Raw genomic sequence first — 144,179 nt, forward strand, 5'->3', positions numbered from 1 at the left:
AAAGGCTTGAAATTATCAAAGAAAATGTGTCCATTAAATGATGGTGACAAAGCTGAAATGGAAAGAATTCCATATGGTCAAGCTGTAGGATGCATAAGTTATGTCATGTTATGTACAAGACCTGATTTGAGTCATGCATATGGTTTTGTAAGTAGATTTCATAGTAATCCTAGGATAGCTCATTGGCAAGCGGTAAAAGGATACTCAGATATATTCAGAAAACTACAAATTACAAGTTGTACTTCCAAGTTGACAACTTAGAGGTTACTGGGTACTCTGATGCAGATTTTACAGGAGACCTAGATGATAGAAAATCAACCTCAGAAATTGTATTCATCTTTGGAGGTGGATGTGCTTGTTGGTCTACTAAGAAACAAGGTTGTGTAGCTCGGTATATTATGGAAGCCGAGTATATTGCTTATATCATTGCTACAACTTATGCCATTTGAATTAAACGCTTCATAAATAATTTGAAGCTGGATATAGCCGACGAACTTATTAAATTTTTTTGTGATAATCAGGCTGTTATTTCATCAATTAGAAATGGAGCTTATAGTTCCAAAGGTAAGCACATTAAAATTGATTATCAATATATTTATGATATTATTAGAAAGAATGAAATAACTATAAGTTATTTGTTATTTTTAGATATGATTGCAGACCCTTTAACAAAAGGATTGAGTGCAGAAATATTATCAAAGCATGTAGCTTTGATGAGACTTGAAAATATTTAAGTCAGGAACTCTCAAATGGGATATTTTTTGATGTCTTGGTCATGAGAGGAAAAACCGCATTAGCGTGAAAAACCATGACATGACTTCGGATATTTTTTGTTATGAGATGTATAACCGCACTTGCGTGATAGCCTAATGAAAAAAATATGCACATAAATGTTAAATTCATTAAGTGGTAAAGACTTTATGATTGGCCAAGTGGGAAATGTTGGTACGTGTGTGTGGCCATGGGGCCTGTAAACGTGCAATATTTCTCTCTGTTATAATTTAATGCTTATCTCTAAAAAAGGGAGACTTCTTAGAGAGAGAAAATGCTGTTATCTAACGGCTAAAAAGTAATCACCCACTTTCCAAGATTACAGGGCCACATTTTCTTAGAGATTTCAGGAGGAAGCCGAATGTTGGAGAATGACCTCCTCCATCCCTCTATAAGAAGGGTTTCATGGCCATGGAGAGGGACATAGAAATTTACAGAGTTACGGAAATTTACAGAGTTCTCATAGTTCTGGTTGCAATCGATAGTCTCACAACACTGCCCCTAATCCTGAGAGTGGGTCCATATCTTCCCTCAAGTTTTCAACATATAGGTCCCTACTTGTTTTTTAAATGGTTAGTATTTTGAAACTCTCTATAGGATTGAAAAGCATGATGTGCGATTAAGGTATGGAGGGGTGCTACCACAAGGAACCCAGGTCCTTTCGAGGCTGATTTACAAAATGCCATAACATGGTGTCGTAGAGAGCAGCGGTGTCTTGCAAATTAAGATTGGATCCAAATTGATGATTTGTGCAATTCTTTGAACATATTTTTTTCTCTTATTTATAGAGAAGCAAAGAGAGAAACGTATCTGCTAGCCAAACAGAGGGTCCCTCTTACATGTAGTACATCATAGATGTTTATGATTATTAATGGATTGTATATAATGAGACCATTTACTTTTTATACAAAGAGGTCACAATTACTTACAACCATCCGATATGAAATCTGATAGCTTAAGTGTGTTATAAAGTTCGAAAAAAATTATTTTAAACTTTGAGCTTGGTTGGAATAAATGCATCCATCTAATTTCACATCTAAAGGTCAAGATTAATTGTGACCACCTTGTATCAAAGATAAATGCTCTCATTGTATACTTTTCCTTTTGTTTTTCATCTTATTATTGTAGCCTTTTGAGTTTTATAGAGGCATAATCTTGGTCAAGAAGAGAAAAGGAAAAACCAAAAAAAACGGGTTTTTTTTTTTTTCAGATAAAGTAAAATGTTTTATGCCAGCGGGCCTATCATTTATACCATCTGATTAGTTAGACTATGCAAATTTTGTCTCGATTTGCAAGTGCAATCCAACAAAATTAGACATGCAAGATGCAGGGCCCAGTCGCCTAGAAACAAAGTCCTTTGATGAAACCCCCATAGTGTTTTTTTTGTCGAAAGGTTTATATAAGGTTGTAACCTTATACTATTGAAATAAGGTTTACCTCAAGCATCATGTGGCTTCCAAAATCGAAAAACCTTCCAGTTAATCGTCTCGATCTCGAGGTGCATATATATATATATATATATATATATATATAAATTTTAATTCTTAAAAAATAGTATACCTTGTAATAAGTTATTTGCACGGTCCATTTTCAAGATTTTCAAGTATTTATAGATGCTTGAGTTGCATTATTTTTGGGATTTTAAAGTTTATAATTCAAGTTGAATATAGACTTTTGAGTTTCTAACACCAAAACTATATTTCATGGCAAAATTTAGAGGTGCGCCTTACTTGTATAGCATAAGCTGGGCAACTTATACAAACTTCATCCACTTTTTTATATCTGAAGACCGTTCTTGCGTTGATCTACAAATGACCACTGAGTTACTCTCTTGTGTCAACCTCGCACACGTGCCATACGACATTTTGTAATAGAAAGTTGTTTCATGAGGGCTAGACCTCATTTCTACACATGTGGTCCAGGAAGTGTAAAGCATCCATCTTAAAGATAGACGCAAGTAGGTCTTTCATCTATAAACAAGGGAAACTAATGGTCCAAATGTTTTCTCACTAGAATTATTATTTTCAGTTTTTAAAATTTATTTATTTATCATATTTATGATCTTAAAATCCATCTCAAAAATAGATTTATTAAGAGGCCCGCATTTCTACACATGCGGGCATGCCGCATAGAAACGAGGTCTTTTCTTAATTACGCTCGTCACATTACTGATATTACAGAACGATGAGTACAACTTATCGCCGTCTAATCAAGAGATAGGCCCCATCGCGTTTGTATGTGTGATTTTCACAGTGGCGCTGCACTCCTCGAGTCACTCTCTGGCCATCAACGGTGATGACACCTACTACTTATGACCTAAGATGTCCAAGTGGTCATGAACATAATACTCTCAACCACCTCCTCTTCAAAAACGGAAAAAACACAGACACGCAGTCGCTTCCATTTCCACTCTCTGATTAGTGCACAGAGAGAGAGCTTATCAGAATATACAGAGGTGTGAGAAAGCACGGCCATGGCAATGGCAATGGCGATGGCAGCTCGTCAAGCGATGAGATCTCATATCACCAACACTCTTAGGCCCAATGGCTCCGCTCAGGCTCCCGTTCTTTTGCATAGGCGTGGCATGGCAGGAGGTGGAGTTATTCAACTCATTCTTTTATCTTTATTATTATTTTTTATTTTCTTATGCTTCGGTTTCTGCTGAATGGATACAGGATGTACTTTAAGTTTAGGGCAAGAGATCGGGTTGATTCTTTTAGGGTTGGGTTTAAGGTTCGAGATTCAGTTTTCATTCTTCAAATTACACTCAATGTTGATTTTGTAAGGTTTTGTTCCTTCAAAGAAATTGATGGTGATCATGTAAGAACATTTGATACTTTGTAAAGGAAGCGAAACAGAAAATACATTTGAGTTTTTATAACCAGTCCTAGGGTTCTGAATAAAGATTCAATACAAAATTCTCTTTTTCCTCTAAAATATACTATTAAAAGCCCCTTGGTTTTACACAAAAGAAGTACTTTAATCCAAGCTTGGGATTGCTATGATGATTATCCCTATTGTGGATAACGAATAAGTTTGATAGCAGCTTATGATTCTCTGATAAGCTGTATTATTTGGGTATTTTTTGAGAAATTTCAACTGATGCATGTCAAATCCTTGAGGAATCATTTTTGGATCAACTGGTTCACTGATTCTTGAAGATTTTTTTTTCCTTCTCCCGAGAATAGAAGCAAATAATGCATTGTAATTGTATTGATGATGAGGTCACTTGATTCATGTTTTGTTTCCTGGTGGCCACATAGAGTTTAGGCCAAAGTTTGTTGTTTGGGTTATGATGTGGTTTTCTTTGTTTTGAGTTTCGAAGTACTTTTGAGCATGTGCACTCTAAGGCTTTGGCCCAATTGGGTTGTTGGGCCAAAGCCTTAGCTTCACTTAGATGTTGTATTGAATTTTTGAGGACCTTTGACAATCCGGGAACATTTTGTATTATATTGTATATGGTTTTACAGTACCTTTAGCTAGTCCTCTAAGATATATGTTCTCCTTACCTTTACTATGTTGACTTTCTCAGCATCTACCATCTCTACGGCTGATATTCCATACTGTAATGTTTTAAGCCTTCTCAGTATATGCAGTTTCTATTTGCTAGAGAAGACTACTCCCTACTCTCTGAATTGTTGTTTCTCTTGATCTATGTTGAATGTATCTTATCTCTAACATCCAAGAGATTTGGCAATTAAATTTTTAATCTTTAAAATGATCGGACTACAAGCCATCATTGGCTTCATGCCTCCATTTTGTTCACTATAAAAATGCACACGCCATCGTTTGGCATGAATACTGCAATATGCTTTGCATAAAGAATATAAATTTTTATATAGTTTGGTTCCATTAAAAATTCAGGAAAGGTTTATATAATGTTGTTCTGGTGGGAGCACATTAAGTTGAAGCCATCAATATATGGTGGTTTCCTTTTCTCGACCTGTTGCTTTATTCTTCTTTAAATCATTTAATTGTAATTTAAATTTGCAGATCATCATGGGCCTCCAAAGGTTAATTTCTGGGAAGATCCATTGAGTCCCTCTAAGTGGAAAGAAGAGCATGTGAGTATTCTGCTTTGAAGTCCTGAAAGCTAAGTTGGAAGAGTCAGTACAATGTTGGAAGAATCAGTACAATATTAGTTACTTATCAAAAAAGAACAAAAGTCTTGAAAGCTATCTTCCTTGTCAAATTCTAACAAATTGCGTTGTTTATATTTCGAAATGAAATCTTGTTTGCTATTTTATGGTACAAATTTAATCATGCTATTGTAGGATGTGATTATCAGTTAAGACAAGAACAAGGGGAGTTTACCCTTAATTATTCATAAGTTGTTTCTAAAATTTGTTCAGTCATGGATGTTTTGTTTTGATTAACAGCCTTGAGGTGGTGTTTACTGGTGGTATAATCCAATATTTTCATCATCCATTTCAGATAAATCCGTCTGGAAGCTATATCTTTAATTTTTATTATGTAGAGTCTTGTCATGTGGGAAAAGTACTTCCATCTAGCATTTCTCTCTTCTGACTAATTATCACTAGAAGGAAAACTAAACTTTTACATGTGCTTTGAGCATTTGGATTTGACAGAATTGATCTTTGTGCCCATATGAGAACTATTACAGTTAGATAATGATATTTAAATATTTGAAGTTCTAATTGCACAAGGGAAATACCCATTTTTTGTATAGGGCTACCTCTCAGGGGTGGTCTATTCTTTTTGAGTAATGTTTTGTATAGGGCTACCCTTTTGGGGTAGTCTTTTCTTTTTGGCATGAGGCTCGGTCTGTGGGCTCCTATGCACACCCTTGTACTTATTATTCTTTAATACAACAGTTAACAAAATAAAAAAAATTGCATAAGGGAAATCCAATATCCATGCTGATGCCATGGTTCAACTTGGCATTTCTTTAAAATTCAGATACATGTACTGGCAATACAATTATATGCGTACATTCTTATATAGATGTATATGTACATAGAAACACACATATATGTGCCTGCTTGCACGCATTCATAAGTTTAAGGCTATGTTATAAAGACATAGATACATGTGTCAGTGTTTGAAGTGGATATTAGTGTCAAAATGCTGACTCCAAAATTAGCTTTTTAGATACAACTAACATGTACACCTTTTAGATAAGGAAAAAGTTTATATAAAGATGCAACCTTATAGTGTAGAACTACGGATGCACCTAAAAAATCCATCGGAAAAGTTAGTTTTAATGTTGAAAAACCCTTTGATTGATCATCTCGACATCGAGATGTATGACCATGAAAAATAAAAAGATTTTAAGTCTCAAAAATAGTGCATTTTACAACATATTATCTACACCGTTCATTTTCAAGATTTTCATATGTTTATAGATCTACTTGATTTTAACCATTTTTGAAATTTAATATTTTATAATTAGATATAAAAATAGATTTTGAGATAATCCTAAGAACATTTTACATCAAAATTATATACCATGATAAAATTTAAAGGTGCACCTTACCTCTACAGCTACGGATGCATCCGTATGTCAACTGCACCCTTTAGATAATGGGGCAGGAGATTTTAGGTGGCATCTATGTATTTTTATTTTGAAATGTCAACTAAAAAGTTAACAAGAAGTATTTGATTTTTAAAGTGTTAGGCATGAGTGTTTTATCCTTGGTGTGTCAAAACATGCAAAAAACCAGAGACATCTATGTCCATGTTACACGGCTTCAAGCAGATTCATCTATTTGTCTAGCCTTTTATGTAAGTGTAAATAGTATATGATATACTTTTAGCGGAACTTGTTTGTAGTCGAGAAACTTAAAAACTTTCCCAAAATTGGTGTAATATTGTCTCACCTACCAAAAAAAATAAATTGGCATTATTTCATTTTTATAAGGGGAAATTGTTTTTGCCTCTGCCCCATTAGGCTTCATGTTTCCTCGCCTCCCATGTGGTCAAAAGTGGCTACTTGGGAACCGAGCTGCCCTTTCGAGCTTTCTGATTGGTTTTGGCTAGATTTTCCTAGAGGCTTCCTGTACAAGTCCCACCCAAAAGGGGCTTTGGGGGAACCACTTTCAAAACTCAACTTCAGTGGACCAATCTACTTATTTTGTACTCTCCAAACAATCACATGAATACAAGACTTTGATAGTCTTGCGCATATCTTCTTTAGTCCTTTACCTGTTTAGCTGCTCAGAGCACCATCATTTGGGACTCAGCTTTGTAGCTTGCACACCTCTTTGAGGTTAGAAGTTTCCTTTAACACTATTAAGGAAAATATGCAGCAAAGAAGATAATGATTGATGTCTCGTATCGTGCTCCTTAAGTATCATGTGCAGGAATTCAGAAATATTTGTTCTTTGAATATTCAAAAGCATTTGATACTGCACATCAAATGCTTTTGGTCACTCTGATTTCCAGATACCTTCTCTAAGGAGGCAGAGTCCTCCTTGGTTTGTCTCTTTCGCAGAGTTTAAGTGGTGCTGACCATATGCCTCTGGCTTTTTCTGCATGAAACCCCTTTTGGTAAAAGTCTAAGCAAGCATCCTCTCCAACTGGATTTTTTTTTTTTTTAGTTGTTAATGTTGTGTGCTACTCATTAAAGGTGTATACTTTACGAAAATTGTGTTACCGACAATGTGAGACTTTATAAAAACTATGCTCAACAAGGCAAAGAAACTATTGTGGGGCAAGTGCACAAAAATTTCAGAAACCAAAAATGGTTGCAGAAAACTTCTATAGCGTGATTAGGGAGTTCTGAAGTTCTCACATGTAATAGTGAGTGGAGTGGTCATGATTCCTTCTCTTGCTAGGCTATTAACTCGAGCATTTGTTTCTCTTCAAATTTGTTTGAACAGCTCCGAGATATTGGAAGCTTTCTCCAAAATCTCAGAGAATAGTCCATCAACCTGCCAGAGTTGCCTTTCACGTCCTTACGCCGCAGGATTGTTTATGTTGAGTTCCTTTCCACCAACAGAGAGACCCAACTTGGATTATACAACCTAAGATCTGTTATCAGGGCATTCACTTCTGCTTCCGTTGCATCTATGCAGTCAATCGACCCATATAATTATAGTAGTGTTTTGCTCTATAATTGCAAAAGACACCTCTGACACCTGCAGGGCCAGATTGCAAATCGAACTATGATCAAGTTTGATTTTGGTGGTGCTAAAGGGTGGAGGACTCTAGGCACATGAGTTCTTTGGATCCAGGCAAGGAGCTGCCTTGAGGCGCACAATACTTCTGATTGAAGCACACCTTGAATATCATTAAGCAAAGGGGACAAGAGTTTAATACGACGAAGCAAACTAAGTGAATACGTGACATGCATAGATGCATACTGATCAATCCTTGGCTATTTTATACTTCTCCAACTGAAGAAAAAGACTTTTAGCAAAATTTTTGCTACATGCTACTCTGTTGAAAGCCATTTTTGATATATGCCTTGAGGCGCACAGTACTTCTAATTGAAGCTCACCTTAAATACTATTAAGCAAAGGGGAGAAGAGTTTAATACCGAAGCAAACTAAATGAAACGTGACATGCATAGATGCGTAACATTTGGCCTTTGAAGATCAATCCTTGGCTATTTTATACTTCTCCAACTGAAGAAAATGACTTTTAACAAAAATTTTGCTAATTAGCTTTATGGAAGAGTCAGTTAAGGTATATGGTAAATGTTAAACCTAAGCTTGATCCATTGGTTCTCATGAGCCTATCCAGAAAACTTGGCCTGAATTCCATGTGCCAGCAATCAACATGGTATTGTCGGGATACTGAAGGAAATGGACATTTGCTTGTGTGGCTTGACATCTATTTTAAGTGGTATAGAGAGAGACTCATGAATAGTAACAGACTAACAGTCTTGAGCTAACATTGTCTTACTAAATTTTTACTTGTATAAGATAATGCTTTCTTATCATCATGAGCTATACACCTCACATTCCTTGAATATTCTTTTGTGAGAATTGCAAAATGTATTTAAAAAAATAAAAGCTTACACAAAAATCTACTCAGGTTGATGTTCAATCCTGTCTCTTTTTTTATTAGTTAGGTATTTCTTGGTCCTCTTTCGATCTTATGCTATTATCATAACCAAGCTGTTTGCACCTTTTTCACCGTTTACTATTTGTGCATCAGAAATATCCTGATCACCATGCTCTCCTTTATATGTGGGATTTCACTGAAATATTGAAAAAAATCTGAGATCAGCGTGTAATTTCTCTTCAGGTGCTTATTAGCGTGTCCGCACAATTCTCTTCCATCAGGAAGAGGCATAAAGATGTTCTCTATAAAGCTTCACCCATCCATAGAGCTAGAACTCTCCTTAGAGTAGGGCTGCAAATGGATTAGGTCCTGGTTGATCCTACCTGGACCCGATTGGCAGGGTTGGGTCCTGACCCAGATGTGGATACTGACTTGAAACCACGTGTCAGGCCTAGGCCATAGACCCGGATGATATACTATATATGTTATATATCTGGGCCTGGTTGAACCCGACCTAACCTGCCGGATATAGTCCTGGACCTGGATTTTGTTGACCCTTAAGGTTGCCAGGTTGACTAACCCAATTAGCAACCCTAAATATAGGCGCACACCATGCTGCATAGGCCCTGCGACGAAAACTGCATTTGGGGTATAACCTTAAAGGGAACCACTTACAGTCAGCTTCCTTAGCAGAACCCACGGAGTCCTTAGGACTTTTTTCTTCCTTAGCGAAAGCCCTTCGGTACCTTAGAGTATAAATTTAATAAATAATTTTATATAGTTTTTTGTGTGATTTATTCTTATATTTTGAGTCCTGGGTTTGCTGTTTGTACAGTTATGTTTAGCTCCTCTACTATTACAAAAGTAATTGTATCAAAAAGCACAGCACCAACGAGAAACATCTCACCCATTTTTTGTCCTCAAATTTATCCTAACTAGCTAGAATAAATTTATTATAATTAAAAATGAAATAGAAAAGTCCTTAGTTTGGGAATTTATTTTGATCCTATATATGCTTTGTATAATGCAAGTTTTGAATCCTCTGTTAAATTGACACAATCATAAATCATTCTTTTTAACTCGATAGTTTACATTGGCAAAAATTATTTTAAAAAATAGAAATAACAAGTTGGATGGCTCAATTGTCCCTTGTTTTAAATAGGAAAAAATTAATTTATTTAAATGTTCAATTAGTGATTTAAAATTTAAAATATTTGGCAAGTGATATGTATGAACCTCTTAAATTGCTATTACTGATTTTTAAAAAATAAGTATTTTTCACTCAAAAAGATTCCAAAAAATTAGGAAAATATTATTAATCAAATTATTATTTTTGCTTTCTAAACTGAAAATTTAGAATTCCGTAAAATTGGTACCCTATCATAATTCCTTGTAGCTAATCCTTACTTTTAAGGATTCAATTGCCCTCCTTTACAAAGATAGAGAGAGAAAACTTAAGGGCTATTGAACATGGCCAAGGGCTCTTATTGCATGATGATAACTGGCAAATGGGCATCATAAGATCTCGCCCACGGTATGTGCGATGTACATATGCAGCCAATTGAACTCTTGAAGAAAATTTCGAACTTCTTTTTTACATAGATACATATTATTATACTGATAAAAAACTGTTACAAATTATTTTTAGAGTTATAAAATTTGTAGTTAAAAGATTATAATAATAATTATTTTAACTAAAACATAAAATTAGGGTTATATGATATAATATTTGGGAGTTTATTGAACCTTATTTAATAGGACTCTATTTGTTTTTGTAGAGTTTATTTTAAATTAGAAATATGTTTTTCACTTGCAAAAAAAATTAGCAATATTTTTTTAGCAATTAAAGCTCGTAATCAAAGACAAATAAGTAAAAATTTTATATGTCTAATTTTTAAACAGAAATTTAAAGAAATTCAAAATATAAATTCTATTTGAATCCCATAAATGTATGGAAATCATATTTATTAGTACTTTAGAAGGAGAGCTTCCTAGTTTGAGTGGGAATATATGAGCCAAAATCTAGATGTGTTTCATAGTCCTTATTTTATTTTTAAAATTTTAAGCAATGCAAATCCGTTAATTGATTAGTAAACAAGTGAAAATGTAATATTTTAAGAAAAATGAATTTGAGAGAATAGATAGTCCAAATCATGACAGCCTTCTTGATTGGAATTTCCAAATAACTCTAAATCTATTTGCAATGGGAGTCTCTCTAGTAGGATAAGATATGACTCTGCGGTTAGATGTAATTAATTGAAGTGGAAGGCTAAGATTGTACAATGGAGACGGACTAAGACACATCACAAGAAAGTTAGTCTATGTTTTGTGTGTGTGTGGGCTCATGCATGCATGGGCGTGGGGTCTGAGGCAGAGGTGTGGGCCTGCTGCGTGCTTGCATATCTCTGTATGTGTGTCTGGAATCTGGATTAATTAATTAAACATGTTTGAATACTGAGATAGGTATACAAATGTCACCAATGTTCATATGGTAATGTGTGCAAGCATCTATAATATAATTTTGAAGCCTAAACTCAAATTCATTGATGATGAGGGGCTCACTTTTCCTTGCTCATGTTTGTATTTGCTTCATGCATTCCATGCCAATTGCAACACGTGATTTGTGGTAATCAATAGAGTTTCAGATTGCTTCTTGTAATTATGGAAGTTGTCATTGTGGCAGCATTTTACTTCAGCATTGTATTTAAAGTTCAGCACCGTATTTAGAGTGATGGACTTTGGTCTCTTTGACTTGAGAATTTTTATTATCTACTGTTGCTAAAGATTTAAAAGTTGTATCTGTTTGCTTGTTTGCTACTTTATAGTATTGTATTCAATGTAATATTATATGCTCAATTGCGCAGTTTGTTATTGTGTCGTTGAGTGGATGGGGTTTGCTCTTCTATGGGGGTTACAAGTTTTTCACTGGAGGCAAGAAAGGCAAACAGGAAGAGGTATGTGTAATTGTGCATTTGCTTGAAAATTGCATTCTAACATTAAATGAACAAAGAAGGAACTCAAAATTTGAAAGAAATCAAATTCACCATTTCTGGGCCTTTTATTTATGTAACAAGGATATAACAATCCTAGAATATTAAATGTTTTGTTACATTTTGTTACAAAAATCAAACTAGAAGAACTCTCATTCATTGAATACATAGAATTATTAAGAAGAAAAATGGGCTTAAGGCCCCCAAAATACCTGCTTATAGCTTCGGAGAAGCCTTTTTCTTCAAAGGCCCTGTATGCTCCTGTTCTCTCACTTTGTACAAATTCTCTCATGTCTTGTGTTCTGTGTCTGCGCAATGTTTTTGTTGTCATCCCTTTGTCTGAAACTAATCCCTTTTTTTTATGTTATTTTGAACTTAAAAAATGGTGGAAATGGTTGTGGAGGCTTTTTGGCTGCTATTGAAGCATGAGATGATTCCCTTGAGAAATCAGCTATAAAGTGGTAAAATATGATTTTGATGCTTGAGGGCATAATTGTCAATAATTTTTATGCCTTCCCATTCAGCACAATTGACATTATTAGAAAAACAATTCAAGCGACTTTGCCCGCGGGCAAGGATAACCTCTTTTGCAATTGTGATTAAAGATCGATTCTTAGCTTTTTGCGCAGATTTATGTTTGGATTCTGTGTTCAATGCATTTTATGTGCACGAGAATAGTTTTTGGTATTTTTGGACTCAGTTTTATCAAAAAGTGGCTGGGATTCAAAGTGTGGAGGAGAGTCTCAGATTTGATTGAGTTTAAGCTTTTCTCAATCTTGCGTCAATGTTGGAAAGTCTCGATATCCCTCTTAAGGGGGCGGAATTTACCTGATCCAATCACTCCCCAAACCCCACTTTATCCAAGCTGGACAGGTTCCTCACCTCCCTTCAATGGGACAATCTCTTCCTTGGAGCCCATTCCTCCGTTCTCCCCAATCCTACTTCAGACCACCGTCCTATTTTACTCGACATTCAGGTTGTCCAAAGGGGACCTAAACCTTTTCGGTTTGAAATCGCTTGGTTCAAGGAGGCAAACTTCTCAGCTATGGTTCGCTCGAAATGGGATTCCTTTGCCACCCAAGCTCATGGATGGGCTGGCTTTAGGTTACAGAAGAAACTCCAGCTCCTTAAGCACTCCCTGAGGTTGTGGAGTGCCCAACTCCCTGGCAACATTCGAACCCAAAAAGAATCATTGCTTCAATCCAGTCAATTCTGGGACTAAACCGAAGAAAATCGAACCTTCTCTCCCTCTTAACTGGAGCTCATGTTCAAAGCTGAACTTGACTTGAGTCTTCTCCTCAAGGAGGATGAAATCTACTGGGCCCAAAGATCCAAGTTCAAGTGGCTTAAGTCTGGGGATCTCAACACTACTTACTTCCACAAGGTTGCCAACTGCCGGAGAAGAGAAAGCTCCATTGCCCATCTCAAGGTTGGTGATCGAATTCTCGACCATCCTCACCATTACGAGCAGGCGGCTATTGACTTTTCTCCCAAACTCTTCTCCGCTCCCCAGGGTCCCAGACCCTATATGGATGACCTCTCCTTTCCTTCCCTTCCCCTTGGAATAGCAGCCTCTCTTGAACAACCTTTCTCTGAGCTCTGACCGGTCCCAGGACCCGATGGGTTCCCAATGGCCATCTTTAAGGCATTTTGGGAAACTTTGAAGCCAGACATCATGGCTTTCTTCCAGGAATTTCACTCTAGGGGAATCATCCATCGAACTATGAATTTCACCTTCATAGCCTTGGTCGCGAAGATAGAGGGAACTGAGGACCTAAAAGACTTTAGGCCCATAAGCCTGATTAATAGCTCTTATAAAATCTGTACAAAGTCCTGGCCTCCTGCCTTAAGACTGGTTTTACACTGGGTCATTTCCCCATCTCAAGGGCCTTTTGTCAAGGATCGCCAAATCCTTGATGGGGCTCTTATTGCTCACGAAAGTATTCATTCACACCACCTACAAAAAAAATCCCAGGCTCATCATAAAAGGTGATTGGGAGGAGGCGTATGATCATGTTGATTGGAAGATTCTTGATGAAACCCTTCGTCAAATGGGCTTCAGGGCTACATGGAGAAAATGGATCCAGGTCTGCATCTCGAAACCTTTTTTCTCTGTGCTTTTCAATGGTAGAGGGGTACTTTCAGGCCTCAAGATGCCTGTGACAGGGTGATCCTTTGTCGCTCTTCCTCTTCGCCCTAGTAGCTGAGGTATTCAGTGCCTCTTTAACGAGGATGCATCAAGCATGGCTCCTTTCGGATTTCAATATAGGAAGATCAGGCTCTCTTGTAACCCACCTTCCATACGTAGACTATACTCTTTATCTTCTGCAAGGCCTCCCATCAGCAAGTTGATAGCCTGCTTCTCTTCCTCAAATGTTTTGAACTAGCCACTGGTTTCAGAGTCAACATGGATAAATAAAAAATGGTGGATGTTGCCACAGACTACCCCTTGGTCCACGGCTTTGTTGCCCGTTGGGGTTGTGCAGTTGATAATCCCCCTTCTACCTACCTTGGGATTCCCTTTACCTCGGCATGCCTAGACTTGACCCTTGGGCCCTATAATTGATAAATTCGATAGGAGGCTTGCAGCTTGGAAAGGGAGATTCTTATCCTCAGCTGGAAGAGCGTTACTCATCAAGGCCACCCTCTCTAGTATTCCTCTCTTCCTCATTCCGGCCTCAGTTCTTGCGAGATTGGCAAAACTCATGAGGGACGTCTTTTGGTCAGGTGAAGGTGGCCATAAATTCCACCTTATCTCCTGGGCCAAGGTGTGCCTTCCCAATTCCCGTGGTGGTCTTGGCATTCGTACCCTAAGAGCCACCAATCTGGCCCTGTTAGGCAATCGGTGGTGGCGCTATGCCACATAATCTAATCACCTGTGGAGAGAGGTAATCTCCCATAAATACTGCTGATAAGACCACACGTGGCTTCCTCTATCAGAACTACATGCAACATTTCAGGATTTTGGAGGCGTTTCCAACATTGTCGCATCCTTTTCCTACAAGGGATCCGGTACTGTCCAAGGTCGGGCAATACTATCTCTTTTGGCATGATATTTGGATTGGTGATGGCCCTCTTGAAGAATCCTTCCCATCTCTCTTTTGGTTTGCCCTTGATCCCAATTCAACTGGGGCTGATTGTTTTGCTAGCAATGGGAACAATAGAACTTGAAATCCCAATTTCAGACGAGCCCTCAATGATGCAGAGATGGGACATTTATGGGATCCCTCAAGCCTGCTGCAGTCAGGTTTTCTTCCCTTGTATGGGGAAGATAAAATCATTTGGTCCCCTGCCTCTTTGGGAATTTTCTGAGTCACTTCACTCTACTGACCCATTACCACGACCTCTTCTACTCTCAATGCACCCCCCGCTCGCGCATGTAAAATAACTGCCAAAGCCTAGTTCCCCTTCATTCCCCGAAAGATCCAAGTATTCAGTTGGATCACTCTTCATGAGAGCCTTAACCCTCGACCAACTACACAGTGCAGATGCCTATCCCTTCCTATTAGATGTGTTATGAAACTCTCGGCCGAGGAGGCTAATGCCCATCTCACCCATTGCGAGGTAGCTTCTGCCCTTTGGACCGATGTACTTAACCTTTTCAAGTGGCATTGGGTCACTCCCCATTCCATGCCCCAGCTCTTTTCCACCTACCTGTGTACTCCCTGGAACAATTCTGATCACTTCCTTTGGAGAGCCTCCATTGCTGCCATTTTATGGACTATTTGGCTTGAAAGAAATAGCAGAATCTTTAGGGGGGAAGTAGCTTCTATCCCCTCCCTAATTGACAAAATACCATTCTTTAGTCTCTCTCTGGGTTAGAAACCACAGACTCCTAAAAGATTAGTCATTTGCTGATCTATTTCACAACTGGCATGATTTTCTCTATCTGTAACACCCGCAGGATCTCTCGCTCCTTCTTGTGGAGACCACTGGACATTGAGCAAGCCAAACTTAACCTTGATGGTTGCTTTCTTGGCAACCTGGGCCTTGCTGGGATTGGGGCATCTTCCGAAATTCTGAGGGCTCCACCCTCCTATCTCCCTGCCTATTGGAAATACGGACTCCACTACAGTGGAGGCCAAGGCCTTACTTGAAGGTCTCCGAAGATTTGACCCCACCTGGAACACAATAGTGGTAGTTGAAGGTGACTCTTGCAACATCATCACATGGGCCTCTGGGGCTGCTCCTTGGCCTTGGAGGCTAGACGTCATCTTCGGTGAAATTTGTCAGATTTCAAGCACATTGAGGTGACCTGGAACCACATTTTCAGAGAAGCCAATGAGAAAACGGATGCTCTAGCTAGGGAAGGAGCAAGCCTTAATCCTACCATGGGATCTGTGGGATGTTTTTAAGCCTGCGCTCCCCTCCTTTTATCCTCTTGTAAATGTGATGTAGAGCATTTTGGACTCTTAGTGGATTTTTGTATAGGGCACCCAATTCATGGGTTGCCTATTTCTTGTATACACTCTTTTAACTGTACCCTTCTGTTGATATCAATACTGGACTCTTAGTGGTTTTTTGTATAGGGCACCCAATTCATGGGTTGCCTATATCTTGTATACACTCTTTTAACTGTACCCTTCTCTTGATATCAATACGATTGTCATCTTATTCAATTTTTTTTTGTTTTTTGGAGAAGTCTCTAGGTGGTGCCTAGGCGATAAGGGGATGCCTACGTGCCTGCCCAGAGACAAATGTCATATTTTTTTCTTTTTTTTTCAGGGATAGGTTAAATACCAATCCCCCTGGATGAGGTAAAATACCCTTTTTTTTGGGGAAAAAAAATCATGCAACCAATTTTTTATAAAATGATAAAAATATTAAAGTTTCAAGTCCTTGAACAAAAAGCATCAAATGTTTCAAACAAGCAGGATGAACTCATAATTCATAAAGGAAACTGAGTTACATCAAGCATCATCACTAGCTATATCATGGCCCCTTGCACCACCAGAAGCATTTTAAGCTGATAATGTCACCGGGCCGTCGTCATCTTGTCATCCCCTAATATGTATAGATATCTAATACAACCCTAATTCAAAACTTAAAAATCTCTAACCTCTAAAGGGGAATAGCTTTGGTTGCCAAAAACCTCTTCTCACGACCACTTCAAGCCCCAAAAAGATTGGGCGCAAATGCCTTTTGATTTCGCAAGAAATTGAAAATTTTATATATTTGTTTGATCTTGGTTTTTTCACAAAAAGTTGGGATTTGAGAATTTTTTGGGTTCGAAATTTGTTCTCCAAAGGTTTTCGGGATTAAAATGACCCCCCAACTTCTTAATACAAAGAATAGAGGGGCAAAAAGTTGGAGAATGAGGGGCAATTCCGTCATTTGTCATGGGTCACCTAGCGCTCTCCTTGTGGCACCGTGAGAAGCACGGACAGTGATGCTTATTGCCGCCCGCCGGGGGACTATCCCTGGGTTATGCACCCAAGGCCTCTGGTGGGCAGTCGAACTTTTCAACATGGTTTACAATGACTCCAAATTTGACCAAAAATTTGGTTTGTTACCATAATTTGAGTTTCAATAGGATCTCTGACCTCTTGTCATATTTGTATGCATTTCAGTGTTTTTATTCTTTGGCTTCTTCAGGTTTGGGCAAGAGTACCATTTTTTACCGTGGTGCACAATTCCCAATTCACAATCCAAACTATTAGTTTATTTAATATGAATTCCTATATGATTGTTCACTCTTTTGGTCATATTTGCATTTTCTTCAAAGCTTTTTCTTTGATTTAGTAAGTTTTAATCATTTGAAGTTGTGTCTGCATTTTGACCATGGTTAATACTATTCAAGTCTAGGGCGATTTAAACATCGCAAACAGTTGGCTATCATGAGTCTTTGGCTTTTGAGTCATTTTGATCATTTTCAGAACTTTATTCAAAGTTCTTTTCTTCATTCACATGAAATTTTTAATCAATATGTGTTCTCACCACAGTTAAGGCCTCAGGCATTTTGAGTGCTTTATGCACTGGTTGTCCAGTTTTCACCACTGTTAAGAACTTGCGACTTTTTATGGAAACCTTGCAAACGTCGTGAAGCATCGTGAAGCTATGAATTGACTCCCATTGTCTTATCTTTTGTAAGATATTCTCATGCTATGGAAGCTTATCACAGTTTTATATTCGTGGCTAAGTTAATGGTGGATATCATAATAGAGAGTATACTACATTTCATTGAACGAAGGAAAGAGCATAGTCCATTGAGTCTACATTGTCTACTAAAAATGGATGGCGATGATAGGTTAGGATTAGCATGGGGGTTATCCCTTGTCCTAGTGGGTTCCACAGTGTCTCCATTTCTATGAGGATGACCCATTGGTTTATATTATTGTATACACGTCCATGATAATTTATGTGATTTTATCATATAGTGGGAGTTAATAATTGGAAGTAGTCCATTTTATTTAATTTAATTTTTTGGATAATTTTGGACATTTCCAAATCAGAATGGGGAAGAATCAGTTAGAACTTATTTTAATATTTGGCTGCAAACATATGTGAGGAGCTGTGTTTCTTGCAATTCTATTTTCTTCACAGCACGATGAAAAAACTTGTTTGCTTCATGTTTTTCTTTTCAAGCAAATCACAAACCATTTCCTATTAATACTGTGGTGGTACTTGTTAGTGTGAGAGGTAAGGATAATGTACACAATTTTACTTTCAATCTTGTGGTTTAGGTATATCAATAAATCTTCTCGGGTAGTCTCCTTTCTCCTTTCATGTCAGAATGGACAACAAACTACCGTGGGCTTATGATTATTCCTGTTTTCCCTTAAAGGGGGACATTAGAACTGTTCAAATATTTCTGATATTTTGAAGAACGGAGATTACCCTAGATCGTGTTTTAAGTGAATTTCATTGTGCTGTATGAATATCACTCTCTCTCTCTCTCTCTTGCTCCATACCTAAATTTAGAGACGGTTTCCTACATTGCACATTAAGAAAACATTGGTCCCACATTTTTTATTGTGAAATATTACGGAATGGATATTGTTGATCCCAATGAGGGTAAAAAGGAGTGCTCTGATTGACCATCCACCGTTCATGTCTTTTATGGTCAGTGGAGATCGACTTCTGTCCCTGATGTGGCGTAACTGCGGGACAATGGGTCACCGCCACCTTCAATTGACGAGATCATAATGGATGGCCTGACTCAGCACCTCATGCCATACTCAAAACGAGTATTACAGTTTGCCAAAATGTTCTGTAGGCTTAAATTGCTTTTGATATCCATTTAAGGAGTTACTGGTTTTTGGATTCCAATCTAGAGGGAATCGTGGGAGGGAGAATCTCATCTGAAACATTAATTTGAAGTTACCTTCTGTGTCCATCGTATAAGAGCGTTTGCATGCAGGTGCATGCATTTGTGTTTTGCGTTGTGTGGGCTAATAGACTTTTCTTGTGCGACAGAAAGTTGCTGAAAGTGTGCATTAGAGACCTCTGTGCCCGATCGGCATCCTTCATTGGAGGCTAAGAAATAAAGGGCGCCTGCTCTGGCAGTCTGGAAGATGAGGTTTTGTTATTTGGACAGTTGCAGTTTTGGAAGGTTTTCAAGGATCACTGCTTGTTTTACCTCGTGTGAATCTGTTATAGTTTTGAGCTTTTTGTTTGTGCCTCTGTTGAAATTTAGCACATCAATAGCCAAACTGAAATTTTCTATCCCATGATGTTTGAATGGTATAGGCAATTCCATCGCACTTGAAAAAGAAATAAACCGACTTCCGCACAGGGAAAAGTGTTCTCTCTCTCATACGCACTTTTCTGCGGGAGCTTCATTTCTTTAAATCTTTTCTATTGATGAGACAATAAGACGGTAAAAAAACAAGGGTGCGGTTTGTATAGGGCTGAGGCTCTAAACAATTCAAGTAAAGCGCATCTTCAAATAGTGTCGAGAAATGTGGTTTCAAATTGGAAATCTTTGTGATAGTTTGAAAATATATTTTCATCTTTAATTATAAAATTTAAAGTTTAAAAAATAGTGCATATTTATGAAAACTTGAAAATCTTGAAATTCGACGATCCAAAAATGTATTACAATATTTTGAGAAATTGAAATCCATTTTTCTTTTATGTCTATGCATATTGAAGTGATCAATTTGAGGATATCTGGGTATCAGATTATCTCTTCCGGTGAAATTTTTAAGGCGTGCTCTACTTTTATTGTTTTGAGCTTCAGCTCTACATAAAAGTTTTTCCAAAAAAACAGTGGAAACCTTTCTGTAGTTCAAACCTTTTAAACTTTCAAATTTTTGTTTAAAAAAACAATGAAAAAGAAAACCATATTTTTCGGTACTTTTCCATCATATTCTGCATATTTTTTTGTTCTTTATCATGCTTATCTTGATCTTCTTATTCTCTACCATTTTGTTTGGCGTCCAAGGTCATGCGGTATCAGTACCCAATGCCTGTAGGCTCCACTAAGATCAAAGCCAGTATGCTCCATTAAGATCAAAACAAGCTCTGGGATTTCCCATTGTCCAGCACCCTTTTTTTTCTTGTCTTTTCCCTTTTTTTTTTTTTTTTGCGTCAGGTTTCTAACTTCATTAGGTGCTTACAAAGTCAAAAGTAATGCAAATATTTCATGGAAAATTGTTTCATGCGGGCTAGACTGCATTTTTACATATACGGACTAAAAAGTGTAATGCATATGAGTAGGTGTTCCATCTAAAAACATTGGAAACTAACGGTCCAAATGTTTTTTTACTATAATTATTATTTTTAATTTTTAAAATTTATTTAGTTTTTCATATTCATGATCTCCATGTTAGAATTACATGTCTTTAAAAATTAAGTTTTAAAATCCATCTCAAAAATTGATTTATTAAGAGGCCTGTATTTCTACATATGTGAGCTTGGCCGCGGAGAAACCGGGTCCATATTACATTGAAGCATGAACAACTGAAAGTTCTGGGAGTGTGACCCCCTGTTTACCCAGTTGGTTGGCTTCACGATTAGCTTCCCTGTAAATATGAGGGAAGGAATGTGAAGGAGCCACAGTGATCTAAGGTTTGCATCCACACTGATCTTAATTTTCCACAGAAATGTCTGTTCCCTACGACACCAACTAATAGCATCCTATGAATAGCCTTAACGACACCAACTAATAACCTTCTATGAATCGCCTTCTACAATTAAGTGTATAACTCCACAAAAAGTATGAAACCATGTAGCACAGTATGCAATTTCACGTCATTGGCAGTTACATTGCATCACAGACCGGAGTATGAAAGAATCATTAGATTCTTATGATTCTTGATCGATACTCCAACTCTTGTCCGGCCAGGATTACTAATCGAACTCCCGTCAAAATTAAGCTTTAGCAAGCCCTATGAAGAACTATTTGACTAACTGCATTCACCAACACCCCCTCTACCTTTTGCTTTATCAATCAATTTTTTTGCAGCCATTTGACATCGTTTCTGACATTTCGTACTTTGTTTTTTAACCCTTCGACAACAATGGTAAGTCCTTTAGGTTGGATTTGAGCCACACCTCTTCTTCTTTGTTTCTCTATGTGTGCAATTTCGTTATGGCCTGTTTGACTCCTTGGAATATAAATAATGGATTGATCCATATCCGGGATATGAATGTTCTGGATAATGGTGAGACAGGGAGATCCGATGGACCTTTTCCTTTCCACTATAGTGGCTAAGTCTTTCAGCTTGAAGCTTGATAGCTCTAGTAATGCTTGATTGATGGAGGATTTGTTCTGTTCGCTAGTAATGGTTGATTGATGGAGAGTTTGCCCTGTTTGCTACATGATCCCACTATCTCGTATTTTCATCATGCAGATGAAAATTCTACTTCTTGTAGAGGCATCAATGGAGCAGGTTCAATATATATGGTTATTTTTAAAATGCTTTGCTATAATCTCGGGGGCAAAGGTTGACACAGAAAAGACTACGCTTATGGGAATTAATTGTGGGGATGAGGAAATTAGGGACTGGGCATTGTGGAACTGATAAACTTTCAGCATACCTAGGGGTTCCTTTGGTCGAAGGAAGGTCGCTGAGAATGGCCTGGGCTCCAAAAGTTGATAGATTCTATAGTAAGCTAGAAGGATGGAAAAGTAGATACCTTTATCTGGGGGGCAGAATTAATCTAATAAAGGGGTAATGCCAAACTTCCATGTGTACTATTTTTTCTCATTCCGTCCACCTATAGGCTTGGTGAAGCAACTTGAATCCATCATGAGGAACTTCCTCTTGAGTGGCTCCACTGACTGAAAAATTCAAATTAGTTAGTTGGAGCTTAGTTTGCCTTCCTAACAAATATTGAGATCTTGGTATCCGCAAATTAAAATTCTTTAATGAGGCTCTCTTAACCAACTGGTGGTGGAGAATTAGCCCAGGTCTAGACCAACTTTGGAAAACTGTAATTTATAGTTTCAGAAAGATGATTCGGGTTATTGACTAAGAAGGTTTCTAATGGAACATCAGCCTTGATGGTGTGGAAAGGCATTGACTCTGTTAGGAACCTGTTCATTTCTTTTAGTAGAGTCTCTATCGGAAATGGGGCCACAACTAAATTCTGGACTTCCCAGTGCATTGGAGACTGTCAGTTCAAACTTCAATTCCACAGGCTCTATAGGCGAGTAGTGGATAAGCGAAGCTATGTTATCAACATGGTTAGGGGGGAGGCAAGGAATGAATATGGGGCCCAAGGTTACAACTCGGAAGGGTAGATTGCAGAGGTAAAGGCACACTATCTTTCTCTTATAAATGTGCTTTCTTATTACTACTACTACCCCAGAAGTGAAGATAGATTGGTTTGGTAGTTGAACCATGATGGGGAATTATTCAGTAGGGTCTTTTACACTCGTACTAGCAGGGAATGATACTTCAACACCAAATCAAGCCTTGCTGAGATTTGGTTATTCAAGGTTCCACTTCAGGTAAGAGCTTTTCTGAAGCTGTCCTATGGCTTTTTGGGAAGACGGAACATTATCTATTGAGCAACTAAGGAAAAAGGGATTGACTTTGACTAATATTTGTCGATTTGTGCAAGGCAACTGAAAAAACAAACTCTCAACTATTTCTACATGGCCCTCTTTCCAGAAAACTATGGGAGTGGTTGATGGGTACATCTCATTGGCACTGGTTTCCTGGCAATAGTAGATGAGCTGATAACCAACTTCGCAACACCATATTTCTCTGCAATTAGCAGAATGTTATGGAAAACGTCTCTTTGTTCTATATGTCAATTAGCAGAATGTTATGGAAAACCTCTCTTTGTTCTATATGTTGGCGCCTTTGGTAGTAAAGGAACTTAAGGACTTTTGAAAAAAGAAGCCGAGATACACTACAACTTTAGTTTTTGCCATTATGACCTCAATCGTCATATGAACACGAGCATAGAAAGAATTCAAAGATATACCAAAGGAGTTTTTATTTGGTTATTACAAAGGTCTGCTCTTCCTTAAAGGGAGTTACAGTCATGAAGCCATTTGGATGGCAACCTCCACGGTGGAATTGAGCTTTGATGGGAGTGTGAGGAATAATGAAGAGAGGGCTCGTTCTGGGGCCTATTACAGGATGGTAGTGGTTTCAACATTGTGGTCCTATCAAGGCTTACGTCCTTGTGGGGCTGATGAAGTTGAACTTTGGGCCCTTAAACAAAAGTCTTCGTACTACAACGACAGCACGATAGAGTGATAATTGAAAGAGACTCGACCAATATGTCAGTAAAATAGTGTAAAAGGTCCCTACCTTACCCCATGGGCATGGAGCAATATTGTGGATAAGATTAAATTTCTACTCTATGGAAAGGAGGTTAATTTTAGCCACGTAAATAGAGAATGGAACCAAGCAAACTCGTTGGCTAATGCAGCCCCACTCTTTTAGCTCTAAGTGTCTTTTAGCTCTTTCCTTTTTTTCCCTTTCCTTCTTGTACTCTTTCATTTCCTCAATGAAACAAATGTTAGAAAAATTCGAAACAGCCTGAGTTGAACCAGGGCTGGAGCCACCCGTTCTAAGTCCCTCCCTGATTTGGTACTCAGCCTTAGGGATGTATACACACCATAAAAAAACATTAACTAACTTTTAAGATACTGTTTTTAAGAACATTTGAAGGTTCTATCTGAAATTCCTAAACCTTGTTTAAACATTTTGACATTTTTTTTCTATTTTTTACTTTGACCAAATTAGCCGAGCCGACTCATTGGGTGACCGGTTTGACCTACAGGTCTGAGTTTTTAAACACTAAATGAAACAAAGAATAACATTAGATCTTGGCCTTGTACCCATGATACCACGTGAATACCACGGGAATACTACAGGCAACAAAAATCCAAACCTATTGATACACCAAAACACTAAGTTGGCGATAGCAAGTGCCTTCACTTTGCAAACATCATATCGCGCTTCTCGCCATTTCCAGTCTCACCTCCACCTGATCTTCTATTCATTATATTTTAAAATGGGATTGTATGTAATGAGATCATTTATCTTTATTACAAGGAAAGCATAGTCACTTCTGGATCTAAAATTGAATGGCTTTGACTAGTCACGGAGTTCGATAAATTTTTTTTTTTTCACTTTAAATCTTTTCAATGATACGCTTACAACCACCTATTTTAAAATCCAAGAAATAAGAGTGATTGTGAACTTTTTGTACAAAAACGTAAAGGACTCGATGAGAATGGGGTTGGGGTTGGGGTTGGGGTTGGGGTCGTGATGGCAAGCACCACTTGTACTTCAGTTAAGGTCTAGATTTCCATTCTCACCTAACGTATTAAAAAACCACTAACGATTTCAGAAAATAGATAGGGGCTCGTCATCCCTATTGAATTACCCAAAAAAAATGTAAATGACTCGGTTTCTATGCGGCCAACCGCATTTCTAATAAATCTATTTTTGAGATGGATTTTAAGACTTAATTTTTAAGGACATATAATCTCTAACATGGGGATCATGAATATGAATAAATAAATAAATTTTAAAAACTAAAGATAATCTTTCTAGTAAGAAAACCTTTGGGCCGTTAGTTTCCATTGCTTTTTATATGAAATACCTATTTCACTTTTTGGACGGCATATGTAGAAATGCTGTACAACCCGCATAGAACAAATTTCCAAAAATAAATGATCTCTTTGAATACTTTCTCTTACAGAATATAGGCATGACAAATCCGATTTGCCACAAAGGCCCTATTAAATGGGGACAACACATGGTGTTGCAATCTTAATCCCTTATTTATCTCTCGCTAGGGATCCTTGCAAAACAGGAGCCAATTGGAAGCTCTACAATTGCACCAACCCAAATATCAAGCACTTGACTAACGGGAAATACATAATAAGATCTGCATGGAGGTCACAATTAATCTTGACTATAGGATATAAAAGTGAGCGGTTGTGTTTGTTGAATTGACTGGGCTCAACATCTAAAAGAAATGTTTTCAAATTTTGTGACACAATCAAGTTATCAGATTTTATATTTGATAGCTTAAAAAGATTGTGACTTCTTTGTACTAAAGATAAACGTTCTCATAATATACAATCCTATAAGTAATATATTATCTTCTATAAGAATCCTAAGCTCGGAGGTGGATTAGTTAGTAGAAATGCAACTTTAGAAATCATTTGAGTATTGAAGACATGGAGGACCACGAAGGCAAAGTCTCCGAGGTTTATTTTAAAAATTTCAGAAAAGGGTAAAATGTACAAAATGAGGATTTATCAAAAATTACACGCACTGATTTTTGCCAAAAACATATAGATCATATACAAAAAAAAATTTGATAGATCGATTTCCACATTTTTTATGATTTTTCAGATTTTGTTTTTTTATCGGTTGGTAGACAATGTAAGAGAGGGTATGGAGAAAGATGAGAGAGAACTAATCAATGCTTTGGATGATTGTAGGGTTGGCATATTTGTTGAAAATTTGGATAGGTAAGTTTTGATATGGAAGTTTTTATGAAAATACAGGATGTGATGGAAAATCTTTATGTTTATAGCTTCGCGAAAAAAAACAAATAAAAGTGCGCTTTAAAGATTATATTTTGTCCCTTATTGTTGAGTGAGCAAGAAGGTAGACCGGGCAAAACAATCATTGAGATATCTGAAAATAGTAGATAACACTGAAAATATCCCCCATTTTTTCTCGGAATAGGCAGGCAACATGGTACAAGAGTTGTCTCAAAATTGATAGTGCTGCCAATTACAAGAGTTGTTTTAGAAGTGGACATGACTATTAATTGTGTGGATCTCCTACAGTCTAGATCAACGGTTTCTTAACCGCGGGAAGAACCACCCCGCCAACAAATACAAGCCTGATCCAACGTAGGTTGCCTCTACGTTGAGGCAGAGTGCATAATATTTCCATATAAATCTCACTCATGTTTCATTATATTCTGCAATAGTATTTTCATTTAAATCTCACTCATGTTTCACTCTGTTATTCAATGTGGGACTAAAGCTCACTACTCTCTCTCTAATTAAAAACTTAGAAAAATGGCATTTGCAAATTGAAATTATATTATTTTAAAATATTACATAGTGTTTTTCAAAACTCGAAATGTTAAAAATATGTTAGACTTGTTAGGATTTAAGAACCCTCTTAGATGCGGAAACAAGAATACGTAGTTCACCCCTAAAGGGCTACACAAGCACGGCAAACTGAAATCCACTATATCAATGAAAGTTACCTCTATAACCCTCGACAAAACCTAGTTGAGCAAACCCTTTTAGACTTAGACTCCCGATCGTCACCATCGTTGATTTCTCATCTCTATTCTACACCTAAACTATTGTTCAGGAAAAAACCATCTCCATTCTATAGCTAAACCATTATCTAGGATGAGAACCTTGAGAGCAACCAAGACGTTTTCTTTCTAAAAGGGAAAACCACCCAAAATCTTCATAGTAACCGCTTCTTTACAAGAAACCAATATCTCAATCTACAGGTAGCGTGAAGTTTCTCTCCATATGAAGCTCTCTCTTCTCTTGCATCTCATGCACAGGAGGCCCCTGCACTCTCTCTAGAGGAATAGACCTTTCTCATAGGGTACCCAAATAAGGCACACAAATTCTTTGCACTTTCATCCCATATATATAAGGTTAGAAGTCCACACCAAATAAAAAACTTCCTATAGGTGGTGTTACATATATCTCAAGAACCTAAAGATATATCCTAGATTCTTAATTTTTTTGGATTTCATTTTCCTTTAAGAAACTTATAAATATCAATCTCAATCTTACAACATAATATGGAATTTCTTTATGTGGGTGATTTTGGATAATCACCATATCCAAAAAGACTTGGATACATTAATTGCATTTTTCTTTCTTCTTTTTTAAATTTTTTATTTTTGAATTGGCGTACTCAATATATGATCTCTTTTGTGGATTTGGATGCCCACGATACGAGGACCAAAAATTAGAATTCTATAGATTTGCTCAATGTTATTGTTTTAGCTTTTAGCTGTGAAGCTCTGCTTTTCCTGTCAGTTTGAGCTATCCATCTTTCTAATGAGCATTTTTTTCTCAAAAAGAGAGAAATTAGTGATCAGTGGGGTTGCCGTAAGCACGCATGAATGAGGGAGAACCTTAAAAGCTCGGTGTCATAAAATCAGTGGGTTCTCCCACTAAGGGGTTTTTTAAGGAACGTCTGTTCATTTAGGTCTCACTCTTTCTCCTTTGCCTTGTCTGTCCAGGTACATATTTGAATACCAGGACTAAACACTGATCGAATATCAACGCTCTTTTACTGTGGTAGAACGTCACACTATGTTTGCTCCCTTATCTCATCTTTCTTGCTAAATTTTTTGACTCCCGGAGATTTTCAAAGTTAACCTCTTACAATGTGGAAAAATAAGAGAGATCAAAAGCACATAGAGACTATGGTACAATATGTATGTGGTTCGGCATATGCCTACATCCACGAAGGGGGAAAGACCACTTTTTCTTCTTATTTTGATTACACAGGAGACACCCATATATAATAAAAAGGATACAACTGATTTTTGTAGAAAGATAAGATGTAATCCCACACAATCTGGCACAGAGGTGTAATCTCAACAAAATAGAAAACTTCCTCTTGAATAATAGGAAGAAAGTGTCAACCTTCCAACACTCTCCTTCAAGTTGGAGCAAATATATCTATTGAGCCTAACTTGCATAGGATCTGATGAAATTGATTCTTTGCTAGAGCTTTAGTAAAAATGTCTGCAAGTTGATTCTGACTTTTGACGAATGGAATGCTAATGATGTTTGCTTGAACCTTTTCCCTGACAAAGTGACAATCAACTTCAATGTGTTTCGTTTGCTCATGGAAGACTGGATTTGATGCAATGTGATTATCACATTACATTTTCATTGGAAGCCGAGTTTCAAGTCCCATATCTTGTAGAAGGTATTTGAGCCAAATTAGCTCACTTGTTGTTGATGACATGCCCTATATTTTGCTTCGGCACTTGATCGGGCAACAACACTTTGTTTTTTGCTTTTCCATGTGACAAGGTTGCCACTAACACTAGTACAATATCTTGTAGTGGACCTCCTGTCGGTAGGACTTCCAACCCAATCAACATCCGAATGTCCCTCGATATCAACATACCCATTTGATTTCATCCATATTCCTCTACCTGGTGCCGACTTAAGATACCTTAAAATCCTCTCAACTGCTTTCATGTGACATGTTCATGGGTTCTGCAGGTACTGATTGACAAGACTATCTACAAACATGATATCAAATATTATTATCGTTAGATATATGAGCTTCCCAACAAGTCTCTGGTACCGTCCAATTTTTTCCAAAGGTTTTCCATCAGAAGAATGTAGTTTCTTATTGGTATCAATAGGAGAGTCAATTGGTTTAACCCCCAATTTTCTTGTTTCCTAGAGCACGTCAAGCTTTGTGAAATAAAAAGACCTATTTGAGTAAGCAACTTCTATCCCGATGAAATATTTCAATTTACCAAGGTCCTTAATATCATATTTATTATGAAGATAAACTTGAGTTTTTTATCCCTTCTTGATAAGAACAATAATGGTTCCGGTATTCATTTTTCTCACGAACATAAATGAATCAACATTACTTTTTTTAAACCCCACATGAATAAGAGCTAGGTTTAATTTGGCATACCAAGCCCGAGGTGACTGTTTCAACCCGTACAAAGCTTTTTTAAATCGACAGCCAATTCTTTTTTCATGTTCCCTTGGGTAACCAGGAGGCAAATTCATGTAGACTTCTTCCTCGAGGTCTCCATGAAGAAATGTGTTCTTAACATCTATTTGAGATAACTCCCACCCAAGGTTAATGGCCACAGATAATAAGGTACGAACAATATTCATTTTTGCAACTGGTGCAAATGTCTCTTTGTAGTCTATACCATAGGTTTGGGTAAAACCCTTGGCCACAAGTCTGGCTTTATGTCGTTCAACTGACCCATCACTTTTAAATTTGGTTTTGAATGCCCATTTACATTCAACAGGCCATTTTCCTACGGGTAACTTAACAATTTTCGAAGTATGAGTTTTGTCAAGAGCTCTAAGCTCCTCTTCCATGGCTTTCCTCCACAAAGGTTGGGATCGGGCATCCAAAAAGGAACTTGGTTCAAGACTTTTAGAAATAGCACTTATAAAAGCAGCATAATTTGGCAACATATGGCCATAATTTATTTGTTCTTGAATAGGATGAGTGGTAGCATGATAAGTGAAAAAATCTTTCAATTGGGAAGGAGGGCGAGAAACACAAGTGGATCTACGTGGAGAATCGTTGTGAGCTCAGATGACTGGGCCACGGGGTCTTTATAGACATGAGAAACAATAGAACGAAATTTTGCTTGATTTTCATATCGTTCCTCAAGATTTCCTATTTGAACAGAGTCTCCAATAATATTTTGTTTCAAGGTAGAGCCACTAACGGTAATGGAGAAGTAGTACACTCCCCCTGAGTGCTACTTTCAGCAGAGTCTTTTTGAAAATAAGAATCAGTTTCAATAAAGGAAACATCCCTTGATACGTACAACTTTCTTTTTTTTTGGATCATAGCACTTGTACCATTTTCTTATATGAAGAATATCCAAAGAATACACATTTAGTAGCATGCTTTTTAAGTTTGTCTCTATTTGGTTCATGAAGATAACAAACACAACCAAAGACTTTTGGGTGTGAAATATCAATTATTCTCCTTTTTAAAACTTCTAATGGAGGTTTATTCTTCAGAATCCTACTAGGGGTTTGATTAATCAAATAACAGGGCTGTGAGAACAGCATCAGACCAAAATAATTTTGGAATGTTCATCTGAAACATCAGAGATCTAGTCACTTCGAGCAAATGTCTATTTTTTTTTCAGCAATCCCATTTTAGTGGGGGGTCCCAACACACGAAGTTTGATGAATAATGCCCAGAGGGATAAGAAAATCTGAAAAATCTTTATTAACTAATTCGGTCCCCTTATCAGTTCGAAAGACCTTAATCTTGGCATTAAATTGATTTGTCACTAGATTGTAAAAATCTTTGAATGCAGAAAATACTTCGCTCTTTGATTTCAACGATATAACCAAGTAGCCCTAGATTTGTCTTCAATAAAAGCTACATAATACTTAAAACCACTATAGGAGAGTTCTGGGGCAGGTCCCCACACATCAGAGTGAACCAAGTGAAATGACTCATCAGATAAACTAGTAGAATTATGAAAAGGTACCTTAGCTTGTTTGAAAAATTTGCACACATCACAATTACTCGAATCTAATGAAATTCTTGGGAACAAGATTCACACAACATTATCAGATAGATGGCCAATCCTTGAGTGCCATAAATTCCCATTATTCAAACTCCCCTTAGCCGCCAAGGCTTTATTCTGGTAATTAATCAAGTATAGGCCATGTGAATCATGACCCTCACCAATCATCTTCCCCGTGGCCCTGTCTTGAAACATCACAGAATGAGGAGAAAAAATGATATTACAGTTTAGATCATGAGTGATTTTGCTAACAAAAAGCCAATTTGATGGAAAGGAAGGCAAGGAGTAAACATCAGGATGATACTCATTAAAAATAAGAGATGTTTTCCCAATTCCAATAACAGGAATAATAGCCCCATTGGCTATTGCAACAAATCGTCTATTTGTGACTTTCTTGAAGCTGGACAGACAGTCCAAGCTTCCAGTCCTGTGGTCACTAGTATCTGAATCAATGACCCATGTGGATGATGGCAGTAAAGCACATGAGTTTGTGAAGATAATTCCTGCTCCTTGGAAGAGAATATTATCGATGGAGGATTTCTGTATGGAAGAGAAGCCGCTCTTACCTAGCTGCTGGAGAAGTTGAGTAAGTTTTTCAAGGCTAATATGAGAATCAATAGATGCAATTTGAGTTGTAGGATTTTTACAAACCCCAACAACTATCCTTGGTATGACCGTGGTTTCCACAATGAGAACATCTTAGAGAGGATCGTCCTCCAATTCCTCGTCCTCTGCCTCTTCCATGATAACTAGACCCTCTTCCTGAGGTATTGAAAGGTTGTTTAAAAGTATCTCGTTTGGTGGCTGTTAAGGAAGATTTTTTAGAATTTTCAGATGCACCTTTAATTTCAGAAATCATAACTTTTCTTCTTGTCTCCTCTTGACAAATAGTAGTACAAACATTCACAAAGGATGAGAGTTCTTTAGACATCAGGATTTGACTTCTACCATTTTCATATTCAGAGTTCAAGCTAGTAAGAAAGATAAAATTTTTATCTTTCTCAATTCTTTTGTGAATTTCCTTCAAATCAGTTGTAGGAGGGGAATATGTTACAAGTTCATCCCTTGAAAGGAAGCAAGGTGTTCTGTAATGAATCCTTCATCTTGCTTAATATGGGATATTTCTTGTTTTAATTCAAAAATTCGAGACAAATTATCTTATTTTCTATATATTTCTTTTATAGATGTCCAGTGATCCTGAGCATTTTTAGCACCAGTGAAAATCTTTGTTATATTAGGCTCTATGCAATTGAGTATCCAAGACATAACTTTCTTATCTTCAGAAATCCAATCCGCATCGTTGGAAGATGGAACATGTTTTGTTCCATCCACGTGGCCTAAGTTGGATCTCCCTCCCAAAGAGATAGATGCAGCCCTTGCCCAAGTTAGATAGTTATTTCCATTTAGAAGTGCACTAGTGAGTTTGTCACTAGCACTATACTCCTTTTCATGAAAGTTTTTTAATTATCTCCCATATTCAAAAAACAAATAAGTCAACAATTGCTAAATCTTGGCAACACAAATGGAGGACCAAAAAAAACAGCAGCCTCAATAAAGGAACACCAAAATAAAAAGGTAGAACCTGGCAGCATGGATGAAAGGGGTAGCAGAGGCTCAAATGTTCGAAATAGCCGGACTGGAACCTTTGAAAAAAAATCGTGGCTGCAAAATAAGAGTCCAATGCACCACCACAAGTATGTGCCCAAAATAATAATGCCAATGCAACACAACGAGCAAAATCCCGTGCCCAAAATATTTTAATGGCTTGGTTTTTATGAATGTTGCTGCCTTGTTTAAAAACTAGAGAGAGAAACTACCGTTAAAGGTTGGCATTTCGCTTCCAGCCATGGCCAGACCCATTTCTCGACCCCACTTCACAAGCTCTCTAAGAAGAACAGTAGTTCTCTTCAGCAACAACAGTTGGTTTTTAATGGAAATGAGATAAGAAATTCTGAGCGCTTGCGATTTGTTGGAATTGGAGAAGGAGACTTGATTATGATGGCTTCAACATCATTTAGTAGAGAGAGGTCAGAGGGAGACTGAGAGAGAGAAGTAAGAGAGAGGTCTTTGAGACAGAAAAAACAGATCACGCTCTAATTAGAAAAACAGAGAAGGCCCACACAAGATCGTGCACAGATCAGAAACACAGAGAAGGCCCACTCAAGATCGCGCTCTGATACCATGTAGAAAAATAAGAGGGATCAAAAGCACAAAGAGATCATGGCACGATATGTACGTGGTTCAGCACATGCCTACATCCACGAAAGGGTGAAAGACCTTTTTTTTTTTCTTAATTTGATTACAGGTAACACCCATATATAACAAAAAGGATACAACCGATTTTAGTAGAAAGATAAGATGTAATCCCACACAATCTGACACAAAGGTGTAATCTCAACAAAATAGAAAACTTCCTCCTGAATAATAGCAAAAAAGTGTCAACCTTCAAACATACAATGAGAGACCCCTGCTTTTTGTGTTTGGTGACATTGTTTATGCTAACTGATTGCAGGACCCTTCTTGTGGTCTCTCACTAACACACACACAAAGCTGGGATTTGGGCTCTTTGCATAGTATTTTAGGGATTTGGCTTTCTAGACTACAAAACCAACAAAAAAGAAAGACTCATTCGATTAATCAATGATCCCCGAGCCTACCTAATATAGATGTATATGAAATGAAATAGAGGCTTGGATGATCAAAAAGCTCAGGTAGGAGGAGGACATTTATTTATCGTTCCACTAGAAGGTGATCCAGGGGTAAGACCTGGACGTAGAGTTGCTGGATTGTTTCTATGGAATATATAATACCTCAGTAACAGTGTTGGTTTACTGCAACAAAGTTGAACGAGTATTGAACTCTCCTAGCCGGCAATGTTCGAAGATGATTCATAGAAAATGATACATAAACTTAAGAAAATAAAGCCCTGAAGATGAGAGAAAATAGGCTTTAACGTCTATAATATCCATATGACTGCATATTATCTCCTCAAAGAGAATTTTCTGAAGAAGTTAAATTGATGTAGGAATCCTAGGGGTCATCCAAGATCACAGGTTATGTGTTTTCTGGATCTTTAGAGCTCTAATGGCGGCGTTTTTAACTTTCTCTTTATTGAGTTGCTCTTTTGATGTTCCTATTTCTAAATACTTGTCTTTTGGGGTTTTGATTTACAAGTGCTTCACCAATAGAACTGAACTTCTCTCTCCTGGTATTCTTTCATCTTTGAGAGTATTCACTCTGTGTTGTATCTTTTTGAAAAAAGCGCTTTATTTCTTTAGTTTATTTACAATAGATAAAAAGAAGGGAAACAGAAAACAAAAGCATTCTTGGAGCATGTCTCTGTTGTAAGCTATATTTCCTCTGATTCCTCATCACCCTCATCTTGATTATCCTCCAATTCTCTGTCATTGCGATCAGTCTCCAGGCGCCTAGATTCTCCAAATGAAGCCTCATCACTTGTATCATCCAAGACTTCGATAAAAGCATCAATCTCTGGACTCTACTCCTCCCATGGTAGCACCATTCTCCGCGTTTTTAGTCAAGTTTTCAGACAATGTAATTACATCAAAGGACTCTAATTTGTGGGGTCTGTTACTTTCGAGCATGTCAACTCTCTTCTTTGGCAATTCATATTTGTTTTCCATCCAATTTACTTCTATGGGGACCTCTACTCCTTTTGGTTGGGTTCTGGTGAAACCTGTACTTTCTTTGTTTTTCAAATTTTGAGATTGTTCGAGGCTTCCGTGGATAGGTTTAATATTGTGTTTTTGAGTCATGGCTTTCATGTCTTTACCGGCCTGTGCTTCCTCATCCTTCTTGAGCTGCCCATCTTTTTAACAGAAATATCATTGGAAATTAGTTGGCTACTAACATTTATCAAGAAAGAGATTACTCTGTGTGGCTGGTTTATCGATTAAGCATGCATAGATTGGAAAGAATGTTGAGATGTCAACAAGTAATAGACAAGTTATCAGAAAATAAGGTCAAAAAATAAGATTAAACTAAATGAGAAATATAATTTAAGAAAAACGTGCCAGAAAAATAAAGATCTACTATGGCTTACAATAATCACCTGATTCCTTGTTTTCCTGTACATTATCTCCACAAAGCGAATTTTCGGAAGATGTCGAATTGATGCAAGGATTAGAGGGGTCATCCAAGCTCACCGACCACACCTTTTGTGGCGCTTCGGTTCTCTGTTTAATTTCAAGGCCTTTAACATTCTTTTGCTTGAGTTGCTCTTTCAGAGCAGTTAATTCTGATTGAACTTTAGTCAGGGTTAATTCCTTGTCTTTTAGGGTTTTAATCAGATTAAGTTTCTCAAATAGAGCTGATCTTAATATCTTGTGCTTCTGTTCTAGATTTGCTGCAACTGCTTCCATTTGTATGAGCTTTCTGGTGAGCCCTATCTTATGGTATTTGATGTGGTCTAAGTCTTCTTTAATTGTCTCATATTTTTGATTTGCTTCTTTGATAGACTCCCTTTCTTTCTGAAATTGCCAAATTGATAGTAAGAGATAAAAAATTGATGGAAATAGCTACAATTGACAAAATCTGCATTCAATGCTACCTCCAGTTCCTGCAAAAGGCCTAGGCATGCCCTCGCCTAAGCATTATATGTCTCACTACCTAATATGAAAGGGTGACTGCTACATTTCCAAAGAGATTATATACTCCAAAATGTACATGTAGTCTTCTGGAGTATTTTTATAGCAACAAGTTTTGGGATGCCTCCACTAAGCAAAAAAAATAAACTACAATAGAGAAAAAAAGGAAAAAAAAAGAAAAAGAAAAATATTTCCATAGACCTCATTTTCAACTTTCATTTCTTCATAAACCCAAAATTTCAAAACCTATCTTCTAACCCCTTAAATAATTTTATCTATTTTCATTCTAACTTTTAACCCAAACAGATTAAAAAAGACATCTTTTTTTAACTCTCTCCTCACACGTTTCAATCTCTCTCCTCATGTGTTTCCTCTCTCTTTCTGCAACCTATTTCTTTCCAACTTAACAATGGTGGAAGCCAGGAGATTGTAGAGAAAATGGGCTACCTAGGGCTGTCAAGCATGATGGAGCTCTACTTCATCGTCGCCATCTTATCTGCCATTGCAGTACCAAATGCATTCAAATTTTGGGGAGGCCATATGAGGTTTTAGTGGGGAAAAAGAGAAAAGGGTAAAATTTCTCTCTCTCTCTCCCTCCCCTGCAGTAGAGGCTAATTGCGGTTTCAATGACCTCTTTGTCTTCAATTGCAGACGAGAGGACAAACCCTAATCCTAACCCTAATAGGCAGCATGCGCTTGGGCTACATCTCCAAGCCATGAAATCATGTATGACGAGACATGGAAACTGGTTGATGACCTAGAAATTATAGTGAAGAGGTTGAAGGTGCAGTAGATGAAGGATAGGAAGATAAAGGGCGAAACTTTTGGTGATGGCTTCTCAGATCTTGGTTGACCTCAAGAACTTGGCTCGGAGAGAGAGAGAGAGTGAGATGGAGGGGATGGGAAAATGGAAAGAGAGAGATAAAGAGTTGGGGGAGATGAGAGAGAGGGATTTGAGAGGTTGATAGGGGGAGAGAGAAAGGGAATCATTTCAAAAGAGAGAGGGGTTTAGAAAACAATGTTTTTTTCAAATTTATTTGGACAAAAAAAATTAATAAAAAATGAAAAAAATATGCTTAGGAGATTAGGAGATATAATAAAATGAATTTTTACATAGTAAGATAGGTTTTCCAACTTTAGGTCAATAGAGAGATGAAAGTTGAAAATGGAGTCTATGAAGATATTTTCTCAAAAAAAAAAAAAAAGTGCTACGATTGATTCGACAAAAGAATTTTGAAATTAAAAAATTAATATAAATAAAGTATGCATTTATATATAAAAATATATTAAAACAATAAAAAATTAGAAATAAAAAGTTTAAAAATGAAATAATAGTAAAAAAGAAAAGACAAGTATGTCTTTCATTCGGAGCAGGTCCAAGTTTCGCACGAAGAGGACAAATCAAACCAAAGCAACCAAAAGAGGCGGGAGCAGATGCACCGAAGTTGGTTTGCTTTAGTCTAGGCTGAAAATCCAAAGACTTCGGCTCGGCCGAAACGAAGCGAATAACATTAGAAAAAGGAAAAAGTTTATATAGAGCCGAGGCTCTAAACAAAAGCCTACCTCAAAAAATTTACTAGAAGAGGTTGTTTTGATGCCCAAATATCCTCAAATTGTTCACATCGACATCAAGATGCATGGACATGACAAAAAAATGGATTTCAAGTTTTAGAAGTAGTACATCTTGTAACGCATTTTTTGACAGCTAATTTTCAAGTTTTTATAGATCTACTCGATCTATACTATTTTTCGAGCTTTAAATTTTATAATTAAAAATAAAAATATATTTTAAGACTATTACAAAAGTTTTCAATATTAAAACCACATTTCTCAACACAATTTAAAGGTGGGCTCTAATTTGATTGTTTTGAGCCTCGGCTCGATACAAACGGCATCCTTGGAAAATAAGCTCTAAAAAAAAAAAAAGGTACTAAGCATAGACCCTAATTTTGGATAGTACAGATTTAGTTGTTTAGGTACTCAAAAATTAATTTTTTTCATTAAAAACATTCACCTATTTCTAACGAGTATCCAAAATTTCAGATAAAGGAAATCCTCCTGAATATAAGTCGATTGCCCGACGGAGCAAGTGAAAAATTTGCTTCCATGGATATGGTAGCAAGTGAACAATTTGCTCCCAAGGGAGCATATTATGCAGCCAATGACCTCCCAGCAATTTTCGTGATCCGAAATTCGGGAATCTAGTTTAGATTCACAAGATACGTATTTCTTTGAGGGGAAAAAAAAAGGATTTTGAGTACTAAAACAAAAAGAATTCACACCTAGATCCGATCATTCACAAATCGAACAGTATGTGTGCTATAAGCAAGTCTAAGATTTATATCTTCCATGCACTTCCATTGCTGAATTGAACGTCCTTTTAAACATCCCCAAAATTTAAGCCGCGTCTCAAACCCCACCGAACAATATTGTTTCAATATTAGAAAACTCTCCAATTGATCATCTCCACCTTAAGATGCATGGATATAAAAAAAATGAGTGCATACGTTTTGCTCTCTAGAGAGCACATTGTACATCTAATCCATGGGTCAGAAGACATACTTGGATGATTTTTTCAACCTGAATTTTAGGGTGCTACCTAAAACTCACTAGATGATTATTTTCGAATGAATTTTTTTTTTGAATTTTGATTCTAATACTTAGATCTCACCCTTCAAAAATTGGAAGGGTCTCTTTTTTATCTCGAAACACTATTTTCTTCAAGTGCATTGAGAGTGCAATTAAGAGATTCTTTTAGTAATGTTATGGGTTGAAGAGGTAACATGCCCAAAATTTGTGTTCCGAAATAATGGACAGTATACACCCGTGGGAGCATAACTTATTTTGTCCAAAAGATCTCAAGTCCCAAAAAATGTGCATCTTGCACCCGATCAATTTTCCAAATTTTCAATATAGAGCTACACTATAAATTAATAATCATTAATAATTAGAGGTGGAAATAAATTTTCAAGCTAGGAGTATTTTATACCAAAATTGCATCTTTCGGCGATGTTTGGAGGTGTACCTTATTGTTTACGTTTAACACCTTGTAAAACCACACCATTTATGCTATTTTGGATGTGTTTGTTAATACAATTAATCATGATAGTGAATTATCTATTGTTTGGCCTTATCCCTCATAAAATTGTCTAAGCACTTTTACATCCAAGTTTATATTTTGAAAAAAAGTTGTTTTTACTTTATTTAAAGTTAAGACATTTAAAAATCACATATAAAAATTAAATGATTAATTATTATAAATAATACTAAATTTTTACAGAACAGCCAACAAGGTAATACTGGTTTTGAAAAGTACATACCGAAAGTAGTTCACCTTTTGAAAAGTGTATATTTCATTGACAAAAAAAAAGAGTCGTTTTTCCTTTACCAGGAATGTCTTTGAAAAGTGTCTCCTTGACAAATTCCCAAATGGTGCCATTTCTGGCCTTCTTCTTCAGTAATATAATTTTATTGATAGCATTGTTTATGCTTGGATGGTAGCTACAAGACTATTCAATTTTTCTTTTTCTTTTTCTTTTTTTTCTCTTTTTTTTTTTTTTTTTTTTGGGTAATTCAATGGGAAGAGATGTCTCTACCCGTTTTTTCAAGCAGATTAGGGGTTAGTTTTTTTGAAGGTGATACTGAGGTGATGTTAATAGTGGGGATGAAAACTACAATATGGTGACTAGGATGTGTGGTGCTACCACCATGACCCCAGTCCCTTCCCAAGGCTATTCATTTTTTATACAAGGAGACTACATATATTTATAGACCTTAACCGCATTGCATGGTTTGAAAAATTTTCTTTTTTGAGAAATTTTCTTTTTGACATTGTTTCATGTCAATAACATACCCTAGTCCCCCGATTTTACACCTATCGTTCAATAATGATTGTGACGTTGTTGTATAAAAAATAAATAGTATTTTTATATACATTTCTATAATTAAACTACAAACTATAATTGGTTTTCTCTTCCTACATATTCTATATAGTGATGTTTCTTTAATTTTATTTACATCAAACGTTGGGGTCACCCAAAAAAAATGTTGGGCTTTGGTTTTAACTTAAAATTTTGAGTGAGAGTATTATATGATATCATCCTTAATACTACCCAACGGTTAGGGGAGTGCTAGGTTCTGTGCCATACGATAGTATAGTATACAAACTAGATCTGCCTTTTAGAAATTCATGTGTTGATGCAGTGCACCATTTTACATTTCTGGTTAGGTTCTTACATTCTTATAGCGTGTTCGAGTTTTGGAAGACACAATTTTGAAAACTGCGTATAAGGAAAAGTTTATGTAGAGCCTAGGCTCTAAACAATCAAATTAGAGCCTACCTAAAATATTTCATTAGAAGATATTGTTTTGATGCCCAAATATTTTCCAATTGATCATCTCGACATCAAGATGTATAGAAAAAAATGAATTTCAAATTTAAGAAATAATACATCTCGTAACAGATTTTTGGACCGTCAATTTTTAAATTATTCAAATTTTCATAGACTTGCTCAAAATTTTATAATTAAAAATAAAAAAATATATTTTAAGGCTAGTCAATGATTTATAGTATTGAAACCACATTTCTCGATACTATTTGAAGGTGGGCTCTAATTTGATTGATTGTTTAGAGTCTTGGCCCTATACAAACCGCGGCCTACATGTAATACCTCCCGGTTTTACATTAAAGTGAATACTGCGGTATCTACTTGTTACTTAAAAAAAAAAAGTGAATACCGCCGGTTCCTAGGGGATTATGTAACAAGGGGTATCAAAACCTGCGACTTCCATAAATCAAATTTAAGGTTGGTTATCTTTCAGGTACCTAGTGTGCTGATTTTGTGTGTGTGGTCACCTCTGTTTCTCATGTTTATAGAGAGGTTAACACTTTCACAGATTCACTAGCGAAGAGGGAACCTCCCCTCCATTTTAATTTCGTATGAAATAAGCTTATTGCAATTTTACCTTTTTTTTTTTTCTCATCAATAAAGTTTATAACATTTGTCAAGAAAAAAAAAAAAAAAAAGAAGATAGTGGGATCATTGGGTGTGGGGGGTGAGGGTTGGTTCCAGGTTTTCCCAGCCTAAAAAAACAGAAGGATAATGCTTTTAGAAAAAAATTCCATACCAACCTTACAAAACACAAACGTAAATATTTTGCTCGTTTTTGGGTAGGAAAGGTACCCAAAACCTCAAGGATGCAAGAACAGCTGCATCCAGTTGAGTCATGTGCCTGAACCCACACTTAAATGGTTTTGGAATTACACTTGTGTGGTTTCAGAGAGAAAGAAAGGGATTGCACCTGAAGCTGCAGCTGAAGAGAGAGAAGGTCCCTGTGTTTTTCTTGGATGATGAGAGAGAAGAGTCTCTTATCCCTCATCTTGTGAAGACCCATCACGCCAACAAGTGCCACTGCTATACCCACCACCATAATTATCCCATACCATCCTCCTCCTCCTTTGCCCACCACCCTATTGTTACTGCACTTAACTAAAACCATCTCTGCAACTCTGCTCTCTAAGCAACAAGTTCTTCTCTCTTCTGCAAGAAAGTGAGTAGGAAGCCTACAAGTTCATGTAGAAAACCAAATGATGAAGGTCTCAGCATCAGTTTCAGCCATTATGCGTTGATTCGCGTACTAACTGTTTATTTAATCATTCATTCTGCAATTACAAAAATCACCCGACTTTTTAGAGAATTATCTAAAACACGCCCTAACTGTCCATGAACCTGACGATGATACCCCTCAGCTTTAGGAAACACCATCCCCTAAAGGTAGTAGAGCTTCATTATGGCCCATCTTCTTATTTATATATATATATATATATATATATATATATGTATTTATTTATTGGGTACATCAAAGTAAAGCGCACCCTCGAATGTTGTTGAGAAATGTGGTTTCAATATTGAAAATCTTTATGATAATCTTAAAATATGTTTTCATTTTTAATTATAAAATTTAAAGCTTAAAAAATAATGTATTTCGAGCTAATCAATGAAAATCTTGAAAATTGACTGTCAAAAAATACGTTACAAGATACACTATTTCTAAAACTTGAAATCCATTTTTTTCTCGTGTTCATGCATTTTTTATGTCAAGATGATCAGTTTGAGGATATTTGAGCATCAAAGCAACCTCTTCTAGAGAAAATTTTGAAGTGAGCTCTAATTTGATTTTTTTATAGGTTCGGCTTTATATAATTTTTTTTTTTTTATTTAGCATTGTTTTGTGAACTTTTTGGGTGAGGTTTATATAAAGTTGCCTCCTTTTACTGTAGAAGTATGGTGCACCGATAAAATTTACTTAGAGATGTCGTTTTGGCATGGAAAACCTTACGATGGCTTCAAAATTTCGTTTTATTCTTAATTACAAAATTTAAAATTTAAAAAATAGTACAAATCGAGCATATCAAGATAATCTTGAAAATAAATGGTCTGGATAACTTGTTACAAGATGCACTATTTTTTGGTCTTGAAATTCTTTTTTTTCATCATGACTATTCAAGGTCGAAATAGTCTATTGGAGGGTTCGCCTATGCCGGAACACTCTCTATTGTAGGATTTTTGAGTTACAACTTGATTTAATATTTTTAAATTTGGGTTTGGAGATAAGCAAATAAAAAGTGAAAATAAATTAAGAATCTTGATTTAACAAAAGCGTATATTAAAAATTGTCACCAATATATTTCCTTAACAAATACATTTTTCTTTTACCCAAAAAATAATCCATCAAAACAATTATCTATCTCAAAATAATAGTTAAAGTTAGAGGAAAAATAGCTTAATGAAAAATCTTTTTTTTCTATTTAAACATTGAGCGTCATTATACTTTAAACGTCGAGCGTCACTAGAAAGAGCAAGAGAGAGACTTACTGACAACTAGAGATTAGGGTTAGGAATTCAGGTTGAGCTTTGAATATTTGGATTTGTTTAAAAATTTTGTTGTTTTTTTTCCACATACAAAAGACTTATTAATTTCACTTTTTAATTTTTTTTTATTTTATTACTAATGCAGCTTAATAATTTGGATGGACCATTATTTTACACTGTTGTTATTTGTATTTTAGTTAACTGCAATCGTATAGTGAAGGTCATTTTGTTTTTTTCTCCCAATGATAATCTCATGCCTTAGATTTCATTCTTGTCGTTTGCTAATGTAGTTCTTCTGTTTAGTATTGTTGTATTACATTGTATGCTCCAAATAAATCTACCATATATTTTGTGTCGTAAGAATGTGGTAAACATTGTTGTTATATTTATTTAAAAATTTAGATAAAAAATTAGTCAAATAGGACTCTAATGATAGTAGGCAAGGGCATAAAAATTATAGTTCAATGGTTTTAATTTGTCCATAATATAACCATAATTCTTAATCTTATATTATGTTATATTTACCTATCTGATTTTTTTACTTCGATTTTTTAAGTCATATCCAAAACATTTACGGTTCTCTAACTTAACTAATTTTTGGTGATCCATAATTTTGTTCTAACTTTTCCCTTCAGACTTTTTGGAGCAAAATCGATTTATTATTGATTTTTTGAATTGCTCATAAATTGTTATTATATAACTTGCTAATTATGGTCCTCGGGATCCTAGTCCACATACAAGTCTCCCTGCCACACCAACCAATGATGATCCCTCCAATGACCAAAGTAGTGGGTCTTAAGTTAAAGGGTGCGGCTCTAAACAATCAAATTAGAGCCTACCTTTAAATAGTATCGAGAAATGTCGTTTCAACAATGAAAATCTTTGTGATAGCCTTAAAATATATTTTTATCTTTATTTATAAAGTTTAAAGCTTCAAAAATGGTGTAGATCGACAGATATATGAAAACTTGAAAATCTTGAAAATTGACAGTCAAAAAATACATTATATATTATTTCCAAAACTTGAAATCAATTTTTTTCTGATATCCATGCATCTTGATGTCGAGATGATTAATTTGAGGATTTTTGGGCATCAAAACAATCTCGTCTAGTGAAATTTTTTGTGGTAGGCTCGAATGTGATTGTTTAGAGACTCGACTTTATATAAACTTTTCCCTAAATTAAATTCAAAAATACAAATTTTTAAGGAAAATTGTTTCATGCGAGTCGGACTGCATTTCTATTTATGTGGTTCAAAATTTGTAAAGCATCCATCTTAACAATAGATGCAAGTAGGTGTTCCATCTAAAATCAGAAACTAACTATCCAAATGTTTTCTTACTAGAATTATTATTTCTAGTTTTTAAAATTTATTTATTTATTTATTCATATACATGATTTCCATACTAGATATTACATGTCCTTAAAAATTAAGTCTTAAAATACATTTCAAAAATGGATTTATTGAGAAGCTTGCATTTCTACATATGCAAGCTTGGCCACATAGAAATCAGGTCCAATTTTTAATTGACAAATTTTATTTTTCAAATTTTATTTTTCAAATTTTATTTTTTTCTTTATATTCCTATACACCATGGTGGAGATTGTTGACCCCTAAATTTTAAAATCCAATATCCATCTCTAAGATGAATTTTAGAAATTGGACTCATTTAAATAGATGAGTGAAGGAAGTCAAAGAAACCTTGTCCTTTTTAGGAATATTTATAAAGATGATTTTATTTTTTTATTAATTAGACTTTTAAAGAAAAAAAATGGTTTGATAGGTCTGCAGCCTGCCTTGATCATTATGGTTGTGAAAAAAATTAGCATTTTCAAAACTTTAAAAATAATATATAATATAACACATTATTTTTTAATTTTTTATGTGAGATTAATATAACACATTATCCAAACTGTCTATTTTACCCTAAAAATAAACGTTCGCATATATATGCAAGATAGGTATGTTTTTGGAGCTAAAAATTTCATAAACAAAGGTGGAAATTGATTTTAAAATCATCATTTTCATGCTGAAAACATTTCCCGAGCAAGATTAAGAGACGAGGGTTCACCTTTTATTTATTTTATTATTATTATTATTTCCATAAGACACGGCCTCATAGAAACTATATTCATGGAGCTAAGAGGTTGATATATTTGTCATTTTAATATATAAAAGGGCATTTTCGTAACTTCCGAAAGTTGCGGGCGTTCTCTTCATGAGCTATGATAACGCATGCCCTTTTTTCCATGGCAGAGGGGTGAAGACCATTGATTATTAATTATTTATGTTTTTCTTTTTGAATAAATTTTTATTTTGTGGAGTTGGGTCAATTCTAAAAAGGTGTGCCATCGGAGATAACAAGGCTTAGCATTTAATTAGAAACCACCTACGAATTTAGGTCTTGAGGGCCAAACAAATTAACCACGCTGTACAACTGGATCAAGCGACCAATTCCTTGATTAAAAAACAAAAAAAAAAAAAAAGAAAAATTTTATATAAGGATGACGGTTTTAAACAATCAAATTACATACATCTAAATAAATTCATTAGAAGAGGTTGTTTTTGGTGCTCGAAAAGAATATGAAAAAAATAGATTTCAAGTCTTGGAAATAATTTTTGTAATGTATTTTTTGAACGGTTAATTTTCAAGATTATCAAGTGTTCATAGATATGTTTGATCAACACTATTTTTTAAGCTTTAAATTTTATAATTAGATATGAAAATAAATTTTTCGACCATCACAAAGATTTCTAATACTGAAATAACATCTTTCAATACTTTGAAATTGCACCTTACTTTGATTGTTTAGGCCTTAGTTTTGTACGAGCCACACCCATTAAAGAATAATTTTTTTTAAAAAACTTGGAGCTGGACGGATTCTAGAAGAGAACTGGTACGAACCGGCTAGAACCAATCCGTTCATGAGAGAACCAACCGATTTTGATATTTTACAATATCTTGATTGGCCTGACCGATTCGGGTTAGTTCGAATCCGATTCATAGTCTTTAAACCCTGTTTGTTACGGTAATTATTCGAGTGCAGGAGCATGCATGATTTATTAAGTGGATTATGAGCCGCTCCCGCGAGACCATATGATCCTATATTCGCTTCCTCGGAAGCCTATGGACACCGCCCGTTAATTCAATTTTTATTATATTGAGTATTTTTAGGTTTGACGCCTCCAACCTCGAAATCTAAAACTTTTCTAACGGCATTTACTTTGTCACTTTCTTATTTTCTAGTCCCCAAAAGTGTTTCGAGTAACTTATTTGCCCCAAATATGTCCTGCATGGATGGATACACACGTCCATCTGTCTCATGCCCAAGCGACCTCAAACCCGCCATCTCTCTCTGGTGCCCCTAATTTGAGCTCGAGCTCTGTTACCATACCCCTCTGTCTTTCTCTCTCTACTCCAAACCTCCTCCCCCCCTTCTCTTTCTAAATTTGAGCTATGCACTATACCCCCCTCTCTTTGTCTACCCCAAACCCTCTCTCTAGTCGATATCTCTCTCTTGGCACAATCGCAACCAAGCCTCTCTGCTCCTTTCTCACACTGCATCCTTGGAAATAACAACCATTTTTTAGTGTTTTGCTCAAAACTACATTCAAGCCTTCTAATACAGATTTTTCACCATCAAATTCATCAATTTGGGCTATGTTACATCAATGTATTCATCATTTAAGGATGATGAAAGTCTCTCTCCAAAAGTAATTTAGCTCTTTGACTGCAGTGTGAGAAAGGTGCACAGATGCAAGTGCTGTGCTGTATCAGGGCTTTTAAAATTTGACATGAACTCAGTTGAATCACTGACAGTGATGAGCTAGTCACAACATATTTTACTAAGATAGAGCCAGACTTTCTCTCTCCAGATTCACTACTCCGTATAAAAATCGAAAACCTCAACATCATGAATCCTAGAACCTTCTCTCTGTAGAATTGACTGGTTGAGGCCTTGAAATAATGGCCGAGGAGCTCGAGCCTGGATACTTGAACCCAATGGGCGTGGATGATTCTCGGTCTAGAATCAATAGGTTTGGGACTCAAAACTATGTTGCTCAATAAAGCAGGATTTGTTCAAGGAAGAGCACGATTCGAGTATGGCACAGAGTTCAGATGAGAGGAGAGAGAGAGGACTTAGGGTAGAGAGAAAGAGGTATGGCGCAGAACTCAGATGGGGGGAGAGAGAAAGAAAAAGGGCGGGGACGGCATGGGCCAGAGCTCAGATTGGGGGAGAGAGGCGAGAGAGAGTGGGAGGGTACATTTGGGGTAGAGAGACAGACGCATGCGTCTTTACATTATTTGTTCAGGATAAAAAAGTTTCTCAAATTAAGTTCTTCTTTAGTAAAAAGGATTCAAGGGGTTAGAATATAGGAAATTGACAAACTTAATGCAACTAAATATGTTTCAAATTTTAGGATCCGTAAAAAAATCACACACCAAATGAGGGTGCAGTGTGAGTTTTCCCTTTTGTTTTTACATATTGGTATTCTCGGGAAATTTTAGTAAGTATTTCCTTTTTGTGATATTTTAAAGTATTTTATGTAATGTTTATATTTTACTATCATGTCTTTGTTTTTTTTTTCTCAAAATGTCGACATGTCAGCATTCCAAAAGCTGATCCGACCTCAAGTTTATGCCAGCTTCAGGATAGATATGTGTATGGAGTACTGACCATACTCTGGATTTGCCACAAGGCTTCTAGAATGCAAGTCGACACCAGTTCTGGCTCGACATGAAGCTCATGTTCTAACACCGGTTAGAACCTGAAGCTCATGTTCTAACATCAGTGTCGCTTTCGCTCTCGCTCTCTCTCTCTTACCCGTCCTGGGGCAAATCTGGAGTGCAAGCCAACACTCCCCACTGACCAAGGTTTAGGCAAAAAAGAAAAGAAAGAGAAAAAATGACACAGGTGCTAAATATAAAAATTACACCATGTATTTTAAAATCTTTTTAAAATAAGAGAGATTTAGAAAAACTTCCTATGAAAATTTGAAAGTGCTAGAACCGCGCACAAAAAACTATAAAAGACGATTTGTATGATCAAAATATCCTTTAAATATTTTAAAGGCATTGTTAGTCTTTTTTCAATATTTTTTTTTAATATTTTTTAGGTGTGTTTGATTGAAAAATATAAACACTCAAACTTCCTAGTTAATCCAATTTATAAAAAATTAATATTAAAACATTATACGTAATTGTGACCAATCATTTACTTCTCTTCTTATCTAAACCATTCGGAGCGTCCATGTGTACTGTTCAAGTGTCCAATTGACGCGGATGCTAATACTTCTCCAAAAACCTATGCATTATTAGGACCACATATTTTTTAAGAGTTCGATTGAGAAATATAAACGTTCAAAATTTCAAGTTAATCTCATTTATAAAAAAATTAAAAAAAAGTCTTCCCAATGGTTATAGGTCAAAATGAACAGTGATTTCACCTGCCCTCATCACCCTCCAAAGTTCATCGCACAGTCATGATTGTCCGGTAATATTTTATTTTTTATTTATTTTTTTTATAAATTGGAATGATCTGAAATTTGGAGCATATATGCATCTTAGTGAGACGCACCTAATAAAAATATAAAAAACATAATTCACAAAAAAGGCTAAAATACCCCCTAAACTTTATAGGGGTATTTTTGTCAATTTATTTGATGTAAAATATTTTTTTGATATTTTTCGTAGATTCGCCTATTTCTGATGAACACATTTTTCAAATTTCAGATCATTCCGATTTGTAGAAAAAAAGAAAATAAAAATAAAACACTACCGAACAATCGTGATCGTGCGATGAGTTTTGGACAGTGATGAAGATAGACAAAATCAGTATTCCTTTTCGCCTATATACGTTTTGTAGTATCTTTCCAAAATTAATATTAAAAATTATAAGTAATTGTGACCACCCATTTACTTCTCTTCTAATCTAAAACCATTGGGAGCGTGCATGTGTACCGTTCAAAGGTCCGCTTGATGTGGATCGCATATTTTGGTGATGTAACTTCAACTTAGCGACTAACCTTAAAAAATGCACTTAAACATGCCTACTGCTACTACTACTAATAATAATAATAATAATAATAGTAATAATAATAATAATAATAGTAATAGTAGTTAATAATAATAATAATAATAATAATAATAATTATAAAAATAATAGTAATAGAAGTTAATAATAATAATAATAACAATAATAATAATAATAATAATAATAATAATAATAGTAATAATAATAATAGTAGTTAATAATAATAATAATAATAGTAATAATAGTAATAGTAGTAATAATAGTAATAGTAGTTAATAATAATAATAATAATAATAATAATAATAATAATAATAGTAACAGCAGCAGTAGTAGTAGTAGTAGTAGTAGGAGTAGCAGTAGCAGTAGCAGTAGCAGTAGCAGTAGCAGTAGCAGTAGCAGTAGCAGTAGCAATAGCAATAGCAGTAGCAGTAGCAGTAGCAGTAGCAGTAGCAGTAGTAGTAGTAGTAGTAGTAGTAGTAGTAATAATAGCAGTAGCAGTAGCAGTAGCAGTAGCAGTAGCAGTAGCAGTAGCAGTAGCAGTAGTAGTAGCAATAGTAGTAGTAGTAGTAGTAGTAGTAGTAGTAGTAATAATAATAGTAGTAGCAGTAGCAGTAGCAGTAGCAGTAGCAGTAGCAGTAGCAGTAGCAGCAGCAGCAGCAGCAGCAGCAGTAGCAGCTGCTGCTAGTAGTAGTAGTAGTAGTAATAATAGCAGTAGCAGTAGCAGTAGCAGTAGCAGTAGCAGTAGCAGTAGCAGTAGCAGTAGTAGTAGCAATAGTAGTAGTAGTAGTAGTAGTAGTAGTAGTAGTAATAATAATAGTAGTAGCAGTAGCAGTAGCAGTAGCAGTAGCAGTAGCAGTAGCAGTAGCAGCAGCAGCAGCAGCAGCAGCAGTAGCAGCTGCTGCTAGTAGTAGTAGTAGTAGTAGTAGTAGTAGTAGTAGTAGTAATAGTAATAGTACTAGTAATAGTAATTTACTTTTCTTTATTGTCTATTTTATCTTTGCCTCTATTGATTTCTTTGAGCTTTGGTTTTTCTAAAAATTCAAACTTGATTGTTTGTCCTTCTCTAGATGTTTCGAGACCTGTATTATTAATTGTTATGGGGTAAAATAATGTTAGAAATGGAATTCCAAGTATTACTGCCTGAATTAAATTATTTACCATAATAAAAGGTGTTGGGAAACAATGTCCATTATTGCATACCATGGCACTTGATAATTTATATTTAATAAATAATCTACTCCCATCAGCAGTATTAAGTATTTGAGTGGTTTTATCGAAATATTTGGATGGGACTAAACCTTCATTAATGCAATTTAAATCTGCACCTGAGTCTACCAAAGCTAATGTTTGAAAATGATATTCATCTTGGATAATGATTTTTACTAATAGAAATCATTTTTGTGAAATAATTTTGTTTATTAAATTTACAGATATATTATCTTCAGCTTCTTTTGTTCTTGAGGTTTCTGATTCTATATGGTTAGTATCTACTAGTTGATTAAATTCAATTTCATCTGTATCAGTTATCGTTCCTGATATGTCATTTTGTAATTCTAATATTTTAATTCTAGTCTTTAGTTGTCTTACTTCTGGTTTTATTTCATTTACTTCTTTTTTTAATTCAGATATTGTGGGTTCTCTTTGGAGTATATCTTTTTTATTAATTCGTTTGAGTATTTCAGCAAAATTATAATCTTTTGGGGGTTTGAGCAAAGGAACTAATTTATTTTTTGCTTTTGTTAGTGTAATAAATTGGGTAATGATTTATCTTTTTTCCTCTGGATCATTTAGTTTTTCTATGAGGTCTAAAATTAATGTATCTTCTTTTGATAACATATTACAAGAACATTCTTTCATGTTTTGTTCAGATTCAGATTGTTCTGTGGAGGACATTAAATATTCTTCATCTTCTATTTGTCCTAATAAAGAGGTATCAGTAGAAGTTTCAGAAGAGTTATCATATATTTGTATGATATCATATAACTTATTTCTAATTGATTCTTCTAAGATTATTGTGTCAATTTTCTTTTTCATTTTACATTGGCTTTTATAATGGATAACTTTTCTGCATTTTTAGCATACGGGTAATTTTTTTCTACCTTTATGATTTTTATATTTGGGAGAGAATCTCTTTATAAATTTTTCTTTTTTATATTTTTTATAAGATTTCTTGTCCTTCCTTTCTGACTTATGTTTTTTCTTTTTATGAAATTGATCTTTAGATTTTTCTATATGATATCCGAATTGTTCACAAAAGTCTCATAGTTCTTTTTTACCCGTCATTTTCTGTTTATTTAATTGCTTTTTTAATTTCATATCAGTGCATAAGGTTAATCCTTCTGTACATATTTCTATAGATAATTCTCTTAATGTATAGACAGAATATGGTATGATTCCTCCATTCTTATTTTTTAATCTAGTTTTTACTTTCTCAACAAATAAATATGGTAATCCTGCAACAAATTTTTCTTTCCAATGATCCTATTGGTTATCTTCTCTACTTAATAGTCTAGAAAAGAAAACATCTTTGTACCATTTATAATGGGATAGGGTTGGACATCGCAAATTAGATAATAAATCTTCAGATCGGACTTCAAGTAAGGCTGTACTCCCCACAAAATGAAGAGTGATGGTGTAAATGAGAGTATTCACAACATTACTTTCGGAATATAATATATCTTGATTATTTTCATTTTTAGCAGTCCATTGACGAGTATTAGTAAGAATTTGTTGTTTGGTATTTTCAGGTAAGTGAAAATCCCACCAACCTCGAAGCCATCCTGTGAACCCCCAGATAATGGCTTTGGCAACTTTGCGTACCATTTTGCATGCATAAGCATATGTTTAATGGTGTCTAATATATGTTGTTCAGACAATCCATCTATATTCCAATTCACTATTGATCTTCCAGAATAAGAAATATTTTGAGCTATTAAGTCTTTTTCGAATTGTATATCTACAGGAGTAAGTCTATGATGATAAGGTCTTGCTGTCAATGGTTTCCATGACTTTCCATATGTTATCCTTTGAATGTTATTGGTATCTTGACTATAACTGTTTTCAGCAAAAGCTTCTTCCATATTTTCTATTGTGTCAGCTATTATGGGTGTCTCGGCCTGCAGAGTTAAAGTAGATGATTCAAGGATAACTTTACCTTTTTGTTTTTTATCTTGAATCTCTAGTTTTTTATCCTGAATTTCTAATTGAGATAATTTTGATAAGGTCTTATTGTCTTCTCCCAGTTTAAATCTTTCTTTATCAAGTGTTGGAGGTGGTTTAAATAAGACATTTTTGGTTTCTTATATGGGTATAGGTCTTAACATATTCTCAATTTTGGATGCCTGCTTTCCTAATGATTGCATATATAGATTGGTGTAATTATTTTGTTTTATCACATGTGGAATTAATTCAGCTTTATGTTGTACTATTTCTCCTATAGTCATTTTATATAGTGTAATTTTTGTTTCTAATTTTAAGTCGGGATTTGATCTTTTTATAACAATACTTTTTTCAGGGGGATGGATACTTGTTAATGTATTTCCATCTATTGTCTTATATGAACTATATTGACTTTGTATTGTATTTACTTCAAAATTAAAAATATGAATTTTTCTTTCCTTACATATTTCTCTTAACCATACAAAAAATCCTTTATTATAGTGTTCTCTTTTTCATGCCTTGTTATATTTTATATGGAATAATTCTACCAATCTAAGTTGAAAATTTTGTTTATACCAAGTTCTAATTGCCTTATTTTCTTCGGACAGATAATCCAGTTCAATAAATTGTTTATTAAGTCTTTTTTCTTCCTGGATAGTTAAGACTTGAAAATCCAATAATAATGTTCAAATATAGAATGGAGATCATCTTATTTTGGAACCATCCTACATTTTTCGATATTACATCGAGATCATCTAATCTTTAGAAAATCAAATTTAATTTGTAATGTGAATACTAATTTGTTTGATCCCAAAATTCCGTAACGCGAACATTCTCCCACAAATATCATTTGCCCAAGGAAGGAATTGTACATACCCCTATGAAAGTATGATATTTGAAATCTTAAAAATACTTATATTAATGCACCCAAGATCCAAGGCATAATAATTTCCTGACAATTAAACAGATCCTCTAGGAATAGAAAAAAATAAAAGAACTGGATATGAATAGATAGAGAATGTCCCAAATAATAAACCATTGCTCAAGAGAGAGAGAGAGAGTGAATGCTGTACGTTTCAAAATCAAGCTCCAACATTACAAATATACAACGCAAGCACCCTTTTCCACTATTGCACATATTCCTTTGCAAACATTAATCACCCACACCGAGTCCTAAATCTCACAAGCCTCTATCACATTAACTCTACTTACACAAAGAACCAACACCAATCAGATCTTTTATCACTGAATTTTACATGGGATGCTCTCTCTCCCTCTCTCTCTCAAAACAGTTTTACATGGGATGCTCTCTCTCCCTCTCTCTCTCAAAACAGGTTTTTTTTTACTAGTATGATGGCGTGACATTTTTCTCATGTTTTGTTCTGGCCATATGTACCAACTACCAACACACCTGGAAAAAAAGAAAAAAACAGAAAGAACTCATTCAACATTCTGTTCAGTAATATTTTACTTGTAAGACAGACAAAGCCTTACTAGATTGAAAGGTCGGATAAAAGAGGTCTTACTTATCATAGTTTTGACATGAATTAATCAATATCTTTCACTTCAGCTTCAACGTCTACCACTGTTACAGAAGCCTTTCCTGAAAAATAAATCTAACAAAAAAGTCAGCAACAGTTAAGCTGTCGCTAACATATACATAAACGCTACCACAGCCACTACTTGATTTGCCAATTAAATCATTGGACACAATTCACCAAGAAAAAGATAAATCAAAACCACGATTGAAAGGGTGGCTAATGGAAACAAAAGGAGCAAAGAATAGCAGCAAAATGCTCAGATAAATGACACACACACACACACACACACACACACATATATATATATATATATATATATATATATATAGAGAGAGAGAGAGAGAGAGAGAGAGAGAGAGAGAGAGAGATGCCTTTCTCAGATGGACCTCGGCGCAGAAATTCGCTGAAAGGTTGTCCAAATCTTGAGTGCTGACCATTGGAAAACTTAGCAGATTCTCTCACAAATTCATCGCCCTTGACTGCAAATCCGAAAGATCCCCTTAAAGCATATATAGCAACTTGAAACTGGGGAATTATAACACCCTCCAAATATCCAATAGATACAATGAATTCTAGGAATACCCCCAACAACTTGTCTTACCAAGAACAAAGGAAAAAGCAATAAAATATATGCCAATAACATCAGCAATGGTCTAATAGAAACTAAAAGGTCACAATGAATATATGATCAATCGTGTACTCCATCCATCTCCCAATCAACTATGGAGGTAGTTTGCAGCTTCTGTTACTTTTAGCACAATGGATTAAACATCTAAAACAACCGGATAAGTCCCCGAGCAATCAAATATGGCTTGCAAGTTACAAGGACACTGACATGCTAGTGGTGTCAGACTGACAAAATGCGTCTGAGATATCCAAATTGTCAGACAACAAGAGAGAGAGAGAGAGAGAGAGAGAGAGAGACATTAATAGAGTACATATTGTTGTATTAATTTAGCTTTATTACTACCCATTACCTATTTGTCTCCACTCCCATTGAGCATATTTCATTATAAATTCCAATTTTTCCATGAAATATTATTTCCATATGCAAAGTCTAAAAAGCAGTGTTTAGAAAAGCGGCCCTCCTAGTGCCTAGGCCGGCCAAGGCCCATCACCCAGGCCTAGGCAGGCAAATTGGGCAGCCGCCTATGGGCTTGGTGGCCGCCCTAGAAAGAGGGGCATTTTTTGTTTTTTTGTTTAAAGACAAATATGTAAAAAAGGGGTTTAGATTCATATCCAACCTAAACACCACTGGAACCATTTTAGAGAGATAGAAACCTCAAAAAGCGTAGTATTTTGTGATTTTCATAGAATGGAAGAGTTTCTCAAAGTCCTGAGAATCGATCCAAACATCACCCAATGAGATTAGTTTTGCTTGTGGAGATTTTTTAGGACAATTAGAGGGGTGTTTTAGAAAATTTTGAGATTGGAAAACATCTCAAAGGTGAAAGTTTGAATATCAATATCTTGTTGTCTTGGATTATATTTTTACTGTGTATATGGATTATGGAGTGCATGGAGTTTGAATTATGGTATGGACAATGGGGCATAATCTAATACTCTAATGTCTAATGGTTCGAAGTTTGAGCTTTGATTTTTGAATTTGAAATGTATGGAATTATGGATGAATGGATTTTGAATGGACTATCTATATTATATAGTATTAATATGTTATATGTCTCAATATGTATTTTTAAATTTTTTAACCAAAATCTGACCCGGATTATATATTATATATTATTAATGTGCTATGGAAAATTGTTTCATGCGAGCTGGACTGCATTTCTACATATGCTGTCCAGAAGTGTAAAGCATCCATCTTAAAGATGGATGCAAATAGATGGTCCATCTAAAAACAATGGAAACTAACGGTCCAAATGTTTTCTTAATAGAATTATTATTTTTAATATTTAAAATTTATTTATTTTTACAGATTAATCTCCATGTTAAAAACTATATGTTCTCTCAAAATTAGGATCACATTCTATTTCAAAAATAAATTTATTATGGAGCCCGCATTTCTACATGTGCAGGCTTGGTCCGCATGCTAATCTCATCCATGTGTTATATGTCCCAATATGTATTTTTTTATTTTTTACCCAAAATCTGACCCTAAAACAGTTTGACAGTTAGACATCCCATGCTTTTTATTCTATTGGGGCCTAGACCCCCCAGCTGCCTAGGTGCCACCCGACATTTTTTGGAACATTGCTGAAAAGGCAAAGGGATATCAGAAAGTTGCATTCAAAACAAGAATGGCAAGTTTTGTTTTACCTGTGAAAGGCTGACTACAAAATGGGCATAGTTGCTGTCCATCCTTTAAAGAAGATCTATAGATAGAACAATTAGTTATACGCAATAACTGAAGGAAAATACAGAATAGGAGACAACTAGTTTAGCAAGGATGACAAGTTTAAGAAGGCAAACAACTTACTTGAATATCTGAAAATCATTTCCACAATTTGGGCACTACAAAGACCAACACAAGTGAGAAAGTTAATACCATAATGGAGAATCATCACAGAATAAAGAGAAGCACCACATGTGAATGCTTAACCCATAAAGCACATTAAGTAGAAGGTGAAAAGCTGTCCATCAGCTATAGGCTAAAACCAAACAAAAAAAAGAAAAGAAAAACAATAGAGAGAAATTCAATATAGTGATGCTATCTTTGATTCATTGTGACCATGAAACATGAATAATTAGTTTCTTACAAAATAAGCAAACTCACTGTGGGAACATGAAACTCATCAAATATGGAAGCAGAGACATCGGCAGGATAAGGGTTGTTTGAAAGGGGCTATATAGTGAATTCTTTTGGTGATTCAAAGTTTTGTTAATAAACTCGAAATGGGAATTGACTAATTAGGTTACGAAAATGGATATATACTTGTAAATCAATTTCGCGATGATAAAATTTACTTTGTGAATAAAGTCAAACTCAACTTTGATGGGTACTCTACTCACTTGGAAACACAGGAAGGGCAGTAGCAGGACAAATTTTCAGGACAACCAAGGTTCTACTCATTCTCAGGACCCATTGGCACTCCTAAATCACCATGTGTTGAAGCCCTTGCCCTTTGACAAGTATTGAAATTATCCGATAGTAACTGGAGTTATGACATAGACGGTTTCTATTATTTTATTAATTTTAAGATATAGAAGTTGGGTTTCAGGTTATTTGGTCTTTTATGGATTTAACTTAGGGTACTTGTGTCTTTTTCAATAGTAGAGAATAGGTGAAACCCTAAACCAAGTAACCAAAACCCTAAACCAAGTGAGGTGAAACCCTAAACTCTTATCTTAAACCAATATGAAACCCTAACTCAGTTTATTTCGAATGAGATAAAAACCCTAACCCTTTTTGTGTGAAGGATCCATAGTTATATGGCAATCACAGAGTACACGGGTATAGGATTATTAGAAGATATAAGGTGTAAGACAGCAAGGCAAAATAATAGGGATGGAATATGAAAAGACAAGATGAGGCTTAGAAGTACTACACACCATAAACATATCATTTCATTATAGCTGCTGGAACTCTTACAAAGTGCTTGGACTGTAACTGCCTCAGAGACTTATGACCTAAGGGGACTTAAGGTGACTCATGGGGCTTTTGACTTCTCCAAGCTCTGCCCTCCATCTTCTATGAGTTTCCCCTTTTATAGACCTCATAGACTTGAAATTCTCTTAAGTCCGTAAAGGAGTGGTGAGGGGTACTCACATGACTCCAAAGAGAGCTAAAGCAGAACAAGACAAAAGAAATCACACTTATTGTCCCTTATCATGGGGTACAAACCTAAAGGGCAAAAGGAAACAAGACAAAACAAATCACACTCATGTCCCTTATCATCGGGTACAAAGACAAAAGCAAAACAAGACAAAGAAATTAGGATTTTTCCAGAGTGGTTTGGGACATTTGTTTAGGAATTGGCTATGGGTTTTGGCACAAGAGGTGGTTATGATTTCTCTTCTTATGGTGTCTAAGGTGTTTAGGAGCTATAGGTTTGGAACATTGGTCCAGTTTAGGAGCTATAGGTTTGGAATATTAGTCCAGTGTAGGAGATTGTTTTGGTATAAGATACCATTTTTGGAAGGAGATTCTGAAGGATATCGTATCCTATCAATAGGTCCTTTCCAGGGAGGTCTGACCCAAGGATCTGGTGCTTGATTTTGCAATCTGGGAACAGTTTAACGGTTATGGGTTTGGAGATTTTATCAATAGTGAATTTTTCTCCATTTGCTGCTTTGAAGATTTCGGTAGATTTTTCCAGTGGCTTGGTGGAAGGATCCTTGGGTTTAGGATGGACATTTCTGCGCCGGTGTCAAAAAAATGCAATGACAGGTATAGGTTTGGCATATTTTTTGGTGAAAATTTGGACTCGGGCATGGGGTGTTTGGTAGATGTTGGCTATAGTGGGTTCAGAGGGTAGGGAAACTAGAAAAATGTGGTTGTCAATATAAAGGACATCTTCATCTTCTTCTGTTGAGTAGCCAATGGCAAGCAAGGATGAAGAGTTTTCTTCATCATCTAGGGAGAATATTGATTCAAGGTCAGCTTCATCATCGGGGAAATGTTCAAGTAATTTTATCACTTTCACTTTTGTGCTTCTTTGGGCAGTTTTTAGCAAAATGCCCAGGTTTCTTATAGATAAAACACTTGTTAGAAGATTTTCCTCTTCTGGCTTTTTTTCTCAAGAACCTCCAAGATTTCGTTTTGTTGTCGGAAATTTGTTTCTTCTGAAGTTGTTTCCCTTTCTGAAGTGGCTCTGTTTCTTGTTTGAGCAATCACAAGTTTTGGAATCTGAGCATTGGAATTGAAGCGCTTTGATATTGCATGCACTTTCAACTTTTCTCGCTGTGGACTCAATCTGGTCAAGGAAGTTTTTGTTTGCACAGCCTTTCCAAGGCCAATTTGGTGTCTTGATAGCGTAACCAAGGGTTGCTTGGGGTAAGGCAATTCCTCTTGTTGTTAGGAGTTTGCTAACTTCATCTCCTAATGGCTCAGGAAGAGAGGTTAGGTAGGATTGTTTTAGGGTAAGATCATCAACTCCTCCTATCACATAGTATCTTTTGGACATTGCCACAAAATGTTTCATCAGTTGTTCTGGATTGAATGAGCAACATTTGGCCCCTAGGTATTCGCCTCTTGCTTGGTCAACATAAAGCTGGGTGTCTCCAAGAAATTCTTTGTGAATATAGGCAATAAAGGTCTATATGTCCACCTGCTGCACAGTTGGAGTTGCCTATATGGTCCAAGGCTATTGTACTGCTCCCTTAATCTTCTAGTTGTTCTTACAATGAACTTTCAGATTACTGACTCTGTAGTTGCTCCTAGGAGTTGCGATTCCGTTGTGCACCATGCATACATTTCTAGTAAGCGATCTCTCCACTGGGGAAAGGGAATGTCCTCAAATGAGAACTGCTGTTTTTTCTCAAAAAATTGCTGGGTCTTAAATTTCTTTATAGTTCTCCCATGTCACCAGCATCACTTTCAAGATCTGTCTCTTCAACATAGGGCATCTGTTCTTCCTGTTGCTGAGGAGGATCCTCATTTTTCACCATAAAATTTTGCAGGGGAGCACTATCATTCTGATCATACAAATAATCAGCACTGTGTTCAGAAGAGGCATCACTTGTTTCTGGCTCCTGGTCATTATGGTTGCTTTGGATGGTTCGTAGCAGGAAGTCTATGATGGGGTTTTCTATATGTTGAACTTCGGGGGTTTGGTTTGAGGGAGAGGGTTGGTTTTGGAGAGGTGGATGTTCTTGGGTGCTTTTTCCTTTGTCTACAGTGGTGGATTTTGGAATTTGGGTCGTAATATCTTTCTTAGGCTTTTTTGGGTTGAGGAGGTTTGTGGCTGGTAATGAGGAAGGTGGGAATATCTGTGAAGGTAACGATGATTTGAAAAGTGAGAAGGTTGGTCTGTAAGCAGAGAATATTGGGAGTTTGGTTGAGAGGGTTTTGGGAATAATGGTGGGGTGTTTGGTAGCCATTGCTCTGGTTGGGTAGCCATTGCTCTGGTTGGGTAGCCATTGCTCTGGTGGGGTGTTGCAAGACAGTTGTTGAACTTTGTGACAAGTTCAATAAGTTCTTCATGGAGTGCCTAGATGTTTTCTTTGATTTCAGAAATCATACTCACATTTTGCTGGATCTGTTTGGCTTGTATTTCTTGGTTGGAGAGGATTTTGGGGAGGACTTTGTTTTGGGCTAGAGAATTTTCTGATTACCAATTCAGGACTGTTTCGGCCGTGGAAATCTGGTCCTTTTGCCCTTGTGGACCAATTGGTTGTGGGATTTTTTATTTTCCATGTATGCTTTGTGTTGGTATGTTCAAAGTCTGTGAGTGGGGGGAAAGTCTGTGAGTGGGGGGAAATCCTTGGAGTAGTCAGGAGAGAAGGATGAAAACATGTGGCATTCAGGGGTGGTAATTGGTTCATGATGAATTAGTTTGAGGGCATTTTGGTAGTAAGGATTCAGGGGTGGCTTGTATTGGTCTGCCTTTCTTGGTGGGTCATGAGGTTGGTAGTCTGATGGTTTGGCTTTTGGGTGTGAGTTTTTGGGATTGAGTACATAGCAATGTTATCAAATTCTCTTTGTTTCAGCCGAAGCCTTCGGTTTTAAAGCATAACCCGAAGCGAAGAGAAGCGTGCTGCTGAAGCTCTGGTCAGATTCGGGTCTGCTTCGGCCGAAGCTTGGAGCTACTTCGGTCAGAAAAGAAATACCTATATAAAAGCATTTTTTTTTCCATTATTGTTATATATTTTACATATAAATATGTAATTTATTCATATAATATGTAATTTATTTATATTAAATTAAAAAAAAAAGTCCGAAGTCTTCCCCCGAATCGGTTGAAGCACTGAATTGCTTCATTTTTCTCACCAAACAGAAGAAGACTTCAAAGCGAATTTGACAACATTGGTACATAGTACTAAAAATGACCGGATGCTCCTGGTTCTCCAAGGGTACCAACTTCTAGGTCACCAATCTCATATCTTTTTTTCATTGACTGCTGGGAGCTTTTCTCTTTTTTTCTTGGCTTGGGGTTATCCTCTTCATCAGAGATTGAGAGGCAATTAATACACTGGCAGAATGGATTAAACCATTGATGGCCATCTTCTGATTTTTGTTGATATATCGGCAAGCCTTCATGGTTAAAGGCATATACCGGAACAATCATGTGCATTTCAGAAGTGGGAAATATTGGAGGCCTTGCATTTAATGGAACAAATGTGGGAAACTGTATTTCAACACTGCTATCTTGTTTTCTTGTAAGACTAGGATTCAAAACTTGTACTAGCTTTTCTTCTGGTACATGAAGCTTTTCATAATCAGTGATCCATTTTTCTGGTAGAAAGGAAATTAGCTCGGACTTGGGACGGTGCCTTGGCACAAATGTGCAGGAAGGAGAGCCAAGGGTGTCAACATTTATGAAAAGGGCTCCATTGTTATTGATGTTGGTAGGGACAGAGTATAATTACCCGAATCGCCTATGAGGGTAGCGATTCCGTTTTGGAATCTCGATTTGGCGTTTCTCCCGATTCTAAAAGAAAGGAATCACGTTTCCATTTTTTGCGGAACGCAATTCCACCTAGTTTAGGATTCTCGATTCCTAGATTGCTGGAATCAAGATTCCATATCGAGGACTTTATGATTCTTAGCTATACAAGAATGCGATTCTGTGATTCCAAATTTTTTGGAATTGCGAATCCATGTTGTTTGGAATCAAGTTTCTATAACATAGACATCGTGATTCCTTGCTACACAACAATGCGATTCTACTTATGCTGAATGTTGATTCAAAGTATTAAAGAATTGAGAATCCATGTTGTCGGGAAGCAACGTGAGCGTAGGGAGAGTAGAAACCCTTCAATGTGTGCTCAATCATGAGTGAGCGCAACATGTATGAGGGAGTGAGAGAATTTGAAGTTGTTGCACACGGCAATAAAATCAAATTTTAAAATATGAGTAATATGTGAACAAAGGGTGAGAGCAGAAACCCTTCGATGTGTGCTCAATCGTGAGTGAGCGCGATATGTATGGGAGCGTGAGAGAATTGAAGTTGTTGCACACAGCAATAAAATTAAAATTTAAAATATAAGTCAAATGTTAAATTTTTTATTTTCTTATTTTCTAATTTCCATCATTCATTCCATGTTACTTTTTAAGAACTCTTACCGAGAATAAATAATACTAAAAAAATATGTTACTTCAAATTTAATAATGTTTGGTAAATGGTGTGGGTACTAAACTACTAATGTAATAATATTTAATATATGATCAACACCGTCATTTCTTCAAGTTGAATAAGAGGATAAAAATGCTTTTCTTTAAGTAAAATAAGAAGATAAATAAAGATATGAGCGAAGTGCCCTGTGTGGTGTTTTAGTTAAATTAATCATTAAATATCAGAGAAATTGACTAAAAATCGAATAACTCAATTTTTAAAAGTCAAAAGACTCAAAACCACATTTAAAAAAGAAGAATTACTATGTCATGTATTTATTTTATAATTCAAGGAAAGGAGATAAAGGGAGATTGCCCTTGTTCTCACTCATTGTATGGAGTAAACTAGCTCCAAACCTTGTAGCAATAGGGTTATCGGTAGACCGCGCCCATTGTATGGGATTGTCCACAAAGATGTCATAAAGGTTGACATTAGTATTCGGAGTCTTGGACTGAGTATATACATACCAAAATTCGATCTTGTAGTAATGAGTAAATTTATATATTTTCTCAATACTTCTCCATATACCGGAGGGAATTGGTTCGCAATTCTAGTAAGGGGAGAATATCGATTCCAATATGGGGAGAATCACGATTCCGGAATGGTGAGAATATTGATTCCAAATTGATGGGGACAACGATTCCAAAATTTTTGGAATCACGATTCTTTATTTTTAGGAATCATGATTCCATATTTTTAGGAATCACGATTCCAACAACTACCGAAACAAGTGGGGTCATGTGTGATTCCATATAAGTATGAAACGTGATTCCAACATTAAGGGACATCAATTCTTGCAAATAGGAAACACGATTCCTAATTTTTGGAATCGTGATTCCAAAATAGTGAGAATCATTTTTCTCAAATCCGAATCGTATGGACAACGATTCCTAGATTCTGAAACTTCTGATACACATGATTCCGCGATTCCGTTTCCTAAAACGTTTCGAAATCACAGACGTTTCCGACAACTATAGGATAGAGATATCTAGTGCGTGGTTATGGAATCTGTATATCATTTGGTAGTGAAGGGTTGCAATATAGAATGATTGGACCATTGGTGCACCAATAACTTGCAACTGAACTTGCAATCAAAGGCATATTCAAGTTTGGGAACAAGGTAATAAACACCGTTCCTGTATTCAATGTTGTCTGGACCGTGCCAATGAAAAAATGCTCATAATTCTTAAAACGTGTCTATTAGTGCAATTCTAGACACCACCGACAGTCCTTTTCGGCCATGTAGACTCAGAGCAAGTCTAACAACCCCAAAGTGAAGGTGAGTATACTCTTGTGCAAGGTATTGGTGGACAATCGCTTTTAGGATTTCTAAGGAGATTAATTGTTTAGCTTCTGTGGCTGGGATGGGATGTTGGTCAAACTTCGAAGACTGGATGTATTCTTTTAGTGACTCATGACTAAAATTATCCATAAAAACTGACTATAACCAAATGGATAATTTTAGTGGTATGAACTAAAATTATCATACATGATCGACATGAGTGACTCTATACAAGGTATTAACATACGAGTATGGATAATGTTAGTGGCATGAACATTTAATTTTTACCGTCAGTAATAAAATAATTTTTATTTAAGTCTTGTCAGGTCATGATGTGTCATATATAGGTCATTGTACCCATTGTTTTGTCTATACTTGTCATGATGTGAGTTTTTGTTGTCTTACAAATTGTTTGTTTTATTGTATTATGTGTGTAAGGGAGATGGAACTTGTCATCACGAGATGACATAGGTCGTTTCAGATGTCAACTTAGTAAGAAGATGGGACTCGCCATCATCTTATCATCTGAATTTAAAACATTTTGAAATCCGGCCATCCCTTTGAAGCCCATAAAAAAGGACCTCCCCCTCATAGCAGGAAAAGGAGGAGAAACTCGGTTGCCTAAAGCCTAAGTCTTGAATCTTGGTCTTGAGCACTGAAGTCCAGTTGTAAGCCGCTTTGAGTCTATGTAAGTTCCCTTTCTCTTGTTGTATTTTATGGATTGTGAATATAATATTGTTTGTTGTTTGTGTGGTGCTGGTCACCCCCATAAAGATTACTCGTTATGTTAACACCTTGTTGTCAATGAAAGTAACCTCCACGGTTATCCCCAGCTTTCATCTCTGAAAGCTTTTTATCATGGCTCATAATATCCAAACCATATACCTCTTCCCTCATATGTCCCTTTTATCGAAATGACAAAAATATCCCATGTGTCTTGCATGCTCTATTAAGTTCTTCTTTTCATGGTTTTTGCATGCACTTTTTCACTTAACAATTCTCAGTGTTTCCTTAATTATTGTTAAATAAAACCCCCCTTTACCCGTATGCTCTGTGATTGCCATTCTACGGATCTTTCACATCAAAAGGGTTAGGGTTTCGGCTAATTTTACTTTGCCTTGCATTAATGTTTCTTTAAAAACAGTCCATTAAGAACTGAAAACACTTTCTCTCCTCATTAAAACCTTTGTAAAAATTCACGTAACCAAATGGAAAGTCTTGTGTTAATAGTTCTTATGAATTTATGCTCTCATGTGATCTCCCTACCACCTCTAATGCTCCTATACCTATCTCTTTGCATCCTGATCTCTATTACCACCAATGGTTTTACATGCCTCACCTTTTACTCTTCTTTTTAGGGTTTTTTGGGTTCTCATCGTCTGGGTTCAAGAACAATTTTTAGGGTTCCGAGTTTAATTCTTAGGGTTCTGAGTTTAATTCTTAGGGTTTTGGGTTTATTCAAAAGACGAGAATTCTCATGGATATCTTCTTACCCAATTTCATGAAATTGTGCAAAACCATGGGATCATGTTATTTGAGAAAAAGATGCAAATAGAAAAATCTGAAATTGAATTTTTTGGAATGAGAATTTCAAATGGCCAGTACTATCTACAACCACATATTGCACAAACTCTACTTGATTTTCCAGATATTCTACAGTCCAAAAAACAGCCAACAGGTCCAACAATTCTTAGGAATCGTAAATTACAGGTCCGATGTCATCCATAGACTTAGTAAATACACTATACACCTGTTCCCACAACTCAAAAAAGACCCCCCTTTATGGACTTCTGTCCAAACCAAGGCAGTCCAACACCTTAAGTTTTTGGCAAACAAGCTTCCTCCTTTACAAATTCCTTCAGATGGTACCAGAATACTTCAGATAGATGCAAGTAATCTTTATGGGGGCGACCAGTACCACACAAACAACATACAATATTATATTCACAATCCATAAAATACAGCAAAGGAAATGGAACTTACATGGACTCAAAGCAAGCTTACAACTGGACTTCAATACTCAAGACCAAGATTCAAGACTTAAGCTTTAGGCAACCGAGCTTCTCCTCTTCCTCCTGCTTGTGAGGGGGAGGTCCCTTTCTATAGGCTTCAAAGGAATGGCCTGATTTCAAAATGTTTTAAATCCAGATGATAAGATGATGGAGAATCTCATCTTCTTACAAAGCTAATATTTGACACGACCTATGTCATTTTGTGATGACAAGTTCCATCTCCCTTACACACATAATACAATAAAACAAACAGTTTGCAAGATGACAAAAAACTCACATCATACAGACAAAATAATGGGCGCAATGACCCATACATGACACATCATGACCAGACAAGCTGTAAATGAAAATTATTTTATTACAGACGGTAAAAACTGACTGTTCATGCCCGCTAATCTGTGTCGTATCCATCTGACGAGTCACTCATATCGATCATTCTTATTCTTTCTTCTTCGTATTTTCTGTCATAATAGTTGAATAGTTTCTCTTGCAGTTGTTCCATCAGCGGGTGCGTGTACCACTGTTCTGCAATGTTATGGATTATCAATTCTTGTGGGATGGTTATTGGATCAATCTTGTTGATGAAGCACATTCATATTTTAAATTCTTGGAATTCTTGGTTATGGAGATTATCTGCTAGATTATAGTTTTTGTAGCTGATAACTTCCATCTGAGTGTAGTGTGCTAGATACTGGTTCTGCTGCTCATCTGGTGGATTATCAATTCTTGTGGGATGGTTGTTGGATCAATCTTGTTGATAGCGCACATTCATATTTTAAATTCTTGGAATTCTTGGTTATGGAGATTATCTGCTAGATTATAGTTTTTGTAGTTGATAACTTCCATCTGAGTGTAGTGTGCTAGATACTGGTTCTGCTGCTCATCTGGTGGATCCACTAGGTTATAGGTGATGAAGTCTGTAGGCAAGGTGTAGGGTAAAAATAATATACTGGTTTAGGTGGTGTTGTAGCAATTCTTTCCAATGAAGTACCAACTTGAATTTGATATGTATTTTGGCCAGGTACAATTTGTTGGGTGGAGTTTCAGGGATTTGTGCATAGTTTACAATGTACTGATAAAGAGTTTGGCCATAAAATTGAAAACCCAAATGGTATTTTTCTAGCCAATACCAGAATAAACAAAGGGCTTCTTTGGGAAATTCTCTGGGGAAGTTTATTCGAAAGAGGGAAAGAAATGGGAAGTCTGGGTGGAGTTTTAATCCTAGGAAGGCTATTCCATTTTTTTTTAAATGTGGTTTGTAGGTGGATATATGCATGTTTTTTCCTTCTAGCTTCACGGATGGTTTCTAGTATTGCAACTTGTATATCTAGTGGTATGTCAAGCATATTTGTTGGCCTGGGTGGCAGAAGGTTTGGATTTGATGGTTCTGCTGAAAACATATATACTAATGGTAATGCAAAAGGGGTTATCTTTTTTGGTTTGCAAAAAACTGGTAGTAGTCTTAATGCGAGGTTTGAATATTTTTTGTTCTTGACAAGAAATCAGTGAGGAAATTAGTATTGCCCTTAATATGTTTTACTTGAAATGACCACTGGTTGCACCAATTTGCTCATCTCAGTAGGTGGCTGTTTGGTAGACTCTTCTGCTTGAATTCGAGCATCCTTGGGAATGAGGACATGTCCATCTCTATTTTGAAGTGATAGCCGGTGAGATGAAACAAGAATTTTTCTATTGAATCTTTTGAAGGGCTATCCGGTGATTCTTCGGAGTCAGAGTTATCATAGATAGGTATGTCAATCTCTATTTTTGGTTTGTTTTCTTGGGTAATTTGGTTTCTAGGAAGGCTGAAATACGATTTTCATATTCTATTGTATTGACTGCTGATTTCCCTGTTTTATTCGATGGTGGAGACTTTAGTTCTTTTTTTATTTCTAGTTTTTGTTCTCGTTTCTGGGTCTTGGGTTTAGGTCTCAGTCTTCTAGGTGGTGAAATGATTTTGTAGAACGAGGGTTCAAAAGGGGTATATGACGAAAAGGGTTTAAGTGGTTTTAAAGGTTGCATGTAGTTGGTTTTAGGGACATTTAAGGATGGCAATACTGGTGTAGGAGTATTAAAGAAAGTTTTATAACCGCCTAGTTCTTCAGGTTTTGGTAGTGGGATTAGTCCTTTTTCTATTGTCCTTAATTGGGCTTCAAGGTTTCTTCTTTGAGGACCAGAAGTTTATTTGCCTTTCGAAGATCTTCATGATATTTTGCTGATGACAATTCTAGCAATTGGTCCTGGAGACTTTAGATTCTTGTTTTTAATTCTAATACTATTGTTTGCACTTAATCTAATTTCGTTGATTGGTGTTTCTTATTTTCATAAATTTGTACTAAGGCTTTGTTTTGGATGAGTGCATTTTCAGATTGCCAGTTTAATGTAGGTTCGGCCGTCGAAGGTTGAGTCTGGCCTTGGGCATTCACATAGGGACTCTTTCTAATTTTCCAGGCATGAGTATGTACTCCTGCCAGATTTTCAAGTGGTTTGAGTGGGGGAATTGATCTGCATAATTTGAAGAGGAAGGATCAAACGCAAAGATCTCTTTAATTTTTGGTATTTCAATTTTTTCTTGCGGATTAATAAGTTTTAAGGCTTCTTGATAATAAGGTATTAACGGTGGGGTAGTTGTAGCAGGTGGCTCTGGTGGTTGATGCGGTGGTGGTGGACATTCTTCTGTTATAGTTTTTGGCTGAGTAGGTTTGGGATTTCCATATTCTACTACGAATTCATATCTTTATGTTGGTTCTCCGAGAGTTCCTACACTAGGATCGCCATCTTTGTATCTTTCTCTTAGTTGTTGCTCTTTTGATTTTTTCTTTGTTTTTCTTCCGGGAGGGTTATTTATATCTTCATCCATTAAATCATATTGATCTTGGATACACCCCGAGCACTCACAAAAACGGTTGATGACCATCTTTTGTTTTTCCTTCTAAGATGGGCATACGATCATTTTTGAAGGCTGTTATAGGGGGTTATCATCATCATTGTTGGGACTATTGATTGTGTGGGATTAATTGGGAGGTTTGTTAGGAATCTGATTTCTACAAATCACTCTTCCATAGCAACATATACAGGGTTTGTTGCCTGGATCGCTTTTCTATGGGTTCTCTTAGCTTTTCATGGCAAGTGACCCATTTGTTTGGGAGACGTTGTAGCAATTCCTCTCTAGGAATCTGCTTTGGGACAAAGGTATGATAGGGTGCTCCTGTATCACTTACAGCAATAAATAGAGCCTTCTCTGGGTTAAGCTCTTTAAGCCATTTGGTAATGGAGGGTGGCAATGTGGGTGTCCGAGACCATTGGGGCCCTGGCTATCTGTATTTGCACCTTTTAAGGCTTTGAATATGCTTGGATCTGCTAAGGTCATGGTGAAATTTGGGAAAAGGGCTATGAATATTGTTCCGCAGTTTAAGGTGGTTGATATAGTAGCCACGCAAGCATGTTCATATTTTAAGAATCTTGTGTTAAGAAGAGCTATCCTAGAAGAGATGGGGCGGCCACCTCTCTCATGAAATGTTAGGGCTAGTCTTACTGCTCCAAAATGGATGTGGGAGTAATTTTCATTTCCAATGAGGGTAGGTGTTCTGGCAAACGAAGGGTGAAGAGTTGTTCTTCTCCTGTAGCAGGTATTGGATATTGATTAAAAGAAGAAGTTTGGAGGAATTGTTTTATAGATTGTGGCGATTTTCTTTTAAATAGGGTTCGTATGGTTTTTGTGGCTGAGTGAGAGGGTCCTTTAAAGATACAGTAAGGATTTAAGGGGGTAGTTCTGGCAGGCTGTTAGTAGGAGCTTCAAGGATGTAATCTATTTGATACAAGCTTTCTAATTCTGATATTGAGCTAGATCTAAAAGAAAAGTTTGAGCTTAATGTTCAGAGTTATTAGGCAACCTTCTGAAATTCATTGTTACCTTAAGCCTTTCAAATACCCGGTGCCAACCCTAGGCCTGTGGGATTTATACTTACTTGGCTCTGATACCAAATAAACCAAAACCCTAAAAATTGTTCTTAAACCCAAACGATGAGAACCCAAAAAACCCTAAACTAAAAACCCTAAAAAGAAGAGTAAAAGGTGAGGCGTGTAAAACCATTGGTGGTGATAGAGATCAGGATGCAAAGAGATAAGTATAGGAGCATTATAAGTGGCAGGGAGATCACATGCGAGCATAAATTCATAAGTACTATTATCACAATACTTTCCATTTGGTTACTGGAAAGATAAAGGATTAGAATTTAATAGAGATTGGAGTTTCTTATGGGACAAGTCAGCCCTTGCAAGAGATTTTAGGGTGAACTCCCTTGCAGACCCAGAAAAAGGGTATATTCTCTTATTGCTCTTTTATATTATTGTTTTCCTATTTGGTTTATTTTCTTTCTCCCTCTTCACTACATTTGGTAACTTGCTAGTTGTTGAAGGGGATTCTAAACACTCTGGGGTCTCTACACCCATGGAAACATGATGAGTTTTTGAGGTGATATTTGCTTTAAGTGCCTTGTTCCATCATATTTCATGAGAAGATAACAGCGTAATGGCTTGGCCAAACAATGGGCTCTCAATGCAACTATAGTGCACAACCTCCCTAAAGAGTGAAGCCACCTGCAAGTTTTTTGTTCTTCCCTGGTTGCGCAGGTATTTTGCTAGATTGAGTAGCAACTTTTGGTTTCAGGATGGAAATTCCCCATTTTTTATAATAGCATAAGTATGCTGCATAATATATATGTAAATTTGTATTATGTAACAAATTAGGTAATACAACACAGGCCATCTTTATTTAAGTAAAAGAGATGATGAAATTTAGTTAACGATAAAGGCTCTTAATAGGGCCGGCCTTGGCCTAAGCTCGGCCTAGAAAACACTGTAAGGTAGGAACACTATAAGGAACGCCCCGGCCAAAAATTTAGTTTTGGGCCTAGCTTGACTCCTGCCCAAATACATGATCGTGTGGCTCAAGCCCAGCCCAGGCTGAAAAATGGAGTTGGTCCCTACATAAATATTGAAAAGTACTTAAAACTTAAAAACTTTCAGACAGCCCCTAGACCAAGCCGATGCTAGTGCGGGCCCTGCCCTAAATTATTTTGGGCCTACTAGGGCCAATCCGATGAACTTAACATACATCTGGAACCTGGAACCCAGCCCAAATCTAGGCCCAACCAGAAAGCCCATGGGCCTTTCCGAGGCTGTTGACAGCACTATTAACGACAAAATTAAAAAGAAAACAACAGAAAAGGAAATTTATTATACCATACGCAAAAGAGGTTCACTATTTAACATCTCCTCCATTCACTTCATCCTACTTCTAAACAAACCATCCAAGTATGCATCAAGTGCGAATCACAAGGGTCATAATTGATGGAGGGCAATTTCTGATTTTTCTCCTCCATCAAACCGGAAGATGTTTTTAAGAAAACTAACCATATTGGAATTTTGAAATACCAATATCTCACTATGAACACCAAATGAGAAATATTTCTTTTTGTAAATACTGTGTAACGACACACGTGTTGCATGCATTTATATGAAACACCAACACACTAGTCATGTTTGTCAACATGCATATGAACATCGAAAATCAATGACAACATGCGTCTAAAAATGTTCAATTTTTGGATTCGCAGACTCGGTGTGTATGCTTTCAATTTTTGGATCCGCAGACACGGTTTGTGAACATGCATATGAACATGGAAAATCAATGACAACATGTGTTTAAAAATTTTCAATTTTTGGATTCGCAGACACGGTGTCTTTGCTACTTGGACACATGAGTCTACATATTGGGAAAACAAGACACGAACATTTGTTTTATAAGATATGCATCCAATTTGCAAGACGTGTATCCTCGCAATCGGTAAATGTGTAAGCGATTTGGGCACACTTGTCTTTCATTTAGAAAGGGAACACCTATTTTGCATTTTACGCAAAGGTCCCTTTTTCTTCGTTGTCTTTTTCTAGTCTCCAAATTAACCTCCATTTGGACAACTACTCTTTTTCTTTAAATAAGTGGGAGTTCGTAACGAATGCTCGATATCCTAACTCACCCATTTACCAAAAAAATGAAAAAGGAGTGGGCTCAAACACCTAATATCTTATCTCATTTCCCACTCATAAAAAAAGGAAAAGGAGAGAGTTCGGACATCGAATGTTACCCATTTCCCACTTAAAATAGAAAATAAAAAAGAAGTAAGTTCAAAGTTCAAACACCAATGTCCAAACCCATCTCCAATTACAAAAATAATAAAGGAAGGAGTTCGGATGCCCAATTACTGAAAAAAAAAAAAAAAAAGTGTGGGTTCAAATGCCCAATGTCCAACAAACAAATTTTCCACTTTCAAAGAAAAAAAAAAAAAAAAAATTCTAGCCGGCCCGGTTAACCAAACATGGGGCCGGAAGTGATTAGATCGTAACCAGGTCAGTTTGGTCTGGTAGAATTTTTTTTTTTTCAAATGGGTAAACCCCCATCCCAAACAAAATTATATAAAATTAAAAACATGGAAAAATATAGATTAAGTGTATACTATCTTATTACCTACATTAATCTTAAAAAAAATTAAAACAACTTTTTATATAAATTAATATCTATGAAGACCATGAAGATATGCAAGACAAATTAGAATTTGACATTAATTCAATGGAGGGAGTTACAAAGTCCAATCAATAATGGCTAGTAGCAATGAGAGTGACGACAGGGGTCAAGGTACTGTTGTTTCTTGCTACTAGGGTTCAGTGGACAAAAACTTTAAGTAAGCCCTGGTGAAGTCTGTAGTGCCAAAGCTATGCCCCCTCACCAATCAGGAATATTTTCGTGGTACTGCCTCGGCCAAAGTCTCTTAAACTCGTCTAGACTTTCTGGTTTTCCCCACCCTGTTTTGTGTTATAACCCTCAACAACTTCGACATTGTCGTCATAAAAAACAACCTGGTTACGGTCCCGACTACCGCTTCGTCTCTTCCTTTTGAGTAGCTTCTACGCGACGATCTCTGGACTTCCACTCATTGGATCATTTTCCTATACATCAGGCACCGTATCATGTTGTGCCCCTTCACATTCCCCCACTACTGGATCTTGCCAATCGTTTTCCATTGTCTCATTTGTATCATCATCATGCTTCTCATCTTCGTCCTCTGTGCACTCCTAATAGTCGGTGTCCATGTCCTCAGTCATGTCTCCTTCATTGCATGCTGCAATGTCTACATTACCATCCATATCAACAACTACTCCGCTAAAGAAATCCTAGTCAAATACTGGGGTCCTTTGCGATACCCACTCATCAGCGAGGTCCTTTTCGAAGATATAATTGAAGTTGATTGGCGTATAGTTTGTGGTGGTCTTCTTTATTTCTCTCTCTGTCAATTTTAAGTTGTAGTGGATATACACCAGGTTGTGCCGCGCCTTTAACCTATTTCACCTAAGGGCATGTATCCACTGGAATATCACGATGCAATTGGTATCTCCACCTACGATCGACGATCGCCAATATCTCATTGACCAATATGTTATTCTGAAATATGGCTCCCCTTCTGCGTCTCATTGTGTCGAACAGAAACCCATTGCTGGCTTATCATCAGAGTCAACTGACCTCAACACTTGCACTAAAGGTTCAGTTATTGAAACAACATCGTTGCATCGAGCCCAGAACCTCTTGTTGACAATGATGCTTTCAACGTCCTTTCCACATTGACACATTGCTTCCCTATCAGGCTTCCACTCGTCAATCTACTAGGGAGGAGTTGCCATGTTGGCCAACATTGATTGTATAGTAAGGAAGGCTGTGGAGAAACTAGTAGTGGACGCCCCAACAATATCTCACCTGCAATGTTCCCTCATCAAAGCATGGAGGTACGTGTGATTTTATATGAATCTTGTAATCAGCTTGCACTTCAAAATACATTTATTAACCCTTTTCAACTTAAGCATCAAATTAATATAGTGAACAACACGTCGAGTCCAATAAAGATTGGGTCTTCTCTCCAGTAGCAACAACATTGCATTTCTGCAATTTGCAGCGTTGTCATCACTACTCTGACCACATTTTCAGCCCCAACCTCATCTACAATCTTGTCCATGTGGGTGCATAACAATCTTGTAGTCAATTTTTCATTTGCTAGGTCAATGCTAGAATGGTAAACAATGCCCTTAGGGGAACTTATTAAAAAATTGACAAAATGTCTATGTGTCTTGTCCTTCCAACCGTTTGACATGATGGTCACTCCAGTGCCTGGCCAGCAGACCTTGAAACACGCAAGGTCCTTAGTCAACATCATCTAAACATGGCCCTGCAAGGTCCTTCGCAGTTGGGGCTTTGAAACCCAACCCTACATCAGTTATATAACAGATACCATCTACGGGTAGTAGTCTGAATTTGCGTAATTAAATGGAAAGGCAATTAGCATAACAAAACATGCTAATCATTTTTCGAATCTTTTTCACGAATTCCTTGATGATGAAAATTTTATTTTTTTCTGATGGTATTGTGGCCTGCGGGGGTCAAGTCCAGAGGGTTCGCGAGGCATTGGTGGCAAATCTACAGGTACAGGTCGGTGAGTAGTAGATGGCCAACTATAAGAGGAAGGGCGACTGGAGAAACCACGCCTCAGTCTATTAGATGTGGACGCAAGCAATGAAGGCTGTCATTCTCTCATACCCGGCACTATGGGTTGTTGAGACTGGCGGCTAGAGGATGCATCACCCCGTCTACCATACATCTCATGAACATAGTTGTTCGGCTCAGGAGCGATAATGGTACCGAGATAGGGATCAGCAGCGAGGGATCGCAAAATCCTAGAAGATCCCTATGGCTGGGAACAACATTCATACAATGCACATGTTAGTGATCGAGATCCCCAAATGTTAAGGATCGAGATTCCAACCTCTTAAGGGATCTTGATCCCGACTTGTTGGAATCTTTATCCCAACTTTTTGGGAACCTTGTTAGCAACCTTAAAGTGTATGATAATCTACGATTATGTACACTCTTTTAAAGTAGGGATCTCATTATTGATAGCAAGCAAGCAATAGTCGTGTTGCTACTTGGCTATAAACAAAGAAAATCATAAGTCTGGTTGTGGTCCTTGTCTTCAATACCACATGGATCTTCATGAAAATGGAGGGCTTCGAATCATTATTGAAGCATTAATCATTCCCTATTTTAATTTGTCCAAAAAGAGGAAGATTGGAGGTTGATTACGACGCGAAATCCTGTTCCTCGAAGAACTGTGCTCGATTCAAAAAAATGATTTTTGGTCGATCTATTGCCCGTTTTTATCGAACTGAGCTGTGTATTTTGATCACCAAGGCTTCATCTGTCAAATACAGGAGGTATGTTGATTTATTATCGAGTAAATCTTTTAATATGGATTTTTTTGCTGCATTTTTATCAAGAAAATTTCATGAACGAAATTTTCGCTATTTGTTTAAAAACATTCTCAATATTGAAAGGATCTTCATGAACTTTGAGCCATTTGAAACGTAATCGAAGTATTTCTCATATCCCTATTTCAATTTGTTCAAAAAAGGAAGATTGGGGGTCGATTTTGACTCGAAAAGTTTGGCATTCTTGATGATTTTGGCTCAATTTTAGGGTTTCTTAATAAATTTTTTTAAAAATATGTTTTTTGTGATGAATATTAGAAAAAATATATATATTCTTTCTTTTTACTGTTATATAATTTTTTTTACAAAAAAATAAAATAAGTGTATGATATAGTGCATGACAAAGTTGCTCGATCGTTTGCTCGATTGTTTTTGCTCGATCTTTTTAGTTATTTTTATTAAGAGCATGATGTAGTTGTATTTGTAATAATGGAGGAAAATAGTGCATCTTTTATCATACAGATTGAATTTCTTTTTATTTTCGGTTAATTCTAATGTTCTTGATGATTTTGGCTTGATTTTAGGTTTTCTAAATGAAATTTTTTTTTTCAATAAAATTACGTTTTTTTAAAACAATATGTTTTTTGTTATGAATATGATAATATATATATATACATATATATATATATGTGTATATATATATATATATATATATATATATATATATATATATATATATATATATACACATATATATATATATGTATATATATATATATATATATATGTGTATATATATATATATATATATATATATATATATATATATATATATATATATATATATTTATAGGATTTGAACTCTCGTTTTAAAAGTTATTAGCTCATTGCAAACTTCATTAAGTTCATGTTTTAGTTCGGGAACTGAGGGTTCTTTATTAATCCGAGTTTTATTCTAAACTCTTTAAGGAATATCTTGAAAGCTATATTCCTCTTTTGTTGGGATAAGAGAAGTCTTGGGTGTAGTAGGCCTGGATGGATTTTTGGCCATGTTTATGTATTGGATTAAGGCTTCCTTTTTAGCCTCTAGATTATTAATTTTGTCGATTAAGTCGATGATAAAATTCTTTCTTTTGTAAGAGTATTTAGACTTAAACCATTCATATCCAAGATCGCTTTGTAAAAATTACATTGGCAAGAATCATCACCTCTATAATCATCATCTGAGTCAAAGTCAGAGCTTGAAAAGATTAATTCCTCATCATTAATTTCCCCGATTAATATTTCTTCATCAGATTCAGAAGTTTCTTCATTAATCAAAAAAATATCAAATATTTCTTTTTTAAAATTTTCATCAATTTTTTTTTTTTTTTTTTTTTGAAACGAACATTTTCATTTTCATCAATTTCAAGAGCATTAATTCTCCTCTAGACCCAGCACTTATTTCTATAATGACCTACCTTACCACAATTATGACAAACTGATATTCTCTTCTTTCCCTCGCGTTTAAAAGAGTGATCTTGGATAAATCTTTTAGGGAATTTCTTTTTCTTTTTTAAAGATTGACTATATTTGGATTTGTGAAAAAATTTATAGTTCTCTTTGTGAAGTGTGAAGGGGTTTAGAAGGTAAAGTATTATACACACACTGCTCACAGTAGTCTCCTAATTCCTTCTTCCCTCTCATCCTTTGTTTTTCTAATTGTCTCCTGAGTTTTAGGTTTGTAAATAAAGCAAGACCCTCAGCACAAATTTCTACTGATAATTCTCCTAGGGTATATTGAGAATAAGGAATAATTCCGTTATGCTTATTTTTATATCTTGTTTTGACCTTCTCAACAAAAGATTTGGAAGGCTAGATATGAACTTTTCCTTCCAGTGATCCGCCTTACTATCCTCTCTAGACATCAGTCTTGAGTAAGTTTGATAGTAGATCCTCTGATCTAGCAGCCAAGAGAGCCATACTACCAACAAAATGAAGTGTGATAGTGTAAATCAGTGCATCGCCTTCATCCACTGCTGTTTCCTGGACCTGTCCTGAACTAATTTCAATTTTAACCACCCACTGCTTAGTCGCATTAAGGATCTGGTTTTTAGCAGATTCCTCCATATGGAAATCGCACCAGCCTCTAAGCCATCCTGTAAATCCACATATAATGGCTTTGGCTATTTAATTGATCTTTATTGCCGCTAGCCTTACAAGCGGTGGCATACATTGTCATATGCTTCATTAAATCAAGAATTTGGTTTTCGAGCACACCGGCTATGTTCCAATTGACCATAGACCTGTCGGAAAAAGATACAGAACGAGCAACAAGGTCTTCTTCTATTTGAAGATCTACTAGAGTAGGCCGGGGATAGTACACTCTAGTCTGGGAAACTGGTCTAGTTTTTCTTCTATAGTCTGGCATACATTGTCATATGCTTCATTAAATCAAGAATTTGGTTTTTTGACATACCATCTATGTTCCAATTGACAATATACCTATCAGAATAAGATACAGAAGTAGCAATAAAGTTTTCTTCTATTTGAATATCTACTAGAGTAGGTCGAGGATAGTACATTCTAGTCTGGGAAACTGGTCTAGTTTTTCTTCTATAGTCTATCCTGTTGAGATCTAATCTTTTTGTAAAACTTGTACATCACTAATAATAGGAGATTTTTTCTTTTTCGTATCATCAATATTCAATTTTGCCATTCTTTTAACTAATTCATCCACAAGTTCTTTATTATCATATTTTTTCTTTATTCCTTGAAGGCTATATTTTCCTGCTTCTATACTGGGTGGAGGTTTAAACAGCACAGCTTCTCTATGGCTTTCCTTTCTCTTTTCCTGCTTGGTGGTTTTTAGGTTGTTCAACATATTCTCAATCCTGTTAGTTTGTTTACCCATGGTTTGAAGGAAAAGATTTGTATAGTTATTTTATTTTATGATATTTGGTATACCGTCTAGTCAGACCATATGGTTGTCTGTCTCTTTAGGTCCTATTTTGAAGGGTGAGGCCTTAGTTTCTAATTATTCGCCTTTTAGTTGTAAACTAGTTTCAAGACGGTGGGTACACTCCATAGTTTCACCTTTAACTGTATAAAAGGTTTGGAATGGCTTTTCTGCCATATTTATTCCGTCTTTTGAGAAATCTGGGATTTTAATTCCCTTGGACTTTAAGATATATCTAAGTCATTTGAAAAACTTCACATTAGTTTTATATTGCAGCCTAAAATTATTAAACATTTTATGAAATACATTTCTTAGTTCTTTAAATTTTTGAAATTCTTAGTTGTCTATTTTCTTCTACAAGAAAATCTTTTTTAATCCATTCTCTGTGAATGACGAACTCGTCTTGGCATTGGATTGTAAGTAAATCAAAGTCAGTCTTACAAAGTAGGTTCTCTTGAACCAGTTTGGGAAGAACCAGGGGTGTTACTTTTGTACATAGGATGCTGGACTTGATTTGAAGTTTTTCTAAGACCTTCTAAAACTATCTTCTCATAATCTGTTTGAGGAATAGATGATGTAGAAGATCTGGGTGGAATGTTAGAAGATGGATTAGAAAGGCTCAATCTAGCTTTCTAGACGATGGAAACTGAATTTCGATTTCACCGACAGGATATTCGATAATCTGTTCAGGTTCTTTATTCTCAAGGACTTTATTTTGGTTCTCAAACTAGAGAGAACATCTTTTTGGTAGTTTTACCTGTGTCCATGATACAGTCTTTCGCATGACCAAACTAGATTTTTTCAGGTTTGTTTGAAAAAATATTGTTTGACCCTAAGTGTCCATTGCCAAGCATTCGGACACAAGGTGTTCATGACCTTGTAACAAATTCTATAAACAAAAGAAAAATTTTGATATCATGGGTCCATACTAAAACCTTGTGTTTTAAGGTTTAAGGTTAAACTTTCAGTAAGTTTGGATCAGTTAAGGCTACCAAAAAATTTGAAAAGCAATTAACGTATATAGGGTCGTTACACAAACTTGATTCAACGATTCCTAATAAAGAATCGGTGAATCTCCTATGCCTGTTATCTCTTAAACAGAGGACAAAATTATTTAATCCCGTTCTAGTTAGAGGTTTAACCGCTATTTGAACTAAAGCCGATATGCAAATAATTAAAATTCTTTCGTTTATGGTCTTCAATCATTCTTGAAGACAGGAGTTGGAAAGTGTCTTGTGTTTCCATTACTGAAATTGTTTTTTCAATAGTTTTTATTGAAAAACTGCTTTTAAAATAAAAAATCCCTTTCCTGTAAATATCTGTTATAGGAACCTTTGGGATGTTCCAATTTGGAATCTGTTTTTCAATATTATCGATAATAAATTCTTCTTTATTATTACCATGAAGTGTGCAAGTAGAAGTTGTTCTAGTGGATAGGGTTCTAATAAAATTTTCCATTTTAAGAATATAGTTGTGCTCTGAGTCAATTGGAATTACTCCCAACACTTTTCTGCCATCCTGGCTTAAGCGATCTTTGGGTCACAACGACTTTTGCATCAAACTACCATCTTAACCTGGCACTGATACATTAATCAACAGAACAGATAAAAGCAGGAAACAAATAAAAACAGTTAAAAACAGGGAACAAATAAAAACAGTATCCTATAACACAATCTTATACAAAAGAAAGAAAGTAAGGTTGATACACCACCAGAAAGTTAGATTGCAGAAGCTAGCTTGATACACCACCAGAATAGAAGAAAGCAAGATTGCAGACGCAAGCTGAATACACCACCAGACTGAGCACACTAGGGCTCAACAATCAAACTGAAAAGCAAGGATACAAGACACTCAATAGTAGGACACTTCATACAAAGCAAGAGACTATTACTTCTGATGCCCCAAATGAATAGGGAACTCCACCTTTTATAGGAGAGATGTAAATGGACTTGAAAGGGTTTTAAGTCCGCTCTAATAATTGCACCGACATAGTAAGATTCATCCTACCCTTTCATACAAGGAAAAGGAGCCGCCCCTTTTATGGTGGCTACATTATTTTGCATTATCATTGTCGGTGGCTACATTGAAAAGGCATAGTAGTTTGTCTCCGGCAACGAACACATATCCTAAGTGATTTTGGAGTCGTACTGTCCCTTTTTCAAAATGCTATTTCTTTCATTTTGGGGGGTAACTGATCCCTGCACAATCATCACCGTTCAAAGGACTACAATCTTCTTCATCTTTTGTTGATGTGGACTTTTTATCACCGTCCTCTTCTAAAGCTAGTAGTAGCTTCCTTTTAAGCTCTAATTTTGATAACTTCGGGTGGTGTTGTTGTATTATTGCCACATATTCCATTATTTCCATGTTAGGGTTTGGAGGAGATTCATTTTATAATTGTTCCACCATTTTACCGAGATTTGTTGGCATAATTCTTAGATGTAATCCCATCTATCCATACCATTTAAAAATCCAAGGTACTTGATAGAAAGCCATGAAGTAAAGATGGTAGTTTCTTTTTAAACAATGTTTGTTATAGTCAAAGAATTTTCTCTGCGATGTTTTCATTTTCTCTGGGAGTATTTGGTCCCATGATCCCCATAAGTAGAACCAATTTTTGAACCAGTTTGGAAATTCTTCAAATTCAGTCAGTTTAAATTGAGCATACCAACTATGTGAATTTTTTTTATTCTGGTAGGCAAATACTTCAACCCATGCTTTTATGTATTCAAAATAGTGGTAGGATTTGATTTTAATTCCTTTAGTGTTTAACAACTTTGGTTTTGAAGGATCTATAAGAGATAATTTTGTGTAATTGTAATTTTGAATACGCAATTTGGGAATCATTATTCATGTAATGGTCGTTTATTGTGGCCGAACCTGTTTCCATGAGTATAGTCTCATACAATTATCTGCATCTCTCTCCCATATGTGGGTGCATATGGTTTTTTAACTAGATCGCTACTATTTCAGTGGGGTCTTTTATCTTATGGTCATTTTCAACAATATCAAGGGTATATAAGCTGTTTCAATAAAGGGAGTCCTATTAGGACTTGAACCAGGACTATTAATCCTCAGAGGAGATTGTTGGTAAGATACATCGATCTCTTGGGTTTGCTTTTTTATTAAAGCAGTCGGTGATTTTGATGATGTAGCCAAGCCTTTACTTGGGCTGGAAACTATCTCCATTGGCTCTTTTTGGAATTTCCAGCCCGCCCTGCAAAAATTCTGGGGTTAAAAAGTCGGGAAGATGATTTACTTTTCCGTGAATATGTTCAATAGTATATTCAAATGCGAAAAGAATACCTTGCCATCGTGCAAAGATTTGTTTTGAGACGAGATTTTTGACATCTTTTACGAGAATGTCCTTAGCGACTTTATAATCGGTTCGAATAAGAAAAGGTTTATTAAGCAAATCGCTATGGAATTTGTTATACAGTGAACGCAAGGATTTCCTTTGTAATCGTGGAATAATTTTGTTGGGCCGAGTTCCAGGCTTTTGATGTAAATCGGACCAACTGTTCATTTTCATGAAATTTTTGTTTAAGCACTCCTCCTAACCTTGCTCAGAGGCATCGGTTTCAATAATTTTAAAGCTTTGGCACTAGATAATGTGAGGCATGGTAATTCTTTGGCCTTGTGCTTAATTTTCCTAATGGCTTTGATATGCTCATCAGACCAATCAGGAGGGTTGTTTTTTTAATTGTTGGAACAAAGGTTTGGCATCAATAGCGAGATTTTTGTAGAAATCAGAAATATAATTCAAACATCCAAGGAATCTTTGAAGTTTTTTCTTATCTTTTATAACATCCGGAAATTTATCCCCGAACTGAATTGCTCTATCAATGGGAACAATTCTTCCCTAATAAATATTGTGACTAGCATTTTTAATATCTTAACTGTTTCCATTGTTGGTCAATAGATTCAGAGAAGACAAACACGTCATCAATCTATACTATCATGAATTTAGTGTAAGGATTAAATATATCATTCATGATATTTTGAAATTCGGATGGTGCGTTTTTTAATCCGAAAGGCATGACATTCCATTTTGTAATGTCCAAAAGGGACATTAAAAGCTGTTTTATATTTATCTTTTTTGATAATTTGAATTTGCCAATATCCAGACTTTAAATCGAATTTTGAAAACACAAAAGCACTAACCAATCTATCGAGGAGATCTCTTTTGTTGAGGACTGGATATTTTATCCATCGTAGGACTTTATTCAGTGGTTTATAATTGATAACCAGTCTAGGGGCTCCTGTTTCAATTTTAAGAGCCTTTTCAACATAAAAGGCTGAACAACTCCATGGTGAGGAGCTCTTCCTAATAAGGCTTTTATTAAGTAAGTCTTGGATTTCTTTTATACAAATTTCTAAAAGTCTGCTATTCATTTGAATAGGCCGTGCCTTGGTCGGAATTTTTTGCTCATCAAAATCTGGCTCGTACAAGAGCTCAACTATGTGCTGCTTTCTATCCCAAAAGGCATCAGGGACCTCAGAGCATATTTCTTTTTCAAGAGTCATCTTGAAAGTACTAATCTCTTGTTGTAACTTGGAAGATGAAAATTTTTCTTCAATTGTTTTGTGTTGCTTTCTATCCCAAAAGGCATCAGGGACCTTAAAGCATATTTCCTTTTCAAGAGTCGTCTTGAAAGTACTAATCTCTTGTTGTAACTTGGAAGATGAAAATTTTTCTTCAATTGTTTTGTATTTGATTTCTTCTTTTAAATAAAAAATTAATTTTTATTTAGTATAGATTTTATTCTTAATATTGTTTATCTATGAAGTTAAATTTTACTTCATGTCCTTCAATATTAGCTTCAATTCTTATATCACCAATTTTATTGGGTAGAGCAAATTTAAAAAAAGAGTTCCCAAAAAAACTAGCTGGCTTAAACCTTTAACCATAATGAATGGAAATTTAAAACAGACTCCATTAGTGCACACCGCAGCATCGGACACTTTGTAGTTTATTAGCAATTTGCTACTAAACCTGGGTAGTTTTGCTAAAGTATTTCGTAGCATTTATATAGTTTAAATCAGCTCCTGAGTCAATAAGAGCAGTGGTTTGAAAGCTATATCCTTGTTGTATGAGGTTATGGGGATATTCATTTATTAAGACGCTAAATTCTCCCTCAGTATTTAAATCCTTTTTTCTTTCCTAAGAGGTAGTAGCTACTTCTAGGGTTTCAACTGTCGTTTTAAGAACTATTAGCTCATTGCGAACTTCATTAAGTTCATGTTTTAATTCGGGAACTGAGGGTTATATTCCTCTTTTGTTGGGATAAGAGAAGTCTTGGGTGTAGAAGGCCTGGATGGATTTTTGGCCATGTTTATGTTTTGGATTAGGATTAAGGCTTCCTTTTTAGCATCTGGATTAATAATTTTGTCGATTAAGTCAATGATTAAATTTTCTTCTCTTGTAAGAGTATTTAGACTTAAACCATTCATATCCATGATCGCTTTGTAAAAATTACATTGGCATAATCATCACCTCGGTAATCATCAACTGAGTCTGAGTCAGAGCTTGAAAAGATTCATTCCTCATCATTAATTTCCCCGATTAATATTTCTTGATCAGATTCAGAAGAGTCATCAGAAGTTTCTTCTTGTTTTTTAACATTTTCATCAATTTGAAGAGCATTAAATCTCCTCTTGGCCCGGCATTTATTTTTATAATGACCTACCTTACCACAGTTAACAAACTGGTATTCTCTTCTTTCCCTTGTGTTTAAGTCAATGATTACATTTTCTTCTTTTGTAAGAGCAGTTAGACTTAAAACCATTCATATCCATAATTACTTTGTAAAAATTACATTGGTAAGAATCATCACCTCTGTAATCATCATCTGAGTCTGAGTCAGAGCTTGAAAAGATTAATTTATACAGTTGGCAAGAATCATCACCTCTCCTTTCCCTAGTGTTTAAAAGAGTGATCTTGGATAAATCTTTTAGGGAATTTCTTTTTTTTTTTAAAGATTGATTATATCTAGATTTGTGAAAATTTTTATGGTTCTCTTTGTGAAGTGTGAAGGGGTTTAGAAGAAGGTAAAGTACTATACCCAAACTGCTTACAAAAGTCTCCTAATTCCTTCTTCCTTGTCATCATTTGTTTTTATAATTCTCCTAGGGTATATTGAGAATAATGAATAACTTTGTTATGCTTATTTTTACGTCTTGTTTTAACCGTCTCAGCAAAAAGATTTGGAAGGCCAAATAAGAACTTTTCCTTCCAGTGATCCCCCTTACTATCCTCTCTAGACATCAGTCTTGAGCAAAAAACATCTTTATTCCACTTAAAGTGAGAGAGTGTAGGGCAGCGTAAGTTTGATAGTAGATCCTCCGATATAATGGCCATGAGAGCCGTACTACAACCAAAATGAAATATGATAGTGTAAATCGGTGTATTAACTGCATCATCTTCATCCACTACTGTTTCCTGAACTTGTCCCGGACAAATTTCAGTTTTCACCACCCATTGCTTAGTGGCATTAAGGATCTGGCTTTTAGCAGATTCATCCATATGGACATTCCACCAGCCTCTAAGTCATCCTGTTAATCCACATATAATGGCTTTGGCTATTTCATGATCTTTATTGCCTCTAGCCTTAACAAGCGGTGGCATACATTGCCATATGCTTCATTAAATCAAGAATTTGGTTTTTCGACATACCGTTCATGTTACAATTAACAATAGACTTGCCGAAATAAGATTATAGAAGTAGTAATAAGGTCTTCTATTTGAAGATCTACTCGAGTAGGTCGGGGATAGTACATTCTAGTCGGGGAAACTGGTCTAGTTTTTCTTCTATAGTCTATCCTGTTGAAATCTAAGCTTTCAGTTTTAAAGGCTTCTTGTATTTTTTGCAATTTCCTTTCCAGAATAACTATGATCTTTTTGTAAAACTTGTACATCACTAATAATAGGAAATTTTTCCTTTATTGTATCATCAATATTCAATTTTGCCAGTTTTTTAACGAATTCATCCACAAGTTCTTTATAATCACATTTTTTCTTTATTCCTTGTAAGCTAAATTTTCCTGCTTCTATACCGGGATTTGCTGAAGTGGTTTATCAATTATAAACCATTGAAGCAGGAAAAACATTTTTCGGCTTATAAAAAGAAAATATACCTGCTTCTATATTGGGATTTGCTGAAGTGGTTTATCAATTATAAAAAGAAAATTCTCCTGCTTCTATACTAGGATTTGCTAAAGTGGTTTATCAATTATAAAAAAAAGAAAATTTTTCCTGCTTCAGTGGTTTATGAATTATCAACCACAGAATAAAGCCCTACGATGGATAAGATATCCAATCCCCAACAAAAGAGATCTCCTCGATAGACTGGTTAGTGCTTGTGTGTTTTCAAAATTCGATTTAAAGTCTAGATATTGGCAAATTCAAATTGCCGAAAAGATAAATACATATGAAATGTCATGCCTTTCGGATAAAAAAAAGCACCATCCGAATTTTAAAATATCATGAATGCTATATTAATCCTTACACTAAATTCAAGATAGTATATATTGATGACGTGCTTGTTTTCTTTGAATCTATTTACCAACATTGGAAACATTTAAATATATTTTTAAAAGCTATGAAAAATACTGGTCTACTCGTATCAACAAAGTAAATAAATCTTTTCCAGACCAAGGTAAGATTTCTAACTAACAATATTTATCAGGGAAGAATTGTCCCCATTGATAGAGCAATTCAGTTCTAAAGAACTTCAAAGAATACTTGGATGTTTGAATTATATTTCTAATTTCTACAAAAATCTTGCTATTAACGTCAAACCTTTGTTCCAACGGTTAAAAAAGAACCCTCGTGACTGGTCTGATGAGCATAACAAAGTGATTAGGAAAATTAAGCTCAGGGCCAAAGAATTACCATGCCTCGCATTATCTAGTCCCGAAGCTTTTAAAATTATTAAAACCGATGCCTCTGAGCAAGGGCTAGGAGGAGTGCTTTAACAAAAATTTCATGAAAATGAACAGTTGATCCGATTTACATCAAAAGCCTGGAACCCAGCCCCACAAAATTATTCCACGGTTAAAAAGGAAATCCTTGCAATTATTCACTGTGTAACAAAATTCTGAATCAATTTGCTTAATAACCCTTTTCTTATTCGAACCGATTGTAAAGCCGCCAAGGACATTCTCGAGAAAGATGTCAAAAAACTCATCTCAAAACAAATCTTTGCACGATGGCAATGTATTCTCTCCGCATTTGAATTTACTATTGAACATATTCATGGAAAAGCTAATCATCTTCCTAACCTTTTAACCCGAGAATTTTCGCAAAGGGGGTAGGAAATCCCAAAAACAGCCAATGGAGATAGTTCCCAGCCCAAGTAAAGGCTTGGCTACATCATAAAAAACCGAGTGCTTTAATAAAAAAGCAAACCCAAGAGATTGATATATCTTACCAACAATCTCCTCTGAAGATTAATAGTCCTAGTTCAAGTCCTAATAAGACTCCCTTTATTGAAACAGCCTATATACCCTTGATAATTGTTGAAACTATCCATAAGATAAAAGACCCCACTAAAATAGTAGTCATCTATTTAAAAAATCATATGCACCCAAATACGGGAGAGAGACGCAGAGAATTGTATGATACTATACTCATGGAAACAGGGTCAGCAACAATTGTCCACCATTATAGGAATAATGATTCCCAAATTGCGTATTATCTTTTATAGAGAATGGGGACTAGATCCTTCAAAACCAAAGTTGTTAAACACTAAAAGAATTAAAATCAACTCCTACCACCATTATGAATACATAAATAGCATGGAATGAAGTATTTGTCCACCAGAATACAAAAAATTCACACAGTTGGTACGTTGAGTTTAAACTAACTGAATTTGAAGAATTTCCAAACTGGTTCAAAAATTGGTTCTACTTATGGGGACCAAATACTCCCAAAGAAAATGCAAACATCTCAGAGAAAATTCTCGACTTATAACAAGCATTGTTTAAAACAAAACTACCATCTTTACTTCAAGGCTTTATATCAAGTCCCTTGGATTCTTAAATGGATATCAGATTTCAGAAGACGATATGGATAGATGGGATTACATCCCAAAATTACGCCGACAAATCTTGGAAAAATGGTGGGACAATTATAAAAATGAATCCCTAGACCCAGAAAACATTAAAATGAGACTAATACCCTCTTCACCAAACCTTAACATGGAAATAATGGAATATGTGGCAATAATACAACAACACCCTAAGTTATCAAAATTAGAGCTTAAAAGGAAGCTACTACTAGCTTTAAAAGAGGACAGTGATAAAATGTCCACATCAACAAAAGATGAAGAAGAAGAAGATTATAGAAAGGGTGATGATTGTGCAGGGATTAGTTTCCCCCCCAAAATAAAAGAAATAGCATTTTGAAAAAGGGACGGTACGACTCCAAAATCACTCAGGACACGTGTCCCTAGCCGTAGACAAAATACTATGCGACACATTTCACTGTAGCCACCGACAACAATAATGTAGCCACCATAAAAGGGGAGACCCTTTTCCCGGTGTGAAAGGGTAGGATGAATCTTACTATGTCGGTGCAATTATTATAGCGGACTTAAAAACCCTTTCAAGCTCTGTTACCTCTCGCCTATAAAAGGGGTAGTTCCCCATTCATTTAGGGCATCAGAAGTAATAGAGTGTCTTGCTTTGTATGAAGTGTCATACTATTGAGTGTCTTGTATCCTTGCTTTTGCTTTGATTGTTGAGTCCTAGTGTTCTCAATCTGGTAGTGTATCAAGCTTGCTTATACATTCTTGTTTTCTTCTATTCTGGTGGTGTATCAAGCTTCCTTCTGCTATTTTACTTTCTTTTATGTAAGTTACCCTTACTTTCTTTATTTTGTATAAGATTGTGTTATAAGCTACTGTTTTTATTTGTTCCCTGTTTTATTAGTCTTAGGATACTATTTTTATTTGTTCTCTGTTTTTATCAGTTCCACTAATTAATGGACTCTAGGTTTAGTCTATCCACCCTCCTGAAATTAGTTTACAACTACAAGGTGAAAAATTAGAAACTAAGGCCTCACCCTTCAAAATAGGACCTAAAGAGACAGACAACCATATGGCCAGACAAGAGGGCATACCACATATCATAGAACAAAATATGGCCAGACTAGAGGGTCTACCACATATCATAGAACAAAATAACTATACAAATCTTGTCCTTCAAACCATGGGTAAACAAACAACCAAGATTGAGAATATATTGAACAACCTAAAAACCACCCAGCAAGAAAAGATAAAGGAAAACCACAGAGAAGCTGTGTTGTTTAAACCTCCACCCAATATAGAAGCAGGAGAATTTAGCCTACAAGGAAGAAAGAAAAAAGATGATAATATATATATATATAGAGAGAGAGAGAGTAATGATCCTATGAGACCCTCCCACACCAATAAGTGTAGGACCCCAAAGGATCACCATTAAATTTAGCACAGATCTCTAGAAAAGTTATCACATGGGTGTGGGATTTGATTTTTCTAAAGATCTGTGCTAAATTTAATGGTGATCCTTTGGGGTCCTACACACATGGGTGTGGGAGGGTCTCACAGGATCATTACTCATATATATATATATATATATATATATATATATATATTCGTTTTTTTAATGTTATATACTTTTATAACAAAAAAATAAAATAAGAGTATGATATATAGTACATGATAATGTTGCTCGATCTTCAACTTGACTTTTTTTGCTCGATCTTTTTAGTTATTTTTATTAAGGACATGATGTAGTAATTTTTATTAAGGGCATCCTCTAGTCTAATACATCCCCATCTAATTACTATATGTCCTAAAAATTATAAGGATTTCATTTATGATAGAAAATATTCGGTACACTATGGTAAATAACATGGTTTATAAAATTATATTGAGATCGAGAACAAAGTAACAAACTATGGATGATGTAGTGGGATGGCTGAAACTATGCACCACATGTGCACTAACATCTGCATACATGTATACAATGGTTTCTTTCTTCTATTTGAAGAGTATACAAGCATTTATTGTTGCATCATCCATAGTTTACTTTTTCTTTTCATATTATTTTTAGTTCTTTGATTCATTCCGTGGCGCAAAATCCATCATTGGCTAAACAATCATTTGGCTATGCCATTTTGGGCTTTGCTCTAACCAAAGCTATTGCATTGTTTGCCCCAATGATGGCATTTTTTATCTCATCCGTATTCCGATAGTTCTTTCTTTTATTTCAAAGAGAAAATCTTTCACTCTCAAATACTTAAGTGAAATTAAGAAAAGACTTAACTTATTAAGTAAGGTTAGCTCTTCTTAGGGCTAGAGCTAGTTCAAGAGTAGTGGTACTACGAGCTAGTGTAAGGAAAGCTTTTCCTAGGTCTAGTCTAGGGCTAGTGCAACTATGGCCCATAAAGAACTAGATATAAATCTTTGTTGTAAATATTTTAATCTTAAAAATGAAATTTTTCTTTCACTTCATTTATTTGTTTATTTATTTTGTGTGTTTACTTGTATGCTTAATTATTTTGAGTTGCATTATGCAAAGAGGGATGGATCAATTTGTAAGGCTTTATTTAGTTTTTGGGTCATCGAAAATGTAAACAACACTTTGCTTGGGTAAAATATTGAGGCAAATATTTCCCAAATAAATATGTTTATTTTCAAGAAATTAAAATTTAATGGTAAAATAATTTTTTTAGTGAACTTTTATGTTTAGGAAAATTAACAAGAAAATAATAAGATGAGGAGGGGAGATGTGGTGTGGCAGTATGGCATAAAAGTGAATGATAAGGGAAGAGTTCGATGTAAGTTTCCTAACAAGAAAATGGGTGGTGGTATTTATCGCCTAAAAGAGCACCTTGTTTGGGTAAAGGGTAATGTCACTAGTTGTAAAAGATGTGCTACCGGCAGTGAAACAACAAATGATAAAATTAATTACTGCTGGAAAAGAAAAAAAAGGTGAAAAGAAAAAGGGATACGGAGGAGGTAAGGGGGGGTACGAAAGTTCCATAGATGAGGTTGAGGACCAAGAAGTACAGTTCGAGGCACATATGGAACGAGGTAAGATTATTAGCCTCCAAGAGCTAAATTATATAGACAAGTGGAAATTCAAGAGATGTATGGGAGAAGGGATGGTGCATCCACTAGCCGTCAGCCTCAACAACCTGCAATACAGGGTAGGGGTGGATGCGGGCCTTCATTGCTTAGGTCCACATCTAATGGATTGAGGCATAGTTTCTCTAGTCGGCCATCCTCTTATAGTCGGCCATCTACTACTGACCAACAAGAACCCATAGATATGCCACCAATGACCCGCGAACCCTCTGGACTTGATCCCCACAAGCCACAATATCATTAAAATAAAATAAAATTTCCATCAGGAGGTATATCAATAGAAAAGGCGAGAAAGATGATTAGCATGTTCCGGTATGCTAATGCACTGCCATTTAATTCTACGAGCTCAGACTTCTACCCCCAGATGGTATTTTCTATAGCTGAGGCAGGGCCGGGTGTTAGAGGCCCAACTGCAAAGAAGCTTGCAGAGCTACATTTAGAAGCTAAAGTTCATGATGTAGATAAGCATATTGTGCAGTTCAAGGTCTGCTGGCCAAGTACAAGATTGACCATCATGACGGAGTGTTGGAAGGACAAATCCCACTGTCATCTTGTCAATTTTTTAATAAGTTGCCCTAGGGGCATTGTTTACCACTCTAGTATTGACATTTCAGGAAACAAACATATTGGAAGACTGATATGCATACATAGAGACAAGATTATAGATGAGCTTGGACCTAAAAATGTGATCCAAGTAGGGACTGACAATGCTACGAACTACAGAAAAGCAGGCTTGTTGATAATGAAGAGAAGACCAAATCTTTATTGGACTCCATGTGTAATGCTTAAGGAAATAGGGAAGCTAAAGAAGGTTAAAACTTGTATTTTGAAGTGCACGACGATTACAAAATTCATATACAATCACACGTACCTTCATGCTTTGATGAGGGAGTCTATTACTAAGTTCGCCTTAGCATTCCTAACTATACAATCAATATGGGGTAAAAAGGCGGGATTGAGGTCAATGATACGCTCTAACGAGTGACAGACTAATAAGGCAGCAACGAGTCAACATGGAAGGCAGGTTGAAACCATCTTTGTCGATCAGAGGTTTTGGGCTCGATGCAACCATGTTGTTTCTGTAATCTAGTGCAGGTGTTGAGGTTGGTTGACTCTGATGATAACCCACAATGGGAGTTTTCTTCGATGCAATGAGACGTGCAAGGGAAGCTATATTTCATAATAACATATGGACTGATGAGATGTTGGAAATCGTTGATCGTAGGTGGAGAGACCAACGACATTGGGATATCCATGGGGCGGGTAATTTATGATTCATCGTCTCAATTCATGATTCTTTCTCAACTCCGACTAAATTTACCGTAATTAATAACATAACAAACCATGTGTAGGGTTCTTTCTTAATCCACATAACTTGTACTCCAATGCCACCTTAGATGATGCAGAAATCATGAAGGGGGTGAGAAACTGCATCTACAGGCTTGAGCTTGATCTTGAAACTCAGATGGAGTGTATGCAGCAGGTAAACCCTAATCAAAACATGTCTACAATAAAATTTTAACTCAGAATAATGAAATTAATACAAGTTAAATATGGTTGTATCGAGCCCAGAACCTCCAATCAACAAGGATGGTTTTAACCTGCATCCATGTTGACTCGTTGCTGCCCTATCAGTCTGCCACTCATTAGAGAGTATCATTGACCTCAATCCTGCCTTGTTGCCCAATATTGATTGTATAGTAAGGAAGTTGTGGCGAACCTAATAGTGGACTCCCTAACAATCTCTCGCATGCAATGCTCCCTCATCAAAGCATGGAGGTACGTGTGATTGTATATGGATCTTGTAATTAGCTTGTACTTCAAAATACAAGTTTTAACCCTCTTCAGCTTCCCTATTTCCTTAAGCATTAAATTAATACAATAGGCAGCATAGGGAGTCCAATAAAGAATGGGTCTTCTCTCCATTAGCAATAAGCCTACTTTTCTGTAGTTCACAGCATTGTCAGTCACTACTTGGACCACATTTTTAAGCTAAACCTCATCTACAATCTTGTCCAAGTGTGTGCATATCAATCTGCCAATATGTTTCTATCTTGATATGTCAATGCTAGAGTGGTAAACAATGCCCCTAGGGTAACCTATTAAAAAATTGACAAGATGCGTGTGGGACTTGCCCTTCCAATCGTCTGTCATGATGATCACTCCTGTACCTGGCCAACAGACCTTGAACTGCACAATATGCTTATCTACACTATGAACAGCAGCTTCTAAACATGGCCCTGCAAGCTCCTTCATAGTTGGGCCTCTAACACCAGGCCCTACCTCAACTATGGAAGATACCATCTGCAGGTAGAAGTCTGAACTCGCAGAATTAAATGGCAGCGCATTAGTATACCAGAACATGCTAATCATCTTTCTCGTTATTTCTATTAATATACCTGCTGACGGAAATTTTATTTTATTTTGATGATATTGTGGATTGTGGGGATTCAGTCCAGAGAGTTCACGGGTTATTAGTGGCATATCTATGGGTTCTTGTCGGTCAGTAGTAGATGGGCGACTATAAAAGGATAGGTGACTACAGAAACTACGCCTCAATATACTAGAAGTGGACCTAACCAATGAAGGCCCGCATCCTCCCCTACCCGGTAGTACAGATTGTTGATGTTGATGAATAGTGGATGCACCATCCCTTCTCCCCATACATCTCTTGAATTCCCATTTGACTATAATTCAGCTCTTGGAGGCTGGCAATCCTAGCTCGTTCCATTTGTGCCTCAAACTCTGCTTTTTCGTCCTCATCCTCATCTATGAGACTTTCGTACCCCCTCCCTACCTCCTCCGCATCCCTTTTCTCTTTGCACCTTTTTTCCTCTTCCATCAGTAATTAAGTTTAACATTTGTTGTCTTACTGCTGGAGGCACATCTTTCCAACCGATGACATTACCGTTTACCCAAGCAAGGTGCTCTTCTAAGCGATAAACACCACCATTCATTTCCTTGTTAGAAAGATTACATCGAACTCTTCCCTTACTTATCATTCACTTTTATGTCATACTGCCACACCACATCTCTCATCCTCATCTTATTATTTTCTTGTAAATTTTTCGAAACATAAAAGTTCATTAAAACATTTATTTACCATTAAATTTTAATTTTATTGTAAAATAACATATTTATTTGGGACACATTCGCCTCAATATTTTACCCAAGCAAGGTGCTCTTTACATTTTCGATAACCCAAAAACTAAATAAAGCCTTACAAATTGATCTATCCCTCTTTGCATAATGCAACTCAAGGCAATTAAGCATACAAGTAAAATCACAAAATAAATAAACAAATAAATTAACTGCAAACAAAATTCCATTTTTAAGATTAAAATATTTGGCAAAACAAATTTATATCTAGTTCTTTATGGGCCATAGAAGACAATAAGAACAGAAAAAGTAAACTATGGATGATGCAACAATATATGCTTATATACTATTCAAATAGAAGAAAGAACCAGTGTATACATGTAGGCAGAAAGAACAAGGGCCATATTAGATTCAACTAATCATCATCATCGTTTCATATGGGCCATGATTACTCATGTTAACCAACATCGTATCATCATGTCATTGTTGCATATCCCTTGTAATATTGAAAAACAATATTTTATTAAGAAAACCTAAAATCAAGCCAAAATCATCAATTATTACAAATACAAAGAAATTCAATTCGTATGATAAAAGAAATAAAAAGAATTAACCCAAAATAAAAAGAAATTCAATTCGTATGATAAAAGATGCATTAGTTTCCTCCATTATTACAAATACAAATCATCATGCACTTAACAAATATAACTAAAAAGACCGAGCAAAAAAATTGTGCTAAAGATCGAGCAACATTATCATGCACAATATCATACATTTATTTTATTATTTTTTTGAAAATATATATAACATTAAAAAGAAAGAAATATATATTTTGTTTTCTCATATTCACCACAAAAAACATATTTTTATAAAAAAAGACGTAATTTTATTGAAAAACATAAAAATTTTAAGAAACCCTAAAATCAAGCCAAACCATCAAGAACACCGAAATTTTCTAAGTCAAAATCAACCCCCAATCTTGCCTTTACGAACAAATTGACATGTGGATATGATCGATACTTTGATTACGATTCAAATGCCCCAAATTTCAAGAAAATCCATTCAGTATTAAAAATGTATTATAAAAAATGGTGAAAATTTCAGTTCATGATATTTTCATGACTAAAACGCAACAAAAAAAAATCCATATAAAAAAATTTACTCAATAATAAATCAACATACCTATTGTATTTGATAGATGAAGCCTTGATGATCAAAATACACATCTCAGTTCGTTAAAAAACGATTAATAGATCGTTCAGAATTCAATTTTTTTGGATCGAACACAGTTCTTCAAGCAGCAGCATGTCAAGACGAAATCAACTTCCAATCTTCATCTTTTTGGAAAAATTAAAAAGATTAATGCTTCAATAATGATTCAAAGTGCTCAATTTTCATGAAGATCCATGCGGTATTGAAGCTAGTATTGAGAAAATTGAGGAAATTTCAAAGCTTTGAAAATCCGCCACTTCAATCAGCCAAAATCTCATTGTTCTTCGATTTTTCATTCAAGAATCAATGATTTTATGGTGTTTTACAACAATAAAGCACCAAAAAAACAAGAAATGGTAGAAAATCGAATACAAAGAAAGTTGTAAAAGGTGATTGACAGGTTCCTGTTAAATGTAACGATCCTTTTATCAAATAACGCCCGTTATTTACAAAATGCCCGTCTTAGCAGTTAACCAGTTCTGTTAGCATAAACCGCCGATTTTGCGTAAAAACCACTGGTTCGAGGTCAACCCGGCCGATTTTTACCCGATGTTTTTTGAGAAATGGGTCTAAGTACTAGTACCCCTAAATTGGCCCTAACCGGAGTCGAAACCCTGGTGGTCCGATCTAACAGGCTGGTTCCGATTCAAACTAGCCAGTTTTGAGAACACTGGGTTAGTTGACTCTGATGATAAGCCAGCAATGGGTTTTCTTTTCGACGCAATGAGACGCACAAGGGAAGCCATATTTCAAAATAACATATGGAGTGATGAGATATTGGCGATCGTCCATCGTAGGTGGAGACACCAACAGTATCATGATATTCATGCGGTAAGTAATTATGATTCATCATCGCGATTCACGTTTCTATCTCAACTCTGAGTAAATTTGTCGTAATTAATAATGTAATAAACCAATGATTTAAAAAACGCCGAGTCGAACCGGAGTTCGACTCGGGAATCGGCACAGGCCGTGTCGGTTCCAGTACAAAACCCGGAACCGCCCGGTTCCAGAGCAGAACCCCCGGTTCCCTCCCGGTTCTCGCGGTTCCCTCCCGGTTCTAGCCTTCTCACGTGTGTACACGTGCCACACACACCACTCACACACGTGTGTACGTGTGACACGAGTCGTACACACTCCCACACGTGCCACACGCACTGACAAGTGTGCACGTGTGCACTGACACGTGCGCACACGCACGTGTCAGGTTGCCCCAAAGTTTTCACGCGTATGTTTTAATTCATATTACATAGGTATTTATATACCAAAGTTGACTACCCATCTTTCGATTTGGGATAATTCCCAAACATCATTAAATGAAAAGGAAATGTAAATATATTCTATTAATCAGCAAATTATAACCACATGTGGGGAGGTGGCGTGGTGGTTATGTCTCTTACTTCTTCACTTCACCTCCCAAGGTCGAATCCCCCCTTGGGCGTTGCATTTGCATTTTTGTATTGTATAGTAGGCATTTTTGTGTTGTATAGTAGTTTTTGTTTTGTGTTGTATAGTAGGCATTTTTGTGTTGTATAGTAGTTTTTGTTGTGTATATTGTATAAATATTTTTGTAAATAATATAAAAGGCCTAAAAAAATGAAAAATAAAAAAGTTAATTTTTTGTATAGCAGTTAATTTTTGTTGTATATAGTGGTATAATTATTTTTGTAAATAATATGAAAGCCATAAAAATTTAAAAAATAAAAGTTTATTCTATTTGAAATCTCCATCTTTCTACTAACAATCTCTTTCACTAAATTTATTATAGAAACCTAAAAAAATATATTTTTGAAAAATTGAAATGTTATTTTCAAAATTTGTACGCATTTTATTAATTTTTACATTGATAACCAAATGTTTTATTTTATTTATTAATTTTTACATTATAAATCATGTAATGTACTATTTTTCTTACAGTTGCCAATAATACATTTTAAATTAGATAATATTATAAAATATTTTTAATTTGTTATTATTTATCTGATAAAATAATTATAAAATATAATCTAATAATTATAATTTCAGTATATAATATTATAATTAGTTAGGTTGAAATAATTTTGGATTATAGTTAGTTAGGTTGTAATAATTTGGGTTTTTTTAGCGGATTAGGGTTTTTCGCCAAAACAAGATTTTAATGGCCATTCTTTCATTAATTTAGTCTATTCTTTATTATAATCCATGTATAATTATATATTTTATCCATGATAATGCTATGATTTTTTTTTTATGTGATGCAAATTTAATACTTAAGTTTATACAGGGAAAGAGCATCTCAATATTCACAAATTGGTGAAAAAACTTAAAGTTAATAATGTAGTACCCGCATTTCTTATTGGTTCCTAAAAAACAACATTTATAATGAATTTTAATAATTTTTTCGGATTTTTTGAAGCTTTAATCCTATTGATTCAGCCGATTCCAGATCCAGATCGCCAATTCACCGATCCGGATCGATTTTTGAGGTACCCGATCCGAGTCACCGATCCGCTTTTTATATCACTGTAATAAACCATGTGCAAGGTTCTTTCTTAACCCACAAAACTTATACTCTAATACCACCTTAAATAATGCGGATATCATGAAGGGGTGAGAAACTGCATCTACCGGCCTGATCTTGATACTCATATGGAGTGTATGACATAGGGTAACCCTAAGCAATACGTGTTTGCAATAAAAGTTTTAAATTCAAATTAATGAATTGCATTTTTATGTTGTACTAATTGCTTGTATGCATCTCTTGTTCTTTGTAGTCCATTATGTACATGAAAAAAAGTGGGGAATTTTCATACAACAATACTAAAAAAACAGATGCAAAATTGCACCAAGGTTAGTTATAATAGTTTAATACACTACTATTTGTAGGTTTTGCTAAATTCTTTAGTTTTTTTATTGTTAAGTATTTCTATATTTTTGTCTATGTCAACACAATGGTGGACACTACACAGAATTTGAAGAAAGCAATTACAAAAGATTGCAGTAAGAGTACTGAGTCAAACCTATGCTTCCTTGAGGCTGATCTTGATACTCATATGAAGCGTATGACAGGGTAATTTTCATACAACAATAGTAAAAAAACAGATGCAAAATTGCACCAAGGTTAGTTATAATAGTTTAATACAGTACTATTTGTAGGTTTTTCTAAATTCTTTAGTTTTTCATTGTTAACTATTTCTATGTTTGTCTATGTCAGCACAATGGTGGGACACTACACAGAATTTGAAGAAAGCAATTACAAAGGACTGTAGTAAGAGTACTGAGTCAAACCTATGCTTCCTTGAGCCTAATCTTGATACTCATATGGAGTGTATGACACAGGGTAAACCTAAGTAATACGTGTTTGTTAAGTATTTCTATATTTTTGTCTATGTCAGCACAATGGTGGACACTACACAGAATTTGAAGAAAGCAATTACAAAAGATTGCAGTAAGAGTACTGAGTCAAACCTATACTTCCTTGAGGCTGATCTTGATACTCATATGAAGTGTATGACACAGGGTAATTTTCATACAATAATAGTAAAAAAACAGATGCAAAATTGCACCAAGGTTAGTTATAATAGTTTAATACGCTACTATTTGTAGGTTTTTCTAAATTCTTTAGCTTTTTATTGTTAAGTATTTCTATGTTAGTCTATGTCAGCACAATGGTGGACACTACACAGAATTTGAAGAAAGCAATTACAAAAGATTGCAGTAAGAGTATTGAGTCAAACCTATGCTTCCTTGAGCCTGATCTTGATACTCATATGGAGTGTATGACACTGGGTAAACCTAAGTAATACGTGTTTGCAATAAAAGTTTTAATTCAAATTAATTATGTTGTACTAATTTCTCGTATGCATCTCTTGTTCTTTGTAGTCCATTATGTGTACATGGAAAAAAGTGGGGAATTTTCATACAACAATGCTAAAAAAACAGATGCAAAATTGCACCAAGGTTAGTTATAATAGTTTAATACACTATTATTTGTAGGTTTTTCTAAATTCTTTAGTTTTTTATTGTTAAGTATTTCTATGTTTGTCTATGTCAACATAATGGTGGACACTACACAGAATTTGAAGAAAGCAATTACAAAAGATTGCAGTAAGAGTATTGAGTCAAACCTATGCTTCCTTGAGGTGTAAGAGCAGCTAGTGTACATTACAGTGGATACATGCCCCTAAGTGAAACAGGTTAAAGACTCAGATGTTGTACAACCTGGTGTATGTCCACTACAACTTGAAATTAGCAGAAAGACAAATAAAGAAGACTCCCATAGACTACACGTCGATCAACCTTAATTACATCTTCCGAAAGGACCTCGCCAATGAGCGGGTATCGCCAAGGACCCCAGTATTAGACCAAGATTTCCTTAAAGAAGCAATAGTCGATGTGGATGATAATGCCGACGCCTTAGCACCTAATGAAGGAAATATGGCGGAGGATATGGACACGACTATGAGTACATAGAGAACGAAGATGAGGAGCAAGATGACGAGGAGACAGATGGGGCACACTAAGATTGGTTCGAGAGGAAGTCTAGACATCGAGGTCGTAACCATAACCAGGAAGTCTAGACATCAAGGGAGAGACGAAGCCGTAACCATAACCAGGTTGTTTCCAATGATGACAATGTCGAAGCTGTTGAGGGTCATAACAAAGAACAGGGTGGGCGAGACCACGAAGGCTGGATGAGTCTTTGGCCAAAGTCTCCTAGACTCTAAGGAGCCATAACAAGGAACAGAGCGATTCGAGAGGAAGTCCAAACATCGAGGCGTAGCAACTACTTTTGGCAAGGGAGAGATGAAGCTGCAGTCGGCACCGTAACCAGGTTGTTTCCGAAGACGACAATGTCAAAGCTGCTGAGGGTGGGTGAGACCACAAAGACTGGACGAGTCTAGGAGACTTCGACCAAAGTCTCCCAAACTCTGTGGGCAAACAAGGAACAGGGTGGGCGAGATCATGAAGGCTGGACAAGTCTAGGAGACTTCAACCAAAGTCTGAGAGACTTTGAGGGTCATAACAAGGAACAGGGTGGGGGAGACCACGAAGCCTGGATGAGTCTGAGAGACTTTAGCCAAAGGGGGTACCATGGGAAATATTCTTGACTGGTGAGGAAGCACAACTACGGTACTACCGATTCCACCAGGGCTTCTCAGATTCTTCGCCTAGTAAACCTGATAGCGAGATACATCAATACCTTGACCCCCCCTCGCCACTCTACTGACCATTATTAATTGGATTTTATAACTCCTTTCATTGAATTAATGTTAAATTCTAACGGCATATCTTCAGAGTCTTCATATATTAATTTATATAAGAAGTTGTTTTAAATTTTTTTTTTTTTTTTTTTTTTTTTTTTTGGGGGGGAGGCAGGGGTTGACCCATTTTAAAAAAAAAAATCTATCGGACAAAACTGACCCAGTTAGCCTGATCCGATCTAATCACTTCCGACCCCATGTCCAGTTAAACGGGCAGTTCGATTTTTTGAACACTGATATCGATATCACAGGCGATTTAGTGAGATTTTGGTATCTGACAACACCAATTTGGTGAGATGAGTTGCTCGAAAACACCAATTCAAATATTGAGACCCGTAAGATATTGACAATCAAAGTTACATCTCATAAGGTGACTTTGTAAGATATAGGTGCTCTGAAATACCAATATCATGGTAATTACTTAATGAGATATTAGTTCTCAAAAGAACCAATATCTCATAAGGTGTTTAGAGTGAGACAATGGTATATGCAAATACCAAATCTCACATAGGAGGTTATCCAAGAAAAGTAATTTCACTTTGATGGAGGGAAGTTTCCACTTTTCACTTTGATGGAGGGGGGAAATGGAAACTTCCCCTCTAACAATTTCTAACCCATAATGGCATTGCGAAATGAGGGCTTCTACAAATAGAAAAAGAAAAGAAATATATGATGAGACCAGTGGTTTAAAAAGCGAATCGATCACTCGGATCGGGCATCTCAAAAACCCATCTGGATCAGCGAATCGGCGATTCCGATCGGGAATCGGCTGAATTGGTCGGATTAAACCTTAAAAAAAATTCGAAAAAATTATTAAAATTCATTATAAATGTTGTTTTCTAGGAATTCAATAAAAAGTGAGGGTACTCCATTAAGAATTTTCATTTCTTTGCATGAATATGCAAATATTTATATGTTTTTCCCTGCATGAACTAACTACTATTTACCATTTAATTTACATCACACAAGGATAAACATAGAATTATCATGGATTAAGTATATCATACATGGACTACAATAAAGCATACAATTCGTAACATACAATCTAAAAATAAAATGATAGACGACATCATTCTTCATCTTGGTCACGCAGGTGCCATTGATTGAATTCGCGTGACAATTAAATGACTCGTTCTAAGAATCAATCATCCAAATTAGTGGGCACCTGACTATGCCCAAATCTCTGAGTGTTAGTGTTTTATTGTGGTCCTGATCCAAAATCCCCGAAGCTTGTTCATCCTTCATGCTCACCTACACTATCGTGCTCATCGCTACCCTCTTATTGTTGGGACTCGATATGTGAATAATTTGGCTGGGATTGGGTGGCCTCAGAATCATCATCTTTCTCATTTTCCCTTAGACCCCCCCTTCCCACTCCCCCTCATTAGGTGCAATATCACCGACATCTCCGACGAACTGTGGATATGTTGGCGGGCTGCTTCCTCTTTCATGCTGCTCATCACCTTCTTCAAGATCTTTCTCACCGATAGCCTCAAGAAACGCTCTCTTGTGTAACACTGGCTCCTCTTCTTCTACTACCTATTGTTCTGCTGTGTCTGTGACAAATATTATGTCTAACTCTATCGGCCCATAGTCTTCAAGCTTCCTTCTTATTTGTCACTCTCGGAGGTTTAAGTTGTAATGAACGTAGACTAGTTTATGAAGCATCTCCAAAGCAAGTTGATTCCTCCTAGTAGTGTGCAACCATTGAAACGTACTCCAGTTTCACTCACAGTCAGTAGAAGAACATGTCTGCGAGAGCACCTTGATTGCTATCCCCTTTAGGTGACGTGAATCACTACCACCATTCAGCTAGATTAAAATGCAAAAAGCATTATAAGGGCAAGAACAATTCATAAGATTAAATATATGAATGAACAAAATATTAGTTAGGGGATAACCTGGATCCATCTTAGTTCGACAATTCCTGGCAAGTCTAGTTTCGAACGATCCTATAGCATCCTTATACATAGCAAGCTAAACAAAATATTTTGTTTTAGTGATTTATTCCTTACAAATATAACAACTCAATCAAGTTCTTACCCGAATATTAAATAATACCTCTTGTATTGCCGCTAATTGATTTCGACAGCTTCTCTCCAACCTGCCAATAATGTATCAGACCCCTTCCATAATCTTGCGTCAAATAGAAAAATTTTGGGTAGAAGTAGTAACCTAGAAAATATATAGATAGATAGAGAAATGTCATTTAAAATCTCATAAAATAATAATTTAGAATGAAACATTCTAATGATATAAATATATATTTACCTACATAATGAATTGAACGTCCAAATTTGGAGTTCCACCTTTCTATAATCTTGGTCACTTTACTAGCAAAACTAAACTTCTCCCCAATAGCGGATTTGGCCCTCTCGATACCTTTCATAAAGGTTGCCCATGGTAGCTTTATTGTTAGTATCCACCATTTTTAACATCGTGACTAAAAGGGCAGTGGCCTCTACGATACTGGAACATCGAGACCAGAACCTCCAATTTGAGACTATGCCGTCCACTTTTAGCCCGGTACTGGACTTCGAGAGGCAGTCATTTAACCACTCTTCACTGGTAAACAATCTCGTTATTGCACCTTTAGATTCCCGAATGGAGTCCACAGCTAAGTAATATGTCGCAAAGCAGGTTATGACAGGCCTGATTATCTCTTTTTGCTTAGACTGTTCTCTGAACAAAAATAAAATTTTAGAATGATTATATAAAAATCTTGACACAAACCTCGCTTCCTGTAGCGTCTCCTTCACAATTTTAGTCTCACCGATCTCCTCTAACATAAGATCAATGCTATGTGCAGCATACGGGGTCCATACTAGATGCTTCCTCTTATCCATCAACTTACTGCCCACAGAAACACATGCACGCGCATTGTCCGTAATAAACTGAACTACATGCTTATCTCCCACCTCCTCCATTATCTGACCATATAGTTGTACGTAGAAGTTTGCGTCTTTTTTCGTCCCTGATATGTCTTTGCTAGAAAAAAAAACTGTACTTTTTGAGGAATAGGCCAAGAAGTTTAAAAACTCATTTTTGCTAACTTTATTCAACCATCACTCATGAGAGTAATGCTTGTTCTTGGCCCACTTAGCTCATATGCCGTTGGGGGTTTTATCACGGGCCCTGCTCGCTGGATTGCGTTGACCATAAGTGGAAAATATGAGCTATTGGCTGCATCAATGGGGATCCCTTTATTGTAGAACCATTTACCAACATATCTGCCCAACATGTTTCTCGTACCTTTTACCATACCTTTGAGGATCATTTGCTCTGACTTAGGCTTTGAGAGAAATGGGTCTATACAACCATGACCTGCATTACAGACACTCCTAGATAAGCTAGAAACAATTTCTTCAACGTCTGATTCCTCTTGACACATATTGCTACCACCGCCTCCGTACATATTTGAGTTGGGCCCGTCATACATACTCGAGCTGGGTCCGCCATGCATATCTGAGCTGTCATAATCTAAACCCGCGTTCCCTCTGGCATGTTTCCTATAAACTCATTCTCGTGACCATCTCCAAGTCATTATTATATTGCTCTTCTAGATCATTCCCGCTTGATGGCGTATATAAACTATCTCCTCATCCATCCTCTGCTTTTCAATTTTTTTACCTTTGGTAGCCTTGAGAAATGCCGCCATCTGCGTTCTTACATTATTAGAGACACTATTGCACGAAGAAACATCTCCCTTAACCCCGGTCAAGTGTTGCTTGAACCTATGTACCCCACTACTTATCACTCTTTGGCAGTAATTACAAATAATTTTGTCTTTTTTGTTGGGATCAAGTCTGACCCCATGTTGCCATGCAGGGTCTTCTGCAGATCTTGTCATGGTTCAACTGTTTTAATATGTAAAAGGTTAAAAATTAACCTGACAGGTCAACATGAAAAATAATCACCATGTGTAGTGATAATATGTAGGGGTAGTTCATGAAGTTATATTTGTTACTAATGCAAAATATTTCTATTGACAAAAATATTTTAGTTCCAACTGATAAAAAATAATTTATTTATGCAACATTATAGATAAAACCTATATCAGCCACTACATATAGAACAAAAAATTTACATTGATATAGTATCTCAATAAAAAAATATATTGACAATGGTATAGTAATTCACAATGCCAATACATATGGACTTGTCACAAATCTTCATTTCGACAAACATGAATTAGTTCCTACTGAGAAAAACAAAATATTTATGCAACACTATAGATAAAAAAATGTCTGCATAAGTCACACTTAGAATCAAGAAAAAAATTACAATAATATAGTCATCCATAATGCCACTACACATATATTTGACACAAAAAACATTTACAATGATATAGTCATTCACAATGCCACAAAAAAAATTTACAATGATATAGTGGGCACAATCCCAACTCAATTGAAATGATCACATATAGTCGTACATCTCAATCACAAATATGCAAAGATAATATAATAAAAAATGCAAGCTCCGAACATGGCTACAACTCAATCATCAATAACATACATTTTTTGCATTAAAGATTTAATAATAAAATTGAAAAATCCAAGATAATATAATTATCATACATGCCACGATTTTTTTACAATGATAATCACTTTAATTCCTCATGATAATACAGTTTAACAACATGTACTTTTTGCATTAAAAATTTAAAAAATTAAAAATACATTTTTAAAGCAAAACTGCATTAAAAATAAAATACAGTTTAACATCATGTATTTGTTAATGTATTTTTTGCATTAACAACAAATTAAGAAATACGGTTTTGCATTAAAAATACAATAACATGTATTTTTTTGCATAAATAATCTATCAACAAGTAATTTTTTAAAATAAAAATTTAACAATAAAAATTAAAAATATTGTTTAATTCCTCGTGATAATAAAAAACTGGTCACAATTTTTCGAAAAATCACAATTTTTCAAAAAAATTGATCATGAATTAAAAACAAAACACAACGCAGTTCTTCACAGACCCACCTAACATCAGTCATTCCAACTAAAAAATCCGCCTCAAATCGAATAAATTACATCAAATTGAATACAGGTTTTGATAAACAACACTATAAGGAATCAAAGCCCTATAATATTAACACATTATTATCAAAATATTAAATAAAATCTATTGAATTGAGGAAAAAAAAAAAAACCGAGTTCTTCACAGACATCAATCATTCAATCTAAAAAATCAACCTCAAATTGAATAAATCAGATCAAATTGAATACATGTGATGATAAAGAACACTATAACGAATCAAAACCCTATAAATTTAACACATTATTTGTAAAATATTGAGTAAAATTGATAGAATGGAGGAAAAAAAAAAAAACCGCAGTCCATTTTTTCTTCACAGACATCAGTCTTTTTTTCTCAAAAATAAAGTTCAAATTGAATAAATAAAATCAAATTGAATACATGTGATGATAAAAAACACTCTAACGAATCAAAACCCTATAAACTTAACACATTATTTGTAAAATATTGAGTGAAATAGATAGAATGGCAGAAAAAAAAAAAAAAAAAACGCAGCCCATTTTTTCTTCACAGATATCAGCCTTTTTTTTCTCAAAAATCAAACTCAAATTGAATAAATAAAATCAAATTGAATATATGTGATGATAAACAACACTATAACGAATCAAAAGCCTATAAATTTAACATATTATTTGCAAAGTATTGAGTGAAATTGATAGAATGGCAGAAAAAAAAAAAAAAAAAAAAAAGCAGTCCGTTTTTTCTTCACAAACATCAGCCTTTTTTTTCTCAAAAATCAAACTCAAATTGAATAAATAAAATCAAATTGAATATATGTGATGATAAACAACACTATAACGAATAAAAAGCCTATAAATTTAACATATTATTTGCAAAGTATTGAGTGAATTTGATAGAATGGCTGGAAAAAAAAAAAAAAAACACAGTCCTTACCTGTTTTTCATGCACCCGTGACTTCAAATTCAAATTTGATATGTATTTGTCCAAACACTAACAAATTATGAATTAAAACTTTTGAACAACACTTTTACGATAAAAACCCTCAGATTTTACAAAAATGATGCCCTCTTTTGCTTGAAATCAAAGAAATGACGGAACCCTAAAACTTTTTTAGGGTTCTTCAGAGATCCAAGTTTTTTTGATCAAAATCGATGATTTTTACTTCCTTTTATTGACTGAAATGGCTGAAAAATTTAAAATAAAGCCTGCAAGATTAGATTATAAAGCTGAAAAAGATGAAAAATGATAAGAAAATGACAAAAAACCATGAAAATCGTGAAGAATACTGTGCAGCCCGTGTTCTTGGACGAGTCTCAACAGTGACTCGACGATTCACTATTGGGATCGTCCGGTTCTCTCTAGACACGGGCGATTCCCGGTATTGTAATAGAACAGACACGGGGTCTGCCGATTCCCGAGTCGAACCGAGCGAGTCCGATTCAACCCTCCGAATTTTCAATCCCTGGATGAGACCATTTACTTTTGATACAAGGAGATCACAATTATCATTGACCATTAGATTTGAAATCAGGTGGTTGAGAATGTGTCATTGTTTAGGCACAAAGTCCAAAATAAAATATCTCGAATATTGTGGCACACATTAGTATATTGGATATCACATCTAATGCCTAAAAGTGATTCTGACCTCCTTGTACAATCAATAAATGGATACTACAATCCCAAAAAAAAAAGCAACGAAATATTAAATAGTCGTCTCTTGAGGGTGGTTTGATAAATCCCCTCCCCAGCAAATAAAAGAAAAAAGAAACTCACTCGTCACGTTGACTTATTATATAGCTGACAAGTGACAACCGGTCACCTTGATTAGTATATAGCTGACAAATGACAACAAACATGTGCTTTGGCTTATTGCAATTTCTCTAGTCTAGATTTATTCATTTTCTGCCATCATGTACAATCCATATTCGAGCACATAGATCAGCTGACCGCATTTCCAAGACCCTGTTGTTAGGAAGTTCCATTACAAAATTGTACTTGGTGTCATGCCAAAACTTGAAACCTCATGGAAGTTTTTCACCTTTTTCTAGAATCTTTATGAGAATAAAGTACTCAAAAATAACCCACAAGCAATTTTTATATGACTAGTTCAAATAGCAGATATCATCACACTGTTGCAGTAACCACGCTGATGTGATCTGTGTAGTATGTGCATACTGCACTAGACAAGATGCAATTTGGATGACAACTCCCTGGACTTCATTAAACAAAAACAACATTTACAAATGAAACAGGGTTTGAATCCCATACTACCAACCAAAAAAGTGTAATCTGTTAAAAAATAATATGACACTAGAAACATATGTTGTTTAGAGCCTCAGGTACTAAACAAAAGTTATTTAATGAGGGCATGGAAATTCAACAAAACTTGGGCAATTGTGAATCATTAAAGAGGGTGCTCCAAAAGACCATGCCTCGTCAATATCCATCCCAGAAGCAATTCAAGCATATATTATAACCAAGGTTTGAAAACTAGGCGAGTCGTTCCGGACTCGCCCGGTTCGACTCGAGAATCAGCAGACCCCGTGCCGATTCCACTACAATACCGGGAATCGCCCGTGTCTAGAGAGAACCGGGCGATTCCCAATAGTGAATCGCTGAGTCACTGTTGAGACTCGTAGAAGAACACGGGCTGCACAGTGTTCTTCACAATTTTCATGGTTTTTTGTCATTTCCTTATCATTTTTCATCTCTTTCAGCTTTATAATCGAATCTTGCAGACTTTATTTCAACCATTTCAGTCAATAAAAAGTAGTAAAAATCACCGATTTTGATCAAAAACATTTGGATCTATGAAGAACCCTAAAAACGTTTTAGGATTCCGCCATTTCTTTGATTTCAAGCAAAAGAGGGCATCATTTTTTGTAAAATATGAGGGTTATTGATCGTAAAAGTGTTGTTCAGAAGTTTCTGTTCATAATTTGTGAGTATTTTGGACGAATACATATCAAATATGAATTTGAAGCCACAAATGCACGAAAAACAGATAAGAACTGTGTTTTTTTTTTTTTTTCCACCATTCTATCAAATTCACTAAATATTTTACAAATAATATGTTAAAATTATAGGCTTTTGATTCGTTATAGTGTTGTTTATCATCACATGCATTCAATTTCATTTTATTTATTCAATTTGAGTTTGATTTTTGGGAAAAAAAGACTGATGTCTATAAAGAAAAAATGGACTGCGTTTTTTTTTTTTTTTTCGCTATTCTATCAATTTCACTCAATATTTTGCAAATAATGTGTTAAATTTATAGGGTTTTGATTCTTTATAGTGTTTTTTATCATCACATGTATTCAATTTGATTTTATTTCAATTTGAGCTTGATTTTTGAGAAAAAAAGACTGATGTCAGTGAAGGACTGCGGTTTTTTTTTTTTTTTCCGCCATTCTATAAATTTTACGCAATATTTTGCAAATAATGCATTAAATTTATAGGGTTTTGATTCGTTATAGTGTTGATTATCATCACATGTATTCAATTTGATCTGATTTATTCAATTTGAGCTTGATTTTTGAGATTGAACAACTGATGTCTGTGAAGAACCGCGTTTTTTTTTCCTCAATTCGATAGATTTTATTTAATATTTTGATAATAATGTGTTAATATTATAGGGCTTTGATTCCTTATAGTGTTGTTTATCAAAACATGTATTCAATTTGATGTAATTTATTCGATTTGAGGCGGATTTTTGAGTTGGAATGACTGATGTTAGGTGGGTCTATGAAGAACTGTGTTTTGTTTTTAATTCATGATCAATTTTTTTGAAAAATTGTGATTTTTCGAAAAATTGTGACCAATTTTTTATTATCACGAGGAATTAAACAATATTTTTAATTTTTATTGTTAAATTTTTATTTTAAAAAATTACATGTTAATAGATTATTTATGCAAAAAAATACATGTTATATTTTTAATCCAAAACTGTATTTTTAAATTTGTTGTTAATGCAAAAAAATACATTAACAAATACATGATGTTAAACTGTATTATATTTTTAATGCAGTTTTGCATTAAAAATGTATTTTTAATTTTTTAATGCAAAAATACATGTTGTTAAACTGTATTATCATGAGGAATTAAAATGAATATCATTGAAACAAAATCGTGGAATGTATGATAATTATATTAGCTTGCATTTTAAAATTTTATTATTAAATTTTTAATGAAAAAAATGTATGTTCTTCACAATTGAGTTGTAGCCATGTTTGGAGCTTGCATTTTTTATTCTATTATCTTGCATAGTTGTAATTGAGATGCACGACTAATTGTGATCATTTCAATTGAATTGGGATTGTGCCCACTATATCATTGTAAATTTTATTGTGGCATTGTGAATGGCTATATCATTGTAAATGTTTTTTGTGTCAAATATACGTGTAGAGGCATTATAGATAACTATATTATTGTAATTCCTTTCTTGATTCTAAGTGTGACTCATATAGACTTTTTTTTTATCTATAGTGTTGCATAAATACTTTGTTTTTCTCAGTAGGAATTAATTCATGTTTGTCGAAATGAAGATTTGTGACAAGTCCATATGTATTGGCATTGTGAATTACTATACCATTGTAAATATATTTTTTATTGATACTACATCAATGTAAATTTTTTGTTCTATATGTAATGGCTGATATAGGCTATTTTTATCTATAATGTTGCATAAATAAATTATTTTTCCCAGTAGGAACTAAAATATTTTCGTCAACAAAAATATTTTGCATTAACAACAAATATAAAGTACCCCTACATATTATCACTACACATGGTGATTATTTTTCATGTTGAACTGTCAGGTTAATTTTTAGCCTTTTACATATTAATACAGTTGAACCATGACAAGATCTGCGAAAGACCCTGCATGGCAACATGGGGTCAGACTTGATCTCAACAAAAAAGACAATTATTTGTAATTACTACCAAAGAGTGATAAGTAGTGGGGTACATAGGTTCAAGCAACACTTGGCAAAGGTTAAGGGATATGTTTTTGCGTGCAATAGTGTCCCTAATAATGTAAGAAAGCAGATGGCGGCATTCTCAAGGCTACCTAAGGTAAAAAAATTGAAAAACAGATGATGGATGAGGAGATAGCTAGTTTATATACGCCATCAAGCGAGAATGATCCAGAAGAGCAATATAATAATGACTTGAAGATGGCCACAAGAATGAATTTACAGGAAACATACCAGAGGGAACGGGGGTTTAGAATGCCTGGTGGTTATGACAGCTCAGACATGCATAACGGACCCAGCTCGAGAGCGGGCCCAGCTCAAATATGTATGGAAGGGGTGGTAGCAATATATGTCAAGAGGAATCAGACGTTGAAGAAATTGTTTCTAGCTTATCTAGAAGTGTCAGTAATGCAGGTCATGGTCGTATAGACCCATTTCTCTCAAAGCCTAAGTCAAAACAGATGACCCTCAAAGGCATGGTGAAAGGTACGGGAAACATGTTGGGCAGTTATGTTGGTAAGTGGTTCTACGAAAGGAATCCCCATTAATGCAGGCAATAGCCCATATTTTCCACCTATGGTCAACGCAATCCAGACAGTCGGGCCCGGGGTCAAACCCCTGACGGCATATAAGCTCAGTGGGCCAATATTGGATGAAGAGGTGGAAGAGTTAGAAAGCGGATTGAAGAATATAAACAGAGTTGGCCAAGAACAGGCATTACTCTCATGAGTGATGGTTGGTTGAATAAAATTAGCAAAAATGAGTTTTTAAACTTCTTGGCCTATTCTCCAAAAGGTACAGCTTTTTTGTCTAGCAAAGACATATCAGGGACGAAGAAGGATGCAAACTTCAACGTACGACAATACGCGTGCATGTGTTTCTACGGGCAGCAAGTTGATGAATAAGAGGAAGCATCTATCTAGTATGGGCCCCGTGTGCTGCACACAGCATTGATCTTATGTTAGAGGAGATCGGTGAGATCAAAATTGTGAATGAGACACTTCAGGAAGCGAGGTTGATGTCAAGATTTATATATAACCATTCTAAAATTTTATTTTTGTTCAGAGAACAGTCTAAGAAAAAAGAGATAATCAGCTCTGCCATAACCCGCTTTGCGACAAATTACTTAGCTGTGAACTCCATTCGAGAATCTGAAGGTGCAATAACGAGATTGTTTACCAGTGAAGAGTGGTTAAATGACCGCCTCTCGAAGTCCAGTACCGGGCTAAAAGTGGACGGCATAGTCTCAAATAAGAGTTTTTGGTCCCGATGTTCCGGTATCGTAGAAGCTACTGGCCCTTTGGTCACGGTGTTAAGAATGGTGGATGCTGAAAAAAAAGCTACCATGGCATCCTTTATGAAGGCATCGAGAGGGTCATATCAGCTATTGGGGAGAAGTGTAGTTTTGCTAGTAAAGTGATCATGATTATAGAAAGAAGGTGGACCACCAAATTTGGACGTCCAATTAATTATGCAGGTAAATATATATTTATATCATTAGAATGTTTCATTCTAAATTATTTTTTTATGAAATTTTAAATGACATTTCTCTATCTATATATTTTCTAGGTTACTACTTCAACCCAAAAATTTTCTATTTGACACCTGAACATCCCCACAAGATTATGGAAGGGGTCAGATACATTATTGCCAGGTTGGAGAGAAGTCATCGAAACCAAGTAGCAGCAATACAAGAGGTATTATTTAATATTTGGGTAGGAACTTGATTGAGTTGTTATATTTGTGAGGAATAATGCACTAAAACGAAATATTTTGTTTTAGCTTGCTATGTATAGGGATGTTATAGGATCCTTCGGAACTAGACTTGCTAAGAATTCTCGAACTAAGATGGATCCAAGTTATCCCCTAACCAATATTTTGTTCATTCATATATTTAATCTTATGAATTGTTCTTGCCCTTTTTGCATTTTAATCCAGCTGAATGGTGGGAGATATATGGTAGTGATGCACCTCACCTAAGAGGATAGCAATCAAGGTGCTCTCGCAAACATGTTCTGTTACTGGCTGTGAGCGAAACTGAAGTACGTTCTAATGGTTGCACACTACTAGGAGGAATCGACTCGCTTCGGAGAAACTTCATAAACTAGTCTATGTTCATTACAACTTAAACCTCCGAGAGCGACAAATAAGAAGGAAGCTTGAAGACTATGGGCCGATAGACTAGGACATAATATTTGTCACAGACACAGCAGAACAATGGGTAGTAGAAGAAGAGGAGCCAATGTTGCACAAGAGAGCGTTCCTTGAGGCTATCAGTAAGGAAGATCTTGAAAAAGGTAATAAGCAGCATGAAAGAGGAAACAGCCCGCCAACATATCCACAATTCGTCGGAGATGTCGGTTATATTGCACCTAACGAGGGAGAGTAGGAAGGGGGTCTAAGGGAAAATGAGAGAGATGATGATTCTGAGGCCACCCAATCCCAGCTAAATTATTCACATATCGAGTCCCAACAACTAGAAGGTAGGGATGAGCTCGATAGTGTAGGTGAGCATGAAGGATGGACAAGCTTCGGGGACTTTGGATTAGGACCACAACAAAACACTAACACTCAGGGATTTGGGTATAGTCAGGTGCCCACTAATTTGGATGATTCGTTTTTAGAACGAGTCAATGAATTGATTGTCACGCGAATTCAATCAATGGCACCAGCGTGACCAAGATGAAGAACGACGCCGTCTGTCATTTATTTTTAGATCGTATGTTATGAATTATATGCTTTATTGTAGTCCATATACTTAATCCATGATAATTCTATGTTTATCCTTTTGTGTGATGTAAATTAAATGGTAAATAGTAGTTCATGCAGGGAAAGAACATATCAATATTCGCATATTCATGCAAAGAAATGAAAAATTCTTAATGGAGTACCCTCATTTCTTATTGAATTCCTAAAAAACAACATTTATAATGAATTTTAATAATTTTTTCGAATTTGTTTTAAGGTTTAATCTGACTGATTCAGCCGATTCCCAATCTGGATCGCCGATTCGCCGATCCGGATGGGTTTTTGAGATGCCTGATCTAGGTCACCGATCTGCTTTTTAAACCACTGGTTATAACTTATGAGGTATATATATATATATATATATATATATATATCGAATGATACAGTTGCCGCTAATTACTCTCCTGAAGAAAGGGGTGTCACATCAAGCACAATGCTTGTCAGTAGTTGAACAAGGATTTAATCGGAGGCTAAACCACAAAACCTTCCCTACACATACCTGCAAAAACACCTACGATGACAACAACTTAAGAATAATACTCATCTTATGGGAGGACAGGCGCCTCTACAAAATCTTCTACACAATGAACCGCCACTGTCTAAACTGAATATTAAGTTCCCTTGCCATGGTGGTGGACAATAAATGGAGTAGTGAAGAATTTTGTTACTTATTAGAAGTAGCTTTACTAAAGTATAAATCGAATGTCCATTGTCATGAGCTTATACAAATTGAATGTAAATATTGACAGATTTTTTTTTACATCTTCTATGCTTAGAAAGAGAATAGAAATATCCGCCAAAGTTGGAATGAGAAAGAGGTTAGGAGCATCAAAGATAATTAGAAGAAAGGATGAGAAAATTTGATTTGGGTGATATTAACAATGATGACTGTTATGAATGGAACATACCACACAAGTTGAGTAATCATCTACATTTTTGTCATACCACACAAGTTGGATGAGTAATCATCAACATTTTTGAGTCATCTGAGAGTTTATATGCATATCTTACAGCTTCTTATGCCTTCGTAAAAATAACATTGTTTGCATTGAAACTATTAGAGCAGCAAATTAACAAATTTGAATTTCTTATAATATCACCTTTTGTGATGAAGATGTTCAAGTTTGATTTAGTAATTCCAAAAATTCACGGATGTTTATATGATATTTTATTGTTGTCTGAGATTGGTGGCAAACAAGTGTATGAAGTTTATTTTTTAAACATCTATTCCAAGAAAAAAAAAGTGCATTGTTTATACATCAACTCAAAGTACTTTGTGCAATGAAATCTGAACTTATATATTTCACATGCATTGTCTCTTACGTTTTCCCAAGATTTCATCTATCTCAAACTATTTAACTCCGGTAGAAAGGGGAACACGACAATACCTCACACCTCAGGCCAGAATTGCTTGACACCTTATCTCAAACCAAATCCAAGTAAGAAAGTAGAAAGAGTGTGAACAAAAAGAAAATTGTTCCAAAAGGCCAATAAGAAATAAAAATAACCAAGCATATATGAAATATTTTATATATATATGAGTAATGATCCTATGAGACCCTCCCACACCCATGTGTGTAGGACCCCAAAGGATCACCATTAAATTTGACATAGATCTCTAAAAAAGTCAAGTCCCACACCCATGTGATAACTTTTCTAGAGATCTATGCCAAATTTTATGGTGATCCTTTGGGGTCCTACACGCATGGGTGTGGGAGGGTCTCATAGGATCGTAAAAACTTTGTATGCATGGCTAAACCAAGAAGTTACTTCTACAAACAAATCGACAGTAATGGTGCTTACAGTTCCTTGAACGATATCTCGTCCCACAAACCATAAGAAAGCCCCAAGGCCTACAACAGGAAGAAGCACAGCAAATATCTGTACATGCATAACAAACCCCAATTGGTCAACTAAATCATAGAGATCGAAAATTCTAACTCATAGAAAAAAGAAGTCCAAAATATCTACAGTAAGAGCAAAATGAACTTCTTTCAAATATAATATAAAATCAAATACTATCGAAATTAGACCATAAACACCTGCTGCTAGAAAGTTCTCATAACTGAAAGCATACATCCAACATTCTCATGACTTATTCCTAACATACCAACTGATACATTGTCATAACAGTTATAAAATTAAATGAAGCTTCTTGCATTACTGATTATCTTGATTAATGGTAGAGCCTGCTAAATAGAAGGCCAAATTCACATACTTTTATAATAAAATCTTGAAATAAGAAGACCAAATACATCAATGGAAAAAAAGACCAGGATAACACATGAGATTCAGTCACATTCCCCATTGCAAAGTTGAATAGAAGAAACAAAATACAATTACAGTAATACAACAAATGATAGACAAATAACCATACAAGTAACGGATTTAATAATAGCAAGCCCTGGGAAGATCATCCACTTTTGGAATTGTGACCAATAATCGAATAAATAAATGTCAAAACGAAAATCAATAAATCCAGCCTCAAGCACTTTGCGACAAACATCAACAACTAACCACGAATACAACATAATAGGTACCATTTCATGTTCAAGAAAATAAAAAATAACGTGTGAATCCCTAGCCCATGTCACATTTCAGAAGCTTCTTCATATTTCATAATCACATTGTCAGAGAGTTCTTGCTTAATCTGGGTCCAAGCATTAACTTAATAATAAAGAGAAAATCTTATCCTTTCTCTTTTTATTGCTAAAGAGAAGCTCATACATAATCACAACAGAAAGATGAATCTAAGCATTGAAGGATAAATGATGAAAGGTGGAGGTCGATAGATAAAGTGGAAGTACTTAAAGGAATAAAACAAATGGGATTTACCAACGCTGGTGCATAGAAAAGACATTTTGACAAATGTGAAAATAGAAATGCATCATAAATTGAAATGTCACTGGACCAAAGAAATTAGAACAAGTGGCCAAAGGATATAGCTGAAAATATGAATTTGTCTATGAAGAGACATTCAGAAATGTTGTTTATCTATCAAATGTATCCCTGCATTTGATTCACACTGTGGACAAAGGTTAAATCACCTTGATGCCAAAAAATGATCATCCATGGGAACCTAGGCAATCCTATTGTTTCAAAGACTCGACATATCCACCTAATGTCTTTGTTAAAATAAATAAGACAAAAGACCCCCTGCATGGTTACAGATATTTGGCTCATTCCTGGGAGAACTAGGCATTGTAATGGAGTATTTTCGTTACCATTCCACATGCATGTCTAGTATATGTGAGTGGAATCATTTTCATTGAAGAAGATATAGTTAGCTTCGTGCTTTGAAAGCAGTGAAAGGAACTAGCCAAAGGTTCTGTTCCACTTACCAAAAAAATTTCTCCACTCATAAAACATTTGGTGGCCATTATTAAAAAAAACGAAAAGATTCTTGCTCGTTCAATTCATTCAAGGTAGCCATTCGCCTCAGGAGGCATTCCCTAGATCAAACCATTGGCAGGTAAAACAATAGTTATCCAAATGGAGATGAACAAGAAATTAAAAAGTGACAGTGCCATAGTTCTTAAAAGTTCTGTTTTCAAGTTGCAAACTACAGTACCTCATATCAACTCATCATAATATAGAATCCCTGGCACACCATTAGAGGTTTTGAAGAGGAAAAGAAATGATAGAAGGAAAAAGTAATGATAGACTATTGTTTGCTTGTTTTGCTTCTCTCCATCTATGTACCCACTATATGCACTTTTATTTGCTAGCAATGCTTCAGATTTGGTTTGGAAGGTTACCTAAATGGTCAGAGGTTTATCACAGGGTTTTCTCAAAAGCATTTGCAAACATTCAAACAAGTAGAGAGATAAGAGACACTCAGAACTAGGCACTTCTTAGATAGAAAACCAAGCTGTTAAGGAAAGAAGGATCATACTTCACTAATTTATGTTCATAATAAGCAAATGAAAGGCGCAATAGAGAAATAAGCATTCATAATCTTCCAAGAACTTACAAAGAGAAAATCAATCCATACAAGAAAAACCCAATAAGGGAATTCCTGTACAATGTCTGAAAACAGCTAAACTTTAAGGTACAAGAAAAACCCAATAAGTGAATTCCTGTACAATGTCTGAAAAACAGCTAAACTTTAAGGAACGAACAGAAAAGATATCATTATGAATTTATGATACCAAAACCAACCAGAAAGGAAGAATTCTCACCCAAATGGAAACTATGGCATCCAAGAGCCACCCAAGCTGCCCTGTAAGTGAAAGATAAGCCAACCCAATTGCCAGAACCAGGTTCCCCACAACCCTAGCAGTGTTATTACTCTCATCATTTCCATTTCCACCATTGAACCCAAACCCTTGCACCAAAACAACCCTCTCTCTCTTCAAATTCTTATTCATCAACCACAATCTCTCTCTCCAGACAAGCTCTCTTCTCTTAAGAATCTGAACATGGGGAGCAGAACCAAGCTTCCTTTGTGAACAAGGGATAGTATTTATGGGGGACAAGAATCTGATTTCGCAACGGCTAGTGAAGGAAGGGAAACGGATAGAAATTTGAAATGCATTCATGTTCGTTCAGATGAGTGATTCTCTTTTTTGGGTGGTTTGGGATTAGCAAGTTTAGGGACTGGTTTTTGAGAGAGTATTTACAGGCAAGAATGTGAGGCTCATCAACCGCATGATGTATCTGTCCCACGTGGCCCTACAACGTTTTAGTGAGAGATTAGGATTCTTCATTAAGGACGCTTAGGACAAACTGATTTAATCTTTTCGCGATATGCACTGCTTTCTTCGTCCGTGATAACGTGGATGTGGATGATACCAACAAATGAAAGTGGACTACATTGGCTCCAAGGGTTGATGCCCCTCGCAAAATCCTAATTCAAATTTGAGAAGTTTTGTTTCATATTAGAATTTTTTTAAAATTGTTTTTGTTCAGGGTTAGAAGTAGGAATAACATGAGATTATTCAGTTCGGATATCACAATTATCATTGACAATTAGATTTGAAACCGATAGTTAATGATGTATCATTGTTTGGGAACAAAATTTAAAATAAAATTTTTCAAATTTTGTGAGACCTTGAACAAAAAACAAATGGTTTCATGCTATATAACTCTCTGAAAAGCCCTAAAGGAATAATAAAAATACCCTTTTATGTGTTTTTAAATATGTTAAGAGTGGGAGTGGAGGGTGGGATGTTATGTTGAGACATCAACCCCCCAACCCCATTGCCAAATACTCCTAATTATTTCTCATTACTAATCATGAAGGTGGCCCTCCTTATTTTGTAATGCGAATAAGCCAGGGTATTCTATTCATTTAGTTGGAGCATAATATTGAATAATGGCAATTTGAAAATTTGGAAATTTTTAAATTTTTTGAGAAGATTGTGCTCATCATTTGTAACAGGAAAAAATTGAGGAATTTTCATCTTTCGTTTTGGGCCTATTTCTCAACAATTATAATTACAAAAAAAAAGTTTTTTGAGGAGTTACCCAAATGAAATAAAAAGCAAAAAAAAAAACTTACCCTTAAAATTAGTTAAGATCACCCTTTAGTGATTTTGTAAAAAAAAAAAAAAAACTTCTACCCTTAAAATGATATTTTTTTTCTTCTTAGAATGTTCCATGTTCCTCTCAGACATTTATGATATAAGTAAAGCAAGTTTTTATTTAGAGAAATATATTGGGGAAATTACATAAATATTCCTTATACTTTTCGTTATTATGAAAATACCTGAAATTTTCTGTCATTACTCAGATATCCGTTTTTTCAATTTCATAACACTTTTTTTAAATAAAAAAAAAGACGAAACTGCCCATTTTTTGTTTTTGAAAAACCCAATTTTTTTAATTTTCAAATTTTCAAAAACTAAAATTTTTTAAAAACCAAATTTCAAAAACCATAGTTTTTAAAGGGAGAAGTTTATATAAGGTTGCAACCTTAAAATGTAGAAGCACATATGCACCTCAAAAATCTATCGTAAATGTTGTTTTAATGTTGAAAAAACCCTCTAATTGATCATCTCGACATCAAGATGTATGAATATGAAAAAAAAAAAATTGAGTCCTGAAAATAGTACATCTTGCAACACATTATTTAGACCGTCCATTTTCAAGATTTTCATATATTCATATATCTATTTGATTTTAACCATTTTTGGAATTTAAAATTTTCTAATTAGGTATGAAAGTAGATTTTAAGATAATACTAAGAATTTTTTACAGCAAATTACGTGTTATGATAAATTTTTAAGGTGCACCTCAATTGGATTGTTTAATGTTGCTACCTTATAGAAACCACTCCTTTTTAAAAATATCAATATTATGTATGCCTAAGTACTAAAATTTGGAGTTGAATTGGCTTTTTGGTTATCATGCATGCATCTACACTTTAACATCAAGGGTTTGAATTCCCCCCATACGCAATCTAAATTTTTTAATAAAAAATAGATTTTTTTATTTTATTAAAAAGCCAAACAAAAAGACCCATCATAGAATAGGCGTGGCTTTTCAGTTATCATGCATGCTTCTACACTTTCACATCAGAAAGCCCTCTTCCACTTTTTCTTTGCTCGTGCCCTCTCAAACTTTTGTTTGTACACTGCTACACTAGCTTTGCTCGTTGTTACGTGGAGTAGATTGAACGAGCTCAGACGACCTATCTAAGATTAGGGGGGAGATCCTCAGTACTTGTGATCATGTAACTCTTCCATGGACTTACACATGTACCGAATGCTCATACGAGAAAGTACGCTCCTGGGTCTAGAACTTGGGGGTTTTCCAATAAATCCTTTCTTTCTCGTCCACTACAGGGGATGCAGACACATCTGTGCGGATTACAGGTGACAATTACAAGAATGGCGAAGGAGGCTGCCTAGATGTCCGCTGAACAGTCGGGCACACTACAACAGTATGCGCTACTTAGTTAAGCGAACAGGCCGCATATTCACTCGGTCGCCTTTGGTACTTGAATGGGCCCACTGTTCGCTTCTATAGTGAACTTCAAGCCTTTGGTGCAGTTGGAGTTTATGAACTGTCAGCCCACTGATTGATAGTTTTTATAGTTCACTGAAAGTGGCCCAGCCCACTGAGTTGTTCACGGAACGCCTTGGCTTTGGTGTAGTTGTTGTAGGAGGTTTAGTTGTTGAACAAAAAGCCAGCTCTGCCTTCTTTCATGGTCAAGGGTTTAAGTCCCCTATATGCAATCTAAATTTTTTAATAAAATTTTTTTTTTTATTTTATTAAAAAGCCAAAAAAAAAGTCCCATCATGGAATTGACGTGGCTTTTCGATTATCATGCATGCTTCTACACTTTCACCTCAAGGGTTCAAGTCCTTCCATATGCAATCTAATTTTTTTCAATAAAAAATAGATGTTTTTTATTTTAAAAAGAAGATAGAAATAGGTATCGTATTATATATATATATATATATATATATATATATATATATATATATATATATTCTTTTTTTAAAGTTACAAGCACTAAAATTTGGTTTTTCAAAAACAAAAAAGTGAAAAATTTCTGTTTTTCAAAAACCGAAAATGGGGAGTTTCGTCTTTTTAAAAAAAAAAGGGTTACAAAATTGAAAAAACAAACATTTGGGTAATAACAGAAAATTTCAGATATTTTTGTAATAACAACAAACATAACGGATATTTACATAATTTTTTCAAATATATTCATATCCTCTAAAAATAAAATTATTTTTAGAGCATCCCCTCCTATTCTCGGCATAGCACTTTCTTAAAATATATCTTCCTACCCTGCTTCCTATTTCTTCGTTGCAACTTCTTCTTTTTTTTTGACAATGTTACTAAAGCTTTATTAATCGGTCAAAGGTTATACCCAATCAGAAAGGAAAAACATATGAAATAAACAAATTCTGCATAAACACCCCTCGTTTTGCCAATCCATCGGCAATGTCATTACCCTCCCTATACACATGCTGAAATGAGATTTGGAGACCCTCACACATATCTATAATATTTAGCCATTTCCTCCTCAAGCTCCATGGTGGCCTGGATATCTTATTGTACCAATTTATCACATTCAAAGAATCCCCTTCTATAATACATGGCATTATGATATTCTTCTTTGTAACTTTATTCTCTTTTAATTGTCCTAATCAAAAAACAATATTCCATTACTACCCTATATCATTTTTCCTCATTCAATCTCTCTCACTTGACCTCATACCCCTATTTCTCTCTCTCTCTCTTCATAGACACTCTTGCCCACCCTCTATCTCTCTCTACTGCCAACGTCTCTCATACCCTCATCCCCCTATCTCTGGGCACGATTTTTCCGAAAGATATCTTATGGAAAGTTGAATTTTTTTTGGAAGGTTCAAATAAGTTCTGGGTAATATGTTTGATAATGTGCTGGAATGTAAAGAAAGTTCTAGGTATAGTGTTTGGTAACATATACATGTAAACCATATAACTATAAATATATGCCCAACATAGGGGCAATAATTTCTTGCAACGGTTGTATCATAGCATAATGCAACGACACTTCTGGAAAATCATATTTGTGGTATTTGTATGACCTAAAATTTTACATACACAATCTCTTCATCACAATAATTAATCTCAAAAAAAAAAAAGTTTAATTTGAACCCTGGTCGAAATGAGTATCCTCAAAAAACGAATCTGGATCATTCATTTGGTGAATTTCAAGATATTAGCCTTTATAAACTCAAAATCTTTTTTTTTTTTTGCACATTGTTCATCTAATGGTAATAAAGCTATTCAAAAAATTGGAAATAAAAAAATTCTTCTAAGGCCTAGATCTAAGCATCTCACTAAAATAAACAGCCAATGTTAATTGAGCTAAAAAAATACTTTCTAGGTTGTGTTTTCAAATTTTTCCTTTTTTTTTATTGTTCATTAGAATGAAAAGAGTGTATAATTCAAATTTTGGATCAAACAAATGGCCATAACATTGTTTTTGAAGGTTGTTGCATCATATTACTATACAACCGTTGCATGAAATCATTGTCCATAACCATAGATATATTATATAATATAATATATTTAATAAATATTTGTATTATATATAATATAGATATTTGTATATTATTTATATAATATTTATATTATTATATTAAATATTATATAATATATATTATATATGCTATATATAATATATAGAATAATATAAGATATTTATACATTATGTATATAATATTTATATTACTATTTATTATATTATTTATAGTATTTATTTAATATAATAAATATATTATATATTATATAATTTAGTATATATAATTTATATATATATATATATATATATATATATATATATATATATATAATCTATAATATATAATATAAAATTTAAAAGAATGAGAACTTTTGTTGAAATACTAGTTTTTTAACTTTTCTTGAAGAGTGTGAAACAAACGTGGAACTTTTTCAAAATCTGAAATAATACTTTAAAAAAAACAAACACGCCCTCAATGTCCCCAACCTCTATGTGACATGCTCATCCTCTCTCTCTCCCCAACTTCTCTCTCACACACTCATCTATTTCTCTCAAATGGGAGACTGCAAAAATGGTAACAAAGCGGTTGATCTCGTAGTGCTAATTAGGAGAGAAGATGTTGCACCATCGAACAGAGCCATAGGCGACGATCATGGCCAGATTGCGTATAGATGATCTATGTTATAATCTTTTCTTTTTAGAAATTGCAGTTAGGATAGGGAGATTAGATTGCCAGCAGCTCTCTCTGTTTGTAGAAATTGAAATTGGGGTGAGAGAGATTAGTTGTTCAACCGTATGTGCTTTGTTTATGTGTACAAATAGGGGATGAGATTAGTCGCTAAAGTAATATCTAGGGGTGGCAATGGATCTGGTCCGGATGTCAGGACCAGATGTGGGTCTAGGTCTGGGTTCAAAAAATTTATCCAACGGGTTGGGTTTGGGTCCAAATATTTAATTCAAACTGGAAAAGATATCTCTTATTCTCAGTGTTCAGGTGAAAGACATTGGTGCATGTGCTCAAAATACAAATATCTATATTGGATGAAAAAGTACTCCAATAAGGGATTAGGAATGGCAAAAGCCCAAAAAAAATTTTATACAAATAAGAGGAAAACCCTGTCCTTGAGTTGTCTCCTCCATCAAAAACCATGGCTTCTCCTAAAGCTTTTTGTAGTGTATTTGGGGGCAAAGAGAGAGAAAGCATACAGAGAGGGTGGGGGTAGAGAGAGATATGAGGGCGTGAGAGAGAGTAGTTGGGTGAAGAGAGAGAGAGAAGAGGGTGTGAGAGGCGTATGAAGGCAAGAGAGAGAGATGAGGGCACGACAGAGTATCTAGAAGAGGAAAAAGGATACAAGGTTGGAATGGAATATGGCTTTTTGGTTTAAAAAAGGTGATGACTTTAAACTTTTTCTTAACCCATCCCATGCCTGCGGAGGGCATAGTTGTATTAGGTAGCCAGCCAATATAAAATTTTGTAAAAAAACTCACTGCAAAAGGTTACTTATAAACAGTGTTCACAAAATCGAACCAGAACGGTTAACCGAAAATGGGCCCGGCAGCAGTTTAATCGGCCTATTTGGTAAATCAGCCGATTCAACCATTCTAACTGGGCAAGTCCCAAGCGGTCAAAAAAATGTTGAAAAAATAAAAGGATACAAAAAAAAAAAAAACTACTAAAATATGAAAAGTATATAAAAAATGATTAAAACAAAACACATTCAAATAAACTTGAAAATTACTGAAAAAATGGATTTTAACGAATCTCTTTTTGAATTAGAGTGAGTATTAATGACCAAAACAAATTTTAATCTTTATCATAATGTAAAGAATATTAAAAAGTACATTGCAAACCAAATTCCTTACTTTTGAGAATTTATATACATTTTTTTTTTTTAAATACCAATTGATCACCAAAACCAGAACCTACCAGTGGCCGGCTCCGATCTAACCGGGCGGTTAGTGGTTAGCTTACCCGGTTTTACCAACAGTGTTTATAACATTGACAACCCTATAGTTGATCACTCAGCCCCGAGATATATGATTGTGAAAGAAACAAGGATTTCAATTCGTAAAAATAATACATCTTATAATACATTATATGGACCTTCCATTACCAAAATAAAGCCTTTATGGATATGTTTATACATGAAATTTTGGTGGACAAATACAATCCCCTCTTTATTTGGCATATAAACTCCATATATCAGAGGTAGACTTAAGGGTTCCGTTAAATTATAGACCACCAAATGGTTCAACCTCATGGTCTCCTCTTTTGCGATCCTCCGGCCAAACGAGTTAAAATTCACCTTAAAATCGAATAAAAGAAAATACGGAAATACTTAGGGAAAATGAGGGGGTTTTGGAAAGGCTTTAAGAAAGAGAACGACAAATAAACAAACTAAAATATAAAAAAAAATAAAAAAAAATAGAGAAGAAAGAGAGCGGGCCTACTTGTGCAGGCCCGGAGTTAGTGGCCTGAATAAAAGGTGTCAGTTTGATAGGATCGTTCACATTGTGTTTCAAAGAGTTGAGCTAGAAACGCTTGAATGCAAACTAATTGTTGCGCCCGAGAGAGGCTTTTGAGACGGGTGTGAACCAAGATGAGATGGAGTATTGGTTTTAGGCTTTTGGGTGCTTTTGAAGGTAAGAGAGGCTAGGTAATGCTGTTGTAGTTGCAATGGGAATTGATAGGCCTAGAGCTAGGGTGTCAATCAAAACTAGGGTTTAAGGGAAGCAGATGTTTGAGCTCAGATTGAGAAAGTTTCGACATATAGGATTTAGAAAATCCGGTAGAAAACAAGTCTAAAAATGAGTTTTTTACAGGAAAAAAAAAGAGGGTAAACAACCCTAGGAGATGGCAGCTCAATTGAGCAGTCTATCTCTCAGTGCATCGCTAAGGCCCTAGGCAGGTGGTAGTTTCTTGCCACCTATCCCCACCATGTACCTTAAAAGATAAAAAAAATTTGTATCAACTGTGCAGGGGTGTGTGTCTGAGAGTGTGAGAGGAGGGCATTGTGCAATTTAAACTACCACCTATCCTCACCATGTATGTAGGTGCCTAGAATGTACCTAAAAAGATAGAAAATTTTTGTTGAGAGAGATAGAGGAGTGCATTGCGCAATTCTCTTCAAATTTTAGATATAATCAGGTCATTGAGGCACGTTTGATAACTAGAAGTTCTAGTTTCCTGTAGCACTTCGTTGTTTGATAAGAGGAAGTGCTACAAGAAATTGACTTGAGGAAGTTATGGGTTCTTAAAATTCCCATCTATGAAAGTTCGGGCATCCTATTTTTTTAGAAAGTTCACCTTGGCTTTTTTTTTTTTTTTTTTTTTGAAAATTACAAAAAAAACCTACAATATACACTTTCTATGCAACTTACCCCCAACTTGACTTTTCTCTCACTTTTTCCCCCGAAATATACTTTCTATGCAAAAACCCCCCAACCAAATAAAAAATATAAAAAAGCCTAAACTACCCTCTCTTTCTTTTACTTATGCCTCTCTCCTCTATCCCACCAAAATAGGGGCCTCCGACACCGTCTAAGTGCGGTCCAGCAGTAGCGCTCCGGCACTGTGTAAAGTTTGGTCTGGCAGTACGGCTCCGACACTGTCTAAAGTGCGATTGGACAGTAGAGCTCTGCACTATGTAAAGTGCGGTCCGGCAATTTAGAAGGGCACAGTTGCAAAGTGCGATCCAGCAGTTGTAAAGGGCAGTCTGGCAGTTGCAAATGGAGGTTCGGCACTTGTGCGTGCCGGTAATGTGATGGTGCGCTCCGGCAATGTGCTACTGGGATCCAAAGGTCCACGTCAAATCTGTCCAAAATTATTTTTTATATACGAGAAGGCCATTTTCGTCTAAATTTTTTTTTCCCTTGGGGGTATTTACATAGAAAGTTTATTTTGGGAAAAAAAAAATTTAAGTTGAGGGTAAGTTACAAAATGTGGTCTTGGAGGTTTGTTGTAATTTTCCCTTTCTTTTTTGCCTCCCATGTCATTGTTTCTCTATCTTTAACTCTCTATAATTCCTCTCTCTCACTGTAGCCTTTTTCTCTCGAAATCCTCAATGATGCCTTTTGTGATCTAGCCAAGTACATACAATTCTTTTCTTCTTTTTTCTTATTATTTACATTGTCTAGAACACTTATATAATTATCTAACAAATAGTATGCCAAGGCAAACCCTAATCTAGAACACAGCATGAGCCAAGCCTTTGTTATGCGATAGGGCCACCCTCTAGAACTCCTAAGCTCTCTACACCTTTGGGGAGTGCCACCCTTGTTTTTTCTTTTCTTTGGGCATCACATTCCTTAATCCTACTCTAGAGAGAGAATGGAAGAGAGAGATAGAAGAGAGGGAGAGGTATACTACCGTTAACGAAGAGAGGGAGATCAAGAGAGATGTGTTGTATCTGACCGCCCATAGGGGCTATTTCTAATAAAAAAAATTAGGGTTTTTGGGGTCTAGGATTTGCCATCATATTGAGACTTATTCTTGATTGTTGATCTTAGGAGTTTTGGGGGGTAAAAAAATTTAGCCACTCATTCCTTAAATCAGCCATTGTCACAAAAGGGAATATATTAAAACCATCATCCTTTTGTTTCTTTAACCCATTGTCCCTGAGTATACGATTTTATGAAATTATAGTATGTGTCAAAAAATCAAACAACTTTCTAAAAATCAATTCAATCAACTCATTATCTCAATCATAACCTATGTTACATATATATGGATATGGGTATTTATTTAAGACACAGATATAAGTGTCAGAAATGTGAACCCCAAGAAATGAAGTCTAGATATGACACACTTGTACTATGCAGAAGTGTCTATATAAACTTGTGACTCTATATATACATATCTTAAAATCTATATGTAGTTCACATCTGCATTTACACATACATCCAAAAAAATAAAAATAATTAAATTAAGTCCAAGAAAGTTTATTATGTGGATCTGAATTTTATTCATTAAAATTTCTTACAGACTAGTCTAACGTTGTATCGTAACAACATGGAAAAAAACTATGAAGTATTAATTAATTATTTAATTCAAAATGTAGCACGTATTCATTTAAAATACAAGCTTTTAAAACTAGTAAAAGTCAATTGCTAGAACAAGGCAATGTACAATACAGTTCATGCTATTAATGACAAAAAATATGGAACAATAAAAGATCCTATATCGCACAAGGTACAATGAGAATGGAAGATAAAAAAGTTGAATATCCAGTGATCTACAGCTTGGAGAGCGAGAAACTAGTGGTCCATAGACTTAGAGAGGAAGAAACCAATGGTCTACCGCTTACAAAGGGAGAAACTAATTGGGGAAGAAGAAACCCTAGAAAGTTTTATAGTTATTGAAATAAATTATATCTTTTATTTATAGTAATAATGACTCATGGAAATCCTAATTTAACAAACAAAAATATTTTTTAGTTTTTATTCTAAACTGCTTATTTTATTGTAAAATGCTTGTTACTTTTAAAACAAAATATTCTTCAATGAATAATGAAGTTTTTTTAAAAAAGAAACGTCACTTTTAACAAAAGAAATGTGTCTGAAAAAGGACATAGTAGTGCACACTTAATAAAGGTATCGTATGCGTATTCAAGAGTGTCGACATGCGTGTCAATGTTCGCTAAGTATCGATACATGTTAAATCACCAGACACGTGTGTTTATATTTCACAAATCACATCTCAATCACAATATTTCAAAATCTCTGTCTTAGAAGACTTGTTTTCAAAATTTTCTCTGGATGACCCTTCATGGTAAATGTGTAACTCCGGACAATTTCGCAAACAGGGCAAGAATTTGCCAAATATATTTCTTATGTGTAAGAATGCAGAAGGTTGCCGCCTATTTTTGCATTGCCCTTGTGCTGTTCATATTTGGATATGGGCCTTTCATTTATTGGGATTCTCTCTTTTGCATCCATCTGAGCTTATTTATATTGTTAATCTTCTTCATAATCTTGGCTTAACTTCTAAAAGCATTCTTATTTGGAAAATCTTTAGAAGTGCAATAGTCTAGCAGATATAGCTTAAGCAGAGTAGAATAACTTTTGATTGGGCTTCTTTGGATATTGTAAGCATCAAAGAGAGAATTTTGCAGAGTCTTTGGGACTAGTTCTAAGTCACTTGTGAAGGGCGTGGAGTAACAAGGACAAACATTTTTATCAATTTAAAATCCTTTGCTTTTTCCTGTGTGCCTAGACATTGAATTTCCTCTTGTTGGATGCCACCTCCTGCGAGCTCTTTTAAATTAAATTTTGATGGCAATTCATTGGTGCAACTAGGGTTGGAGGTGTTCTTAGAGATCACGGAGAGGCAATTGTTTTTTCTTATGCAGGACCTTGTGGTTCCACTACGACTAACCAGGCAGAGATAGTCTCTCTACTTCAAGGAATGGAATTTCTTGTTAGCAAGAAATTTTCGGTATCTATTCTAATCGAAGGAGATTCTATTAATGTCATCAAATGGTGCAGACTGGAACAAAAATCCCTTAGTCTCTTCATAGGTTTTGGGTAAAAATTATGGATATTTGCTCTTCACCTCTGCTACATATTTCATTCTCCCTGGTCTATCGAGAAGCCAATGACTCTGTAGATAAATTAGCCAAGTTTGGTGAATCCTTGCCTTCTTTGTCATTTTTAATGCTTTAATTCCATATATGTAACCAATGATCTCCAAGTAGCCATTCAATAAAAGCTCTTAATATTTGTCAAAAAAAAAAAAAAAAAAAAACTACAACTATCTTTTCAAACTGGTCCAACATAACCCATGACCTACAACTTATCGCAAGGGTTTATGATTAGTCCATCAAAGTAAGCCAATAAATGAAGAGAGCAAGGTTCTAGGCTAAGGATTATAAATCCCCACCCCAAGGACAAGTCAAGTCCCATAGAACTTATACGCACTATGGCAATGGTGCAGGGATCGTCTCTTCTATATATGTATCTGTCATACCCTGAAGGGCCAATTCCGAAGATGGTTGTCATGTGTATCTGGTGCGAGATGCTTTAATGAGGATTTTGTCTCCTCAAACCCACCATATGCTTTAATGAGGATTTGGCCTTCATCTCCTCAAACCCGCCATCGCATAGTCCCTTAGCCAACCACCATGGGCATATCTTTGACCTCATTAAAGGCTAACCTAATAAGTCCTCCATGGTTTACCCCTGGTCTACAAATCCCTTTCTGCCATGTTTAACGTGAGGCCAATGTAACTCCAAATAGCTTAGCTAAAGATGATGTCTCCTTTTCCTCTTTGTCTATTTTTGATGTTCTAATTTCTACATTGTAATTCTATTATGTTTCAGCCCACCATCAATAAAAGTTTCTAACATTGTCAAAAAACAAAATCCTCCATGATTGTGTCATATGCCGAGGGCTACAAAAACATCACCGCAAGCCTAGTTCATCAAGCCCAGTTGAGTCACGACATCAAAATTGCCTATTTAGTCCCACAAGACCCTAGTCTCACATAAGTTAACATATCCCTATGCAAAAGTTTTATTATAAGCTCTTATAGGGCTTGTTTGATAACATGAAGTGTGTTTCTAGAAGGTTAGAACTTCGTAATACTGTTCAAGTGTCGTGTTTGATAAAAAAATTGAACTTCAAACAAACCTTCAAGGAACGGTTCAAGTTTCAACCTTGCTTTAAAAAAAAAAGTTCCAACCCAAGGGTTAGCTTAAACTTGGAACTTTTTTCTTGTGAACCCACCCCCCCATATATATAATGTATATATTTTATTGTATAATATACAATATAATTTATTGTATAATAAATAATATATTTTATTATATATTATATTATCTTTATACAAGGGTGCGGTTTCTATAAGGTTGCAACCTTAAACAATCCAATTAAGGCGCACCTTAAAATTTTATCATAACCTGTAATTTTGTTGTAAAAAATTCTTAGTATTATCTTAAAATCTATTTTCATACCTAATTAAAAAAATTTAAATTTCAAAAAAGGTTAAAATCAAGTAGATCTATAAATATATGAAAAGCTTGAAAATGGACGGTCTAGATAATGTGTTGCAATATGCACTATTTCCAGGATTCAAAAAAAAAAAAATTTATAAATCTTGATCTTGAGATGATTAATTAGACAGCTTTTTCAACATTAAAACAATATTTCCAATAGATTTTGAGGTGCATCTGTGATTCTACATTTTTAGGTTGCAACCTTATATAGACTTTTCCCTTTATATCATAGATATTTATAATATTATATAATAAAAATATATATAATGTATAATATATTATATTATTTTATATAAATAAATATATATATATAATATTATTTTATGTATATTATTTAATAAAAAAAGATAAATAAAATATATAATATAGCGTATTTTATATTTATTTTATTGATATATATTTGTATTATATAATATATATTATATAAAAAAAATTACAAAATACAGTATATCATATATTATAGAGAAATTATCATTAATATACCCATATTTTCAAGAAATTGGAAAAAAACCCCAACTTTCCAAAACCTCACCCATACCCTTTTGCCCCATTTTTATGAAATTTCGGACAAAAATGCCCTTTACGGTAGTCGTTGTACCATAAAAACAATTACGGTATTTTTAATACCGTAATCTAGATTGGTCAATCGATATAACTAAGAAGAAAAAAAAAACCATTACTGTACTTTTACTACCGTAATGGTTTTAAATAACATTACAGTACTAAGAGTACCGCAATGCTCGAAGATTAGTCAATCAATACAATTAAGAAAAAAAAAAGAAGCCATTACCGTACTTTTAGTACCGTAATGGTTTTAAATATTATTATGGTACTAAGAGTACCGTAGTGCTTCAAGATTGGTCAATCGATATAATTAAGAGAAAAAAAAAAAACATTACCGCACTTTTAGTACCGTAATGGTTTTAAATAACATTAAACGTACCGTAATGCTCTAAGATGAGAAAAAAAAAACCATCAGTACCGTAATGGTTTTAAATAACATTACGAGACTAAGAGTACCATAATGATCGGTACTCTTAGTACCATAATGTGTTTTAAGACCATTACGGTCACAAAAAGACCGTAATCGTCCATAGTCAGCTGGAACTTGTGACCGTAATGGTCTTAAAACACATTACGGTACTAAGAGTACCATAATAGCCCAAGATTAGGATGAATCGATAATTTAAAAAAAAAAAAACCATTACAGTGCTTTTAGTACCATTACGAAAATGGGGCAAAAGGTTGTGAGTGAAGTTTTAGAAAGTTGGGAGTTTTTTTCTAATTTCTTGAAAATACGGGTATATTAACGATAATTTTCCTATATTATAGTATGTTATAAATATTATATATTTAAATTTAAATTATTATCAATGTAAATATAAATATAAGATATTTACCATATATCCCAAGAGTTATCAAACTTATCAAACACAAAAACTATGAACTTCTTAACTTCCTAGGGAAGTTATAAAGTACCTTCTAATTTACAATTCTAAAGGAACTTCCAACTTACAGTTCATGAACTTGCTTCTAGTTATCAAACAGGCCCATAAGGTTAAATGGACGCATAACCCAACAACTATGACGCCGGATCTCTATATTTGAGAACATTCAAACAGTATAGCAAAAAGTATTCTAGAACTTTCAGCTATCAACGATTCCAGGTTCCAAGAATCTAGAACTTCCAAGTTCCAATAAATTCCAATTACCAAACACGCCTTAGGATCATCTAGCTTCTTTGTCGAGATAAAGTTCAGGCAGCAGCTCTCATAGATTTGTAATAAAGAATAAAGGATGTGGAATACTTCTTTTTTTCAAGGAAAAATAATAACAATAAAGTACACCAATTAAAATAGTAGAAAACCAAAAAAAGGGGCCAACGAGGGAAACCATTAATAAATCATACATATGAATTATAAAGGTTTCAATGCATGTTTGTCCGATAATATAACATCATCATTTTAACATTTTTCTCAATTAATTGGGATCCGATAATATAACATACAACATATAAAACGCTTTTTGAACTAAGAGCTTAGTTTCATCATGAGTCAGTCAACTTTCTTTTCCTTTTGTGACTTCCCAAACGCATCGCCACTATAAGGGGCAACATGGTAAGCGTATTGTTGGATAACCGCAAACACAACCATTTCCAAACACACCAACACGTTTTGCAAAGCTTCCTGAATGTGCTCCACATCCAACCAGAAATGATGTGACTTTATGACCCCGGCAGCTACTAATATGTCAAGCAAGACTCCCTGCCATCAATAAGATAAGGCACGTCGGCGCCACTTCAGTCACGAGTGCCAAGCTATGTGTGCGTACATATGAATATGGATGTGTATAGGCATGCATGTGCTAAATACACATTTTGTTTGTCGAATGTAGTGTGTGTGTTGTTTCTTGGTCTATGCGTGTGTGTGCGTTGATAAATTAAGATAGAAATTAGAAGACAAGAAAAATAAAGACACTTAACAACCTTGTAAAGGAACCTAACTGCTTCAAGCTGAAACTAGCCACTTCTGCCGACTGGTTCAACCCAGTCCAGTAATCAAGTTGTGAAAAAAAAGCCAGGTTTTTTGATAAGTAAAAACATCTTCACATCTCATTAAGCACATTGGTCAAATTAGTTGGAAAAGTAAACTCTGCGAGTTTTAGGGCTAGTTCGATAAAATCAGGTTAAGGCATCTAGTTTTACACGAGTGGTTTAGATTAAAAAACACTGGCAGTTCCATATATCATTCCATGCGGTAACTTCCAGATGGGCAGATAGAAAAATGGTGCAGGTCATGCAGCTTTTTCCTTTCGATAATTTATGGAAAATGTTCTATGTTAGGACATGGACATTTTAACCGCACACCCCTGCTGGACCTTCTTAGTGAAATAAATGTATTTGTCTCAGTCGCATTGGTCCCATAACTTGAAATATGCTAAATTAGCATCCAAGACAGAATGCTGAAAATAAGCCGTATGGAAAGTTGGCATACACAGACCTTGTAAGTGTGAGGTATGCAGATAGAGCACCACCATCCACTCTCACTGACAAGAAGTTGAGATTAACTATACTTGTCAATTATAGACATTCAATTATTGTTAAGCTGCACCATCCATATCAGATAATGGAAAGTGGAGGCCTCAATTTTGTACCATAAACCAGGCACTTGCTGTGTATTGAACACTTTCCCACAAGCCTTATAAACCAAACTGATACATACATGGGAATAAGAATTTTTACCTGCCAAAAGCAAAAGAAGACGATCCCTTTGATGCACAAGAACTTTGAGAGAGGCTTGTGCGGAGCTAGCTCTTTCCCAAAAACATGGTAAAATGCCACTAGGGAATAGAGAGCCAAGGAGACAGAGATGTTTAGTATAATTGATATGGCCCAACTAATCCAACCAGTGTAAAGCCCAAGAACTTGAAAGAGTATCATCAGAAAAGAGAAGATGGGGCGGATGATGACAAACTGCCATGTCCAATACTTGAGGAGCTTCAATGTGTGATGATCTAGGCGGACTGTACGGGGCTGTCAAATAGAAAAAGCAAAAAAGCATTTATCAGAAGACCAATTTCCTAGTATGTTTTCGATGTTATATTTTACTCCAGGAAGTATATACTATAATTAGATAGAGCACCGTATTCAGTACTCCGTATGAGCATCTCCCAACAGTGGAGGCTTACCACTATGGGGCCCAATGGGACATCCACGCAGGTACAGTTAATTTCTAATATGCCCCATTTGATCATGCAATACTCCCCTTTTCTCCATAAAGGTACTTCAACTCAACAGTTAGTTGCATGTGATGGCTCCAGTTAGCATTTCAAGTAGCAAGCAAGTCAGCACTAAGAAAAAAAATTGCACAAGCAAGGAATCACACAAATGCTTTGGTTTCTTGGCATGTTACCTTCAACCCAATTTGGCTGAATTTTTGGAAGAGGATTCACACAAGTAGTTAACATGGATCCACCTTGGTGCTTAGCCGATTCAAGTAGAGTTAATAAATAGGGGAAAAAAATCCCTCTCCATAATTATAATCCCAAATAAACTCTTGGAAAGCCCATAGACTCCCTCCAAGTAAAAAGAAAAAGACGTTTAAATATTATTGTACCTTTTTCATTGTCCAAATTATAATATTTATTCCCTAATAATCTTGTCATCCAACTGCCCATTTTTCTCTATCTTCTTCGCCGCCAAAACCCGTTCCTTCCTCCCCCTCTTTCTCTCTCTCTAAACCTCCCTTAAACGCCCTTTTCTATCTCATCTTGTGAACCTCACGAGTAGGTTAAAAGAGGCATCCCAAATTCCATTTATATAGTGAGATTATTGGGAAAAAGAAAAAGGGTAAATGGTGTAACTTGGACAATGAAAAAAGTCAGGAGGGGGTTAAACTTCATTTCTCATTTAACTTGAAGGGGGTCCATGGGTTTTCCATAGATTTGAATTACAATTATAGAGAGGGAGCATATGTTTTTGTCCTTAATAAAAATGTGTAGTAAAAAGATGATAGTTAATGGGTGAACCCCCATAGCCTCGTGACTCAGAGCATTTACTCTTGCAGCCGTGAGTTTGTGCCACAAGCTTAACAATCAAATCAGAAAATGATGTAAAACAGAGCAATAGTAATGCATGAAGGATAGGTTTTATGCTTACACTGTGGTGGTTCTTTAGTATTGGACATGTTGCCTAAATGCAAATGCTTGTGAGTAGTTAGAAAGAAGCATGCCACACTAAAAACCCAATGATTGGGGACAAGACAAACAACTCCAGCCAATTAAGTCCATCTACCAATGGGAAAAACTTGGAACTTAGAGCATAATAATGCAAAATTTAGGAATATAAATATTTTCTTCAAGATGAACTGGCTGTCAAAATCAACTAAATCATCTGGCTCAACCATAATTGAATAAATATCCCATACTAAAATGTTTCCCTACAGAATTGAATCAACTATACATAAGTTTTTGAATTTAGAAAAACCCAATGGATCCCAATTTACCCATACCTTTCTAGGAAGTGTTTTTCGAAGTCACTAATACAATTCAAGAACTTCAAATCCCAACCTCTCTCCAAAAGAACAAGAAAACTTGTATTGTCAAGGATGATGTTTTACCTGAAAAAGAGTCATTGGGAATGAGTGGTGGATCTCTCTTCCCTTTATCTCATCTGGCACTCTGTTCTGACTAATTGATATGTTCAAATAACTATACATTAAAGCCAAGAACTTGGCGATAACCTGCAGTAAGGTGTATAGACACAAAAAAAATAAACAAGTGGACTAGATTTAGAAGGAAAGCAATAAACCACCTAAAGCAAGTGATCAATCATTTGGTTAACTTATTTTATAACAAGAGTAAGCTGTTGTACAATAGGAGAAATTACCAAGGCCTCATAGCATTCTTTAACAGCATCCAAGAACATGAAGAAAGGTTTGCTCCCCTGAATATCTACCAAGCCAACAAAGGAATTAATCGCATAAATAGGGGCCATAAGTATGATGATGATTATGGCCTTTTGCTCCTTTGGGTTTTTCCAATAGAAGAGGTGCTGAGAGAGTAACTGGACAGTGAAATGCATTGTTAGCATCACACAGCATGCTGCCCCTAGCAAAGTCAGGGTCCTTGGATCCAACTTTGAAAGACTTTCAAAATCCATCCTAGAAGTTGAACGACTCCTTTAAAGCCTGAGAAGACCCACAATGAGGATGTAACCTTTTTTTTGATACATACATATATATATATATATATATATATATATATATGGGAAAAGTTTATATAAGGTTGCAACCTTAAAATGTGTAGAACCACTGATGCACATCAAAAATCCATCAGTAAAGGTTGTTTTAATGTTGAAAAGGCTCTAATTGATCATCTCGACATCAAGATGTATGATCATAAAAAAAAAGATTTTGAGTCCCAGAAATGGTGAATCTTACAACACATCATTTAGACCGTCTATTTTCAAGAGTTTCATATGTTTATAGATGTACTTGATTTGAATCATTTTTGGAGTTTAAAATTTCATAATTAGATTTGAAAATAGATTTTGAGATAATCTTAATAATATTTTACATCAAAATTATATGTTATGATAAAATTTGAAGGCACACCTTAAATGGATTGTTTAAGGTTGTAACCTTATGGAAACCACACCCTATATATATATATATATATATATATATATATATAGAGAGAGAGAGAGAGAGAGAGAGAGAGGGATTTCAAATAAGGATGAGGATAAGAGTATGTTCAAGACCCAAAAATTTTGAACAGGAAAAAGAAAAACGATACCAATTATCTACAACTACAAAATACAGAGTAAAATATCTAAGACTATGCTTCTCATAGTACATACATATGCTTTCATACATGTTCTTAAGCTTTCTATAAACCAAACGTTTTTCAATGGAAAGGATGCTCCGGTCCATTGACTCCTGATAAACATGGCCTATAAATGATGTAACTACTTCCTTTAGGAGTAAATTAAGTAAATCAGGCTCCTACAATAATGTCAACAGTGAGTGAGATCAGTAACAAGATCACGCATCTCAATCGAGAATTTCATATTCAACTCAAGGGGAGTATTCAATGTGATTAGCTACAACCCAAACATTTACATGCTTCGCAGAGATCTTCTATTGTACACTTGGTGTGCCGAGCAAATATAAATATCATCGACATTCCACTCATCATAGACGAATCGGTTCCTATTAATGCACACCACACTCCTCATCCACAAAAACACAAGCACTAACCAAACCAGCACAAGAATATATGACTAAATTCACGACAAGGGGGAAATATAACCTGCAAATCCTCATTAACCATGAATCTTGCACGTCACAGAAGTAAGAGGACGATCGCAAGATGGTCTCTCACTCCAACAAATTGGTAACAAAATCTCCAAATATAATCAAAATTCATCACAATTTTACATTTCATATTAACTAGAGAAGCTACAAATCACAAACCCAAAAACATACCAGGTTCAACGTTGAAGAAGGAAGAGGATCAGAAAACCCTCAAAAGAAGGAAGAGGATCAGAAAACCATCAAAGAGTTAGGCCTTTGATACCACTATGAAGAAGATTAAGAAAGAGTTAGGCCTTTGATACCACTATGAAGAAGATTGAGAAAAAATAATTATGGTTGAATTGAGTGCACATGATCATATTTAAAAGGGATTAATACAAAAAGTGGAAACACAAAAGAAAAACATAATAAAACACCCACCAATAATTGTACCCACACATAAATGACTCTGAAATACTACCTTTAAAAGGAAAAGTAAAGAAAAAAAGGGACACCTAAACAGCAAATCGGACTCAAACTTCACCAATCCAGAGAATGGAGAAATTTCTTGGGTAAAAGTATACTGATCCACTTCTTCTGCAAAAAAAAAAACCCACTATTTTTTACAGTGTTCAGTCACCTTACTATCCCTTATCTCTTTTGACAAATCATCTATTTTTTTTCAATCAATTTACAAGTAAAAACAACGGTCCCTGAAGGCCCCTGATTATTTATGAATCATACATAGTTGTCTCACTCCTCTTTCCAAAAACAGCAGCCCAAATATACATACAATCAATAAAATGTCGTAATCTAAACTTCTAAACATTCACTTATTAATATCTACATATCGTTTAGCAGAACAACACAAATAATTCACAAAGCACATAAGAGAGAGAGAGAGAGAGAGAGAGAGAAAGAGACTTGCACTCGAAAGTGTGAAAAATGAAGAGAGAGAAAGAAAGAGGAGGCAAACTCTTACAGTCCCAAGTGGAAAATTGATTCCAGGCCCCTGTGAGTCTTTGACTTGGAAGAAAGGTACTGGAGATCGGTCCAAAACACTTAGGTGTGCCTTAAAGGGTGGCAGATCATGTACTATTAATTATGTCAAAAGATATTCTACTCCTGCAGGAGTAAAATGTTCATTTACTCCCTCGGGTAAAACCCCTCTCGGATTCAATTTTAGGACCCCAAATTCTGGCCATAAACTTATTCAACTTATAGATTAACCTCAATAAAAAAAAAAAAAATCCCTTAATTGTAATGTCTATACAATTGAAAAGAACAATATTTCAAGATTGAATAGAAGCCATCCCATTTATTATTGATGGTAAGATCTAGGCCTTAGAAAACACAAATTTTTCCTTTGAGAATAATATCTACTAATATTAAGTGGTTCCCAAAAATTTTAGATTGAAAATAGAAGTAAATTATGCTCCTGTGCTCTATTATAATTTCATAGACATGTTATGCTGGGGCATTCCACACACTCACACAAAAACATCGTTTCTATTTGCCTTCTTTTTTCTCTTTGTGAGACTTTGTTCTTTTATTGTGTCGTTTGTACAGAGCCAAGGCTCTAAACAATCAAAGTAAAGAACCCTCAAAGTAAAGCGCACCTTTAGTTAGTGTCAAGAATGTGATTTCAATACAAGAAATTTTGGGATAGCATTAAAATATATTTTCATATCTATTTATAAAATTTAAAGTTTCAAAAATAGTGTAGATCGAACAGATCTATAAAAATTTGGAAATCTTGAAAATTGATGGTCCAAAAGTATATTACAAGATGACCTATTTCTAAAACATGAAATCCATTTTTTTCTCATGTTCATGTATATTGAGTTCAATATGATCAATTTGAGGATATTTGAGCATCAAAACAACCTCTTCTAGTGAAATTTTTGAGATACTCCCCTATTTGATTGTTTAGAGCCTGGCATTTATATAAACTTTTTATCCGTGTGTGAAAGGGATCTGTACGCTAGTCTCTCTGCACGTGATACTCGTTGCCCTTTGGGTGAGTTGTTTAAGTTTGGACCATAAGTGGCTCTCCCTAAATTGGGTCCAACTAAGTGTCTTAAAACCCGATAATCTAGATCAAGTACTGTCAATCTAGACTAGAAACTAACTAGATTGAACTGGTTCTAGATCACCGATTTTAATCAGCAATCCCTATAGTCCAATACGGATCTATGTGGTGGGTGATCCATCCACCGCTCTTGAGCTTAAAACACTGTTCCAACCAATGGATTGGACAATAGTGATAAGCCCATTAGTTATGGATATCATAGATCATATTATATGCCTTCCTCTCTAACTCCTACTCTAGATGGTCCATTTGTTGACGACAATCTATACTTTTTAATTTGAGAATTCATCCCACGGTGATTCCAAGATGTGTATGCAAAATTTCAAACCCTAAATGTCCGCAACATTTCTATTTTCTAATTTGGGAATTCATCACAAGGTGATTCAAGATGTATTTGTAAAATTTCAAACCCTAAATATGCTCATAACATTTCTATTCGTGAGCTTGCCAACATTGTAGAAATGTAGGAGTCCGTCCATAAATAATTTTCCGTTGTACTTGTTTATAAGTTTTTGAAAAAGTATCAATTAAGGGGTTGAAACCCCTTACACTTTGTCCGCGCTAGTGGAATTACTGTTACGCTTATCATATTGGCATGTCCATGAATGAAGTTTGAAACAATGTTTATCAAATTCACTTTGTTTCAGAGGTCAAAGCTTTTAGATTTTAGGCCTAGATCGAAGGACAGCGAAGCTTGATGTTGCCACTTCGGCTTAAGCAAAGAAATGCTTATATAAAAGTATTTTTTATTTTTATAAAATTTTTATTTTATATTTTATAGTTTTTATATATAAATATCTAATTTATTATATTAATTTTTTTAAAAAAAATACAAAGTCTTCACTCAAATCAACCAAAACATGAAATTGCTTCATCTTTCTCACCAAACTTAATAGTAGGAATTGAACCTGAAATGTAACGTTACCAACTGCTAATCAATCAAGACCAAGCACGAAACAATAACTCTAAAGGAGAAACATGTTCCCAATTTAGAGCCGTTACAATGAAAAGAAGGGGAATTTAGTTTATTTGTTCAAGGGACTTAGTACATCGTCATCAAAATGCATTCACTTGGCATGGTAATTTGGATTTTTCAACAAAGTTTTTTAAATTGTTAAAGGAGGCACCAAGTGAAAGGCGCTATCCACTTTGTTGGTAAGACAGAGTTAACCTTGATTTCACTATCCACTTTGTTTGTAAGACGGATTTAAAGGTTTGGCATTTTATTGATATTTTATCATTTTTTATGACTTTTATTAGATATTTTGGATAGTCACCAAAATGGTTGTTTGGATGTACTCATTGTCATGTCACGATAGTTTATTATTTTAAGGGAAATTTATAAGAATGCACATTATTTTTAGCATTTTTCATTGTTCTACTATTCCAATTGAAAATTCATGTGTATTTTTATGGTGTTTTGAAATTAAATCAAATCAGATGGATAAAATGTTTAATAGTTAATATATTGTGTGCATTTTGACGAATTTTCCCCATTTCAAATAGATTATTCCTAATATTGAATTACCTATTGTTTTGGCAGTGTCCATAATAAAATTTTCCCCATTTCAAATAGATTATTCCTAATATTGAATTACCTATTGTTTTGGCAGTGTCCATCATAAAATTATCTAAGATAAACTTGCAAGCCATTTTATATATAAAGTTTATATTTTTTAAAGGACACGGTTTCTAAATCCCATAGCGGATCAATTCCAACGAGCCCTTCAAACTAGTACTTTTTGTAATCGACTCTATTGATTCTTCAATAAATACTCGCTCTTTGATCAAGTTTGTGATTACTTTCTAGTAAGAATTATCTAAGATAAACTTGAAAGCCATTTTACATATAAAGCTTATATTTTTTAAAGGACACAGTTTCTATAAGTCCATGTAGAAATGAGACGACCCTTAAAAATCTATTTTTGAGATGGACTTTTTAATCCAATTTTTAAGAACATGTAATATCTAACATGGACATCATGAATATAAAAAGCCAAATAAATTTTAAGAAATAAAAATAATGATTTTATGAAGAAAACATTTGGACCGTTAGTTTCAATTGTTTTTAAATGGACAACCTATTTGCAACTATCTTTAAGATGGATGCTTTATATCTTGGGACTGCATATTGTGGAAATACAGTCCAAGCCGCATGAACAATTTTCCATTTTTAAAAGCCTTTATTCACTTATTCAAAGTAGATTTCTTAAAGAAATCACGTGTTTTTACCCATAAATAACTGAAAAATAATTAGAAAGTCAAATTATTAAATTATATTATATATACTATAAGGTATGTATCAAAAAGCTAAGACATTTTATTAGAATAGTATGTTAATTTCATATAAGATGTTCTACTATCGTCTGTACAAGTTCCAAAGCTAATGAATTACAGCCCTATTTATTGAAATTGAGCTGCAGCTATCTGGACCGTCCATATATTTGATGGTGAAGATCTTTCTCTATTCCCTGTGAGGGAAACCGGGGCTTCCAATGCCCCCAGTTGCCTCTTTTTCATTTCTATGAACATATTTATTAGAGTATGTATATCTATATTGATATACATTATTATGAATACATATTGAGATATGGATATGTATAAGTATACATCTCTTAGGTTCCTCTTTATTATAATAAAATTAGTTAGTAGTTATCCATAACCGTTGGTATTTATCTTTAAATGTTAAAGACCGTATATTTATACGGGTCTTGTATATTTTTTATTAATCAATAAAAAAAGAGTTCTATGGGGTCCTAAGGCCCAAATATACAGAAATACATTTATGTATCTATAAATTTACATATCTCATTATGTATTCATAATGATGTATATCAATATAGATATACATACTCTAATAATGCACCTCTGAGCCATGTTCAGGCTCGTCACTTGATTCATCAAGATGAGGCTTCCTAACATCAATAGAATTTGAGAGGCCAGAATCTATCTCTTGAGCCTGTGGGATAGGGTTTTGATCCTCTTCGTTGGGAGCTTCAGAATCACCTTCGTTTTCAGTGGCATGTTTAGGCATAGAAACCCCATTTGTTATAATTTCAGGAGCCTCTATATCATCAATCTTCCTCTTTTTATCATAAACAACTGGTGAGGTAATACCCAGAATAGCAACATCTTCATCCACCATTGCTGAAATCTAGGGAGAGAAGAAAATCCAATAAATTGACGGGAAAAAAAAAAAAAAAAAATTTGGGAGCTTGCAATTTCTCTCCCGCTCTCACTGTGACCTTAGAAAGAATGATAGCAGTGGTAAGGAGGAGCAGAGGGCTACAATGGAAGGGTAAGATGCCTTGGAAGAAACAATAGAATGGATAGAGAGAGAAAAATACATGGTTGGATTTGTAGAGAGAGAGAGTCATGCTTGGATGGGTAGAGAGAGAGTGTAATCAGTTTGTGTAACAAGAGTAAATACGATGGGCATGAATCTGAGCCAACGACAAAAACAAGCGTAATGAAATTTCTCGACCTCAGATCTGATATTCAAACCTTAGATCTGGGGTCGGCGAGCCCAGATCTGAGGTTGAGGAACCTAATGCTCTGATACCATGTTAGAAATTGTATTTCTATATATTTGGGCCTTAGATCCCCATGGAAAATTATTTCAAAATACTGCAAAGAACTCTCTGTTTATAAATTAAGTAAATAAAGAATATACAATACCCATATAAATATACGGCTAGTAACAATTAAAGATAAATACTAACGGTTATGGATAACTACTAACTAATCTGATCATAATCTAGAGACACCTAAGAGATATGCATCCATACATATACATATCTCAGCTGAATCTGTCGCGGATCCTCATCGAGTTCTGTTGGCTCTTCCAAGTGTCATCATGTGCTTGTTCTTTAAGCAAGAGACAATTGTTTCTATTGCTTCTATTGGTCATGCCATGCATGTGAAGACTTAAAGATCCAACTCGTTGTTCAAACTCCAGCTGCAGTATGTAAAAGCATCTTGAGTTTGAGGAGGAGTTTTAGCGTATGTATATTTATATTGATATACATCATTATGAATACATATTGAGATATGTATATGTATGGGTATATATCTCTTAGGTGTCTCTTGATTATGATGCGATTAGTTAGTAGTTATCTATAATCATTGGTATTTATCTTTAATTGTTACTAGCCGTATATTGATTATGAATTGGTTGCTATGAAGCTTTATCTCCATGCTCTTGTTTTGTGAAAGGGAGTCTTCCTTTACTGGTTTTGTCTTGTTATTTGAGAAAGGGTGGGACTTTCCCCCCCCCCACATTATTGTGCTTTAAAAGACTGGTCTCCTCCACTACATGGGGAAGATACGTGCCACTCACCATCATCTTGTAGTCTTTAGGGTATACGAGCTCAAAATACTGGAAATCTTTGAGTTGAAACTTGTTAGAGGCCCTAGAAATTTTTTGTGTAATACGGAAACTCCACTCAAAGCTCATACCATTGAAGTGATTTGTGATCTTTTGATTTGGACTCAAGAAACAATGAGATCCAGGATTCTTTGCAAAAAAAAAAAATCCAAGATGATGGGTGATACTACCACCTTTTTTATGAGAACTCTTGTTGTGATCCGCCTTATCCCTATTTATTTAAAAGATCCTGAGGTTTTCTTTGAGGTTTATATTCTTTTTTTTTGTGTTTTAAATTTGATGGAACAAGTTCTCTTTGTCCCTACTCAAAATTTTCACTTCTCTTCTTACATCCTCAATGGCTATGGCTATGGTTATCTTTGCTTTGGGTACGATCTTAATAGCCACCTCCCTACCCTTCAGCTCCCATTTCTTCACATTTGCCAAACAAATATAGCCAAAATTCCCCTGCCCAATTTCCTCCCCAGTTTCATACTTTGCTGTAAAATTCTTCAAGAACCCAAAGTTTTTATCCAAACCAAGTTTCGCCTCTCACGCTTCTCATATCTCTATTTGGTCTTCTGCTACCTACATGGGCATCTCTATTTGGTCTTCTACCACTTACCAGGACTTTTCTGATCTCTGTTGGGTTCTTGCGATAAACCATTGATGCCATGCTCCCTTTGATACCGAACTTTTAGTGAGTCGGATTTGAAACTACTTTTAAATCCACCTCTAAAAATGGCCTTTGAAAACGGCCGATCTGCACTATCCGTCGAGTCGTTCTTCGACTATCCGTCGAGTCATTCTTCGATTATCCGCCGAGTCGTTCTTCGACTATTTGCCGAGTCCTTCTTCGACTCTCTGCCGAGTCGTGCTTCGACTCTCTATAAAATAGCTTTTGTCTTTGTTCTGGCTTGTGTTTTGGACAGCGAGTTATTGAATCTGTCTCGGATCCTCACCGAGTTCTGTTGAATGTTCTAAGTGTCGTTCTATGCTTGTTCTTTAAGGAAGAGGCCATTGTTTTTATTGGTCATGCCATGAATGTGAAGATTTAAAGATCAAACTCGTTTATTTATGTAATTTATTGTATTGTTCAAACTTCAACTGTTTTGTGTAAAAATATATTGAATTTGAGGGAGAGTATTAGAATATGCATGTCGATATTAATATACATCATTATGTATACATATTGAGATAGGGATATGTATGGGTATATATCTCTTAAGTGTCTCTTAATTATAATAAGATTAGTTAGTAGTTATCCATTATTGTTGGTATTTATCTTTAACTGTTACTGGCTGTATATTTATATAGGTCTTGTATATTCTTGATTAATCAATAAGAGAGAGTTCCATGAAGGCTTAAGGCCCAAAGATACAGAAATACAGGTTTTAACAATATTCGCTAGACGTGGTAATGGAGGTCTGAACTCAATACATTTTTTGAGCAAAATATCGAATGAATTTCAATGACTTAAGATACTGGAGATTTGAATTATTTATTTATTTTTCATTGGAGAAACACCTAGAAAAATGGACATAGAGTTAGGTTTTAAGGACATGGATTTCATGGCTTGTTGTGGTAACAAGAAATTTGCAGAGATGAGCAGGGGAATGCATTTTACCATTCTTGAACAGGTTATTGTGTTGGGTTTAATGATAGCTAAGTCATTGTACCCATATTTTCTTCTAAAGATTAAGGTATTATGATAAATAGAAAATTAACTTGTTTGGAAAGCAAGAAAGTGATATCTTATAAGAGACTGAAGGAGGGCATAATATGCATCCTTTAAGGGTCACACCTTTGGGGGTTATGAGAATAGATCTCCAATATGGAGATAGGTCTCCAAGAGAGCAAGATATGGCCTCCGAGAGAGATGCAGTATTCCCATGAGTTTTGCGTTGGTTAACTTCCACTTTTAGATAGAAAAAAATCTCTATATTGCTCTCGAGGTTATCTTCCGGTAGCAGCATTGTGGTGGGAGAGAGGTTGATCAACGGTGTTTGGTCGAGGGTGTGGGTTTAGCAGGAAAGATCGGTAATGGTTTTTAATCGATGTTTAAATATAGGTATTATCTCTTATAACCTAAAATTGTAATCTTCATTGTGATAGCGGATTTCTAGTTGTCGAGGCCGTGGATGTAGCTTTATGGGGTGTTGTTGTAGTGTGCTTTTTATGTTTGTTTTATTTCTCGCACTCGATTTATAGTTATATTCATCTACTTCGCGTTTAGCCAATCATGTACACTATCTTGGGTGGGATCTCGGTATATGGGATTCCCGGTTCCGCAAGCTAAGGGGTTCTCGAGATCCTTACATATTGAAGGATCAAGAAATATTTGTTTTAACAAGGTTTTGATTCTTCTTTATCGTTGTAAAAACTCTTATTTTCCTAGTTTTAGTATGATTCTATAGGTTTTTTTATTCTTAATCTGGTATTCAAATCCTATTCTTTTGATGAAGCCATGGGATTTAGATTTTGATTTATTTTTTGGTGATTAGGCCTAGTTTCTTATCATGAAATTTGTTGGGGTTGATCCATTTTTGTTAAATATCATCATATTGTATTAGTAAATTCTAGGTTATGTTCCATTTTTTATTAAATATCGTTGCATTAGACTGCATCGCATAAAGTTTGTTTCTTTTTGTTAAGATTTGTATGATTTTAGGTATTAGTCAGTGTCGGTTTCATTTGACTACCAATTCTTATCGTTATTTGAAATTTACAGGCCCTTCTCTTTTGTCTTTTTAATTATTTTGAAATTTACGCGGATTATATTGGCATTATCTACACTTCACTTAATCTATAATAAAAATTTTGTTGGTTTTAGTATATTAAACTAAAAAAGATATTTGATGTTTACAATTCTGGCTTTTGTTTAATTCGATGTACAATACTCCTAATAAAGTTTATTCATTTAGAGGTAAACTTTATAAGTTCGTCAATTTCTAAGTTTTTTCTTGATTTTTATGGTAGATTATTGTGATCTTTTCTTTCTTGTGGATAAAAAAATGTACGAAATTGCCAAAACAATTTGACATTTTGCATAGTCTTTCCATATGGAATTTTATTGGGTTCTCACCCATCGTCTTCTGCTGCACCTTCCACTTGAGAGAGACAGAGAGA

The 144,179-nt window shown here is 35.3% G+C and overlaps 5 protein-coding genes and 2 long non-coding RNA genes across 16 annotated transcripts; 2 read left to right on the top strand and 5 right to left on the bottom strand.

Annotated features, from left to right (window-relative positions):
• Positions 1-3,181: 3,181 nt before the first annotated feature.
• On the top strand, positions 3,182-19,523 carry LOC18431592 (uncharacterized). 2 transcript variants are annotated; one of them, XR_016049496.1, is made up of 5 exons: positions 3,182-3,365; positions 4,765-4,835; positions 11,607-11,696; positions 18,800-18,919; positions 19,149-19,523. XR_016049496.1 is itself a non-coding variant. In XM_011624030.3 (4 exons), the coding sequence occupies exons 1-4, from the start codon at positions 3,245-3,247 to the stop codon at positions 19,170-19,172; spliced, it is 306 nt and encodes a 101-aa protein (XP_011622332.1). In that variant the 5' UTR covers positions 3,182-3,244; the 3' UTR covers positions 19,173-19,523. The 2 variants fall into 2 exon arrangements, 1 of the variants encoding a protein (XP_011622332.1); XM_011624030.3 differs by lacking the exon at positions 18,800-18,919.
• A 14,151-nt stretch (positions 19,524-33,674) lies between these two features.
• Positions 33,675-40,576, bottom strand: LOC110007011 (uncharacterized). The gene is made up of 3 exons (XM_020665583.2): positions 40,334-40,576; positions 34,498-34,915; positions 33,675-34,254 (listed from the first exon to the last, which is right to left on the bottom strand). Exons 1-3 carry the CDS (start codon positions 40,529-40,531, stop codon positions 33,911-33,913), a joined length of 960 nt encoding a protein of 319 aa, XP_020521242.1. The 5' UTR covers positions 40,532-40,576; the 3' UTR covers positions 33,675-33,910.
• An 11,579-nt stretch (positions 40,577-52,155) lies between these two features.
• On the bottom strand, positions 52,156-115,686 carry LOC18431587 (uncharacterized). Of its 3 annotated transcripts, XR_016049497.1 has the most exons (8): positions 115,017-115,627; positions 112,639-112,716; positions 64,140-64,278; positions 55,078-55,112; positions 54,918-54,973; positions 53,012-53,119; positions 52,626-52,702; positions 52,156-52,510 (listed from the first exon to the last, which is right to left on the bottom strand). XR_016049497.1 is itself a non-coding variant. In XM_088858470.1 (7 exons), exons 1-6 carry the CDS (start codon positions 115,374-115,376, stop codon positions 52,647-52,649), a joined length of 693 nt encoding a protein of 230 aa, XP_088714596.1. In that variant the 5' UTR covers positions 115,377-115,686; the 3' UTR covers positions 52,156-52,510; positions 52,626-52,646. The 3 variants fall into 3 exon arrangements, 2 of the variants coding, with proteins under 2 accessions (XP_088714596.1, XP_020521270.1); XM_088858470.1 differs by lacking the exon at positions 64,140-64,278 and having other exon boundaries at positions 115,017-115,686; XM_020665611.2 differs by lacking the exons at positions 52,156-52,510; positions 52,626-52,702; positions 53,012-53,119; ... (1 more) ...; positions 55,078-55,112; positions 64,140-64,278 and adding an exon at positions 106,824-112,253.
• LOC148783322 (uncharacterized) lies at positions 74,812-86,779 on the bottom strand. Its single transcript, XR_016049499.1, has 2 exons — positions 85,861-86,779; positions 74,812-78,562 (listed from the first exon to the last, which is right to left on the bottom strand). It is a non-coding gene; the product is annotated as an uncharacterized LOC148783322 (long non-coding RNA).
• LOC148783323 (ATP synthase subunit C family protein) lies at positions 87,357-87,825 on the top strand. The gene is made up of 2 exons (XM_088856174.1): positions 87,357-87,365; positions 87,484-87,825. The coding sequence occupies exons 1-2, from the start codon at positions 87,357-87,359 to the stop codon at positions 87,652-87,654; spliced, it is 180 nt and encodes a 59-aa protein (XP_088712300.1). The 3' UTR covers positions 87,655-87,825.
• Positions 95,080-102,093, bottom strand: LOC148783324 (uncharacterized). The gene is made up of 3 exons (XR_016049498.1): positions 100,165-102,093; positions 100,005-100,080; positions 95,080-99,915 (listed from the first exon to the last, which is right to left on the bottom strand). It is a non-coding gene; the product is annotated as an uncharacterized LOC148783324 (long non-coding RNA).
• Positions 115,687-129,686: 14,000 nt separating the features above from the next.
• On the bottom strand, positions 129,687-135,631 carry LOC18431586 (uncharacterized). Of its 7 annotated transcripts, none has more exons than XM_088858473.1 (7): positions 135,575-135,631; positions 135,137-135,189; positions 134,785-134,877; positions 133,185-133,485; positions 132,916-133,038; positions 131,040-131,330; positions 129,687-130,062 (listed from the first exon to the last, which is right to left on the bottom strand). In XM_088858473.1, exons 4-7 carry the CDS (start codon positions 133,455-133,457, stop codon positions 129,853-129,855), a joined length of 897 nt encoding a protein of 298 aa, XP_088714599.1. In that variant the 5' UTR covers positions 133,458-133,485; positions 134,785-134,877; positions 135,137-135,189; positions 135,575-135,631; the 3' UTR covers positions 129,687-129,852. The 7 variants fall into 7 exon arrangements, with proteins under 7 accessions (XP_088714599.1, XP_088714597.1, XP_020521200.1 ...); XM_088858471.1 differs by having other exon boundaries at positions 134,609-134,877; XM_020665541.2 differs by lacking the exon at positions 135,137-135,189.
• Positions 135,632-144,179: the final 8,548 nt, after the last annotated feature.

Source organism: Amborella trichopoda, chromosome 2 (genome assembly GCF_054954075.1).
Source record: "Amborella trichopoda isolate Santa Cruz 75 chromosome 2, AtrichopodaSantaCruz75HAP2 v2.0, whole genome shotgun sequence".
Lineage (NCBI taxonomy): Eukaryota > Viridiplantae > Streptophyta > Magnoliopsida > Amborellales > Amborellaceae > Amborella > Amborella trichopoda.

Bases quoted from the DNA above. Each gene is read 5' to 3' on its own strand.
- LOC18431592 (XM_011624030.3), top strand. From the start codon at position 3,245: ATGGCAATGGCAATGGCGATGGCAGCTCGTCAAGCGATGAGATCTCAT. The intron at 3,366-4,764 runs GTGGAGTTATTC...TTAAATTTGCAG, and splicing joins TAGGCGTGGCATGGCAGGAG to ATCATCATGGGCCTCCAAAG. The intron at 4,836-11,606 runs GTGAGTATTCTG...TCAATTGCGCAG, and splicing joins CTAAGTGGAAAGAAGAGCAT to TTTGTTATTGTGTCGTTGAG.
- LOC110007011 (XM_020665583.2), bottom strand. From the start codon at position 40,531: ATGGTTTTAGTTAAGTGCAGTAACAATAGGGTGGTGGGCAAAGGAGGA. The intron at 34,916-40,333 runs GTGCAATCCCTT...TGGCAATTTCAG, and splicing joins CTCTTCAGCTGCAGCTTCAG to AAAGAAAGGGAGTCTATCAA. The intron at 34,255-34,497 runs GTGATTATTGTA...TCTGTTAAAAAG, and splicing joins ACAGGAAAACAAGGAATCAG to ATGGGCAGCTCAAGAAGGAT.
- LOC18431587 (XM_088858470.1), bottom strand. From the start codon at position 115,376: ATGAATGCATTTCAAATTTCTATCCGTTTCCCTTCCTTCACTAGCCGT. The intron at 112,717-115,016 runs GTGAGAATTCTT...ATGCATGTACAG, and splicing joins ATGCCATAGTTTCCATTTGG to ATATTTGCTGTGCTTCTTCC. The intron at 53,120-54,917 runs GTAAAACAAAAC...TCGGATTTGCAG, and splicing joins TTGTAGTCAGCCTTTCACAG to TCAAGGGCGATGAATTTGTG.
- LOC18431586 (XM_006841708.4), bottom strand. From the start codon at position 133,457: ATGGATTTTGAAAGTCTTTCAAAGTTGGATCCAAGGACCCTGACTTTG. The intron at 133,039-133,184 runs GTAATTTCTCCT...ACCTTACTGCAG, and splicing joins AAGAATGCTATGAGGCCTTG to GTTATCGCCAAGTTCTTGGC. The intron at 130,063-131,039 runs GTAAAAATTCTT...TATTGATGGCAG, and splicing joins TCTTCTTTTGCTTTTGGCAG to GGAGTCTTGCTTGACATATT.